Source organism: Neopsephotus bourkii, unplaced genomic scaffold, assembly GCF_033783945.1.
Source record: "Neopsephotus bourkii isolate Nb327-2 ecotype Australia unplaced genomic scaffold, CSIRO-AGI_Nbou_v1 NB_1328, whole genome shotgun sequence".
Lineage (NCBI taxonomy): Eukaryota > Metazoa > Chordata > Aves > Psittaciformes > Psittacidae > Neopsephotus > Neopsephotus bourkii.
The window spans coordinates 1567636-1711814 of NW_026901808.1; the positions used below are offsets into that span (position 1 = coordinate 1567636).

At 39.9% G+C, this 144179-nt stretch overlaps 2 protein-coding genes across 2 annotated transcripts; both read right to left on the reverse strand.

Annotated features, from left to right (window-relative positions):
• Positions 1-376: 376 nt before the first annotated feature.
• On the reverse strand, positions 377-83518 carry PRKAR2B (protein kinase cAMP-dependent type II regulatory subunit beta). Its single transcript, XM_061366269.1, has 11 exons — positions 82976-83518; positions 55124-55159; positions 20722-20774; positions 19547-19630; positions 9878-9984; positions 7612-7765; positions 6285-6386; positions 5611-5685; positions 4702-4767; positions 4402-4540; positions 377-1317 (listed from the first exon to the last, which is right to left on the reverse strand). The coding sequence occupies exons 1-11, from the start codon at positions 83316-83318 to the stop codon at positions 1184-1186; spliced, it is 1293 nt and encodes a 430-aa protein (XP_061222253.1). The 5' UTR covers positions 83319-83518; the 3' UTR covers positions 377-1183.
• Positions 83519-111548: 28030 nt separating this feature from the next.
• On the reverse strand, positions 111549-140366 carry PIK3CG (phosphatidylinositol-4,5-bisphosphate 3-kinase catalytic subunit gamma). Its single transcript, XM_061366260.1, has 11 exons — positions 139459-140366; positions 136226-138247; positions 131932-131997; positions 131602-131827; positions 127564-127667; positions 125096-125242; positions 123759-123849; positions 118897-119027; positions 118175-118286; positions 116779-116936; positions 111549-111927 (listed from the first exon to the last, which is right to left on the reverse strand). The coding sequence occupies exons 2-11, from the start codon at positions 138233-138235 to the stop codon at positions 111646-111648; spliced, it is 3327 nt and encodes a 1108-aa protein (XP_061222244.1). The 5' UTR covers positions 138236-138247; positions 139459-140366; the 3' UTR covers positions 111549-111645.
• Positions 140367-144179: the final 3813 nt, after the last annotated feature.

A 144179-nucleotide genomic window follows, 5' to 3' on the forward strand; every position in this document is an offset into this window, starting at 1 on the left:
CATGTTTCTGAAAGCAGGACGTGTTAGCTTTAACAATGACACACTTTACAGACTTGTGCAAAGCTTTTGAAGTATTAATCTTTCAAATAAAAAATATTTTTGCACTTCCTGATAAGGGTTTTTCAAGGATAAGCTTAGTTTAGCATGGCTTTTGATATCAGTCACTTCAGTAATTGAATCTGGTCTTTGATAGCTAAGATCAGACTGTAAGAAGAGAGAAATACAGAGATCATTTCATTTGAAACAGGTAAAAGATTTAACAGATAAAAAAAGTGAGATTAAAAAAATCTGGAGAACAAGCATAGATAGAGAAGACAAAATGCATAAATATAACACAAGGGAGAAGGAAAACAGCATAGGGTTATATATGATTGGGTAGAACATGACAACGACCTATGCCTTTAAAGCATGAAGGTTAATTTGTCAGCTGTCCTCACTCATGTACGGAATACATGTAACTAATAAAAAATGCAGTTTATTGCAAAAATATACAAGTCCTCTAAATTGCATAAGATATTACAATGTCGTGCTGAAACATGACATACTAAACAAAGAGGACTTTAAAACAAATTACAAAATGTTAAAAATCAGATTTGGGTCATGAGCATTACACAAAATGCATTGTCATGCTTTATCTTACGATTAGTCTTGTGATTCACTACATCTGTGATAAATGCAACATAAAATCATGACAACTGTAATAGTCAGAAAGTAATATCTACTGTATATCTTCTGTATTAATACATATAAACACTTTGTGTGCACTAATACTTTCAACATATCACATTCAAACTAACAGTCTGTCCAGAAAAGTTGTAACCTTTTTGAAGAACAGAAGATGGTTTAACAAGTTCATGGCATGTGGGGTTTTTTTTGAAATCTACTCTAAGGAAATGCTTTGTGAAAGGACTTGATTTTCAAAGGTGCTGTGTTAGTACAGGTCCTCTTGATACCAGGTGAAACTATCAATGCTCAGCACTTTTAAAAATCAAGTCCATTATTTACTATATTCCTGTTCTGTTTACTAGTATTTCCACTGTAAGAAGTCAAAAAAATACCCCCAAACCCATTCTTAAAATCACAGAAAATGCTTGGCATCTATAGGAAGAAAGACAATTTCTCAGTGGACTAACCACTACTGTGCTATATTCTCATAACAGATCTTGTTGCTCCAATGTTTAGTTCATGCACTCGTATCGGCAATGTCCATGTTTGTTCCAAACAGAGCAACTAGCTGCTCTTCATAGTTTGCAATGTTTCTTTTCAGAATTTCCATACAAGGTCCCAAAAGCCTTTCAAATGCCTGCACATCCATAACTAATATAGAAGGAGAGAGAAAGAGAAAAACAAATTACAATGTGCACGTCAGTTGCAGACACTAATCTTGGTGTTCATGACATTCCAATATAAGGTTTTAAATGAAAGGACAGACGCTAATGAGGTATATACCTTGTTTGCACAGAAGAGAACCTCTTACCGTAGCAAAACCAAGATCAACCAACACATTGCTGCTGCCTTGAAACTTCATGAATAAACATAGAATTTGCTGCATTTCTTATTTTGAAAATATTTTCTTATTAAGATTTATGTCACCCAAGAGCTGCTGAAGAAGTCTGGATTCCTCCCAAGAATACAGTTTTAAGACCCTTGAGATTTACAAAAAATACATCTTTTGCTGATGTTTCTGGCTGTATTTGGGGTGTATATCCTTGCTATTTTTACTTGCTTCCACCCACAGTGGAAATTGTAATAGATACTTATTTCCCAGCAAACATGCAAAAAGTTGGAGGCAGTAATTCACATGTAATGTCAGTGTGCAGCTGACCCGATTTTTTTTGCTCGATCACATACTGTTATCCATTATAGTTCTAGGGAACCAACAGGCCAGGGAGAAAACTTCATACATGAGCCAGCTTCCAACTGGTGGCCTGTAGTCTCTTGGCTCCCGAAAAAGAGTCAAGATCTCTGCTATTTGGGAAATGACAGAGATCTTTTGTGACTCACCCATACTGAATAATGACAGTCTTCCTCACCACTGTCTCTTAGTCTTTCCTGTCTATCCTCTTTGATCTTTATTGCCTGATCACCCCTGTGTGTTTGGAGATAAGGATTTGTCGTGGTTTAACCCCAGCCAGACAACTTGTTCAGCCACTCCTCCCCCTTCTTGCCCTCCCCCTACTCCTGGAGGGACGGAGAGGAGAATCAGGGCAGTCGAGGAGTGGGAGGAGGCGGCTGCCAAGCAGCGGGAGAAGGTGGCGGAAGAGCCGAGCCCTGCGGCCGAGCCCAGCCCCGCGACGGCCAAGAGCATTCCCCAGAAGCCGCCCGCCGAGCCCCAGGAGGATGCAGGAGACCCCGCAGCATTTCCCAGCAAGGCAGAGGAGGAAGAGCTGGACTCAGGAAAAGAGAAGCTAGTGGTGGGAGAGCTGGCAAGCACAGCAGCTACACCAGCCCCAGTGACAAGTACAGCAGCATCGCTTGAGAGTTCTGAAGGTTTTAAATGGCCTTTGGGTATCCTTGGGACCTGCCTGCTGATTGTGATGGGGATCAGCATGTTGGCACACATACAGACTGTGTTTTACCCACCACCATTTTGTCTGATCTCAAAAGTTATGCAGAGTCAGGTTTGGATCTTGTCTGGGGTTAGACGATGATATGGGAGGACTACGAGTTTTCCCCCAGGGCTGGACAATCATGAGTGGCAGGGCATGTGGGACAGTATGGGCAAGTATCTAGTCCACTGGGCCCCTCCAGTGCTTTGGAAGCATTGGAGATGGAAGGCAGCTGTATGGAGTCCCCAGCTACAAGCTGCAGAAACTGCTGAAGGGGACAGTGAATTATTTTGAGGCTGGTGGGCCCATGACCCTTAAGGCCATGAGAGCAGAGATGCAACATCGAGATGGACTCATGATCGAGGGTTGGACTTAGCAATGGATACTATTGCCCAGGTTATTCACAAGTGTGAACACTGCACATAGCCTCTCCTGCTCTGAAAGACTGTTACAAGAGATGGAGCCTGACATCATGGACCAGATGGACTCAGCAGCTTTATAGGGACTGGCCCATGCACTACGATGAGAGTGCACTTAGATAAGAGTGATGGTATATTGAAAATGTGGGATCTGAGCATGACGTGAATGGTATGGAATAAGGGGTGGATAATGTCCTGGGTTTAGCAGTGGCAGTCATTTTTCTCTTTCTTGGTAGCTGGTGCAGTGCTGTGTTTTGACTTTCGGGCTGGGAACAGAGCTGATAAAAATGATGTTTTGGTTTGGCCAAGGACTTTGTGAGCCTCATGCTCTGCCAGGGAGGAGGGAAGCTGGGAGGAAGCAGAGACAGGACACCTGACCCAAACTGACCAAAGAAGTATTCCATACCACAGCACGTCATGCCCAGGAGGTAACTGGGGAGTGACCCGGAAGGGGCTAGAGTGGACTGCAGGGTTGGGGGAGGTATCGGTCAGTGCTTGATCAGGCTGGGGGGGCAAGTTATCGGTCACCTGGTGATGGGGTGTTGTATTCTCTTCCCTTGTTATTTCCTTTATCATTACTATTACTGGTGGTAGCAGTAGTGATGTGTGTTATACCTTAGTTAAAAAACTGTTCTTATCTCAACCCGTGGGAGTTGCATTCTTTCTGATTCTCCTCTCCGTCCCTCCAGGAGTAGGGGGAGGGCAAGAAGAGGCGGGGAGTGAGTGCACAAGCTGTCTGTCTGGGGTTAAACCACAACAGGATTTAAAAAAAACCCAGTACCTTTATGAGTGAGAAACCTGGTTACTGGCTTGGTAAAGTCATTCAAAAATGCTACATCTGTCTTTGCAGTATACAGTTTTCCCATAATTAGATAAAAATATTTAGGAGGTAAGCACCAGACCATGAAAAGCAATGGAAGCGAAGGGTTATCTATGAGCACAACTCCTTTGGTCTTTGCATTCCCTACGCCTGAGACTACAGTGTGATTAAATTAACAGCTTGTGAAGACAAAGAATATGCTAAAGCTTAAGTCATGGTAATAAAATGGGACAGGATTTTTACCACAGTTATTTCTTGGATGAAAGTCTACTGAGAAAAGAAATAATTTACCTTTCTGCAGGGTATTAAACATTTATCTGATAACTGTAAATGGTTTGCAGCAATACTCTCTGTAATGTCCGGAAACAATTTTTACTTCCATGCAATCAGAGAAATGTTGGAGAATTTGTGTTTAATGCCAGTTATAGATTACAAATAATTTTTGCAGATTAATTATGTAAATAGTAATGCACAGTAGTAGATGATAAACAGTCTTATTTGGGTAAAGGTAATTCAATCTTATATTCTGGAGAAAGACAAGAGTTCACAATAAAAACAACCAGGTAGGTTATGTGTCATTTCACATTAGATATAAAATACTATTGAACAATACCTAAACATTTGACAGTGCCAAGAGCAAATGCAGAGGCGGCTCGTGGTTTGTTAGTTACGAGCGCAAGTTCTCCAAAATACTGTCCTCTTGAGCATCGAGCTATTTCAACTGCTCCATTCTCTTCTACATCCTGTTTATCCTAAAATATCAAGTAGAAGAAGAGAAAGGAAGATAGAGAATGATACACAGATTTGCTGGACTCAGGACTGCATAAGAAAAATAAGCATCAATGGTAACATTACTGCTTAGCACTTAGAATACATCAAGATTCAAAAAATTTTGTGGTTTAGGGATGTTTACCTTCCTTGCCATTATAATCCTTACTTCTCCAGATTCCACAATGAAGAAGGAATCAGCCAAGTCACCCTGTAGAAGAACAAAATAAATTAAGTAATGTGAAATTTCCTTTTTAGTTTCATGTTAACATTAAAATATTTGCTGCCAGTGCCTTGAAGCTCATCCTTTAGATATCTGTTGCAAAAGAAAGAACTTTTAATGTGAAAACCATACTCTAGGCACATAATAATCAAAACATGTATACAGAACTGACAGCAAGGTTTTTTCATGCAAAGATATAGCTGACTGTGCCTTACCGAAAAAAATGGAGAAAAACAATGTTATGGAAGATTTTTGGATCCTTACTCTTGTTTCTCCACCTTTGTATTCCTTCCAAATGATTTCCAGTATCATAATCCTCCAAAGGCTATCTGATACCCAGTAATTATTCTGGGGCAAGACAATCTCAGCTGCCTACCCTGAGGAGTTCACTTCTGCATTCCTCTTCAAAAGATTATGATCTTTTAAGAACACAAGATAAGTCTTCAGTGCTCCTACTGGGGAGATGGTTAGTGGTAGACTTGCCAGTGCTGGGTTAACAGTTGGACTCGATAATCTCAAAAGATCTTTTCCAGGCTAAGCAATTCTATGGTTCTATTGGAAGCAAACATTCTTCTGTACAGTTTGAATTTCTAAGTATACTAAAAATGTTGACTCCTTTACTGATACCAACAAAGGGATGTTTTTCAAGGTACCAGAAGTGAAAAATTAGCTTCTGAAGCCAAATAATCACCTCTCTTAGATCGAAGATATTTTTTGTTTTGTTTTGGCTGAAAAATAACAACTTAGCTTAAAAGTATGTATTGCCTATAGATAAAATGTTAAATTGTTACTTATTGTAATAGAAAAAGTAAAATTAGAAATAAACTGTACCTGAGCAATGATTTGTTCTCCATCTTTGTACACTTTGGTACCAATCACATCAACCACTTTTAAACGCTCAGATACCTTCATTTAAAAACAGAAAATGTAAGAAATATTTGGTTAACATTACAATATTATACTTAGAAAGCCCTTTCTTTTTATGAATCTTTGCACAGAAAAATGTATCTTTATATTCCTGGTTTGGTAATCAATAAAAAAAAGGAAAAACTGCTGAAGAGTGTTACAGAAGGTATATTATAACCTTAACAGCTAGATGTTTTGATAGAGCTTCCATTTTTGTAAGAAGTCTATGTATCCCAGGTCTTCCAAAATTATTTTCAGAAAAGCATGCAGGTAAAAATATAGCTGATAAATGAAAGTATTTTGTAATTCCCTAAATCATTGTTTAATTTTATTGGCTAATATCTTGTAAAATTAAGCTTAATAAGGTAAAGGTAAAAAAACCCCACAAAACCAAACATATATTTTTAAAGATACAATATTAACAATAGGTCTTTATCCTGAAAAATCAGAAATATAAAAAATATGGTATCTCTCCAAAACAAATATGTTCAAAATTTTACTGTGGAGAAAAACTGAATTCCAAATTCAAACTTTGCAAAAGCAGAATCTTCTCAGGTACCACTGATACAACCATTAAAATAACACAACAGAAATCTTACTTCTAAAGATTTAAGAAATGGCAACGACTGAATAAAATTTTCATACATTCTTCTCTTTTTGGCATTATTTTTTACAATGATTCTTCGGAACGTTACCCTGTCCTGTGAACATGAAGAGGAAAGGAGAGTTTATTAGCAGAAAATACATGCATGGTAGAAAATACTTTAGACATGGCCGAATATGTCCAAATTGCCCAATTTTAACGTAGCCATCAAACTAGCTGGCTAGTCTCCCCATACAGTCAGTTGAGAAAGATTCCTCTAGAGCTCCTAAAGTTAAGCTCCTGATCTGACTCACATTGAGAAATGCTCTGTCCTCTGGCAGAAAATGCATACAGCATTTACATATAGAAGGTACAGAGTTTACCTTAAAACAGGTCAAGTGGGTAATTTAAGACATTTAAGAAAGCCTCAATATTTAAATATTTAATTTACAAAGCTTATTCATTATCCTGAGGTCCCACACGTACTGATATGTACTCCAAGAGGTTTTTATGTTCTTATACAAACAAAACCAAAATACACTGTGTCTTAGGTCAGAGTCCACTTTCTGCTATTTCAGCAGAACAAGACTCACTGCTGCCCTAAACAGCCAACTGGACATTCCTTAGTGTTTGGCAATCCCAGTGAAGCAAACAGATGGCAAAACTACATGTATGCTGTTTTCTTCTCTTAATTTCGTACGACTGTGTCAGAGAGAGAGGTGAAATGGTTTGCAAACCTTCACTGCTACAGGTGGGACTTGCTGGCCAATAGAACCCAACACAGTTTAAAGCCATTCTTACAGTGTCCTAAACCCTGCCATGATCCCCAAATTCCTGTGGGTTAAAGTTTCTTTGTTTCAAGAGGAAAATATTATCTTGGGATCTGTCATTGCATTGATACGTTAATCTTGAAGAAGGTGGCTATCCCAGTTTCACTGTTTTGGTAAATTCTGTTACTATTGTCAAAGATCCAGATAATATAACACTGAAAAATAACCTTGTATTTGAATTGTACTCTGGAACCAAAGGCATTTCCTATCAAGATGTGGAAAAACATTTTAAATATTTATCTAAGCGCTTGTCAAGTGGTCAGCAATTTGGGAAATGATCATTAAAATAGAATAACACAAAATGATCTTTTTTTAAAAAAAACTGTTTTCTTAAGCCTCAGGTTTGCTTCTGCAGATTCTGGAAAAAAGACAGCATTGTGTTGGGAATTCTCAGAATCTTTAAAATTAAACTTTCAAAAATTATATTTCTGTTTAATGCTGATACAGCAGACCAATGCAATTTATATAGAACATTTTAAACAACTAGCATCTGACAACAAGTATTTCACTTACCAGGCCCCAGATGGCACCAGGAGAGGTAGCTATAATTGTAGCTGCTCTGGGTGTATTGTACATTAAGGCCAACTCACCAAAACTTCCTCGGTTATCATAGGTTCCAATACATCTCCCAACACCATCGCATTTTACATAAATATCATAGGTACCTCTGTCAATAAAATATGCAAATAAAGTGAGTAGAATCCAGTCTGGTCTTTGCTAAGCAGCCTCTCGCTGTGTTTTTTTTTTTACCATGAATTCCAAAGATAAAGTGTTTGAAATATATATTCACTTATTAAAGACCTTGCAGAGATATATCAATCACTTCTGTAACTAAGAAAAGTAGTTCCTTTTTAAAGGGAAGTATAGGATTATTAGTTTTTACATTAAATCAGATTAAAGACAGACTGAATGTACAGTGATCTATCGATCATTGGAACTTATTGAAAAATATCTAATTTAGTATCTCTTTCTTAATTTTAAACACACTAAATACAAATGTAACAAGTTTTTGCAGAAATCGCTATGGTATGGTCAATGAAATAATAATACAAGTTATTTGACATTTAAAATATTCTGAAGTAGTTATTCATAATGTAATAAATAGAGGACTTGCAGGAAACTGAAGGAATGGATATGAACGCTATTTAAGATTATGAAATAAAGGCATGTATTTATCCAATATATTTTGGATTCTTTCTTCCCATCATTAAATTAGGAACTTTTTTTTTTTTGCTTTGGGAATGCATTAAAATCTGGTACCTTGTAAAACATGACACAGCCATCCCCATTAATGCTGAGTCATCATTTTGTTCAGAGCTGAATATGTGTATGGTATGTGTCAATAAATCATGCGAATGCAGTACAAAAATCTGTGCAATGATGTTACTGGTAATGGACATAGAGGTGATTCACTGCACCTAAAAACGGCAAGGCTGAGAGAATACTGTGAAGTCCCTGCAGCTTTTTGGATAAGAGATGACAAACTGTAACCTCATGAAGCTGAAAAACACTGACTCTTAAGCAAAGAATCCTTCCACACTTCTATGATCTTCTGACTATTTCAGTGGGAAGGGATCTCAGGTGATCATCTACTCCAAAAGTCCAGCCTCTTCAGGGATGAACAAAAATTAAAGCATGTTACTAATGGCACTGTCCAAATGCCTCTCAAACACTGACAGGCTTAGGGCATTGACCACCTGTCTAGGAAACCTGTTCCAGAGTTTGGCTACACTTCTGGTATAGAAATTTTTCCGATGACCAGACTGAACCTCCCCTTGTGCAGCTCTGAACCAGTCCCATGCATCCGATCACTGGATACCAGGAAGAAGAGCTCAACACCTCCCTCTCCACCTCCCCTCATCAGGAAGCTGTAAAGGGCATTGAGGTCACCCATCGGCTTGCTTTTCTCTAAACCAAAGAAACACAAAGTCCTCAGCTGCTCCTCACAGGACATGCTTTCCAGCCCTTTCACCAGCTTTGTTGCTCTCCTTGGGCACATATAAGTAACTTAACATCCTTCTCAAACTGTAAGACTCAGAACTGCACAGACTACTCAAGGTAAAGCTGCACCAATGCTAAATACAGCAGAATACCTCTTTTGGCAGGCTGGCTACAATGACCAAAAACTTTTGCATTTCTTTAGAGCTTTAGCACAACACTCCTTTCAAACTCTCTCAGAAATCGCTGTTAGCCTAACAGTAAACTTAGAAATAAGAAAAAGTGTTCTGGGACAGCCTGGTTGAGCCTGTGCCAACAGACTAGCAAAGGATTCCAAGGTAAACACTCTTCCTAACCCACTGGATTCAGCAATGATAAACAGCTTTGTGATCAGTAAGATTTTACTTAGTTACCTGCTTTTTCCGATACAGATTTCCAAATGAAGCGTAATGACTTAGCTACTCAAGGCCTAATAACATTCATATAAGCAATAAAGTTTGCACATAGTATTGAATCGCAGTAAGATTTCAAATATTGAGCTGTAAAACTTTTACCATTGCGGTTTACATTAGATTTCTTTCCATGTAAATCAAACCAAAACCAGCCTTTGGGATCTAGCAACACATAAAGAGGTTAGGGACATATTTCCATATGAAAATTCCGTCTCCTTTCAAACACCACTCTCTGTAGCTCAGAGAGCTGCAATGGCTCACACATGTTCTTTTCTTTTTTCCCCCATGCAAACATATGTAAGAGTTAAATACAATTACATAGAGAAACAGATTTTTCTCAGTGGACTTTTGCATAATACTTTGTGCTATAATAAGACACAGTGATTCACCTATCGATGACGTAGAAGTTGTCACCATCATCCCCTTGATCAATGACATGTTCCCCTCCTTCAACCAGCTTTTCAAACATCGCATCTAACACCTGAGACATCTGTTCCTATTTAAAAGAACACAGGCAAAGACAAGAAATTATCATCTGCTGGTAAAATTTTACTCTTCAAATTGACTAACTGACCAGCCTCCCAATATGCAGGTAGAAAGTATTCATGCATAGAAAACATTCATGCTACAGAAATGCGTGGATCAATTGGAAAGAGTTTTATTTACTATTCAGTGTTAGCTTTTTTCTCTTCCAGGGCCCAGCTTCCCTTCTTGTCCCTGCCAATGATAACATAGGTCTTGCCTGCAATATTATTAGCTCATGAGCATCCAAAGACAGTTCCACCCTTCAAAATTCTGTTACATACACAGTTAAAAGAAAGAACTATATCCCCTATGGCGTGCAACACACTTACCTGTTCTTGTCTTTAGAATTATTGTACAGAATTTAGACTTTTAAAATGACTGCAAAATATTTTGAAAATCTAAATTATACAATGGCTGCACAATGGTGGGATAGATGTAACCTTAAAGGTCTGCAGTGCTTTGGCTGAGTAAGTAAATGCTGGACTCAGGAAGTAAGATTTTATAGACAGGCTTCTAAATTACTTTGTTAATTTGAATGGAATACAAATGCTTAGAGAGAAACGTTAATGGACCAACAAAGTGTCATCATCTGAGTTATGACTGTCTAATAACAAAAATCACATCATTTTCTTGTTTGGTGTAAATCTGCTAAAACTTAACTATTCACATTTAAAAGAACTCAAATACACCTCATTGCACATTATACAAACTATTATTAGAATTATATGAACCCTAGAAGTGTAACTTCATAACTTAAATTTTATATTCAGTTTATCCAGCAATATGCCTAAAATTCTGACAATAAACACAAAACTATCCTCTACTTTTTAGAGCTTTATAAGTATGTATCATATAGGAACAAGCAAGTTCCAGTGAAAGACATTGTAAAGAAAAGCCTATGATTTAGATACCCATCTTACAATGGACCAGTTCTAGCATTTCCAGCCACTGAAAGATGGATGACATTTGACTTTTCTAGAGTTCTTCTGCAGCCCTTGGACAGAGATAACCATACTAGATAGCTCAGAATCATTCTCTAGAGATCCCACTTTCTTTCCTCTGACGATAAATGTACTGTAACTCATAGTTAAGATGCTTAATTTTTAGACAGATAAACTTAGGCTCAATTAATTCCACCCTTATCCTGTTGAATTTCTTCAATTACTCAAAGCTTTTCAGAATATCAGCAGTACCATGTTATCCAAGCCTTTTTTAAAATGGAAGCTAAATACAATTTTACTTCACAGAGTTCACTGTGTGTGGGCACAAAGAACAACAGAATGTCAGCATCCATCCTCAGTATCGTGGTAAAATACAGTAAGGCGTCACACAGCCTACCCAGGCCAGCACGGAATCATTTAACTATGCCTCTATTTAGTACCTTTCTTAGTATAGAAAGCTTGTGTATTTGCAAAAAGAAGAATCATTTTACTACCAATGAATGGGTTATATTCTATTTCAGAGAAAACTCTGTGTGTGCGTCACTGGGAGAGATTGAAAAGTAGGTACAAGAATTGCCTTTTAAAATCTTTCACGCTTCAGCTAATAGGTAATATTACTTCACTATCCCTGTGTAAAGTAAATGGAACTCCTACAGAATCTGCAAAATGGACCAAATGACAGTTAGTTGTCTAAAGCATTTGAAGCAGCACATTTCCTTCTCCTTGCTTTACATCTGAACTGTCAAAGTGGCTCCTCAACCAACAGCCCTTGGCTGCCATTTGACAACAAGTAATAACATGCAGAGCACTCCATACTTCAGGGGAGGTTAGAAAGTAGATGTTATCTTCTAAATGTAAGCAAAGCAAAAAAGGAAAGTATTATATGGTCCCAAATCCTTGAAAATTAAAATACTCCCAAGACATCTTGGAAAAAAGATTAGCCTAACAAGACGGCTATTTGCTGTACTGAAGGAATAATACATACAGTTGTAATTGTTATTTAGTATGCTTTATCTCAAATTTCTGGTTAAAACATTTTCAATCACTTAATTACAAATCAAGCTCAACAAACCACAACTTCTCTGTAGGTAAATCTATGACTTTTTCAGACAACAGAGTAGAATTCACAAATGCAATTCTCTTTAAAAAAATCTTTTAAACACTTTAAGGTATTTAATACATTTGAGAGCTGTCTATTGTCTGCTGAAGTAACATGTATTTTAACTTTCTAAGTAAATTGCAGCTGATGTAAGGACAATCAGTCCCTTTTCCAAAGCTTTATACATGAAATTAAGATAGAGCAGACTGTAATAACCAAACCAGCCATGTGTTTTTTGCTTTTACCATGAGAATTACAAAATTGCTTGCCCAGCTTGCTCTACATGAATCCTCTTGATTCTCTGCCAGACTGAGACTCAATTTACTGACACCCTTCATAGTTACTTTGAAAGGATAAAGATGGGCAATTTTAGAATTAAAAAGAAGATCTGTTATCATACACAGAATTAATTCTGGTATTTTGTAAAATGGTGCAATCTGAAAGCTATTCTTCCTTAAAGCAGTTCTAGCTTGAAAAAATACATATAAAATAAAACAGGAAGGGTTTTTTATATCAAGTGTTTGTAAATCTGCCATGTGTAATGCCATGGTAATCTGATAATCAATATTCTAAAGGAAGATACTTTAAAATATGATAAACTTTTTCACAGAAATAAAATTTATAGATCTGAAGTATTAAACATGTATGTTGTGTAATCTTTATGGTTTCTGCTAAATATTCATAATCTTTAAACATTTTTTTCAAATACAATAAAGCATTTATTTTTCTTAAGGATAATACACTTTACAAATATCAAGAACCAAAACTAAAGTTGAAATTATTTGAAATTTTATTCTTTACATAATGTTTATTTACATACATTGATTAATATACTCAATGATTATTTTATTTATTTAATTCTAAACTGCAAAGCAAAGCATGTAAATACTTCAACAAAATAACATTTTTTAGAAAAAGAAACCTTCAGTTGTTGTCATGAAAGCATGCTTTGATCACCATCCTTTGTGATAGAGAAAACAGAGGAGCCTGAATGAGCAATCTTATTTCCTGAAAGACACATTCATAATACAAACAAACCAAATTCATCTATCAAGATTTTCTTTTTAATAAATAAATTTCCTTTATTTGAAGTGTAGTCACTGCATTTCTCTCAAAAGTCTTTCTACCAATTAGACTTTAATGATAGAGCGTGATTTCACAAAATAATTTGCTAGACAAACATGACATAGTTACAGCCATTATTACTGTCTCAATCAGCCTTGCTTTCAAGTGTGAATGTAACTGCTGGAAAGCCAGGATGCAAAGGAGGATTAGCTCCCTTATCAGTATGAGCCAGCATGATATACCCTTTTGTATCACCTAAAACAGGGATGATATGGTTTTCTTTCCTCTTACTTAGACTGATGTGATATCTACCCTAGCTTTATACCAGCTTAAATGAACTCTGCTAGTAAAGTTCTTTTGCCTATTCAGGTCAGTCAGAATCAGAGACTACAACTAGAAGCACAAACTGAACAGGACCAGGGGATGGTTTCAAGCACTGACATGATACAGTCTGGGCTGGTTTGCTCTTGGTGCAGTTATTAGCACAGGTGGTAGAGCTTTGGTTTGTGCCAACTGTCACTCCTCCTGACAAGCCCTGGTCATGGCTTGGAGGAATGCTTAAGCCAGAGCTTCTTCCCACAAAAGGTAAAACCACCCTGGTTAATTGCTTGATTTGGTGGGCTTAGGAGGAAATAAGAGTGCAAGACAGTTTAGTTTTATTTATGTATGTACGTCATACTGCAGTGCATGGCCTCAGGGACAGAGAATGACCTCTGATCTAGTTTGCTGTTAACCAATTACTGAACTGCATAAAGGTGACAAGAATGGAAAATGTCAAAATAATCTACTGCAGTCAGTCAAACTCTGCCTTTGGGCATCCTTATTAATTCACCGACAAACAAAATACGTATTTCTAGTCAATCAAATGACATTTTTCCTGTAATTAAAGTCTTCAAAATACTGAGGAATAAGGAAACATTTAATATGAAGGGCATGTGACTATGACTGATAACTAGTAAAAACAAACCAGTTAGCAGGTAGTTAGTCACAAAGATAGGTATTCTTTAGTCTATGAATCCACAGTTCTTCTATTGCCCTGAGTTCATAAACCACTTTATTAATTAATGCTCATTATGATATTAAGAAGGTAATGAAGCAGACAGAATACCAGAGTAGGAAGTAGGGAAAGAAAAAAAAAGGCTTGACAGAAATAGTTAGCAAAAGATAGGTAGGGAAGCTACAGGAAGAAAAGGAATTCCTAATCAACAAGTCAGGACCTTGGAGAGGAAGAGTCAATTACAGAACTCATGTCTACAGGCCTCTGCATTTGTTTTTCAGGAAAAAAAAACATGTACATACTCCAATATGAGTGTCAGCAGCACCATTGATCCAATTCAAAATGTTTAGCTCTATTGTGTAATATCCACTTGTAAACTAATCAAAAGGCATTTAATTCTTCACTATCGAATAATCTTATTTGTATTTCAATGTATAATCAATGTTTTCAAGTAATAATATTTTCCTTGAGAATATACCTTAACCTTCCTTCACACAGCTCAATGTTAAGTTAGTATTCTGCCTCTCCACCATCATGCACATGCCCATCAGTGAGGCTCAGTAGCACTTTTTGTATTTTGTAACTAGTCCTCTGAGCAAGTTGGCTGATTCTTTCTGGCTGTTGGCTAGAAAAATAGTAGAAATATTTCAGAGTTGCAAATAGTTTCCAAAATTCTTCAGCCATATCGTATCTGGCATATATTCAGCATATGGTGCCACAAAGGCACCATACACTGGGCAGTCCTTTTGCAGAACATCTTCAATAACTGATTAGAGAATCATTGAATCATTCGGGTAGGAAAAGACCCTTAAGATCACTGAGTTCAACCATTAACCTAACATTGCCAAGTCCACCACTAAACCACATCCCTAGGCGCCACACGTACATGTCTTTTAAATGCCTCCAGGATAGCAACTCAACCACTTCCCTGGGCATCCTCTTCCAATGCTTGACAACACTTTCTATGAAGAATTTTTAACTCATATCTAATCTGAACCTCCTGTGGTACAACTTGAGGCTGCTTCCTCTTGTCCTATTACTTGTTACTTAGGAGAAGAGATCAGCCACCTTCTCTCTCCATCCTCCTTTCTGGCAGTTCTAGATATGTCCCCCGAGCCTTCTCTTCTTCAGGCTAAACGACCCCAGTTCCCTCAGCCACTCCTCATAAGACTTTTGCTCTAGGCCCTTTGCCATTCTTGTTGCTCTTCCTTGGACCTGCTCCAGCATGTCAATATCTCTCTTGTAAGAGGGGCCCAAAACTGAACACAGTGTTCAAGGTCGGCCTTACGAGTGACGAGTACAGGAGGATGACCATTTCCTTAGTCCTGCTGGCCACACTCTGATGCAATAGACAAGGTGGAGAGAATCCCCATTTCATAAATCTAAGTATTCATTTTACAGAAATACAGATGATTAAGTGCAGATCTATTTCTTTGAGGAACCCATTAGTTTGCAAAGAGCTTTGTGCCCCTTGAAGAGAGCAGTGCATCAACTCTGGTCAGGCATTCTGGGCTCACTCATATATATAGATAGATCTATCTATCTATGTATTCCCATTAATTGCTCCAGCATCTGTAGTCCTAATTCTTTACCAATATTTTTAAGAACATAAGGGCATTATTAGAATCTTCTGTTGTAGCAAATTTCAAGGGATGCTTTGGCCTTGAGTATGAGTCCTCTATTCATAAAATACATTTGCATTATGCTTTCTTTCATCTTCCAGTTAATCAACTAGAATCGATTAATCAATATTTGTTCACTCTTCTAATAATTCTCCAGGTGCATGAGTGGCAATATGCCCAGAAATTGTTCTTGCATATTTGTGAAGAATATGTATAATTTATTACCTTTTAGAAGAGGTTCAAGACCTATCTGAAACATTCTGTAAAGCATTAGCGGGGCAAAGGTCTCCAAAATAATATTTCCCTGAAAGAGAACAGATTATCTAACACTGCCTCTGAATTTTTGCGAGAAATAAGCATGAAAACTTTAAGTGCAGGTGTGTGACACAGCTTTGATGCTACCAGTCCCTTGAGCCACCCTGTTATTCTGATAATAGGTTCATCAGTTTTTTTAACTGCTGGCCATAACAGCCGAACCAAATAGCCTGTTGTTAATCAGTCCCAGGGTAAGTTTCCTCTTAAAAGACAAAACCAAAAGCATAACTTCTCTAAACTGCATTGTAAAAAGGAAGAGTAGAAGTCTGTGTCGGCCACTAGGTGAGATGCTGCTGCTGCTACTCCTCTCAGTGATGAAACAGTTGTTAGGCTGAACAAAGGCAAATTCCAGTAACAGAGACTTGGGGCTTATCCTCAGTAACAGCCCACGGCATCTGGTTATCATCTTGTTTTATCCTTGCTGGCTTATACAAAGTGAAATTGGAGGGGAAAGAGGACATACAGCTTCTGATTCCATTGCCAGTAACCTCCATCATCTGGAGAATGAAACCATATCATGCTTTGTGCATGCATGTACGGCAAGCAGTTTGGCACACTCTATCAATCCTGCTTTTGGTTTAATGATAACCTTATCTTACCCTTCCATTCAAATTAAACCACAGTGTGTTAGGGTGGGATAAATTTTTAAGAAAATGTGGCCTCCATTTAACATCACATACTGAAGGCAAGTCTGATCATGCCTTAAGACATGTTGTTATACTGTATTTGAGAGTAGTGTCCTATCTAGGAATGGCGTTTGCTAAAAGGCCATTATGGAAAAGCTGTTAAGCACTTAACATTGTCTCTTCCCCTTCAACTCACTGACATCTGAAATAATGTTTTTCATACACAGAACTATAGCAGAAAGAAGCTGAAGATAAATGGAAAGGAAATAAAAGTGGAAGTGAGAGATGCTATCAATACACAGCTTGACTTTTGCTCCAGAGACTTTTAGCAGCTGAAGATACTATCTCTGTCCAAGATCATGGACTTTCTTTGCTAATACACCAGAGAGGAAACTGCAGCAGCTGATACCACGTGTGCTTGTGCTACAGGGGGGAGAGGCAGAGGTGAGAAAGAGAGCTGGGATAGGAACATTTAAATTACTGCAACTACACTGGTAGAGCTCACGTCGCTGCCTAGCAGTAGAACAAGAAGGAGGAATGGGAAAAGTCCCCTGGGGAATTAGGGATCTTGGTTCTACAGAGAAGCAAGCCAGACTGAAGAAGGCTACCTTTTAATATCCTTGCTATCTTCAGAGCTCAGGACCTTTCCAATGCCTTTTATGAGCAACAATATTATAACAAAAAACTAGTAGCAGATTTCAAGGCACTGGGTTGCAGAGCTACACAAAGGGAGGACTGAGCTAAGAAGTCTTCTGCTGAACACCTGTAACAGACCATGGGAAATGTTAACTATTACAAGTAACTGATTGAGAATCAAAATTAAAAAAAGAAGTTCCAAACATTAAGGGGATATGGTATCAAGACAGCAGCACAGTCCTGAGAAGACATCTGCTAACATGGGAAGTAAACGCTTAGTATTACTTGGAAGAGTTACAGAATCATAGAATAGTTAGGGTTGGAAAGGACCTTAAGATCATTTAGTTCAATCCCCCTGCCATGGGCAGGGATGCCTCACACTGAACCATGTCACCAAAGATTCCATCCAACCTGGCCTTGAACACCGCCAGGGATGGAGCATTCAAAACTTCCTTGGGCAACCCATTCCAGTGCTTCACCACCCTCACAGTAAAGAACTTCTTCCTTATATCTAACCTAACCTTCCATTGTTTAAGTTTGAACCACTCTGGAACAGTTTAATGCTCTATGCCTACACAAGATTACAAAGCAAACAGATCCCTTTCCTGCAGACCAAGGGGCTGATGAGTATGCAGACAGAGACTGAGTTCTCACTGGAAGCAAAAGCAGATCACATCCAGAGGATTGATACTGTAAGAAGATATTACCAGGAAACCATGTAAAGCAAAAATTGGGAAAGCAGTATCTCAAAATTAACATCATGGCACACTCTAGAAACACACAGCATTTAGATCCATTGGGTCACAGGGCTCATGGGAGAGAAATGCTCAGAGGCTCTCCAAGAGGGGTCTGCCAAAACGCCACTGGCAGGCTAATGTAACAACGGTATAGAGAAGAGGAAGACAGGACACAGCAACAAAAAAGGAAAATACACAAAAAAGCAATTTCATATCCAGAGCAGATGCCCGTAAACCATTTTGTATCCCTGAAATTATGTAGAAAAATAATTAGGGAATGGAAGAGCCACATTTTTGGGTGATTTTAGCTTTAACAAGCACAGTAAAGCAGCTAATTAGCTACCCATTAAACAGACAGCATGAGGGAGGAAATCATCTGTCAGGATCCCTAGTGTCCCAAGGTACACACATATTAGCACCTACATTAAGACTTTTGATGCTCTCCTATAGTTCTAATGGCAGGGTTCTGCAAAGCTGGGGGTCTGTGGGTCACTACTCCTCAGGGCCTCTCTGGGAACAGGTAAGCAGGGCTAGGACTCAGCCTTTGTGCAGACAAAAGCAGGAGCTGGAAACCCTGCAGTATGAATTAACATGCCTTCTCTGTAACAGCACCTGACTTCCAAGCAGAGCTCCAGGCTGGTCATTCCATTAGCTCTCTCTTGAATCACATTTAACCTTTTTGTTCTCATGCTTAACATTCTGCATAATTATTTCCCTTTCCCCCAATGCTCCCTCCCCTGACAGCACTGAATCAATTCTCTTGGGAAAGCATTTGCTGTGCTCTGAGTCATTCCAACCTCAGTATGCAGGTTTTGATTGACACACTCGCCTTTTTCCTTAAACAGCCCTGTGCTTCTTTAGTAGCATTATCACCTTTGTCTGATCCAGATCACTCATTCACTGCATTTCGGCTTTCTTAAAAGCCCATAATTGTTTTATGGGCAATAGAAGGAAATTATCTGTGCAGAAAAAAAAATATCTGTTGTGGTTTTACAGTATCTGTATCAAGTGAAATAACAATGTTAACACTTCACTACTGCCTTTCTCTTTCCCTCTATTTCTTAACTTGGTTGTTCAATTACATCTATCGATAAACTGTAGGCTTTGGGGATAATTTCAGGTTTTGATGGAGCACTCAGCACACTTTTGGAGAATGAAAAGTAACCAGTAGAAACATCTTAAACATTGCAGTTAACTGATGAGTTTATATTCAATGTACAGCAACAAGATTTAAAGTAAGAAAATACAGTACTTTACAATCAAATTAATGTATACATTCATATTAACGGGCTTCAAGACTGTCATTCATGGTGGTGAATGAAAGTCATATATATGACATCGGTTATAAAAGTAGCATTTTTGAAGTTTATGACATGGTCAAGAAAGCATACTTAAGGGCTTCAAAAAGTCAAATCTGTAAACTTCTATTCAAAAGTTGAACAGAATTAATTCTTAGCAGCACTGCCAAATGGGTTCATTACAAAGAATTTCTTACCGGATCTAGGTTCTTGAAAAGAAGAATGTCCTTGCATGCCTCCTGCAGTCTGTTTCGTTGATCATCTGTTTTAGGGTGAATAATCTGAGAGATATAATAGAAAAACCTTTAAAGTGGTTCATACAGCAACACCAGCTGAAGGACTGAGCTAATTCAGCTAACTAGGCATTTTACCCAATACTTTGGCCATGCTTCACAGCACTTTCATTTTAAAACCTTTAATATTTAAATAAAACACTCAACGATAATATTATATCACCACAGCATTAGCAAATGAGATCTTTACGTTTGTAGAATCCAGTTCATTTCCCTAAGACATTCTGGATACCTTAATGTTAAGTTTTGCTGCATAAACATTACTCTACTACTCTCTAATTATATTTGGAGCATGCATGTTTTATAAAAAGCACCACTGTTACAGTTAGCCATTTCCATGACTACCTCCCAAAGACTACTTTGTGAAATAGGATCCGTGTTAAATTTATCTCAGAAGTTTCACTGAGTAAACAACAGAATCAGCACTATCCAAATGAGACAGAGATCTATTAAATTAACAGTGTCTGGTTAATGTGAATATCAGTCAAGTTGAACTCATGCTTAAAAAGATACGCTAGGTTCCAAAGCTGTGATACTACAGGATAATCTTTTTGGCAGTTTTACATGCCAGAAACGAGGTAGAATATAAACGTTTAGACTTGTCTTGAAAGTCATACTTACGCTATTTCATATTAAAAGTTACGTAAATGCCTTTAAAAGGGTGACATAAGTAAAAGAAATAAATATAGGTACTTATTGTATTGTACATCTGAAAACCTTAGCAATTGTATAATTTACCTTTTTTTTCTGCCTTATGAAAATATTGCAAGATTATAGGGACATCAAATAAGTACTTTTAGGAGCAGGTGCTCTCTGGGCAAACAGTTGCACACAAATGTTTCATTAACAGACCACTTATCAAAGGTGTGCTGATTTAGAATAGTAGTTACATCACATCCTACATGGGTGACTATTACAGAGGATTTTTAAATGTTCCTTCAAAACCCCAAGAGATTATTAAAGTATATTATAAAAAATGGTTCTGGAAAGGAATGGTAAGGCTGGTTACATTTTTCTGCCTAAATTTAATGCCCAAGAACTGATAAAAAAATAAGTATTTGACTCAAAGCATTAAATACCCTTGATTCTGCATCGTCGTCTTCCTCATCAGGATTGTAAGCTTCCGCACACACTGAAATAATAATAATAATAATAAAATGTATAAAATTAATTCAAAGTACAATAATCTTGCACGTGATTTACAGAACAGAAAATGCATCGTGTGCCACAGTAGCAATATGCAGTAATATAACACAGTAAAGAATAACAGCAGATACTGCTGACAGGTTCCATAGCAGGTAATTTCTAAACTGCTGGTGAAACAAACTTTGTGTATTCGTACATCATTTTTAGCCATGTTTTCAGTGCTTTAAAAGACCTCTAACATACTTAAAAATTTGTCACCTAACCTGTTCCAAGTGATCTTACCATTCTATCAGATTTTTATTTTCTGATATCTAAACTAATAATTTCTTGTTAGAATTTAAGCTACCCATACTGGATGCAGGATCAGATCACTCCCTTCATCTGTGTTCAGCTCAAGGTGGTTTTACATTATGGGGTTTTGGCTTTTTCTGTTTGGCTGGCTGGTTTGGGGTTTTTTTGCAGACTCAAAAATTTTTCTTCCCTACCTTTTACTTTCTAGAATAACTAATTCTGGTTCTCCTTTTTTTTTTTTTTTTTCTTTACAAGTCATGTTTTGCAGCCCTCTAACTGCCCTCATTGCCGTTCCCTGAACTCCCTCCAATTATCCTTACCTTTATTGAAGTGGAATGCTCAAAACTTGACCCGGTACTTGGGCTGAGCAGAGTACCGAGTACAACAGATTAATTACTCCATACATTCTGGGGCTTTATGTCTTTTTCATCCACCCAGACCTTTTTCACAACAGCTTGATTATGTTTACCCATGTAATATTCATGACTTACATATTGTTCTCAAAACCCACTGCTTAACCAGCTGCCCTGTGTTCTGTATAGGGCTATTCTGCATGTAGAACCATGCACTTACCCCTATGAAATATTACCTTATTGCCCAAGCCATTACTCAAATATGTCAAGATAATTTTCAGATCTAATCCTGTCCTCTGGCATCCTTCCAATCCATTCTCAGCTTTGTGACAATGGCAGATTTAATAAGCATATTCTCTAATACATAATCCAATTACTACTGAAAAACCAGAACAGTGTCTAAAATAAATTTTTGTGAAACAAACACACACACGACAGTAAGACTGCAATAGCTGCTTCAGGGTTACCTTATCCAACCAGTTTTGCAGCTATATCCCAAACAACTTACATTAAGACACTGCTTAATGTTCCCTAGATTGTTAATAGGAGAGTCTTGCGAGACAGCATTTGGAAGTTTCTTAAAGTGAAAATGTAGGACAATTGCTCCTTTTCTTTCATCCCTAAGTTTTAATCTCTTGTTATAGGATATTAGATAGTTCCAACAGACCCGTGCTGATTGCTGTTTGCTGCTTTCCTCCAAGTACTTAAAAAATGTTTGAATATTTGTCTGTAATTTCTTTAAGAACAAAAATGATCTGTAAGTCAGTGATAGGCCCCTTCCCTCTGTTGCTTCCGCACCCTTTTAAGGATCAGGTTTTCTATTTTTCTGGGGTGTTTTTTTTCTACTCTCTCATTTTTCTTCTTCAAATTCTCAATGGTAATTGCTAATGGGGCTGAGACAGATTTAGCCAATTCTTCCAGTTTCCAAGTATAGTAAGTCTCAGGCACAGCTAACCTCAAAACACCAAACACATTAAGTACTCTCTGATTTGTCCTTTCTCTATTTTAGACCGAGTTTTCCGTATACACTTAATACCATTAGTAAAGACTGATGTGCTTCTGTTAAGCAGTAGAGCATCACTTTCCTGGAACGTGCTCTTACCAGAAATATAATTCCAGAACGATTTCTGTTACTCCTCCTGGTTTGAGGACTTTTTTGTACACAGTATTTTCTTGTTCACATATTTGGCCTTGCTGTCTTTGATTATTTCTTTTTTTCTCTACATCTTTTGCTATTCTTTTGCCCTTATTCTGAGTAATCCAAACAAATTTTCTACATTGTTCCTTCTTGTGCTTGATATAAAAGAGGGGCTTATATTTTATCCAGATTTGGTTTACTATGCTTTTTGTCCTTCTGTGCTGTCTCAATTTGCAATTTGCATTTTTTTATCTTTATATTTTTTGAGGAACAACCAATTCCTTTAAGTTCTTTTCTCCAGACTCTTTTCCAAAGGGATTATGCCCACAATCCTCTCATATCCTCTTTTGTTGTTCTGATTCTTTTACTCAACTTCTTCCGCTTCCTGAAATCTGTAGGCTTTGTCATGCCAGGGTAATTCTCACTCAACTGCCTTTCCTTTCCCTATTCTTGAACAGTTTCTTCCTTAGAGTTGGTATTAAATAGAATAGCTTCCCCTTCAATTGCTCTTGCCACTGCCTCAAAATTTGGTTAAGTACATAGCAGAACACATTGGGCAGTTGGTGTTCTCATTTTTTGATTTCCAAGAGATAACTGATTAATTAAAACCTCCCACCATCCCCATCCCCTGTATTCTGCCCATAAATATCCCCACTGGCCTGATCTGTTTGGTGTCAGTGCAATGCCTGCATAGCGATAGAGCTCATAAGCTTTTTCCCTTTTAGAATTACTCACAAAGCATCAGTATAATAAACTCCCTCTACAGCTGGATCACAGCAGAAGTGTCTGAACCCAATACACAATAGCAACAGACTCTTCCTCCTCCCTATCCTCCCCCTGTGTCTTTGCTATGCTAGTTCAACCACACCGTTGCTCATTGATTAAGATTTCAGGTCCTCTTGTTTATGCCCCATATTTCCTATATTATTGTACAAACAACTTCTAAAGTAGTGAACAGGTAGACCGATTAACCTCCTCATTACCTATCCAAGTAAGACAATTTCATGGCAAAGTGTACCATTGCACATATGATGCAGAGTCCCAGAGAAAGTCTTGGTCCTCACCGTATCAAGCACCCAGCACTCAGTAAAATGTCAACTTCATAAAACTTAACATTTTCAAAAACTTAAAGAAACTTGATACAAGTCCCTCTGGAGCTGACTGAAAGATTCCTATCAAGCTTACTAGGAACTGGATTTGGTCCCACATATGCCCACAAAAGGAAGTCTGCAATCTGTTGAACAACCATAACATTTTACATCTACATAAACAAAATGTTCCAAATTACTGTTTTATAGTACTATCGTTGCTTCACTCTTGTTTGAAATAAACCTATGGGGATTTTATTTAAATAGCAATAATAGTAACATGCCAAAAAAGCACCATAACCCATCTATCTACTCTGTTTCAGCTGGTATCAGCCTCTGTGCCATAGTCCGTGTATGTGTACATGGGAGGCAACAAATCTGGATAAAAATATAGACTGAGTGTACGAATAGTCTGTTTCAACCTGAGGTATAGTTACATCCTGTCCTTACCTGCAATAAAACCTCTACATAAGAAAAAAAATATATATACATATATATACAAAACAGGAATTTAATAGCACCAATACTCTTATCCCAGAACTGATAAGTCTCAGAGAACCTGGCTGAACATTTAATCTTCCAGACCACATAAAAGAAACTGAATTTAGCCTTATCCAGGCCCATCCTGAATCATCTTACCAGTCCCTTTCAAATGGTCTGAAGGATCAGTCCAAAGAGAGAACATTCCTGAGGTCTTTTGTGTCATCTAGTGTCTCTGCTCTAACTTCACTCCTTCTCTGCTAGAAGGCAATTTCAGTCAGTCTCATTCAGCAGATGCCTTCATTAAGCATTTCTTCACTGATTACAGACAATGTATTTAAGAATTGCAGCTTCTCTTGGCTAGTGCCCATCTGCCCAAATTTTAAAATTATTTATTCTTATGTTCATCTGTGATGAAAAACTCTTCTGGTTACAATTCAGTACTTATTATGCCTTGGCTTATCTTTCTGTCATAATCAAGGATGAATCTTTCATTTGGGTCACAACTTCAAGATTATACCAATGTTGTAGCTCTGCTGTTTTAAATATGGAATTTCCTTCATTGCTTATTTCAGTAGCCTGTCTCACAGTCTGGTAACATATTCATTCCTAAGTGCATACCCCTAGGTGTCCCTTGGAAAAAATTGCTAACATCTTACTTCTGTTCTTGAAATATGGTTTCTGACATTACTGCAGTCCACTGAATTTCATGACATAACATTGGGGTTTGGCACATGAGAATCCCGATGGCATAACACATCTAAAACTAAATGATATGCCTCTTATGTACACAACCACACCTGCGGAAGTCATCTGGATTCCAACTGCAGTCAATGGAGAGAAATTGGAACATTTACAAAGTGATTCATCTGACCTGTATGGCATGTCCAGATTAACATAAGATTAATTAAGAATGTGACTGCGATAAATCCTTCCCTCTTGAGATGAGTCCTGTTAGTTATAACAAGCTGCAGGATTGGTTCTCCCACTTCTCTGTTTAGTCCATGTTTCTTCAAAAATAAAGAAATTCATCATCAGATGATGACGACAGCTTTTTCGTGCAACAGCACGCTTTCTTCGTTCATTTTGTATATTTTAGGGAGACAGTCTGTGGTCCCCATCTCTTTTGTCTAAGGCAGACATTCACTATTTTGAACCATTCCACTGTTGGTGGCTGCAATACTCAGTGTTCAGTATTCTTTTTTTTCTACCTCTCCAGCTCATTCCACACTCACAATGACACATGGTGACTTTATCAAGTTCAAATGGCCTGCCACATTTTGCTATGTATCACTGCTGAATGCAATACTCACATCATTGTGCAAAAAGCAGTCCCAATACCATTCTTAGGGATCTGTTTCATCCCATGTGTAATTATGGCATAAAAAAATAGTGATGCAAACACTGTACATATTTTTCCATAGGTTGCTAAACTCAACGAGGTGAAACTATTTTTATTCAGTTTTTCCAACTGAAGGTTACGTTTCACAAATAATTATCCAAAAGATGGACAAAACCAAGCCCAAATACATCAATACAATGTATTTGTAGGAAAAATCTGAATTGTCAAAGGCAGTCCATTATTAAAATACACATGCAACGAAAACCGCATACAGCACTGGATGGACTGCTTTGACAGCAAAGCTTTTACAATTTCTAATTCATCACTCCAAGTAAAGTAATTTTTCTGGTTTTCAGCAAGTAAATATGTTTGATACTCAAAATCAGGAATACAGTCACTTCAGATGCAAATTAATTCTAATATGAAAATTAACATTTAGTAACTGTAAAATCACAAAAAATGTTAGTCATGCTCTATCTATTCCCTTAATGTATAAGGAAATAAGAAACTATCAATAATTAAATGAATGAAAATTCATATATCATCATGAAATATCCTCTTACATGTAAAACATGGCAGGAAAACCAACCAATATGTGTGTATCCTTTCCAAAACACAGAACCCCCAATTGATAATGCATATTACAGAGAATTTTACAAGAGAAAAAGAGCTGTGGAAATATCTCTGCATCCCATTCAGGACAAATCAAGATTACAGTCTTGGCAGCATAACAATCGGGCTGGAGTGTGAAAACAGACCATCCCTAGCCACTGCAGCTACATCAGCGTGCCATACACCCCTACAAATATCCCTAACTACGACCGTTACTCATGAACCCATCCCCTCATACAGCAAGAATGCAATTTCCCTGGTTTAGCATACAAAAATTGCTAAGGTAACTTAACAGCAGTGTGAGATTTCCTGCAGTTCCTACCACTGCAGGAGGAACCAGAAGAAAACCCTGCACCCCACGATCCCGATTTCATAGCTTTTATTTAAACAAAAGCTACCGTGAGTGATGGTAGCAATGACAAATTACTGCTCATAGTCTCTGATGCTTGCAGTTATCAAGTTCCATATTATTCCTAGATCTAGTTTTGACTGGACCACATGGAAAATGAGATTGAGGAGCTATAAGTAAACATAAGGACTGAAAAACAACCCAGAGAAAAGAGATCAACTTTCTCCTCTGAGCACAATGAGATGAAAGTTACCTGATTTTACATGCGATCTAATAAGGCAACAGTGACTTGCTCTGCACTGCTGAGATCCACCATTTGAGCAAAACCCCATGGAGTTAAGTTTACTTTATATGTAAGCTAGTTTGGAACAAAGCATGATCACTGGGATCATCATTTCCCATGATACTGTCAAAAAGAAGGCATCTGTGAAACCCCTACACCTGATAGGGTCACTAAACTGAAACTTTAAACTTCATGCATATTTAGGCAAATTAATATACAGAATGCCTGATAACTTGCAATTCCATGTTATTACTATTTTAGACATAGAGCATTTACATAACAAATGCTATCCAAACTGGAATAAAAGTATGTATGCTCAGAAAAAAAAAGATCTGGCAATCACAGAGACATGAATATTCTTGAGATGTACTCACATACAAACCAAAAATTGAAGAAATTCGCCTCCAACCTACCAGATTTATGGGGTTACAACTTTTGAGTGGTCCACTACCTAACACAAATCACTAAATGCCCAGGGCATCAGCCTAAAAATCCAAGGCTGGATAAAATTCAGGCAGCTTATTTCCTTTTAATTATCAGGAAGGTGGCCTTCAGTTCCTTAGGTGGGGACTGACTGAATCAGTCTTGGGACCACTGCCAAACAGTCTGTTTCAAGATCAGCTGCTCACGAAGAAGAGTCACCTACTCTCACTTTCTGTGTATACACTGAAATTCTCCAAAGACTGCCAGATAGTCATGATCACATACCAGATACTGGGTTTTTACTCAGCTGTGCAGCTCAATGGCAAAACCTTTTGCCAGAGTTGGAAGTCCTTACTCAGCATGTACCACATGCTCGTAAGGCTCACAGAGTCAACTTTTCTACAGTGTTTTCTCTTGTCCATCTGCTACCAATGCTATTTCTAACTAGCCAAACTTCAAGATACTTCCTCCAGCATTTCTAAATAACATGAAGTGCCTAATATAAGATGTAGCATTTTGAATGAGGTCCATGCCAGCAGTGAGTCAGAGCCTCCCAAGGATTCTCCGTTGACAAGTCTACATGGTGTTTGTGTTTCACCAATCCTCACATTGAAACAGGGACTTCATTAAGACTGAGCTTAACCCTATGAAAGCCCATTTGAAGAAACGCAACGGCCCACACGGGACTTTCTGGACAACTTTATCCCAATTGAGTTAGTTATGTGTGGGCACCTTGCAGAAGTTCCTTAATGTTACTTTGTACATCACAGTGAAAATTGTGATGTTAGGCCACAGTTACTTCCTGCACTCCAGAGTCCAAAACACTCTGCATCACAGCTAGTACGCTTATTGCTGGGTCAAAGACATGCTCTTCCCTGAAATCATAGGGGCTTGAATTGCTAAACAAGCTCCTCCACAGAAAGAGTATGTTCAAACTTCACCACAAGTAGCTGAAAGTTACTTTTAAGTATGGAACCAGAAAGGGGCTTTGACAGAATTTCCTTGAGGACTTATGTAGTACTGAGTCCTCTTTCTAGTCCTATTTCAGTTATTTTCATATTTGGATAACTTGTCAAGATGGAGCTAAAAAACCAGCCAGGCTTCTGGCTGATGGTAGGAGACAGTTTTGTCTGGCTTCTCAGGAAATGATTTGACTTCATCTGTCTGGCTAGTGAAAACCAGCACAAACACACATTACAGTGTATACAACACTGCAGGTATTTAGTAAATAGTAAAATCATTACAAAAGTAAGATGTACTTCCACTAGAACAGCTTGCCAGTATATACCATCTACTATACTACTTACTTTATAAGTTTCTCTAATACAGCATATGGAGTAGCATAGCATACAGCAATATACTCTGATGTTGACTTGTATAACCTTCTGTTCTCATAAGGATCCAAGCAGTTCACATGCTACAGTATGTTATTTGGGACATATCTGAAATATGCATAAATATTTGACTAAGTCTGAGCAGACACAGAGCTCTCTGCATACATTTCAACTTCATATTTGCTAATACTGCAGCATAAAACCAGAACTGCACCCAGCTCTTTCTCCCATATTTCATACTTCGTAGCCATCAATCAGGTATTTTTTTCTTATTATTGAAAAGTCAGCATCAGAAAGACCTTGGAGAGAGTACATTCTTTTCCCACTAGAAAAGTTATCCCTTACATAGAAAGTGAGCAAATATAAATGGCAGCTATTGAGAAAACATGTTCTGAACAATGCAACCTAATCTTTTTGCCTATTTTGTATCTGCTTTATACAATCAGATTTAATATTGCTTTACATCAAAGTATTTTTAAGGATTTTAAATAAGCTTAAAATACTAAACAGCTCTGCAACCTGATTTGATACAAACATTTTAAGAATTGAATCTACAACTGTTCATCTCAAGATCCTACCCCCCAAGATGTACATATATGCATTTTTAAGAGAGTAACACAGTAAAGAAATCAGGATTGAAGTTGAGCCCAGGAAGAAGGGGGGGAGGAGGGGAAAAGGTGTTTTAAGATTTAATTTCTCATTATTCTACTCTAATTTGATCTCAATGAAATGAAAAATGAACTCAAAGTTCATTTCCCCAAGTCAAGTCTGTTTTGCCCATGATCGTATTTGCTGAGTGATCTCCCTGTCCTTATCTCAAGCCATGAGCCTTTCATCATATTTTGTCTCCTCCTATCCAGTTGAAGATGGGGAGTGATAGACCAGCTTGGTGAGCAGCTGTCCTCCAGCCAGCGTCAACCCACAACAGTAAGGTAAGTAAGGACATACAGAAGAGGAAGACGTGAAAGACACTCTTCTCCAATGCACTCTAACTAATGTACTGGAGGAGAGGGAATACCTATGCCTTTTAATGGAGCACTTGGAAAAGCAGGACTAGATCTGAAAAAAAAGCATAAGAAACACAGAATTCAAGAGGGGAAAATAAACAGCAGAACTCAGGTCTGCCAGAAGGTCACCAGGTAAAACAGCCAACACCACCCTGATTTATCTGGGTGAGAAGGAGGGAAAGGAGAAGGACTAGTGTTACAGATCTGCAGAGTTACAAAGGCTAATGAAATTAGACAAAGAACATGGCTTTACGAAACCACATATTTATGGCTCTTTTATATGCTGGTGTTTTAAAGACTAACACAAGATCTTGATAGCTAAAGGAAGGAAGCAGTAAGGGAAAGAAAACAGGTTTGACATGAAAAGACAATAATCATTGATGACAAGCATGTAAAGATACAAAAGGATTCAAAAAAAACAGAAAAAAAAGTAAATTAAAGGCAGACAAGAGAAGGTGACTTCCAAGCCAAAGACTGTAGAGAGGTTAGGGACAAAGCCAAAATTATTGGTTCTGACAAGCTTGCCTCAGTGTCCTGACAGCTGAACTGAGCTGACCAAGACAAAGTGAAAACCTGCCAACAGCAGTATGATCAATCATCAAGCAAAATGAGGAAGGTATAGATAATACTAAATCTAGAATACTCCTAGTAACCTGTGGAATGATGTCTAATTAAGTCATGATTACAAGTGCTCCTCAGAGGCTTGTGTCAAAACCAGTGGGGTTTTCCCACATATGGGGTAGACTTGGTTTAGGCAGCTAGGGGAGTGCAAAATTCAGTCTCAACAGGGTTCACAGAAAACCCTGCATCCTTACGGGATTCAGAATACCAAGGTGAGGATTGGCACCTAAAAAAGACAGCGATGGGACCAAGGGAAAGAAGCTTAAACCCACCTTTGCCCATTTTCCAAAAGTGCCCTACATTCTACACTGCAAAATACTCTGTAATGAGATGCTCTTCATTCCTCCTGGGCACAGGCTGTTAAGGAAAATTAAATGAGGTAATAAGCTAAAGGAGCTTGTCTCCTGTAATTTTAGCATGCTGATTTTAGGTATGCTGGCTTTGGTCGAATGCGTAAGTCATGTTCACATAATCTACATCAGAAATATGAAAAACCAAATTTACTAGACAGGTTCCAGATAAAACAGGAAGACAGGGAGATGAAAAACATTATGGAAAATATTTCTGCCAAGTTTTGAAAAGGTTGATTTTGAACATCTGGTTTCTCAGTAATTCCAGAAAATCCATTTAAGAGTTTTTGCTGACAGGATCCTCTTTAGATAGCCAAAGGAAGTTTAGAAGACAAGTCATAACTATGAAATAATATATGCTGGTTTACTTTTCCATAGTCAGAATATAAACTATTGTTATGAAGTAATACTGGTACTACATACTAAGGTAAGAAAGCAATCACCCAACATAGCAATCACTACATACTCACCCGTATCTGTAATGGTGCAGCCAACTATGAGAAGCCAAAAAATAAACTACAAATATCTTTCCAAGAACTGGAATTGTAATGACCCTGAGAAAATGGATTACCACACTTGTATTCCCTAATAACAGAAGTAGTCTATAACTGTGACTACTTAACACTCAACAAGAAAAAAGGCATCAAGGTCATTAACAGAACCAGTTAATCTAAGAGAGGCAAAAAAATCCCAAAAGAAAACATCTAGAAACCTCCATTTAGTCAGCTAATGAGTTACTTCTACTTGGAACTAGTATTTCTCAGGAAGTCCTTAGTCAAAGGTAAATGCAGACAGTGTACTCAACTGAAAAAAAAAAAACACTCATCTTTATTCCCAGCTTTCTAACCACCCTCCACCCCTCCCACACATATATATTTGGTACCATTATGAACTGAATATTACTATACTCAAGAGATAAATTGGTGAGCACACAAACGGTTGTGAATCTACCTTTTCTTGCATGCTGTAAAACCAGTTTTATTTCTTTTTCTATTTATAGATATCACGGATGCCCACAGTGCTGTTTCGCTCCCCTATTATAAGATGATGCAGAATGGCTAGATGAGGTGCCAACAACTCATGCGGGACATTCCAAGTTGTATTACTCTTACGCTGGTTACCACCGCTTAACTCCATTTTCTCAGCACCTACTTAAAACCACACTGAACTGGAAGAGAAGCTGGCTAAAAATGAAAAACGACATAATGCTTGCAGGAGAAGATCATTAGTGAATCCCTGGCAACATGACCTCAAGTAGTCTCAGAATGTTAAGACAGTTGTTTTGGACTTCCCAGTCCATACCCAAATGGCTGTGGCGACAAAAGCATGCTTATCCACCTGCAGCTGACCAAGAAAGATAGTACTCTTTCCTCTTAAATGATGAAAGGATCCATGCATGAATGGCTTCCAGAGTTCTGCAAAAACTCTCTAATAATTGTCTTGGAAAAAGCTGACTGCATCTCCACAAATACTTTACTGCTGTATTCCAGTCCCTGTTCTGCAGAGCTCTTTGTTTTACACCATCCTCAAGTAGTCTCTTGTCTCAATATCCAGGATCTCCACTGAGATCAGTTCTCATGCTCCCACACACAATCACAAACTACGTTTCAGCAGAAAATTAAACTCTCAAACAGCAGCAGAAAGCTGGTGACTGCAAAGAAAGCTGGTGACTGCAAATACAGCAACTTTCTCAGCAACTGCACCCACACCAGAAAACTTCTGAATAAAAGTGGACTTGCCATTCTAAGAGCTAAACATAAAAGTCACATTTCTAACTTGGTTTCCTCTTCATCAGCTATACACACAAAACAGGTCCATACTTTCGGGGAAACATTATACTAATGAAATTTTTACTGAACGGAAGGGAGAAAAGATCTATTTTTACTCTTTGAGAGAAGTGGTAACAACACTCGCTCCCTCTGTAAACTACAACGAGGGGGAAATAAAATTCTAACCTGAGACAGACACACTTAATGAAACCAATATCCTAGGAAATCATGTATCCCAGGTGACCACTTCTCAGAATTGCTCCTAGGATTATAGCACAAGTTAAACAAAGAGCTAACATCTCACTTTGCAGGGTGCTAGAGTTCAGGCTTACAGTGCAGGCTTTTTCTCCAGGGAATGGAATTACCTACAGATGCTCTTCAGCAACAACTCTGTAAAATACCAAAGGAGAGGATATGAACCCTTAGGATAAAGCAGAGGCATCTAGCTTCTTCAGCCAAAACAGTCATTTGTAACAGAATGTTCTTTTAGAGATAAAACTTAGAATAATCAAGGCCACAGAGAAAGGTGAAGGAACCCCAAGGAAATTGTATTCTTTCATAAACACCCTGTGTTTAAGCAGCAGTGCTACAGAATTTCATGATTTAATTTGTACAGAGTTCCCTAGACAATAATATTAACATTATATGTAGTTCTATGTTGTTCTCCTGACGCCATTAGTTACCTGGCAAGGGATGTCTGAATGATTATCAAAAAGAGCAACTACAGAACTGCTTTAGAAAGTGCACAGGCAAGATCAAGGCTTTTCTGTTGCCACTGAGTAAAGGAAACATGTTATGTCCCTGTTCTTGAAGATCAGTGGAGAAACTGGAGATTTTGCACATTTTGGAATGGTCCTGTCACAAGGAAAGTGTTGCAGAACCTGAAGAATAATGGTCTGCTTGCTGTGCAGATTTATCACAGAAGACTACAATGAAGCTAGAACTGTAAGTAAAATCTAATGTGAAATATCACAAAAATTCAGCACACCACTTGTCAAAGAAGACATTGATGCTTAATGGTTGACCAGCAGGTAAACCATTGACTTACTATAAACTAGAATTCATTGTTCTGAAGTCAACAACTGATAAAGTGAACTTTATAGCCTGTGATGATACAAGATTTGACTTATAAATGCACAAAGAAATCAATAATATGGAGTAACTGAAAAGTCTGGGTAATAGTGGGATTACAGAGGAATAATTATTAAAATCCAGAAAAAAAATATTTCCAAATGCTTAACATTAGCAGCATGTACCTTCAGCATGCTGGTGAAGACTGAAGGAACTGCAGACAGACAAATGCATAAAAGAAAAAAAAATGCTATTGATTGTAGCCCTGAGCACATTATTGGTGTTATGTCCCAATGCCCCTCACAGATTTGAGCCCACATCCTGAAGCGAAATACAGATCTACCTCCTTCCCAATTAAGCAGTTGAACTGAGGCATCCAGTACTAGTGTTGGTTAAAATAAACAGAGAAAACTGTGTCCTCAGTATTTACATCAAGAATCCAACAATGCATCAGGTGCAATGAATGACCATTGCTCTTACAATACTCACAGCTCCTTTTCCCCCTTCTGTAATAAGACACATTTCCAACTGAACACTACTACCACCCCCCAGAGGAAGTGCCCAAGAGAACATTAACTTTCATATCCACATTCACATCCTAGGGACTGTACCACAGCACCAAGGTGCTATAATTATTTCTGGTGTTGAGGCATCAATGATGAGGCTTAAACAACATAGCACTTTAACAAGTTAAATTCATTTTCTTGAACAAAGTTCTGTGTGTTACTACTGAGAACAAAACGTCACTTCTACAGAGGTATCCCCAGCTGGTGCCAAGGGATCTGACAGAACTATAAATCACACAGTTGCTGGACTGGAGAAAACTGATACATGCTTTATGTCTTGGTGTGCATTCGGTAAGTCAGTCCTGTGGAGTCAGTGGCAACACACAAGCTTCATTCATGCCACAGGTCAGTGGTAACCCTACGGGCCCCGCTGGTCTTGTCTTTACCAGGACAAACCTGGAGAAAGAGACAGACACCTCCCTGAGGAGTCATCCTAGGAGCAGCATCCCAATCAGTTTGGTTCCAGGAGTGCACAGCGTGGTGGAGCTGATCCCGTGGTGGAGCTGATCCCTAGCAATGACCAAGAGGCTCACTGCAACCTCAGACACCTGAGCCAGATGAAGCCTTCACAGCTTTCTCAGCTCCACTCCTGCGCAACCCAGGCATCCAACCCCTTCACTCGCTAAATTTAAAAGAACAGCAAACAGAGCACTCAGGAATACATCACTTTCACTCAGGAATACATCACTTTCTAAGCAATAAAAATACTTCACATATGGATCAAAGATGGAATTCAAACCTTCCCAGTCTCACAGCAATAGATATAAATTATAAAGACATTACTGCTTTAAAAAAAAATGAACAGGATACAGAATAATCAATCGTGCAGAAGAAAATCTGCCTAAGCAGAAGTGGTTCATCTCTGTAGAGTGGCTGGAGGAGCAAACATGCCCCTGAGCATCCCACAGTTCATGCTGTAACACACTCCTCCCTCTGAGGATAACGGAGGGGTGGGCAAGGAGTCCTTACAGGTACTGTTAAGGGAAAACAATGATGTGATCTGCAGTGAGGAGGAGTATGTATACTGACACTGTCAATGGTCATTTAGAGTATCACCCATGGAAAGACACACTTATTTACTGATGATAACAAAACTATCCAAAATAGGCATGAATTCCTACTGTTACACTTACACCCAGCATGAAAAGGCCTGTCATAGTTTCTTTTATTCTTTTTCAAGAACAGTTCAGTGTAAAGTGTTTGCTATTACACTGTCACCACTGAAAATCTAATGACTTAGAAAAGGCACAGTACAAGAAGGAAGATAAAAAAGTTCAGTGAGCTACAAAGGAAAAGAAATTTTAAGGCTTTCCAGATCACATAAACCCATTTGCAACTCACCAGCATACTACACTGACCTTGAAAATTTCATAGTTCAAAAAAATCAGATAAAATTTGGTTTAAAAAAACAGTATAAGTATTACCATTGGTTTCAATAGGCACAACCAAAGACCCTCAGAACATTTTTAGGCCCTCATGAGGATAAATATTATTAATGTAATACACCTGTAAGGATTAAGTCAGGTAATAACTATAGGACTTTATAAGAATTAGAGACACCTCATAAAAGCACAGTACAGGCAGCATGGATAACCTGTAGGATACAGAGAATGGCAGAATACCATATAGAGGTATTCTACCAGGGAGGTTGTGGAATCTCCTTCTTTGGAGACGTTCAAGACCCGCCTGGACACGTTCCTGTGTAGCCTTACCTAGGTGTTCCTGCTCCAGCAGGGGGATTGGACTAGATGATCTTTTGAGGTCCCTTCCAATCTCTAACCTACTGTGATAACACCACTAAAAGCTTATGTGCAAACAAATATAGAGAGCAAACGCTCCCTTATGCTGGTGCATCTGTCCCCCAGAGTCTCCAGCCATTCCTTATACCTGCATGAATGTAATAGAAAAGGCATAACAGGGTGCTTTCAAGACCTGAGAGAAGAGAGCAGCTTGTGGTTCAGGGTTTCCACTCCTTCATCCAGGCACTACCCAGCAACTCTGCGCCTTCAGTTCTCTATCATGAACAACAAACTTCTAAAGTTTGATGGACATAAGGGCATAGTGTCAAATGCTTATGTTTAATATATTTTTAGAAGGTAGGGAACCACTGCTGAACACACGACAGTTACAGGCTCTTGTTCTAATCTGTGTCATGATGTTTGTAATTATATATTGTGAGAAGCACAAAAGAGATCATACAAATAAAATTTGGTTTCTCAAGGTTTCTCAAGGTTTTACTTCTTACTTGGAAGTAAAAAGAATGCTCAAAAGCCTAACAAGAAAGTTTTCCAGTCACCAGTTTTGTTGGCTGCAGAAAGAAATCAAAATTTTAACTTACATTCCCCAATATTCATGTCAGACATAAAGGGAAATAGCATACAGTTCATTTGTGGCTGTTATCAACTAAAGGATCAATGACTCAGATGGAAAACAGAACTGTAAGTCTTCATTGGACATGATCCTCCACAAAAAAGAGAGGACAATATGAAGGAGCAAACAGTCATGCCGTTCCCACTTAATTTTGCATGGAACACAAAATAGGCATTATTTTTTAACCTATAGTATGTAGGTTAAAAAACCCAAAGTTGTGATAATAAGCATTAAAGAAATGTACATGGATATCCCAGACAGCTGGGAACAAAGAGCTTCCATTAATCCAGCCAGCCCACAGTTACATTATTCCCTTCTGTTAAACCATTTACGCATGTTCTACCCACTTGCATCAATGGGCAATTTCATACTCTAATCATGGAAGTGTTATCTTCAGAAGAAAGGATAGTGGTAGTTTTAACTTTGCAAGCATGAAAACAATGCAAAGGGAAAAAATGGGCAAGTTTCATTAAAAAAAAGAGTATTTATTAAAAACAGTAACATGGGGATGTAAATGCAGAGTTCCTGCTGATACCACTCATACAATAAATGCGCTAAGAAACATGGAAGTCAGACATGACTGCAACTGGCCTATAAATAGTCACAATTCCAATTGCTCATAATTCTTTGAAAATGATCCATTAGTCACATGTTCTGATTAAGGAGTCCGGCATGATAAGTGTGAACTGAACAGAAATGCGCCTGAAATTTGCTTCCTCTCTTGAACAACACTACCACTTACCACCTCAGTATCCATCTATCTGAAGACCTTCACTCTTGCTGAAACCAGCCTGAGATTCTTTGTACTTTTTAAAAATAAGGTCTAGTACTGAATACCTCAGATTCATAAATTCATGACAGAAAACATAACTCCATCAGTTTTAACTTTTGGTAAACAAGTTTTTTCTACTTAATAATTCAACTGTAATTGGGAGCTTTTAATCATAAATTTTTAAGCTATTTTGTCACATATCTGGTCATTAAAATAAATTCACATAATACAGAAACTGATTTTGCTTCAGCTGTGAAAATGTCACAGATATTGAAAGAACTTTGCTCAAACTCCACACAAGAATTACATTATGGTCAGAGACAAGCCACAAAAAATTACATCCTAAAAATTATCTGCCAGAAATTCATGGGTATGTCAGAATTATGGGTATCACTGGCACTTTCTATAAGCATATTTATGTAAGCCCAGCTACCTAAAGAGTTGTTTAATAGAATAAACACATTCTGAAACTCGATAAACTAATTTTTATGAAAACTAAGACTGGTACATTCCCTCTAGAAAAATCTGTAATTCAAATCAGCATTTCAAATAAATGTCAGTGCACAATAACACAATTTCAAGTGGTTTTATCCTCAACTTGAGCACCAAAATAGTATAAAAATAATAATAAAAAAAAATATTGGTAAATCATTGTCACAGCAACTGTCAGAGAAACCCAGTTAGCATCCCTGTAACCTTGTCTGCTCTTTCAGAATGAAAGAAATTTAAAATGCAATGCAAACAATAGCAATTGAGTAAAAATAAAAGAAAAAAGTGAATGTCTACCTGCCACAGGAGATGAATGAGTATTATTTTGAAGACAACAAAATTAGGATTCCACAAGAAGTACTGAGAAAGAAAACACATAAGCAATTCTACTGAGGAAGTAAGAATACATAAATGAACAATAGTATGTGACAAAACGTATTACAGTTTTCAGGCAAATTTAACAAATACAATTACTGTCTTCTGTCTATTATTAAACATCTTTCCAAGTAATTTATTTTGTAACAAAATAGTGAACATACCCCATGTTCCACTTAAAGCAAGTCTCTACACTAACAGTTACACACTATGTAAATATTCCACTAGATTTACCTAATTTAAAAAGCTAGAAAACATAAAACATAAGGTTGTGTGCCATGCCTGTAATGTGTGCACACATGCCACAAAAACTGTACAATTCACTATTATACAGTTAGAAGAGAAGCATACATACGAGCAAGTACATCCGAATGTGCACACACACACTAGTCCTTTCTCTACTTCATACACTCTCCTCCATCCTCAGAGTATTTTGAGACTGCCATGGGCTGAGAACAGTAGAAAACAATTACACAGATTATTTCATTTCTAACCTTTTATTTATTCAAGACACCCTTTACATTGCTGCTCTGTAACATCACAAGAGCCTGAGCTGTAATTCCCAGTGATCTAAGGTGCAGTCCCACGTACATTTGTTTATGATCTCCTGTGTGTCATGACCAGCTAAATGTACTTGTGAATTCAATTAACTCCTTTTCATGTAAGTTTGTCAGCTTTCTGTTCTGTGTCAGGTGACAGCAATATTCCATCTTTATGGGGGCCAGAACATCTACAGGAATAAATTTATTCCGTTACTTTAAATATACACATATTCTTGACCATTCCACAGTCAAGTTGTGTTGGGGAAGTTTCAAGCAACTGGCATCCAGAGTTAGGTTTGAGGATACCATGGCTGCATGACTGCATCAGCAAGTATAGAGCATTAACATAGCGATACATATGGTTAACACCTGTCAGACTGCAGCAAACCACTTTCTAATAGCAGTCTCTGTCTCCTTTATGTAGCACAGCTTTTGTATCATTATGTATTTTAATCTTCCTTCCTTTTGAGACCAGGTTCTCTACAGAGATAGGAACAAGCAACAGTGCAGGAAACGAGGGTGTCTCACCCAACAAGCACTACTGCTGGGCACATCGTGGTAGGCGTACCACAAAGGATTTGAAACCCCACTTAACACTTCCTTTTTGACTGCCTCAAGTATAGGCTTCCTGCTCTCCCCTTCTAGACCCTTAATAATCCCGTGTATCAGCTACTGTCACGCTGTGTAATTAACTCCTCTCTATCTCTGCTTTGCTACTGTAACAGCTGCCTGACCAGTTCTCCAAAACCCCATTTAGTATCTTTCCACACAATCATTTACACATGGGTGCAAGAAGTAGGAAGCATTTGATGGTGGAAAAGCCTTGGACTTGTGCTTTGACAACAGACACTTTGTTTAAACAACTAAGAAGCACACCCTGCCGCTCATGACATCCTGCTCCCTATGAAACATACAGAACTGACATTGAGCAGTTAGGAAGCAAAACATCCGGCTGCTCTTCATTTTATGCAGTGTGCATAAATGGCACCCGGTGTTCTAAACACCACAATATTTAGCAGAGATATTTAAATATACAATTTCCCCCTTTCTTTGGCTCCACAGTATTTAAAAGTAGTACTACTTGACAAATACTCAACCAAACTTGCAGGTCAAAGGCCAAGCCATTTGTAGTATTGCGTTCTTCAAGAAAACTTGCCAAGCAAAACGTTCCACAAATACTGTTATTCCATTTTGAACAGCTCACTATGTAAAACATGCCTTGCCTTATTCATCTCATCCTCCAGAACAAATCTTCTATAGCACTAACATCAAACCACATGAAATCACAGATGGAAAAGAATTGTTTTGGAAAAACGGTGAGGAGATACTACAGCCTACAGATTCATACTCTACCACCTATTGTGGAGGCAGCATATCTCCCTAATCTAAATACAAATACTGAAGAAAAAAACAGCTCAGCAATGAAGACTGAGCATATCAGAGACACAGATACTAAAATATTTTAGAGAATAAAAATCAGAATTGTTAAATATCGACTATCAATACAGAACTGCTCCAAAATCAGATGTAAAATCCTTCCTACTTCTTTCAGTAATGTGCACCCTGATTCAAAATATAGCAATTATTTTAATTCCTTCAAAATCATGAGTTATGAGCAACCCCATAAAAGCACTGGAAGATTATTATCTTCTCTGATCATGTTTAGATTCTGGGGTGCTATTAGGATCTCTTGAGATTATCAATGGTGAATGTGAACTTGGAAGCAGAATAAAACAGAAAATACAGCACGACCTACAGGTTGTCAGACACAGGTAAAATTTGTTGTATGTCCAAATAATAATTGGAGACAAGAGAAGAACTATTAATCTGAAAAACCTGGCTATAAAATGAAAACAAATTAAAATACAATACAGGATAATCTGTATTTTATATAAACTGGTTCACAGCATTCACTGTCATCTGAGAGCTGATTACACTGAAATCTTAGTATATTTATTCAGTAATTATCAACATGCACAAACTACTGCTTTGCTGATAAATAAGAGCTGTATTTATTTGGTTTAATATGAACATTTGGCCTCATTTCTGTATTTATTTTGATAAAGTCCATTTTGTCTGAAAAACCTATTTTCTTTTGAATTTATTCACTACTACTTAGTTACATAGCAAGAAGATTACCTCCTCTATGTGTATAATACATTTGATAGGCCATGAAAGCAATGTTAGATAAAACATTAAAGCATTCAGAGTACTAGAGTGCCAAATATTGGTCTAAAATAACAGGGAAAAAATTTATCTCCTTATAGATGCCTATCTAGTCTCAAGCAGAAGAGCAGACTAGGCCATCCAGAGTACCCAGGAAAGCAGGGGGAGCCAGGTCCCAGCATGGTCCCTTTCCACAGTTCTAAACAGGACTGTTCCCAAATGGCAGTATGGATGAGGATACACTCCTGGATGTGGGAACAGCTTAACATATAGACACAAGCTCTACTGTGGCACTTAGATGTACTCATCTTATTTACTAGTTACCTACATAAAATGAGTTTCAAGGAATGTACAGCATATAGATAAAAAATCAGAGAGTTACAAATGTGTGTTGAGTTCCCAAACTACTGCATACACCTATTTATGGGATATAGTAATTTTTTGCTGCTGTTTTAAGTATTACCTTTCAAAAATATTCAGCACATAATTTTGTATCAATGAAATTAATCACAGTTTTGAATTGCCAGAGACCAGCTCTGAGCATCGCACCAGCAGATGATGAGGCCTCTGCTGGGAAGTCTCTGAACACATGCTCTGAACCAGACTGATCCACTCCGTCTTCCGAGTCACTTCCGGAGGAGAGGGAAGGGGATGCTGATCCCTATGGGATTCTTCATTTGCTGGCAGGAAAGCCAAGCAACTTACAGCCATTTGTCTCGGGTGGGGCGACTGGGTCAATTGCTGAGGTGAGTAGCTCGAGAGAGGATACCTTCAACACCGGAGCCGGGGGAAGCTCAGCGTCCAAGATCCTCAACTCAGACCGGCAACAGCCATGAGGGAGCCTCAAGTCCTCGACAGGACCTGCCCAGGAGCCGGCAGCTCCGCTGACGCGAGCAGGGACTCACAGGGGGCGGAGCCAGGAGGGGCGGCACCAGCCCTGACTGGGTAAAAACCTGCCCCAGGGAGCGCGGCAAACAGGGCGGGTCGAGGCAGTGCGGGGAGGGAGGATGGTGAGCACTCACCTCATGACCAGGGCCCGGTCTGGGAGCTCTGCTCTGGCTGCCCCGGCGGTGGCAGCGTAGGCACCCAGGCAGAGCCGGTAAGAGGGGAGGCTGCAGCGCAGAGCTCGGGGTGTAGAGAGTGCCTGCACTGGTCCGGTGAGGGAAAGGTGCACAATGGGCAGGGCTGCACTCGGTGAGCACTGGTGGAGGTCCTGCTGCAGCAGGGGCTGAGCTGCGGGACAGTCAATAGACTAAAGGATGTCAGGGAAGCTGAGAGGAAGCAGAAACGCTTGCTCTAGGCCCAGACTGTGCAGGGGAGTCCACTGTAGCTCATGCAGGGAAGGAGGCCGTTAACCCAGGAAGCTGGGAAACAGCAACAACAGAAAAAAAGAAACAAACAAACAAAAACACACACACACACAAAACAATACAAAAACAACAAAACAAAAACCCCACAAAACCCCACAAAAACGAAACAACAACAAGAAAAAGAGGACAATTAAAGGCAAGGGGCTTTCTCCAAAACCTGTTGTCCCCGCCCAGAACCGCTTTGCTGCTCTGCAGGGCGCTGATGAGGAAATGCACTCATACCAGAAACAGCCGGCTGGTGCACTGGTAAAGAAGATCTTTACTGGTGCTGCCAGGAAAAAGCGGTGGGTCGTAGTAGTAGGGGACTCTACTTTTAAAGGCACAGAGGCACGCATCTGTCGGCCTGACCCAATCTCAGGGGAGGTGTGTTGCCTACCAGGGGCACAGATCAGGGATGTTGCAGAGAGGCTGCCTGCTCTAGTAAGTCCCACTGACTATTAACCACTTCTAAGTGGGTACTAGTGATACAGACAACTTTAGCCTGGAGAACATAAAGAAGGACTACAGAGCCCTGGAAGAGGTGGTTAAGGGCTCTGGAGCTCAGACAGTCTTTTTGTCAATTCTCCAGGATAAAGGGGAGGACCTTAAAAAAGCTAGGAGGATTGGCCAGGTTAATAAATGGTTAGAACACTGGTGCCATAGTCAAGGGTTTGGGTGTCTGGAACAAGGGACCCAGTTTAGGAGGCCAGGTCTACTGGGGGCTGGTGGAACTTGGGTTTTGGTACGAGGCTTGCCAGACTGGTCAAGGATGCTTTAAACTAGATGTGTTGAGGGAGGGGGGCATCATTCCATCCCAACACCCAGTCAGTTGCCAGCACCTATAATGAATGCTCGGAGCAATGTAGAGATATTCCAGCCTCTCCAGCCAATGAGCCGGCTTCATCTGGCACTCGGCTCAGATGCCTCTATACAAACACCCGTAGCATGGGGTTCAGAGCAGCCCTGTGGAGAAAGACTTGGGGGTGTTGGTCGATGAGAAAATGAACATGAGCTGGCTTCAGTGTGTGCTTGCAGCCCAGAAAGCCACCCCGTATCCTAGGCTGCATCAAAAGGAGTGTGACCAGCAGGTCGAAGGAAGTGATCCTGCCCCTTTATTCTGCTCTCCTGAGACCTCGCTTGGAGTATTGTGTGCAGTTCTGGCATCCTCAACATAAAAAGGACATGGAAGTGTTGGAACAAGTGCAGAGGAGGGCCACATGGATAATCAGGGGACTGGAGCACCTCCCATGTGAAGATAGGCTGAGAAAGTTGGGGCTGTTCAGCCTGGAGAAGACTGCATGGAGACCGCATAGCAGCCTTCCAGTTATCTGGAGGGGGCCTATAGGGATGCTGGGGAGGGACTCTTCATTAGGAACTGTAGTGAGAGGACAAGGGGTAAAAGGTTAAAACTTAGGGGAATTTTAGATTGGATATAAGGAGGAAATTCTTTCCTGTTAGGGTGGTGAGGCACTGGAATAGGTTGCCCAGGGAGGTTGTGAATGCTCCATCCCTGGCAGTGTTCAAGGCCAGGCTGGACAAGGCCTTGGGTGATATGGTTTAGTGCAAGGTGTCCCTGCCCATGGCAGGGGGGTTGGAACTTGATGATCTTAAGGTCCTTTCCAACCCTAACTATTCTATGATTCTATGATTCACTGCTGTGGTATGAATTACGCCTTTATCCCTGCAGAAAATACATCTTACCTTTCCTTTACATTTCTGAGATAACACAGTATTTCTGAGCAGTTTGGTCTATTGCTTCACTAAGTGTTTAGTTAGAAAGTTTTCCCCAAAGTGTAGCCTAAATATTTGTGTGTGCGAAAATTAGGCCAATCACCTTTTGTTTAGTTCCTTCCTTCCCTGCCACCTCCTTGTGACAAATACTGATAGCCCTCCCTCTAGCAACCTATCGCACAGCACAGTACTTAAGTATTTATTCCTACCACTACCCCTCCCTTCCTCCACCACCTCAGTCTTTGCCTTATAGTATGCATCTACTAGATCTCTTCTTTTATTAAGCTTAGTGTTATGACAAAACAGATTAAGCATAACCACATCTAAAATCTGGCGTGACATCAATTTGCAAGAGTTAGCCTTTTTCTGTAATTCTGCTCCATAAATGGATCTGGAAAATTCATATTTAACCTCTGCTGATGATCTATACAAGGAAACACTTTGATACAACCTGCTAGAAACTGTGTTTCAGATTTTGAATGTTTCATAAAGGAATAAATGAACATTAAAAATGAACTGCTTAAAAGTTCCAGAAGCATACAGATAGCATAAATTTTGTTTACTTTTGAATTATTATACTACTGTCCAACTGCATTTTAGGCATGGAATAGTTACAGTATAGATGAAATGCGATCTAGAGAAGTTTCATAGGCAGAATCTTTCACTAGAACAGCTAAAACAACTGAATGAGGAAGGAGGAAGACAAGCTTCTGAGCACACAAGCTCTTCTTAAGATCTGCAACAAAAGCAACAAGTACTTCATGTTTAATGTCATGTTATTTTATTAGACATTCTGAACAAAAACAGTGGTTGGCGTTGGGAAGCAAATGTACATGCTCTTTAAGCTTCCCTAAACCCATGTTGCTACATCATTTTTCTAGAGAAACTTGTCTCAAATTCCCAGAAAACAGAAGTGGAGACTAGGCTGAGCAAATTAAAAGTCTTGTTTTCTGACTGTCGCATCTGCAGCAGAAACTGAAGTGCACAGCAAATAAGCTATACTAGAGAAATTAAAGAAAGGAAGCTGGATCACTTGGTTATAGATTGGGTATGAAACAGCTTCTATTGCTAAGTCTCCATAGACCCAAAAGCGTTGTGTGGCAAGTCAAGAAAATCAGTTCTTCATTCTCAAGAGTTAAACACGTGCTTTCAGCAGGAACAGACGGAAGCACAGCACTTTCCCTGATCCAGTGGCTATAAGGTGCCTACAGCTCAGTGCACTGTGCCTATATTGTTACACAGCAGCCCAAGATCGGCCCTGAGACAAGTCCCACCACCTCTTGTGGCACCTGATACCAGAGTCTACTCTTGGGAAAACTCTGTGGCTCATTTCTCCCTGTGATACTGGCCATGGGATATATAAGATGGAATATATAAGTTGCAAGTTTCATTGTAAGTTTCACTATGGCACACTGAAAAAAAAAAAAAACAAAACAGTACAGACATGCCACGGCAAAGAGAGACAAGCACCTTATCTTTAAATTGCTGTGTATGTAGAATTAAAGCTACACTCTGTCAGAGTTGCAATGCTAAGTGCTTCATAGAAAGAAAGCAGGGAATGCATGTAGGGCATTCCATTTCTGATGCAGGCAAAATTAGTGATACACATTCTGACTTGAATATCAATGCCCCAGTTCCTACAAGTTCAGGGTACTACTCATTCATTGATGGAAATGGGTGTTGCGTAATTTGTCAAGGTCCACAAAGGACTTAAGTATTACAATGATGGTAACTTCAAGAGACCACAATAAGAAAAGACAATATTCTCTGTGAGGACTGGAGACTACAGAATATGCAATGCATTTGTGCAAAATCACAAAGAAGAAAGTGTGTTCTCAGCAATTAGCAACTAAGGCAGTTGCTGTTACAGAATATGGTGGAAGAGGCACAGCTGTATAGGAAAGCTGCGTGAAATGGAAGCGGTGACTGCCTTGCAAGGGGAGCACGAAGTAAAAGAAGGCATGTTCACTCACACAACAATACACAATTTATGTCTGCACCCATGGGCAGCTGCAGCCCCAGAGAAGTTAAGCACAGTCCAACAATCCTTTCAGCAGTCTGAACATAGGGAAGATGTTCTGCTTCCAGGACCTCCAGTAAGCCACAGCTTGTGACACTGATGTGCTGCCATAAGCTTCGGTGCCTTCTTTACTGTGCTCTGTCATGCAATGTAGATACACCCTAAAGTTCTGACAGCACTTTTTCATCTGGTTTTCTTCACTGTTTAATGGCAGCCTTAGTGTTTAGCTGAGTTTTAGTGTTAGATACCTCTGTATTACTGTTAGATACCACCTGACTACACCCATTTATTGAAAAGACCTGAAGGACTGGGCATTTTAAATTATGGACTATATGCATGTAACAAAGACAAGTCCAACATCATTTAAATTCAATTTGGGGGTTATTCATCACTCAGAACAAGCAGTAACTCTGCTTGAAGAACTACACTGGAATTACTGGTTCAATGAAGTTCTTTATTCTCCTTCCTTCCGTCACTATGACTTCATTTGCTTCTATAACAACACTGCCTCCTACCTGAGCATTTCTAAGAGGACTTTACAGTTGCTTCATTCCTCACCATTAATTTTGGTACAACTCCAGCTTCTGCCTTATTTTATAAAAGGGAATAGCAGTTCAGTTAGCTGCCTTTCTCTGACAATTTTTGAGATGCCATAGGAAAGCGGATGCCAATCTCTTTAAGAAAATGTAATTCAAGTAGATTGAAATTACAAATGAAACACTGTTCCTAGGGGCATAGTCTATTCTTGGCTAACAGTATTGATTTGCTCTTCCTAAATACTAGTTTATATTTTAAAATGGAATTTAATATCACTTACGCTCTTCCATACTTATAATTTCAGAAAGCAATTAGCCATTCCTTCACCAACAGGGCTCCAGTGGTCTAAATGGTGTAAAATTCCTCAGTGTTTCTTAAGTAGGTTGTCACATTTTCTGTAGAAATAATTAAATTGAAAACTAGCAGTGATATATATATATGTATATATAAATGCTACTGCGGGCATGACTAATCCACAGTCCACACATCTGTTCAGAATGAAGCCCCAAACTTTTATTTTGTCACTTTGATCCTAATGGCAGCTTATACAAAGATGAAGAATTAGATGAAGAATAAATTGTTCTGGCAAACTTGCTTCCCGATCTCCTCTTTTATGAGGGCTGTGCAGAACCTCCCTCATCTTATCTGAGTGTGTGCCAAAACACAGGCACCTATCATATGCCAGGCAGAGGCGAGAGCCCTCTGCATTCAGACAGGGAGTTGAGAACACCCATCTTAGCTTGACAAGGTCAGAACCAACTTGGGCAGGAAGGCCTGCAGGTCAGTCACACCATAGGCACAGCCTGGTAGTGTGACCTGTGTGTGAGGAAGTGTGCATGTGGCTCAGTCCCTGCTCCTGCTGGCCACACTGTTTCTGATACAACAGGCAAGGTGGAGAGAATCCCTGTTTGATAGATCTGAGGTAAGTATTATTTTTGCCTTAGTTAAAAAACAGACGATTAAGTACAGTTCTGTTTTTCTGGGGAACCCGTTAGTTTGCAAAGAGCTTTGTGCCATTGAAAGGGCAAAATATACCACTCTTCCCCAGGCCTGCAACACTGAATGGGGTTGTGATAACCCAAGTGCAGGACCCAGCACTCAGCCTTGCTGAACCTTCTACAATTGGCCACAGCCCATCAGTCCAGCCTATCAAGATCCCTCTGCAAAGCCTCAAAGCAGATCAACACTCCTGCCCAACTTGCTGTCATCTGCAAACTTGCTGTCATCTGCAAACTTACTGAGCACACAATCGCCTCATCCAGATCATTGATAAAGATACTGAACAGAACTGGCCCCAGTACTGAGCCCTGGGAAACACCACTTGTGACCAGCCACCAGCTGGATTTAACTCCATTCAACACCACTCTTTGGGCCTAGCCAACCAGACAGATTTTACCCAGCAAAAAGTACACCCATCTAAGACACGAGCAGCCAGTTTCTCCAGGAGAATGCTGTGGAAAATGGTGCCAGAGGCTTTGCTAAAACTAGGTAGACAACATCCACAGTGTTTCCCTCATCCACTAAGTAGGTGTGGCTTAGAAATTAACACATGTGTTTCAATTAAAAGTTTTACTTATTTCTGAAAACTGTAAAATGGCTGAAAATGTGTTAGGTTTCCAATTCAGTGTTTGCTGCTAAGTTTAACGGAAAGTACTACTAATGTGCAGAAATTCTTGCTGGAAAACATTTAAATAACTGCAAGGCTTGAGCAGAAGCGAACTGAACCTCTTTACTGTTCAAATTAACTACCACCTATATTAGACCATTCCATTAGTATCACTTTTGAGCATCTCAATTCAGAATAAAGAGAATGCTACGTCTCCTTTTTTCTTCTTTAAACTGTTAATGTTCTGTAAGCCTAAAATCTGTTAAGAAAAAATCATTTTGGTTCTTAGAGACACTTCCATACTTCTGTAAAAAGGTGGGGGGGGGGGGGAGAGATTGGCCACTAAATACAGTCCTTTGTCAGGAATTACCACAGTACTTGAGTACAGAAAATACTTTGAAAAATACTTCAAATTCAAGTACTCCCTAAATGAGTTAAACACATGGTTTTTCACAGACCATAAAAAACATCTTTGTTCCTTCCTTTTCAGCCTTTCTTCTTCAGCTAATCAGCCATGCACCTACAAGTGACAGCAATGTGTGTAAAGGCAAAAAAGATTTTTGTTTTCAACAACTGCAAATTGTAAAAAGGTTCAGAGTAAAGAAACAAAAAAAAATTGTTGCACAGGGATCTACTCTGCTGTCATGTGAGATTCTCTCCCCCACTTCAGTAGATGGCTGATGCAGTAGGTGTTTAATGTAAGCATCTATTTACTTCCAATGTGTTTATCTCTTTTCTTCGGAGAGGTCCTCACCAATATCCATGAAGAAGAAGCCTGAAAGTTTTCACCTTCTCTGCTTCCTTCTGTTCTTTCCATAATAGTGTTATCACCTTGACTGCAAGCTTATTCCAGACATACCTAAGCCAATTTCTCCCTAGATCATAGAATCATAAAATAGTTAGGGTTGGAAAGAACCTTAAGATCATCTAGTTCAAACCCACCTGCCATGGGCAGGGACACATCACACTAAACCATATCACCCAAGGCTTTGTCCAACCTGGCCTTGAACACTGCCAGGGATGGAGCATTCACAACCTCCCTGGGCAACTCATTCCAGTGTCTCACCACCCTAACAGGAAAGAATTTCCTCCTTATATCCAATCTAAACTTCCCCTGTCTAAGTTTTAACCTGTTACCCCTTGTCCTATCACTACAGTCCCTAATGAAGAGTCCCTCCCCAGCATCCCTATAGGCCCCCTCCAGATACTGGAAGGCTGCTATGAGGTCTCCATGCAGCCTTCTCTTCTCCAGGCTGAACAGCCCCGACTTTCTCAGCCTGTCTTCATACAGGAGGTGCTCCAGTCCCCTGATCATTCTCGTGACCCTCCTCTGGGCTTGTTCCAACAGTTCCATGTCCTTTTTGTGTTGAGGACACCAGAACTGCACACAATACTCCAAGTGAGGTCTCAGGAGAGCAGAGTAGAGGGGCATGATCACCTCCTTGACCTGCTGGTCACGCTCCTTTTGATGCAGCCCAGGATATGGTTGGCTTTCTGGGCTGCAAGCGCACACTGAAGCTGGCTCATGTTCATTTTCTCATCCACCAGCACCCCCAAGTCTTTCTCCACAGGGATGCTCTGAATTTCTTCTCTGCCCAGCCTGTAGCTGTGTATGGGATTGCTCTGACCCAGGTGTAGGACCTTGCACTTGTCATGGTTAAACTTTATGAAGTTGGCATCAGCCCAGCTCACATGGTTACTCTGGATGGCATTCCTTCCCTCCAGTATATCAACCGAATGACACAGCTTGATGTTGTTTGGTGTTGATGTAATCTTCCTGTTGACAATGTTTAAATGATATTTGTTTAGATCTTTATGGAGAAACTGGCAAATAAAGCTACTTCTCTTTCCTGTTTAGTTGGGAGACTATTTGAAACTTCATTTCTTTCTTTTCCACAGGATGAAAATGGTATTTTGAAGTTAGATATTATTTGGGAGAAATGAATGAGGAAGTTCTCTCTGTTGTTAATAAGAGATGCTCTGAAGATGCCCTTAAGCCTATCTACCAGTTCTTCTTGGCTTTAGAAGGCTAGTTTGCCCAACCTCAGTTAGGTTCTATTCACTCTTTCAGAAGCTTAAGCAGATACATAACTAAAGTAACTTTATAGACTGTTATCTATTTCTTAATTAAGATGATATTATACATTTGTAGATAATCCTAGTAAATGGGTATAAACAGCCTCTATAAATTGTATTAACCAAGCATAAATTTAAGCTCATTCTGTAGCAAGCCCATGCTGGTTTTGTTGCATTATTCTAAACTCCTGCCAGTATTAAACGAGATAATTTACTCATTTATCTATCCATCAAGATGCTGAAAAGCAGGAATCCGATCCTTCTGCTGACATACAGAAACACCTTAGCTCTTCATCCCTACATGTCTCATACTTAGATGGATTAAAACTAATCTCATCCATAGCAAGAAAGTATCTGTCTATATTAAAAACCCATGTCTCTTGGCTACCTCATCTTGTTCAGGAATTCTCACTCATTTTTCACCTCATGAACATATTCACAGCTTTCTCTTGCATTTCATGCTGCTTCTACCCCCTTCCCTTACTTTCTTAGCCTTTGAGTCTCTTGGTAGCCTCAACAGTTTTTCTCCTTTCTCTTCATCTCAGTCCCACCAGATTTTAAAACAAAAACTAGGGATTAACTACTTGCAGCTGTCTCATTGTTCATTCTAACTCTATAAAGTATTTTTAACCTACTCTTCTTGCTAAACTCTTCTGTTTAAGACTGTGATACCTATTATTCTTTGTGCATTGCCTAGAACAATGGAACGCGTTATTAACTAGCTCATAAGTACCTATGTCATCAGCACTATGGTACACATGTATTTTACGTATAGAGCCCACATTGGATATATACACATATGGATAAACACACAGAAGAGATACTAAATTAGGTAATTCAATAAATTTTGAGAATTGAAATAAAAGAACAATTAGATGATCCTAGTTTACTTATGCCTTTATCCTTTACATACCAATGACAGTACATTAATACATTCACAGCATGTTAACAGGAACAGCTGTTAAATAATAAATGCCTTCCTATATTGTTGTCAGCAGGTGCTTCAGCAATTAAACTCTAACTTCTTATTTTCTATCTCTGTTAGGAAAAACAACTGTCTTACGCAACCAAGTAAAATACTAGGCATTATCCAAAGAATAAGAGAAACATCAAAATCAAGATATCCACTGCAGAGAATTATTGTTCTTTGTGAAGAAATACGTCATCTCATAGCTTCTCCCTGCTTATCATTGCAAGAGCTTAAAAAAGCAGCTTTTAGCAGAATAGTATAGGAGCCTTTGCTGCAGGTATCATTGAATGTTTTGCCTCAATTGATGTCAGTGGTTCAGCTCTTTCTCCATACTACCACTGGCTAAAGGCAGTCATTACTACCCCTCTTTCAGATGTTGTTATTTGGGAACCACATCAGAGGTCAGTTGAAGACCCAGTGAAATTCAACACACCAAAACCTTCTGTATTTCTGTTTTCTTTATATCAGTGAACCCTTAGAAAGCACAACTCCTAGATCTATGCAAGCGAAAAAGAGACAACATATGGGCAGAGGCATGACAAAGGCAGGGACCCTAAAAGTCACACTCAGGATCAGTCTGGAATATCACTAGATCAGATGCAATGTGAAGCCACGTACTACAGCTAGTTCTCTGAATATTCATCATTAACCTGCAGTAATGGTCATCAGAAGTAAATCTCCAGAAACACCCAAGAAAACAATTTTGCACATTTAAATTTTTAACATCGCTGTTAGATAAGTAGCCTAAAATTAAGAGAACTCCATATTTGAGAAAAAACCTACATTTCATTTAGTCAGCCTCTCATTTCCTAAGTATAAGGATCAACTTCAATTACAGAATGCTATTAAGGTACCAAGCATACAAAAATCAGCCACTATCTGGCTTTTCCACTTGCAAGGTATCTTGACTACCTTAATGCAACCAAACAATTGTTGCTCAATTAAAGCATCCAAAATACAGTTAGGACTGCAAGCACCCCTGTAAAATGTCTGTATTATCAGCATAATCTTCTTCATATTTTTAATTTTATATTTTATCAATCAAGTTTCTTAAAGGTACTGTACCTCTCCAGTTGACATCAAGAGGAGCAGGAAGAATTGTTGCCTTTCATCAGCTTTCCTGATTGAAAAATAATCATTTTGACTATTAAAGCTGCTAGAAACTTAATAAAATAGTATGCATAGTAGAACGCAGTATTACCTTGCTCCAGCTTGAACTGTACTCACACGATTTATAACTGGACCACACTATATAACTGGACCATACTATACAATAAGTCTATTTTATCTCTCCAAACAAGACCAAAACACATGAAATATTAATTGCTCATAGAAATCACTTCTCCAATAATTGTGCCAAAAAAAAAAAAATAAAAAATCAGGCTAACATATTTTTAGCTTTCTTTCAAAGGAATATTAGAAAGAGTTAATTTATTTTTTTTTCTGAGCAAGTACCAGCTTTTCAAACAATCAAACTCTCCTAGTGAAATGCAAAAGCTTATCACACATCTAAGGACTGCACTCATTAAAGTCAGCTATCAATCGCTGGCAGTAAATCTTATCCTTAAGACACGCAACATAATTTGCATAAAGCTCTGCTCACTTACTGTGTGCTAGTTAATGAATCATTCCTTCATGTCATGCTACAGTACCTTATGAAGTACTGCCATTACTTAAAACATGTGAATATTTGGAATTCATTACATTTTATTACTTTGTGCTATCTATGCCATGCACCAATTCTGCAAATGCAAACCTTCATTTTTCTGTACAGTTCCTTAGTAATCCTGAGGATCTCCACTGATATTTTTATACTAAAAAGGAACTGTCTGCCTGAGGTTGTGTGGTGGTTCAACCGCCCCCTTCCCCCCCCTCAGTTCTCTCAACCACTCTGTGAGTTCAGGAATTCCCATCAGGCCTTTATCTTTGTGCAATAAGTTGGGTGGTGAAGCATCCATTGAACATACCAGGAACTCTTGCACATGGCTAAGGAGTGAGGCAGTGATCATACTAGGGATCCCTGGCTAAGGTGGGAAGCAAGAGCAAGGATAATCAGTCATCCCTGGACAGCCACAGAATACTCCTTCCCTTGACCGTAGTCAAAGTGGAACAGCACCATTGTTAATGGAGTTTTGAAAAATTTCTAGTATTTACTGACTCAGGTTGTGGTCAGGATGGAAATTTACTAATGACTACAGCAAACTGTCTTGCAGCTCAGCAGTGGTCCTCTGAGGTCTCCAGGACTGCAGGAGGCTGCAACCAGCATCTCCCTCTGAGTGGGATACCTCTCAGAGTTTTTAAACTCTCAAGTTTGCCATAACTGGAGGACCATTACTGAGAGACAGCACCTGGACTGAAGTGCCCCCCACTCCTAGAGACTAAACTCTTGCCCAGTGAGAAATACCAAAACATTAGATGTGAATATTTCACTGACCTTGAGGGTAATTTTTAACAGACACCTTTGTATGTCTTTATGTATGCATGAGAGTGTATGTGTGTACAGGCTGCAGTAGCAAGTGTAGTAAATTCTATTGACTTATTTTGTAAGATCCACCTTAAAACTGTAAACTGCTGCTAGATTAAAGATGTGTAAAATTCCCCCTGTGATGAATTAGTACACTTGTAACCTGTTAGATGTATAATATTGACCAGGTCTGAAACTAAGACTAGATCCAGCCACATCTTGGCTCCTTTGGGAGTTTAGGAAGCAAGGGGATCTATTCTGAACCTCATGACCCAATGGGAGGATTTCCTTATCTCTTCCACTATATATATATATACACCATTGCATATGGAGTTCAGAAAGCAAGGGGTCCACTCTGAACCTTGTGACTTAATGAGAGGGTTTCCCATACCTTTTTGCATCTTCAGTTTCTATACAAATCAGCTTGATTCTACCTCTATTTTCCTTTTATACATTCCACTAGACTCAAACTATTGATCGCATCTGAGACTAAGACTAGGTCCAGCCACACCTAGCTCCATCAGTAGTTTGGAAAGTAAGGGGGTCTATTCTGAACCTCATGACTCAATGGGAGGGTTTCCCTTTGTGCCTTCAGTCTCTGTATCAATCATTTTTAGTTTGATTTTACCTCATTCTTCCTTTGGATGCTTCATCAATGTAACAAGTAACAGACTGAACCTTGTCACTGAATTTTGTTAAGTTGTACCTTTAAGTCATAATAAAATTGCTCTTGATAATACATTTGATGGTCATTCCTTGAGTGACCCTAAACCACTCATTTCACAACAGGCTGTAACTAGCAATATTATAAGTCTGGTAGCCTTACTGCATTATGGAATACAAACTCTTTTACATTTACCAAAAATGATCTGCAGTTGAAAACAGAAAGTGTTTTAGAGTTAGATTTCAACTCAGCATACTGAGATGACTAGGAACAGCTCACATCTCCTGCTCTGCAGACTCTTATGAGTCAGTCATGAGTCTCATTACGTTTAGTTTTACACCCCACTTTCACACTCACACTATTTCAAACAAAAAAAACTTAGGTTATGGACTTCATGCTTCAGGAGATGAAGCCCTCAAAAATGAAACCTAAAGGCTATCATACAGTAGAACAATAAGGAGGGGCCACGAATATTGATTTTTAATGATACATAATTTGGAGGGATCTTTTACATGTGATGGAGTACGGTAAATAGTCCTCTGAGCCAGCACAAACCAAGTTAACTTGAAGAATACATACACTGGCACCAAGCTAGGTAGGTGTGCTCCTAGCACCACACACCACCACCACCACAGCAATGCTGCTTCTAGGGCCTGATCTTTCAGCTATGCCCAACAGAACAACACACCACACACACAAAACAGCCCAGTTTCAAAAAACACAGGGAGATTTCTAGCACAGTTGTACATCTTCTCGTGTACAGTTGATTACCAAATTGCAGTTTCAGGATGTCTGTAAGTAAGCAAGGTAACCCTGCATCAGATACATTCAGTTTTTCCTTCCAAAGTTCAGTTCTGTTAGGACTAAAATTATTTTCTTTAAAGAAAAAAGAAAACCTTAGGTTTCTCAAATTCCACAGCAACAAGAAGGCTTCATGCACATTCTGTGACCTGGAACCTTGGCTGCATTTTTCAGTAAACCAGACAATAAATTTGAGATTAACCTGAGTTAGTCATCTTTAAAGAAATCTGGTTAATGGTGTATTATGTTTTATATGGCAGTCACTGTCAGCATTAGGTTTCAACTATCATGTAGACCAATGAAACATGCAACTTTATCCAACTGACCTGATGCCCGTCTGGTGAACCGGTTTACCGCTGGAGCTGAAAGAAAACACAACATTTCAATTAGGTTATTTTTGTAATAGTCTAACATACTTTAAACATAACAATGGGATACTTCATTCAAAGCGTGACACCTACAAGAATCTGTTAACCATTATTTTTGTATCTTTACTGAAACCCATGTTCAGACACACCTAAACTTAAAAGCAACTTTGTAAAACATGTGGCAGGTAGTAACCAGTAACTTTTCTAGACCATTTTCAGCTTCTTAAGAGTTACTGTTACTTACTGCTGTTCATAACTAGCTGTGAAGCATTTAGCTCTGCATTTCCATTATTTAGTGAGAGCACAGAAATTGGCATCTTACAATGATGCAAGCATGGATTAAAAAAGGATGCAAAGAGAATTAATTTTACTTTCACAAAATACACCTATTAGAACCTATTGGTACTATATACCTATAGCACCAAAGATACTCCTGTAGAGAAAATGACCATTTGCAATTCCCTCTGAAAAATAACTTTTGCTTTGACTAACCTTTAGAACTCCTTGGGTAAGTCAGTAACAATGCCAACCCCGCCCAAACCCCAGTTTTACAGTGCAGACGACTGTTTTATAGTGCCATCTTGGCACATTTCCAGCTGTGTGCTGCAAACATTTGGAATCAGACTCCTGTCTTGTTTCCAACTGGGAGAGACTGCAAAACATCTCAAAACACACAGTGTTGTCTCTATTTAATTTCCATGTTTACCAGCTACTCCCAGAGCCACTAGAGATAAAATAGAGAAAGAAATAAAGTTGTATGTTTTGCCTTCCAAAGAAAACCTTCAGCCTGCTTCTGATCAGTATAAAACACAAAGTATAAAACCTGAACTCTTCTTTCATGCTATGCATTAACTGCTGGAACAAACAGCAAGAAGAAAATCTGAATGACCTAATTTCAAATGTGGGCAGCAGCTACATTAAAAATGTATACCCTTACAGTGCTTATTAATATTCAATCTTAAAATTGCTCCTAATGTTTATATGGAATTGAAAAATTAACTTTTATATTTCTTATTTTTAGTCCACTTAAATTTTACATGGAAGTTATGCACCATTTCTTGAACATCTAAGCCAAGATAAAGGGGGGGGGGGAATGCTGAGAAAACAGAAGAGACAATTACAGCTTGAGACACAAACTGACTTTAGTCCTTTGGGGACCACGGAACCAGAGCAAAGCTACAATGTCTGGATCATAGTTGCAGACAGTTTGTGCAAACACAGTAGTGACAGGTCCAAGTGGCAAGAAATACATTGGGAAACACAACAACAGGGGTTCAGGGTGCTGGTCATAAGCAAGGAAACCTCTGGTGAACAAGCTCTCACAAATGCCAAACATACACATAGATAAGCAAGACACATAGATAAGCAAGTAGCATAACCAGCAAAGTTTTTTTGAAACATCAATTCTAATTCCCCCCAACAATATTTGAAGGGGTTTTTTTTTATTAAAAACCCAAGGAATTGAGACACTTCTTTTATTACAGCAGACACCATATTTTATGCAACTGCTGTTTTGTAATATAACGGGCCGTTTCCTCAAACTTCATTTAGTTGCTAGGGTTACACTAGTTTCAGGACACTAGTCATGACTGTCACCATCAGATGCCTGAGCTGTTACCTCCAGCGTGTAAATCAGCAGCTCTCAGCACATCTGCTCATATAACAATAAGATAAAATAAATAAAAGAAAATAAAATATTTGGAATCGGACACATTTCTAACAAGAAATTGTAGAACAGTATTCTGCTTCTGTTCAAAAGCTTTTCCCAAACTCAGGGAGTGTATTTGGCTTCGGCTGTGAGTTCCATACCTCAGCTGTAAATACGAAGATTTAACTGCTCTATACAGCTACCTCAGTGCATTTTACCAATAATATTAAAAAAGCACATCTAACACAAAACTAACATAATTCAGAGGCTACTTCTCTTTGAAACCAGTCACTGGGATTGTCAGAGACAAGTCCTTTTCCAGCTACATACTTCTAAAGTCATTCTTCTGTTTGGCTGAAGGAAGCTTGATTTATTTTACAATAAATTTTACAAATTATTTACCATTAGGAAAAAAATAAGAAAAACTAGCAGAAATATCAAAACCTTGACAAGCAACTATTTTTGAGCTCCTGTGAATAATCACTGCTTGAGCAGCAACCAGGCAAAACCTTCCTCCCAGACTGGGGATTTCATGAAGGTAGCCCATATGTGTTATTGGGAGATTTAGAAGCAGCATCCACAGTTCTTTGTTAGGGAGCAAGCTGAACTACTCTCTCTTGTAGCAGATCACAATATACTTTCATTGCCCAGAAAGATGGAAGCATTAGCTTGCAAGAAGTTCTCAAGAGAATCGTTAGCCCTCCAGAAATTTAGGGGGTATTTTCACTACAAAGTAGATGCATGGTCAAGCAGGTCACCGTGATGCCTGGTAGGGTAAGCATGGTAAGGTGGGCCAAAGAAAGTCCAAGAACAATTTTGCTGGTGCTACTAAAAACAAATAAATATATTTCAAAATGTGAGGAGGTGAAATTACCTGAAGGAAGGGATAGAATGTACCCTCAGCAAGTTCGCTGATGATACAAAGCTGGGGGCAGCGGCAGTGGCTTGACACGCCTGAAGGATGTGCTGCCATTCAGCAGGACCTTGACAGACTGGATAATTGGGTGGAGAAAACCTAATGAGGTTCAACAAGGGCAAGTGTAGGGTTCTGCACCTGGGGAGGAACAACCCCAAGTACCAGCACAGGTTGGGGGCTGACTTGCTGGACAGCAGTTCAGCTGAGAAGGACCTGGGACTATTGGTGGATGATGAGCTGACTGAGCTGACAGTGTTTCCTTGCAGCTGGGAGGGCCAATTGTATCCTGGGGTGCACTGGGAGGAATGTGGCCAGCAGGTCCAGGGAGGTGATCCTCCCCATCTACTGACCCCGATGAGGCCACATCTGGAGTACTGGGTCCAGTTCTGGGCTCCTCAGTACAAGACAGACAAGGAGCTACTGGAGATTGTCCAGTGGAGGGCCACAAGGATGATCAAGGGTCTGGAGCATCTCTCATGAGGAGAAATTGTGGGAGCTGGGCCTCTTTAGTCTCAAGAAGACTGAGAGAGAATCTCAGTGCAGATAAATACCTCAAAGGCGGGTGGCAGGAAGGTGGTTCCAAACTCTTTTCAGTGGTGCCCAGCAACAGGACAAGGAGCAGTGGCCATAAACTAAAACACAAGAAGTTTCACCTCAACATGAGGAAGAACTTCTTTACGTTGAGGGTGCAGAGCACTGGGAAGGGCTGCCCAGAGGGATTGTGGCGTCTCCCTCTCTGGAGACATTGAAAATTCACCTGGATGTGATCCTGTGTAACCTGCTCTAGCTGGCCCTGCCTTGGCAGGGGGGTTGGAATGGATGATCTCCAGAGGTCCCTTCCACCCCTAATGATTCTGTGAAAGTCTTGGCTCAGAAACAGACAAATCAATGGCAAAAATATTTAATGAGTGATATTAAATTCTCTTTCTGGAGCCACACAGCACCAGCAGCAGCAGAGAGCTTTCCAGGGAAGAAGCCCTACTTGTTCTGCCTGTGCTTATCATTTCCCTGGATATCTGTTTTTAGCCACTGTGCTTACAGAGTTCTGGGCTAGGCTGACTGTTAGGATTGGACTGAGATGACTGTCCTGATTCACAAGGCTGAAGTCAAGCTACATGCACACACATGCTCCCCAGGAGAAACCCAGGCAGCCTTGTCAGAGGGCTACCCCATCGCTGACAATATGCCACTTGCAACACTGCTGACACACATCAGTTCACAGCACCATAGTATTCCAGCAAAGATAAACTTGGAAGGGAATGGGCTTGAGGCAGTACTAATGCAGCTATTGAAGTTGTTGAGGCAAAAATATACTTTATATTAAAGGTGACATTGTGCTGAGGGTTGGTTGCTCAGAATGGTTCAATGAAACAACTTGCTGGAAAAAAAAACACTGCTTACAGTAACTTACAGCATGCACACACACCCCCAGACTTGTGCAAAATGTATAACGAACATATACCACCGATTGCAAAACCTCATCACTGCAAAATCCAGGGATATTTTCCCAATAAAGGGTAAACTGGCATGCGGATAAATTCAGAACGCCCCCTGATACTCGACCTTTTTGAGAGCAAGAGAAAGAGCACTGCACCACAACCGAGTAACGTACTGGTGTGCACAGAGGATCGTTTAAGTGCATGGTGTCACTCCAATATTAAACATGACTCTTCATGTTCTAGTTTATCTCAACCAAAATCTATTACAAACTTAAACAGGGGAAAAATAATAAAGGTGGGGTTGAAATTAGAGATGTTTGAATCTTGAAGTTTTAATTAAATTATCATTTGAGACTGTGCAAGTCATCAATCTTTTCATGAAATATTACGGTTGTTTTATTAGTGCTACGAAAGAGAGAATTCCACCATCTAAGATGTTACCTGCTGGCGACTGAAATTCATGGTTGCAAACCCTTGCTCAGATGACTGTACAAAAGTACAGTTTTTAACATATTTTGGCAATACAGATCAAGTAAATAAACGATTAATTGATAAATTATTAGAGGCTGAAGTGTTTGACACATCTCTTCCAGGCTTTAAAAATAGTATCAAACTACACACAACATGCACTAAAAAGTTTTCAATCACTCAACTGTCCAACCATTGCTCCTTGCCCCACTGTGCTTTACCTTTCATACTATTCTTTATGAGCATTGAACAGTTATCACAATACCCCTGTGAAACAGACCATAAAAGCAGCATAATTTTTAACTAGAAGAGGAAGTGAGAGCCTATAGGATTGTTTGCAAAGCACCAAGATTAAGAAGGCAACCATAAGAAAGGATCCCTAGCTGGGCATGGTTAACTTGTTCCGATAGCTCAAGCTGTCCCTTTTTGCAGGCTCCCAATTTAAGTGCTCAAAGTCAAGTTCGCTTCAGAAACTGACAGAGATTCTTGTGCCATTAATGTCACATGGAATAAGCTGAATATGTCACAGACATTAGCCATGCAGCCTCCCTAAGAAGTCAGGGTCTGTCAGCCTGGGATTTAACACAAGGTTTCGGGCTGCTAAGGATGTGCTCAAGCACTCTCTGACAACCAGACCTGTAAACTGGTGCCTTCTGCAGGTCTGCAAACCAGGAAAAGTACACAACTCTGGGCTGAGTCCTGCATAGTAGCCCAATTGTACCCAAGCCAGGGTACGCACACCCAGCTCCCCACAGCCACTCTGGTGGATGGAGACCATCAGGAGACTCACCCACTGCATGATTTTCTACCATTTAACTCTAGTGATTACTGAAGTTATTCCTGGTTTACACATTTTTTCGTCACTCATCTCAAAATCCCAGGCCAAGTTTCATCCAATGAGCATCATGGGCACTACAGGCTCCACTTTTTCAGTTCCAAGCTCACCTATTTCTCAGAGGCCCAGCAGCTTTCAGAAATACCTTGAATTATGCCTATTGCAATTACATGCCTATATTATGCAAATTAACATTTGCTTGTCTTCTTTCATAAACAGATTATTAATTAGAATGAACTGATCAGAACAAGAGAAAATCAAAACTAAATTAATGCCTTTCTAAAATACATGCTTTAGTCAGACTGGGGTTTATGTCCCAAACGGGTAAAATACAGCTAACTCTCCACCATCCAGGACAATGGATGATGGAGACACCATGGATGATAATAAATTGGAGCCCCTCTGTTTGAATGATTATTTCAGAGGTTGAGACAGACATAAGATAATCCAAACATGTTAATGTACCTTTACACTAAGAAGACCTCACAGATCTCAAGGAGGGTAGGATAAGCACCACCACTTTGTGTCCTCTCACGAGGGGAGTCACTCACCCACAGCCAGTCTCAGCAGGGGGGATGAGTGCCTCTTCCAGCACTGCTGCAGCCTCAGCACGGCTGGAGCTGACCCTAGGCTAACAAAACTGTCTTCCCAAATTAACTCCAGCCAGAGGCTTCTGTGCGAGTTCTGCAGGCACATCACAGGGGCACCTGAGGCGCTCTGGGGCAAGGGCAGCTAGGGGGCAGCGGCAGCACTGGAGCCGAGTGTAAAGGCAGCACAATCAGCACAGGCAGCAGTGGCACAGGCAATCCACAACAGATAATTTACCAGTGGAGAATTGACAGCTGATTCTATTTACAGTCAGTATACCCAGAGTGAAGGTATATTCTTGCTTAGAATCTCTATATATTGAATAGTACTAAAATACAGATTTAGGAAGATGATAAAATCAAGCTGTTAAATGAAGTGACATAAATTATGTAATAAAACTGCACAATATATATGTCTATATTCCTTAAGAAATTCTTTACAGTTGAAATAACTTTAGAAATAGTTCATTTTACTCCAAAGAGTTAGTCTTCCTTCCAGTTATCAGACTTGGATTAGCACGTTCACTGACAGTCTGAAGAAATTACTCTGACAAAGGAGAGAGTTGTCAGGCCTGTGGAGAATGGTTCTCATCTTTTCTCTGTGAAAGGCTGTGACAACTGTGAGGAATGAAGATAGGGGATGAGCCCAGGGAATACATGACTATCATTCAGAAGACAAACAAACAGCCCTTGCAATACAGTAGTTAAATAGCATAGCTCTCTAAATAAGTGTTTAATTTTCTGGAAATTTAACAGCAATGGTATATTTTAATGATGAAATAAGTAAGATTTATTTTATTAATTCCCCTCACCAAATAAGTCAGTCTCAAAAGATGAATTTTTATAAAAAACATTCAATAACAGCACATACACTGGGCCTTTACAAAAGGAGAAAGGTAAATTGCAGCCACATGGGTGCATGCTGAGTAACACTCAGCCAAAGAACTTGAAAGGTTAGACAGCAACCCTGCCACCAAAATTCCCAATAAACAAACCTTAACATCTCAGGGGACTCTGAATTCCACTCCAAAACACTGTTTTGTCTTGAGGAAGAAAACCCACAGATCTTCAAAGGGTAGGTTCTGCACCCACAGGGATCTGGTTCCATTCGAAGAAGGGTGTGCTGCTAGAAGGCATTGCAAGTATGTGCTCTTAGGAAGCACATGCTCCCTAAGGAGCCATGGCTGCTATGTACCCAAGGAGGCAGAACACATACATATACATGAATTCATGAACACAGATTCATATACATAGGCAGAATGCAGGCAGTGAGACATGAAGAACATGCAAGCTTTCAGGGAGTACCAGAGACAGAGACTGAGGATGAGGAAGAAACGGTGCTACACTGGTTGTATTTACATGCTACTGGGAGAAAAAGTGAGAGATAAAAATGTGGCTGTTATAAGTAAAGTAGATGCTGGTGAGAGAAAGTGGCTACACCAGATGGGATGCCCTATGAGTTTTATTTCTTTTAAATTAAAAATGACATCTACAGATTCTAAAACCACCTGCACCACAACAAATACAAACTACTCCTATCTCTGAAGACGTTGACACATCTGTAAAAGAGTAAAAGCACACAGAAACCAGAATATCCTATTATCCTCGTTTTTATGATGTGCAAAAATATGAACTAAATTTATAAGAGCTTGTAGTCCTGTCATTCAGTTAGTCAAAAACAAATTTTGAGATTTTTATTGGCTCTACAAATTACTTACTACTTTCCAGTCTGGAAAACGAGTCCCCCTTCACTGTAGAATAGTTTCTCAAGAAATCTGGGACAGATTCATAACCAAAATAATTTGAAAACTAGACCAGATAATTGCCTTGCGCTCCTTGTGATTTACCTCTGGAGCTCATATTTCCAGGATTATGTGCTGGAACACTAAGCTCACCTCTTTCCAAACTCAACACCACACACTTCCAAGGGCTGTATGACTACACAGTAACAAGCCACAAATTATTACTTGACAACTGAAGAAGTCTGACTTCATAATTTGCATTAAAAAGCTCTGTAAAATTTTTGGCAAATTATTTCACTGATTATTAAGATGTCACTGCAAGAACATGAATTAAATACGTAGATGAATACTTCGGGTTTTGCTTTGCTGAAGATGAAAACTTTGTGTATCCATTTAAACACATAGTATCAGGAAAACAGCAATGTTATAAAGTCACCGCAAACATTTAATAGAGAGTCTAACATATTATTTCAGGACTTTTACATTATTTCCAGGTTATAGTTAAGTGTTAATGTTAAATATATGTGCTTTTAAAATGCTACTATGGAGCAGCACACTTTCATGGTCATGCTCTGACATGTACATACAGCCAGTCATTATGCCACAAGTTGCCTGGATATTTAACCTGTTATTTAATACAAACCTCAAAACAGAAGCAACCGAATCTTTCTTACTTTATCAGTTAAGAGTTTTCAGCTTTTATGAATAATTGATGCTGTATGTAATTACTTACTCTGAAAAGAAAGAGATGAAATGCCTGTCTGATGTGTTAGACCAATGACCGAACACCGTGAAACAGGCTGTCACAGCCTATTAATGGGAACAAAATGCTGCTGTAGGAGATTGTATTTATTTTTACCACACAAGCAGCTCATTCAAGATTTGAGCTTTTTTACTTTTAAATGTATAATTTCTTTGAGATTAATATTAGAACACATTAGTGAAGGCATTGCTGTATTGAGTTTTTGCATCATATGCCACACATAGCATGTTTCCTTTTAGAAATTCAGCCTCATTATTGTTTGTGACCAGTGCACTTAGTCATTATCTCATTAAAAGTAATCATCTAGATAAAAGGAAAAAAAAAAAAAAAAATACTTCACAGCAATATTTCTAATCCTCAGCTATACTACAGACTGCAACAAATTCCTTCGTGCTAGAATTTGTCTAGGCACAGACTGCAGAAGCGTACCTGTGCAGAAGTCCTGGCTTGGAGTACTTGCTGCCCTCAACCCCAGGTTACTCAGCATGCATGGTGAAGACAGTGTGTATATGAGAAGATTTCTACCCACCAGAGACAATATGTTTTGAAAGCTAAAAGGGAATATTAAACTGAGCATAAAACTACCAATGGAATAAACGTATGTCAGAGCTCAGCCTTCCTGAGATGTAACCTGAGCTATGAAGACCCAAGCCTTCCCACAGAGCCAAAACCCAAGACCTGAAGCACTGCTTTAGCTTGGTTACCACCTATAGATGCTGTTTTACTTTCACCCTGTTTTACACAATTTACCAAACTGCCTATTTTTGCCTAACAGAGTGGGCTGGGCTTGTTTCATTTAGGGTTTTCAACATAATCACTATACCCCAACACCACTTGCAGTAACACCCCTCTTTGCTAAGCAACTGATTACCATCTCCAAGTAATATTCCTCTACATCTACAGCATAGCTTCCAAATGCTACTAAACCCCATCTGACACAAAATGTCAGTAATACTTTTATCTTCTTACCATCTGCAAATGGCTTCTTTCCACTTGAAATTTCATAAGCTATTTTAAGAACTTTATGGTTATTTGCTTTCTAACACTGCAGCGTAGGCATTCAGATCCAATTTCATGTTCTTTTCTGCTTTCTAATTCTGCTGCCTGAAGCATATTTACTAACGTATGCATGTTCACTGTCAGAATAGGAAAGAAACTCGTCATTCTGCCAAAGCTCTGCCAGCAGTGCCTATATCAGTTGGGTGGTGCTGCTCATCTGTAAACTACCAAACTGACATTTTTTGTGGCATTACGCTTCAGGATCACCATCTCTCAAAACAAAGAATAATCTGCACCAATCCTTGAATCAATATTTTGGTCAGAATGCTAACTAGACCACCCAAGACTTTACAAGAGTGACATGTTGTCTTGAATTCCCAACAGCCAAAAGCTTCCCTTAACCATTACACAACAGTCCTTTAGGCTCCCTTTTCTTGCAAAATTTTGGCCTACGTCTTTTGTCTCTTGACAGTACCTGAAGATGTATTTCTTACAAAGGAATAACATTGCAATCTCGCTGATGGTAGTGGGTTGGAGAAGACGTCATGGCTGTCAGTATTGTTCTCTGAGGGAGTACACCTTTGTGTAGAGTTTATAATTATCTCACCTATTTTATACGGTTTAACAACTGTGAACATAACTGCTTTCTCCCATATGCATTCATACTACCTGTGTTTAATCCAAAGCCTCAAACCTTTTAAGACTCAGGCTTTCCTACTATTATTTCTGGTTTTGTCACTTTGCTGTTAGTATTGCAACAAATCCTACATGGGAAAACACCAATAAACCTTTCTGAAGTTAAGATTTTACACAAAGTCTCTGCCTGCTTCCGAGGACTATCTCAGCAGAAACATATGGTACAAAGCACCTTGATGAAGAGGTATACAAATATGCACAACCTGCAATCTGCATTGCCTGCTTTTTACTTCCTGGTGAAATTTAGGATTTTGGACTTGATGTGTATTTTAAGAACATTATGCATTTAAAGGGAGTTTCTCTTGCAGTCATGATAATTTGTTCTCAGCTAGGCAGAACAAAAATTGACAACTTTGTTAGCTATCAGATCGTAAGACAAAGCACACTCTCCCACTTGGTTTTGAGGAAGGCTGACAGTTGTACCTCAGCAGAGAGGACAGTGACTCTAAAAGAAAAAAGAAAAAAGACCAAGCTCCAAGTCTTACTGCTTGAATATAATGAGGAGAATGCAATTGAGACTGTTTCCGAAAAGAAAAACAACAAACCAGAACAAACCTCAACACATAACCAAAAAAGCATACACAAGCATCTAAATAGAATCATGACCAAAAAGAGAAGCACTTGAGCACTATTCTGTCCTCATTCCTACCACACAAAAGAAGCTTGCTGATGATACTGACAGTAGGATGGTGCTTCCTGACTGATGAAACATCTAACAGTCCACAGGCAGAGCATATCAACCATTTCCTGGTCAGATGTCTCTCTGGTTTAACAGCCTACAAATAACATACTTCCCACCATTAGCCAAACTGTCCATTCTCTGGCAGCCAGCCAAGCCAGCTAGTGAAACAGAAACAAAATGAAAAAGCTCCAGTGTCCTCCCGCCAGCTAGGAGCATATGCACTGCAGTCACTTACTTTGGTAGCTGACACCTTCCTCAAGCTCAGGTCCCAGAGATCAGAGTGCAGTTTCTGAGAATGGGTTTGGGATATTCTGAGTGTTTGTTCTTCTGTTTCTAGTAAATCCCTGTAGTTTTAGGCTGCAGGCCTGCACAGCACCAGCAACATTTAAGCCTGGGCTATCAAAAACTAGAGTGTTAAGATTTGACAGGGTGAACTAAAGATAGAAGAGAAAGGAGGGAGAGAGAGAAGAGTGAGAAGGAGTGAGAAAAGAAACAGGATTTTGCTGTTCACTTCCCATATATGTGCCATGCTAAATTACTGCAAGCAGCTGTCAGGGATTATGGTGAAGCTGTCAGCCAGAGCATCCTTCATGATTTGGCTTTTCCAGTTCTGAGAGGCAAGCAAATGAAGCATGGCTGGTGCTTGGTGGCTGCACTTGCTTCAACACAGACCTTTGGTACTCTTGCGACATCTGCTCTCATTTACTCCTGCAAACATGCATAACAGCATGCAAACGCGACTCCAGGGAGAAGGTGGGATACAGGTTCACTTTTAATAATACAAGTCTCTACCTTTCTCTTTTAGACAGTCAAAATCCTTATCCACATCCACAGGACTACTGATGATGCACTAACTACAGAGATTCCAGGCATGATTCAGGTTGGCCTCATGAATGGCTTCCTGAGTCAAGTACAGATGTAAAGAAGGCCACCAAATAAACCTTGGTGTCAGCAGTACCTAAGTGACCCCACAAACCGTCACAGGCTGCACACTAGCCTGTCGACATGGCACCAGCAACGCAGGTGCTACTGAAGACATCACGCAATCGGCCAGACCAACTGAAGGACTGCAGACAATGACAAAAATATCAACAGGGATCTACCATGACTTCCAATAAACAAAATTACTGTTCTCCCTATTGCTGAAGAGCCACACAAAGGGCCACCACATAGATATCCCGTCACTGATGCCAAAAGAGCTGCAGAAACTTACGTAAGCAAAGTCCATTGTCTCGTATTTCTGTTACCCAGAAGGATGTCAACTCTGTATCTTACAAATGGCACCTCCCAAATTGTGCAAATACAAAGATCTACCTCGTGTTGTCTGTTTTCTTCTTACAATGCAGCAGCATTAAAAGCATTCTATGAGATGCTGTAAAACTAAATTCCATTGTGTCTTATGGCTCCATTACTTGTAGATCACATTCAGAAATGTCTAGCAATGGTGAATAGTGGATTTTTCAGTGCTACTCCATTTTGCTCAAAGTTTGGGCAGCGTTTGAAAAGTTGCATCTGTTGTAAGTAAACTTTGGCATCACAGTCACTTTCACTCCCATTTCATTCTGGCTATCAAAGCTTGAGAACATAGTTCTGATTTCCTTCAGTAACTATCTGTGAGATTCCTACTAGGGGCCAACTTTCCATGACTTTTGATAACAAAACTCTCCAATGAGCTGACTAGTCATCAGGCAGCAAAATAACTCTTGGCATGAAATAATGGTCTTCCACCAGAGGGCTTTAAAAAAAAATAATAAAATAACCTACTGTGCTCCCAGTTTGGATTTCCTAGCAAAATTACATTTGATAATGACACACCATTACCTGAAATACAGCTAAACCCAATCATAACTGATGTATGCGGGCATGACCCAAAAATCCCCTCTCTCTACACTCATCCAAGAAGTCTGACACACACTTCTTCATGCTGTCTTTTTACAGTTACCTATCTAGGCAGATAATCTGAGATCAGAGTACTGAATAGGGAAGTATATAAAGACAGAATAAAGGCAGACCAAAAGATGCACGGGGAGATGCGGATTCTTGCTTAGACTCTGCTTTGAAATCATGTCAAAACCTCTACTCTGTCTGATGAGGTGCAGCGTGATCTGTCTAGTATCCTCCCCTAACCTCCACTGCCTTTCAAGAAATTCTATTTCTTTTAGAGCAGGTAAGAGAAAAGGCCAAGACTGCATCAAAAAGGGAGAAACAAAAACTAAGGGATGAGTGCAATTGACTGGTTATATATCAGGCTAGGAACCCACACATCCAAAAAAAAAAAAAGCCCTATTCTTCAGGCCATGCCATATCCCAAAGGCAAACACTAAAAGCTCTTCTCCTGAAGCCAAAGCAATGGGCAAGCAAGCATGCTAAGAAGCAGGTAAGACTCCTGACTGACCTAGTGGTCTGGATATTCCAGTGTCCACAAAGATAAGCTAGAGCTTCTTTTCCAACATAGTGGAATGTGCATGCTTTAAATTATATCGTCAACAGAAAATAAATAAAATCTATTTCTGTCACTTGCAAATTTCTAACATTTTTTCCTTGCTTTCTAAGTGTGTGTATATATATGTGCGTGTGTGTATATGTATACATATAAATAATTAGACTTCTTCGGGAGGTTTCTGAAATGAAAGGATACGCCATAAAATGATGATAAACATTACTTTTAATTTATACTCCCAGTGACCACATTAGGTTACTAGAAGTGAAGATGACGAGTATTCCTGATTTTTCTTTTAACAATTATTTTGGACAAGAAAAAGTAATTCCACTTTTTGTCCTATTAGTAGATTTAAAAATAAAATAAAATAAAACCACAAACAAGGACAACTTTCTGTTTTTAAAAACACTGACACAAGGCAAAAATTTATTCACTGTTTATAGGCTGGGTCTACATGTGACCTTCATGTTAACTGTGGCCAGAAGAACACATGGTTTAATGTAGTGGTTATACACAGAGGCCCATATTAAGAACCACAAACTGTCTTTTGTATAAACAATTTGGTAAATGACAGCACGAGTTAGGAATATCATGCAATGCAATCTCTTCAGTATGCAGACAACACAGTTCTGCATTTGCTTTACATAAGGTTGTACTTGTGGTGGTCTGCTCTGGTTGGAAAGGGCTGGCTGTTGGGGGTAGAGCTACAAAAGGCCACCTCCAGCATGTTCCACTCTCTGCAACAGCCAATCCCTTTTGGGGCTGCCTCTGGCTTTGCTTTTTCTTGCTCCCTCCTACTCAGGCTCATACAGAGTTTCCATCCCCAGTCTGCCCTGAGGCTCTGCCCCCACACTGCCTTACCTGAGTTCATCTCCATTTGGGAATATGCTCTTCTTTTCGTTAGAGCATGGTATTACAGTTATCAACAACCTTACCAGCACTCTCCTATGATAAAATCTGGAAGATGGCAATCTGACCCAGACATAATCCATGTAGGACAATGGCGAAACTCACCAAAGCTTTCTCAGTTTTGGTACTCCATTTATAGGCTAACTTTGTAGCCTAAACAGGCCACATAGGTTTCCTCTGTTTACAAGAATCTTGCTGATTATTCAGGCATTTCTGCACATTCAGGTGAATTATGTTCTACATTCAGTCAGGAAAAAAATGATGCATCAGGCAAAAATGTCTTAAATTCTAGCATCGGTTGGGCCCTGGACTCTATATGCTAGAGGTTTTTTGAACTATTTCAGGCAAACAATGCTACATGAGTCCCTTGCAATCCTTCACACACATATTGCTACTGACAAGATGAGGATGGCAAGTATTCCATTTTGCCAAGTTAGAGTGGTGCTCAGGCATACTGAGCGAACTACTCAAAGGCACACAGCAAGTCTGTGACACACACGGAGATTTAACCCAATGTTTTAACTCTCAGAGCCCTATTGTTAATTGCTGGATCATTGTTTTTTAAGGGATGATTATCAAGGGATGAGATCAGAAAAGACCAAACCTTAGCCTTCAGTCCAAATTCCTTTCTCTTGTGGATTTCATTCACACCCACAGAGTATTTAATTAATTTTTTTAATGTCTTTTAAGTATCTCTTATAACTGGTAGGACATGGGAAAAGTCGCCCTCAGTTACTACACTGCACCACATACACTCATTCAAAAATGTGTTTATCACTACCTTGACAGACCATAAGTGCTTCATCAGGCCAGCCTATAAAAATAGACATGTATGTACTTCCTAAAGCATGGAGTTCCATTGGCCCTGTAGGTGCTCCTGTATCATGATCTTAAAATTTCAAGGATAAATAAAAAAAAGTGACAGTTTTAATACTCAGTGGCAAGTCTCATCACACAGACTAACTGGAATTTCCATGACTTTTCAGTTAAAGACTAAAAAACTTCAACCTTCTTTCCACTCCCTAAACTATGATCAATTATATGCATTCAGATCCTTACTCTATAAACACAAAACCCAGTGTCAAACACAAACTACACTAAGAGAAGCTATCTTCAGAAAGCATTGCAACTGTTGAATCTAATACACAGTTTGGGCAAGAAAAAGTACGAAGCTAGTTTTATAGAGAAAACCAAACATTACTACTTGAGACATACTCAGTAAAAAGCTCTTAACATTGCGATGAAAGCTAATTCATCACCTAAAAAAAAATTAGTTAAAAAAGAAGGGGTGTAGTTCTACAACTCTATTAACTGTTTTCTCCTGGAAGGCAGAACACAAGTTAAACAATGTCAGTTCCTAGCCAGAAGTAAATATGAAGTAGAGTTTCTGGAATGACTGCGTAAATCTCCTTGGCTCTGCCTTTACATTTTTAAAGCAGTCCATGTGTTTATATTCTGAACTGTGTGCATTTCCCAAATAAAAACATAAAAAGAGAATCAAAGAAATACTTTTCAGCAACAACCAGACTCCCATTACCTTCTGAGTGTTGGCTACAGTGACAGGTAACTGCCACAAGTGTCAAAGCAATTGCTTCTATACTTGGGAAGAAAGATCAGGCTTTCACAGAACCTCACCAGTGAATTTTAAGTTAGTTTCAGGACAAGCTATTTAAATACTGGAGTAATTTCATTTTACAAGCAATATACCAGTTTCTTTTAAAAAAGCAATAATAGGGACTATTTATTGCTGTCAGTAATACCTACCTCATTTCAAGAAAACAGCTTCCTGCTCAGTTCTTCTGCCTTGGTTCACGGAAAAGTTTATACCCCTACATTATCCATTTGCTTGCTCCTGCTAGCTCTGGAACAATTTCAATTAGATTTAACAATGGAGAAAACCTCAAAGGGAATAAGTTCCTACTCATCTGTGAAAATTAACAGCCAATACCAAACTAACACCTACAATGAAGCAAAGGTCACATAAATTCAGTATTGGACTGGCCCATTTGGCCTGCCTCCCAGCTAATCAGTACTAGGTGCTCAGGTCCTGCCCCTGTCTGAACACTGTAATGTACCTTTTGTAATGCACCTTTTGTAATGCACTTCCTGAGTAAAACTAAATATTGCAAGACTGACACGCACTCCATGCTATCCACCAACTGGCTCTTTCTGGCCATAAAACATGTTTCGTTTTGGTCTTACATCAACTGGACTGAACATATACCAACCAACCTGAGTGCTCGAATAACTTCAAACTATGACTTTTACACTATGATTTCAAGAAACAAGAGTCATGTGCCAGTCTATGTTCAGAGCTGTGTAGTCAGCTTTGTTAGTTCTTCGCTAGCAACTGCCTAACAGCTTCTGCAAGTAAAACATCAAAACAATAAATGTTGAAGGTGAGACACCGGATTGCCAAGTACTGTCTTCTACCACAGCCATGAATGGTAACTCCTTCCTCAGAAAAGTACAGAAAACACTAGGCACATGAGAAGAACAAAAATAAGGTTGTTCAGGGGTTGAATTTCCCCACTCCAGTGGTACGATGCCCTGCTGGGGCCCAGCCAGCTTCTGCCTAGTGCAGGGACCATGCACCAGCCCCCCAGAAAGGGCCCTGGGTTTGTCACCTCCGAGCCAGAAGAAGTACCAAACGACCTGTGTTATTAGGTAGAAGCACTAACAGGCTCCTTAACCTGTAGGATTTAAGGACATTTCTTCTTTGAAGCTCACTTGTATGCTTTGTTTTGATTCTGTCAATGATTCAGATGCTATAGTGACAGAATTCTTCCAGAGTTTGACACACAGAAAAAATTCTAACATAAAAACATATGTTCCACTAAGAATCCAATGAAGTACAGGCTGATTCAAAGATCACTACAATGATCTGTGTCCAAGAGAACTTCCCTCTTCTTCTGAAAAGCCTATAAGCGCATCTTCGTTCAGCTCACTTCAAGATTGTCTTCCATTATCTGGTGTTACAGCTACGAAGACAGCAAGTGTCATGATATAACTGTAAATGTCAACCTGCCTCCTTTCGATTGAGAAGTGTGATCACACACACTGCTGTGATTTACCTTCCATTACAGTCAAGCAGAACTGCAAATAAGCCTTTATCTCAAAACAACAGAAATGGATGTTAGCCACTGATTCAGCTTCTGTATACACAGCAGTGCAAGCACCCTTCTTAACTTCACATACTGCAAAAAGCAAAAAAAGGAAAACAAAACACTTGATACACTCTTAACAACAAAAGGTAAAAACCAGGAATGCTGTTACTGTCTTATCATCTCTTACTACCATTTGTTTCTTCTGTTTTGTTTGCCTTTTTTAATGTGGTGCATGAGAAAAGAAAAAACAAAAGAAAAAAGCAGAGATGGAAGAAGTAGGTTTACAACTCACTGCAATTACTCTTGCGATACACATAACCTCCCCAGGAAAACCCTCTCTTTGGTGGAAATGAATCAATAACATTCAATTTTGACAGTAGCATGGAAGTTGGGTCTTTCTAGCAGTGCTTACAGAAGTTCACATTAAGAAACTTTACTCTAGAGGCTGTGCCACACTCCCACAAGTCCCCAGAGACAAAGTGAGAGGACAATCACCTACACATTTACATGGGAGCATACTTCTCTCTCACAAGCTCAAACTGTTCTTCGATTCAGATTTCCCAAGATCCCAAGACTTCCCAATCTCTTTATACATCAAAAAACCTACATCTGTGCCAAAAGCAATGATTTGAAGAATGGACATAAAGAAAGCATGACACCGTTTGTATTCTTTTTTCCATTTTATAAGGCCATAACCTGAAATAGTTACAGATGGGCCATATTCATATGAAAATATATTCCAGTTAGATAGCAAACCAGGGTGCACTTAATACAAAGACTCCATTTTATTGGTGTTCCTAAGAAAGCAAAACCAGAAGAACAAAATACTTCTTGTTGCAAGGTGGAAAATGGAAATGAATCTACATCTACTCCCACCTTAACTGCCAGCAGCAGCTACATTGCAGCAGAAGGACTAAACTGACAGATTAGCAAGGGAGACATGCAGATAAATACTGCAGATACCTTTTACCAGGAATTGAAGTTAGTAGTATCTAAGAATAAATAACCATCTACCTCCTTTCATACCAGTTTTTATACATGCATTAGCCATTAAATATTTCCTGTAGGCTGAGGCAACAGGAAGGAAGGAAGGCTGTTAACTTTATATTTAAAGCACCTCACAAATGATTAAATAATGTAGTAGTGAAGGCTAGATTAGAGTTCCTCATGTTTTGAGTACCTATTAAAAACCAATAGAGACAGATAAATTATCAGCTAAAAGATGGCTTTTAGAGAAAGATACATGAACATTACTCAAAGGTATTGAACGAAATGGCTGGAAAGAGAAAACATTACGCATTAAAATCAAGAAAAAAGAATCAGAACTAAAAATAGTATGAGTGGGTCTAGTACTAAAGAGACTCATGAAGAAGCATACCTATAAAGGCTCTGGATCCTAGCTCCTCAATTTCAACAGAAACTGGGCACAACTCGGGAAAAAAAAAAAAATCTGTCCTTCTAATGTTTAATACTTTCTATTATTGAGAACCTACATTTTTAATATGTTATTCATGATGAAAAAATGTGGTTTGGTGTTTTTTTTTTAGAATGGTAGAAAACATCGTTTAAAGCCTTAAGAAAATTTTAACATATGTCTGTAGTATATATCTTAATTGTTTCTGTGTGATGAGCATCACATAAATTGTTTTGAAGAGAACAAGAAATATCAGGACAATCCCAGCTCTTCATTCGATAGCTTTTGTCATTAAAGCTCTTAGCCATTGTTAATCCAGGAAGAATGTTTAAACATACTTACTGGTTTGCAAACATTCATTTGCCAAACCCTACAAAGCAAAACTTCACCATTTCTTGATCAATACCCATTTCAAAGACTTGGGATATTAATCCATACTTTTTACTACAGACAATTACTGGCCTAATAGTGGAGTTCCATAAGCATCAATGCAGGGTTGCAGCTTCAAAATGCAGGATCTAAAAACGAACAAGTTTAGTGCTGAAAGTAATGGGAAAAAAAAACTCAGAAGGACCAGATCGATGCTGTTACAACATATACTCATTTGTGGGGCCCAAAAAAAAGGCCACAACAATGTTTCCACAGACAGCTTGAGTTCAAGTTAGCCCACACTAACAAGTATGTTACAACAAGTAATTTGCAACAACTCCAAATTACTTCTAACTTATGGCAATGGGTTTTTTTTTCACACTTGCATTTCAAATCTATCATTAAAATCAGAATGGGAAAACATACCAAACCTTTCAGTCTCTCGGCCTTGCAAGTCTGCATGTTTACACTTGATTCCAGCTTGTATTCATCCCAACACTAAGGATTCTATACATCTTTTATTTATAGTCTATACTGAGCCTTTGCAAGGAATGTTTTCTTTCCAGTACTGGGCAAGGATTTCTTATTTCCTGTCTGGTATGTTTTACAATAGACATGTCTGCTAAAAAGTTGTACTATGAAGAGTCTACCACTATTTGTAAAAACATACTTTACATCTTCATCACAGGGATTCAGAAGGGGTTGATGCTGTTAAAAAGATCTTTATACAAGCAAAACGGTATCTGGAACAACTCTGAGGAGGAAAGATCATGTTGCTTCTCTCAGAATCTATTTTATAAAGCAATTTTCTAGTCCCTCCATTAGGGAAGTCTTCATATTTACTAATTGGCCTTTTCAGCCCAGCTTTACAAAAATCACTTTAGTCAAATAACTGGAAGAGTATGTGTAAGAAAGCTATTCTCATTATCAGCTTTTACCTGCCCAAGCTCTCAGCTTCAAATTCTTTCTGTGATATTTTTTTTAAATATTAATATCATTAAGCAGAGCAATTTAAGAGGCAAACATACAAGTGAAGAACACTTTCTGTTGTTACAGCATGTTTTTTACCACTTTACCTTCCATTACCCAGAGTGTTATAGTACAATAAGGCAGTGCTGACTAAATTAAAATTTGTATCTTTTTGTATCATCTCATTCTTTAGCATTTCCTCATTTTCTCTGTGGTCTGTAAACTACTTTTCTGAGCAGCAATGCTAAAAGGATGCTTTTCATGGGAAGGATGGCAAACTGCCATATGGCTGTTGTTCAGTTCACTCCATGGATACCTTGTGCCTACAACGTGCATTTTACTCCCATTCACTTCAGTCACCCTTGCCTGTCTACATCCCCCTTCATTTCAGATCTCCCACTTTTTTGTGTGACATGGTATCATTTAAAATTCTGAATGAGGTACTGCACATTTGATTACCATAATCTTTTTATGTAGCCCCAAAGCTGCATGTCTGCTAGGTTACTTCCGTATCAATTCAAATCCGGATTCATGTATCACACTGCCTAGAGACTGCAAACAGAAATTCTGTGTGAGTTCTGCTATTTTTATCACCAAATGCACAGAAACTTGAAATAGAGCTCTTCAATTTTTAAATGAAAAATAGAATTGACAAACATGAAGCCTTTCTTCGAAGGAAAATGTGATAACACCAGTCAATCAGAAAAGTAAAAAATGAAGTGAAAACAAATAACACTCAGAGCCAAACTTCACCCTCTTCAACATCTTTAGTACTATGATTGAAAACTGGTCTTCAGAATAAAAACTTATTCTATAAAGAAAAAAAGTCATAAAAACAAAATTCGCAGTTACTCGTCATGATCAAAATTCACGCTAAGAACATCCTGTTCAGCTGCATGAAGTAAACACATTATCATTCCTACAGAATGAATGAATGGTTAGACTTAAAGAGTTTCCTGAGAGGGTAAGGGTCATCCTTTAATGTCCCGAAGAAAAGAAAAAAAAGAAATATGTATTTCCTTTAGAATTCTCATAAGGTTGCTTTCAGGCAATACCATAACTGATGGATGTTTATGGGGGTAATATCTACTTATATACGTGCATATTTCTTTTAACAGATTTACCTAGCACATAGTAAATCCTGCATACATGGACTTCATCTTCTATGCACCCATATCCAAATAACAACCTACATTTATCAGTCTTTTTCTATAGCATATCATCCCTAGTAAGATCACTTCTTTTTCTCCTAATTCATGTACATCAGGACCCATTCCAGCAGCAGAGAACACAGAGGCATTTTAAATGGTTCTTTTTTCTCAAAGCCTTCTCTCTCCTTCATTCACTTGTAAAAAAACAGTCACCTTTTTAAACCACAGGAACTTCTCTATATTTACTTGAAGCTCAAAAGAAGAGCTCAAACCTGGAGTGGGAACAGTTTTCCTATAACATGACTTTAAGGCATTAAAATAATAGTTACTGAAATAACCACTTTGGTTTTTATTAAGTACTAAAAAAGGGACATTTCACAAAGTGTTTGTTACTTACTATTCAATATTTCATTTTTCCCCCAGCACCAAAACCATGTCAAGTCTCTATGAAGACTGCAGCTGTACCCACATGCCTATTGACTTCCTTGACTATGACCGTTCCTGTTATTTTTTTGACACAGAAAATGGTTGACAAAAATCTGGATTCTCCATCAACAAAAAAGTTGAAACTTTCATTAGAATACACGCTCATTAGAATACAGGCATTATGAGTCTCCAGACATGGTAATGACAGATGACTATGTCGAAATACTTAAAGCTCCCTCAGCATCATCAGATGACCAAGTTCACATTTCATACAATGCTCTGACCACTAATTTCAGTGTAAGTTTGCATTTATGGCCTTCCAAAATACATTTATAAGCCAAAGAGAGTTTCATTAGAAAATTCAAGGCATAAATTTGAGATGTATACATGAGAAGAGCAGGGTTCTACCTGTGTAAAGAACATAAGAGCAGAGAACTTAAGGCTCTCTCTCACATGTGCTCTCTATTGTTTTATCTTCCTCTCCTCACTTCAGTTCTGTCCCTCCTCCTTCCCTCTGTTCCTCCTTTGCATTTGCCTTACCACACACTGACTCCTTTCCTACCTCTATGTCCTGCCTTCCACCTTGCCTTCTTGCTTCTTTCACCACTGTCCAACAAATGAAATTTCCCAATGTAGAGGTCATCTTTGATATTGGAAAGCCAGAAATGGGGCAGCAGCCCGTACCTTGATTCATCAGTACCTTGTGACCTAAATATGTGATTTCCAAACCACATGTTCCAGATTTACAGGAGCAGCTAAGGCCAATAAGTCTGCAGAGATTTGACTATTTAAGGTAGGCTTCCCTCAGACTGAAGGTCCTTGTCAGACAGAACTAGGTAATAGAATGTAATACCTTTGCCTAACAGACTGGGGATGAAATCTGTGATATACATGTTTTAAACCAAGCTTAACTTACAGATGCAAGAAAAACCTCTGTGAAAGTTAAAACACTAGGCTGTTAATGTTGGGTTTTATAACTTCACCAGGAGTACATTCTAAAAAGGTACTTTCTTAGTTTCCATGGATAGACTTAGTGTCCATGGATAGACTTAAAGAGCATTTCTGGGGAAACTGAACTAAAGTCAGCAAGTGACACAAAACTCCTAGAGCATTCCTGAGGAATGCCATTTTTTGTTTAAAACAGATGTGATACATGCAAGAAACAAAGTGGTGGTGTACAAATGTTAGTACTGACACTGTTTGTACCTTACCATTCATAGTGCAGTCATTACAAACTCATGCCAAGAAAATTTTTAGGTCTTCCTATACTCACCGAATTACTGGTGGTGTCATTTTCTGAGCTGAACAGTCAGCCAAAATCAATTTCAAGTTGTTTCTTTAGAGAAAAAGAAGCTGGAGATAATTTCAAATGTTTTTGGTATAGTTCTACTACTTTTGTGTCCTTACATCTTAGGAATTTTTTCCTGCCTCTCTTAAATACACAGACATAAACTTCAACAACATGATAGCCAGCACAGAGACCTTCAGCCATGCATGCTTTGGTTTTGAGCAGAAATACACATATACACTGGATTGGAGGCTGCTATCATTTCAACTAAGTTCTTAATACAAACTTTCTTTTTTTAAAAGAGGTTAAGCAAAAGTATGCTTTTCACCTACAATCACAATAGAGGCACATATGCCTTACTATAAAGGCTACTAAATGCTACCCATTACAAGTTCTCAGTACTAGTTTCTTATAATTTTGTTAAACTAAGATTTTGGACTGCAATTCTCCCAACCTGAATAAAGCACAAATTGCCAACTTGCTCAGGTTTGCTTTCTAAAGTAACTGCTAGCAGAAATATTTTATCTTGCTCCTGTCAAAAAAACTATGTCAAAACTATTGTTTCAAGAAGCTCTATTGTTCTGAGGACTTCCAGCAAGGATTGAAAGCACTGTGGTTTTGTGTACTGACTTTACAACTAGATAAAAGCATCCAGTAGCCATCCCCTGACCACCAAGGCCCACTGAACGAGCAACGTGCCCATCCACACAGCTAAAATTCTTTTCCGTCCCAGAAGGCGTCTTCCCAATCCGGAATGGTGTCTTACACACACTACACTCTGACCCACAGTGGCCAAGGAGATACAGTCCAAAGCTTTGCCAAGGAGTGGACCAACAATGCCATGTTCACTTGCTCTCAGGGGGACTCATCTGTAACTGGAAAATTCTTATTTCTAAACTGCATTCACTGTAAAGCTGCTCCAGCCTGAGTCTGAGTAGGTTTGTCCTTATAACCACACAAATAATGCTTGCTTTATTTTTCTATTTCAGATGAGTGACTGTAAAAAATAAATAAAACTTCATGCTTTAAGCTGGCTAAGCACGTATTCAATAGCAATGCTTTCAGCCACCACTCATCATAACCAAGTTTTAATTTGTATATCCATATTTTTTAGAAATTCACAGGTTTTCTCATGTGAATTCTTCTCATGTGGCTGGGTTTTTTTCATACTTTTTCCATGGTCTCTGATTTAACAGTATCCTACTACCCATACATATCTATACATAAGCCTATACATAAGTTGATATTAGCCCCTTCCTTTTACTGACCCCTTCAACTGCTTTAATCTATCCATTACCATCACATGACAGACCTGCAGGAAGAAGGTTCAGTGCTTTCTGATTTTGCTTAATTTCAGAAAAAAAACCTCTAACTAAGATTAACAGAACTGATTTATCATCACAAAGCTGGCATGGATGTGGTTGTGTACAGTGTTTTCTCCAGTGCTCTGGTTCCTACAGTTTGCCTACTATTTCAAAATTTGCATTAACCAGTATGCATGCAAAGCAATTCAGACTGAATAAGGGAACTGAAATAAAGGAGGGCTTTTAACATTGATGTTGTAAGCTAGAACACATATGTTTTAGCTAAGCAGTGATCTCATGTTATTTAACATAACCAGTGGGTAAAGCAGAGATATGTACTTGCATTTTCTAGCTCAAGTTTTCAGGGAAGTAACTCAAAGCAATCAACACACCAAAAGAAGCACACGGGGGAGGAGAGGGACAGCTGTAGTATTTTCCTGTTAAACTACATCGCTATCCAAGGAAAAAAAACACCAAAACAGATCAAAGTAAAGCAAAAGAAAATCAAAGTAAACAGAAGCTCAGAGACACCACATGGTACATACAGCATCATTGGCTTTTAGTTTCCAGAACAGCAATGTTACTTTTAAAAACACCTCTACTATTTCATATTAAAGCTAGATAAAATATGAATTTTTAGCTATGGCAAATATTTAAAAACATCTGTTACAGATGACATGGGTTATTATCCATCAAAATAAATTTTAAGTGGTAGAGAGCAAAGTATTGTCACTTGTCAAAGAACAGGCAACTTACTCAGCATTTCCAAATTTTGCAGATACAGTGTAACAAATTTTACAATGCACTTCAAGCCTGCAAAAAAACACAACTAGAAAGCCTAAAAATCATTCCCAAATTAAACAGTGCTTAAGAATGGTCTACATGCTCTGAGCCTAAAGAATTTCATTTCAGAGGTCACCTTAACTCTAGGTGACAATTTAGAACTATGACACCAAGACAAAAAGTTTTCCCTCCAGAGAAGGTAACTGCTTTACCCGTATTTGATTTCTGCAACTGATGTAATGGACAAAGCAGAGAACCTGGACACGGTTTAATTCCTGGTTCACATATGATTCAATCCTGAGCATAGCCTTTTAAACACAGTTTATGTGAGTTCCTCATTTCTGAACAGGGTAATGCTGATGTACCTTCCAAAATGCATTTCAAGGACAAAACTAACACTGACAAAGAGTTCAACTGCAATGCCTGTAGGTATTTAGAAACAAGTTGGGAGGGGTGTTGGAGACAACAGAATTTGCAAGGAGCTCTCAACAATGTCCTGCTTGAATTAACTGAAGAAGTCAGCTTGACATTTCAAGTGTACTGCTTTAACAAAGAAAAGATCAACGACCAGGTCTGAGCTCCTTCAAAGATATTTTTATTTTCACATTCGCTTATAAACTCCTCCAATTTGTTTTCCTCTCCTGAGGAAACTGCTCTCCTGAGCAGTTCAGGACATGTACAGGACAAATCGACTATACAGAAGCAGTTTGATTGTTCATAAAAGCAAAAGAAAAAAATGAAAAGAAAATTCTGCCCTCTCCTCTCCCTCCCCCCCCCCCCAACTTAAGTTCAAGAATTGCTGCTTACAGAAATGGAAAGCAAAGGCACAATAGAAATATACTTTTTAATTGGTATTTAAACCCATGGAACAATGATTTGAATACAAGCCTTTATGCCTCCAGTTATTAACAAAAGACTGAGTGGATGCATTGTTGCATTACCTTAAAAGAATACGTATTCAGGGCAGACATAAAATTTGAATTTAAAATACATACTCCTGCACAACGCACACACACACACAAGCACACTATTAGTAATCATATAAACTTACTATGCACTCTCGACATGGTTTCACAAGTATTTCAATTTTTGTTACTTCTAATGGTTAATTATTTCAAGCGACAGAAATTACAGGCCGTAACACAATTAAACTTTCAAAACATATTAGGCTTAAAAATGTGGTGTTTTAAATGGGTTTTGTCAAATTAATATATCAATCAGTTAAAATAAGTCCTTCTAGCACATCTTTTAACACAAATATTGACAGTAATGGCTTTTCTGCACAATCACAACAAAAAGAATATCAAGAGAATCTTGACTACAGGTATTCACTGGAAAAGTTTTTAAAGCTTCTTAATGCATCCTGTAAAGTTGTACGTATGTAACACTACACACTAATAAACCAGGCTATATTTCTGCCCTTTCCTCCATTCACCATTTCAGTTCTCCATTCACCAATGAGTCTGTTCAGTGATACAGTAATTCATGTTTGAAAACCACGTTTAGTGTTAGGGAATTAAGATAATAATTTATTCTTCCACATTATCACCATTTCAGCTTTCAAAGACAGCAAATTTCCAGATTTTTGCTAATTTCACATCATCAGACTTACATGGTAATTTTGAGCTCTAACACTGCAGAACCTGATTGACAGATTCAAATTCTCATTAAATGCATATGGTATAGCTGCAAAGAACAGATGAAAAGAATGGCGGCTGTCTTATGGTGAAACATAAAGCATTTAGAAAACTCACCCAGTTCTCAAACATCTACATTTTTCTTGATAAAATGCACACGAGACATTATTCCAAAAACTGCACTGATATTCATCTAGCAAACAGCTGGTTTCTGTGCTCTGCTAAGTAAAGCTACCTCCAGCATGACCTGGAGGGATGCATGCTTCAGTGATCTGATGAGATACACTTCAATTTCAAGCTGCTCTCAAAAAATAAAAAAGAAAAAAAAGCTAACAATAAAGGTGCTTGCATGCTTTCTCTTCTCCATCTAACCTTACTGACTGACACCTCCATCTCTAACCGCACTGACTGACCCTGCTCGCTGCACAAAGACAAGCACTACACACCCTTCAAAGACAGCTACTACTCGTCCCGTGAATCAGACCGGCTGATGCACTGACATCCTCTCTAAATAAAGCCAGTTAGCCTCAGAAAGATAGGTATCATTAGCTGCATGCAGATAGGTGTTACTCTCGAACACAAAGATATCGCATAGATTCTTTGCTGTCTTCACAGCTACTCTTGCTCCATAGGCCCTTCTACCGTGCAGGAAATTTCACCCTGGGTTTCAAGAAACAATTATGTTTTAAATTGTGCTCTACTTTTTGAAACGCATGTAAGTACCTCTATGTGAAATGCTTTATCAAGTGTGTAAATACAGTAACGCCCATTAGAGGTGTTTTCTAAGGTAGGCATGACATTGGACTAATTACAAAATGTAGATTTGCTCTCTGGTGCTCTTAGGAAAAGGAAACATACAGATCTCCTGTTAGGATTATCACAGACCTATACGCTATAAGAGATACGGCTGCGGACGCTGGCGATACCTGCGTGCCCAACATCCAGCGCTGCTGAACAAAAGGGCAAAGCCCAGGAGGTAAAAGTTTGCAGCGGGAGACGGGAAACCTCCCGTGGGCTCCCTTGTTCGGCGGCCGCCTCTCCCCATTCATGCCCCGATCACCGCGGCCACCGTGCTCCTCACGTCCCGCCGCCACCAGCCCCGCACTGACCCGCGGCCACCACGAGGCCGCTGAAGCGGGAGCCTCTTCCAAACCCTGCGCTCCCCACCTGAGCCCGGACGCCGGGGGAACCCACCCGCCCTGCCCGCTGCTTCCCGACCCCAGGCTGGGGGCCCTTACCCGGGAACTGCTGCGGCGGCGGCGGCGGCGGTGGCCGTTCCTCCTCCTCGCCGCTCTCGGAGTCGGTCTGCATGGGCTCCTCGACGAAGTTGACCCCGCGGGCGTCGAGGGGGGCCCGGCGCGGCTGGCTGCTCCTGTCATGGCCGGACGCAGGGGTGCCCGCCTTGCGGCCGCTCGCCTCCTTCTCCGCTGCTGCCGCCGCCTTGGCCGCCGCCGCCTCCTCTTTGAGGCGCCCGAAGTACTGGAGGGCGAACTCCAGCAGGTCCCCGGGCTGGCTCCGCAGCACCTCCACAGTGAAGCCCTGCAGCAGCTCCGTCAGCCCCGCCGGGATGGAGATGCTCATGCCGGGGCCGGCCGGGGGGGCGCAGCCTGGCTGGGAAGGGGGAGGGAGAAGGGAAGGGGAGAGGAGGAGGAAAAGGGGGGGAGAGCCCGCGGGCGGCGGCGGGGGCCGGGGGTCCGCAGCCCGGGGACGAGGCGCGCCCGGCGGATCGCCCGTGGGCAACGGGAAAGGGGCGGGCGGCGGCGGCGCAGGTGGGAGCGGGCGGGGGGCGGGCCCGCGGGGGGCAGCGGCTCGCTGGCAGCTTCGGCGGCAGCACCTCCTCCCCCCGCGCCGGGGGAACCTCGCACACATGTGACCCGGGAAACCATGACAACCTCCCGCCGGGGACTGCGGCCCGCAGCGCGCCCCGCCCGCGCCGCCGGAGGGAGGCACCGAGCGGAGGCCGGGCCGCCCTGCCCTGCCCTGCCCTGCCCTGCCCTGCCCTGCCCTGTCCTGCCCTGTCCTGCCGCGCCGGGGCGGAGAGCCCTTCGGGAGCGGGCAGGTGCCCCCGCACAGGGCCGCGGTGCTGTTACCTCCCCCTCTCCCCCGCCCCGAGGCCTCTTGCTGGGCTCTCCTCACGCCCCCTTCCCGCGCCTGGCCGCCACCACAGCAGCTCCCGGGGTCCCCTCAGCTTTGGGCGCCCTTCCCTTGCGGTGATCAGCGGGGATTCCGTGTCAGCGGACATGTCCCCGCTCAGTGAAGGACCACAGTGGATGTAGTATGTGCTTTTTCACGGCCGTGTACCGCCTTAAAGATATTCCCCACATCATTCATATCCATAGACGTGCTATTTATATTCATCTATGTTATTCAGGATGAGGTGGGGTGATGTGCTGCTAGAAAATGTCTCCTGCTTGTCAGCCGGTTGCCTAAGGTCCGTTAAAAATGTAGCTAGAGAAAGAAGCAATTGTTTGGGGGAGAAAAAGAAAGAAAGAAAACCCATTCAATTTAAACATTGCCAAGTGCCAATGCTCAACACAGAGCTGTTCCAAGTCATGCTGCAGGGACTACTTAGCACAGTGCTAAGTAGGTGCTGCTTGTCATCACCAGGAAGCTTAAATGTTTTAAGTAAATCGTAATTACGGGTGCCATGTTTTTCACAGGGCGTTTTACTAAACGCTTCTTGAAAGTGGGATCCTTGGAATGATGAGAACTGCACCACCCCCTGATTCATAATCACCTCTGAACATTTGACCAGCGTTTGGGGGCTCCAGAAATATCTGTTGGAGTCTTATTTTTATGCACCAAGTAAATTAATTGCTAAAACGTCTAAGGTTGGGACTACTTGGCTGTTAGATAATTGATTTTACTAAACACTCAGCATTACACAAATTGCCTTGAAATGTACTGTATAAGAGCTTAGTGTAAGATAAACAGTCAAAATTCAAGTTCACAGTAGCAAGTTACTGAAAGACCTGACTTCTGAAAGTAACGTGACAGCAGAATACAGAAATCCCTGTGATACCTTTCCAGCAGATGCGGATCTCAAAGCCATTTTTAATTGAATTCGTTTCCAATGCTCCCTTTGTATGCATTTTCAAAGGGAGCTTTGTTCCCAGGTTGGATCTTCACAGTGTTATAGACCAGGCAGATTAGTGATTTGTGCATGCGTGAGTGATATTGCTGACCTGTACCAGTAGGAGACACCTCTGCCAATGGAGTTGTGGAACACTTTTGAACTACACCTTGTGGCTTCAGTTCTCTCTGCAAGAAAAGCCTGCAGCTAGCCATTATGCAGTACTTATTTGAAGTGAAATTCACTGATGTTTGGTACTGTCCAGCCTGAGGAACATCTTCAAGGTCAGGTGGAGTCCTCTTGGCGCAGACCATGAGTGCTCACTGGGCTGCAGAAGATAGCAGCAGGCTCCACTGCAGTGTCCTGGCGGGCAAACAGTCTACCCACACACCACACTTCGTGCCATGCCCCAGCACCAGCAAACGCTGACCACAGCTGCCTGTGCTGGTGTAGCATGTAGCCACATACATTGCCATGGCTGGGAACCCAGTGCAGCAGGAGAGCTGACGTTACAGACTGGTGCAGACCTTAGTCATCTGTGAAGTTTAGCTACAAATGCCAGATTAGCTCATTTGCAAGTTTACGAGCTTAAAAGGCCTCTCACACTCCTGAGAGGGCTGATCTGTTTGTGACCAGGCTGAGGGATACCTAAACTCTGACAAACATCCAGGAAGGAGGTGTTGGTGCTTTCCAGGCGCTAGTGTTCTGTTAGCACACAATATTTCATTTACTGGTGTCTTCTAGGACTGAAAGGTTTGTTATCCCTGAGGTTTTCTCTTAGTCAGACAAGGCACTCTATTATTCTAGGAATTTACCAGCAGCACAATGTTTTTTGCAATCTAATCAAGGACTTCCCTAGCCTGCCAGAGCCTCCTGTCCTCCCACACATGAAAGGAGATTGTTTCTCTGAGGACATCCTCAAGAGCCAGCCTTTGATGTTTGCATACAAAACTGGGATAATTTGAATAAGATATTCCAAAGTGGTAGCACTCCATAGAATTTTATTGTTTTTCTTTTTTTTTTTTTTTATTTTCAAAACAGACCAAAATGTTTGTTTCTAGTGAGACATATCTTGAGTTTTGGTGTATCTCAGAGGATGGCAGTGAACTTTGTAGTTCATGTTGGTGTCACCTGGTTTCCTTTGATACTTTCTGTTCCAAGGAGTTTGCATTGACATATAAATTGCTTTTAAATCCTCATGAGGGGGACAGCTGTCCCAGAATGTGTTATGTCTAGCAGAGTGAAGTTAGGTAATGAGAGTATCAGTTCACATCTCTCCAATAAGTTTTATTCATTGCTACTAAATTTTGTGTGTCATTGTAGGTCAGCTGTGAATATCATCTTGAAATTAAAGAGAACACAAAACCTTCACAAATCCTGTTGTACTGAAAAGGGATTGGGCAGAACATTCCCCTTGCAATTACCAGGAAAATGATGCAAAGACTTGTGTTGTCTCCTTTCCTCCTAGCCAACAGATGCAGTCTTCATAACACAACACTTACCAGCTTTTCATGTCAGTCTGTCCCTTCACCTGGTTCAAAGCTGTGAAAAATTAGGAGACTACAGCTAGCAGCTAAGAAATAGCAAGGGCTGTCTCCCACACAGTTCCAGGCAGCATACTTCAGTGGTTGGGAATGCTTCTGCTAAAGACTGGAGAATTAGATCCTTTCTGATCACGTAGAGGATGAAGAGAGTGCAGAAGAAGGAGAGACAGACTTTCAAGCCTTGTCTTTAGCAGTGTAAATGCAAATTTAGTAAATTTAATAAACTTGAGCTTTAAATTGACTTTATTAAAAGTCCATTTAAATGAATTTTATTTAAAGTCCATCCAACAGCCAACTATAAACCTTTTTGCAGCCAGCTTTCGACTTTTTACCAGATAGGAACATCCTTCTCCAGCACTTCAAAAGACACTCTTAAACAGCCATCTGCTGTACAGAAGGGCAAAAATGTGCACATAATGTCGTGAGTCTCAGACTGGGTAAAGCCTTTTATCTTGAGTGGATAGTAACTTTAGCAAGCACAGTATAAACCCTTTCCTTAGTTACCTCCTTGGAGGCAAGAGGGACTATTACTATTGTCTGCTTGGACCAGCTGCAGAGCTAGCACAGAAAGAAGAGACCGTGATCTCTTCATCTGTAGTAATCTCCTAAACTGGCAACCTAGCAACTCCCAGTGGTGGGTCTCAATGGAATGAGAGCTCATAATTTACTGGAGAAAACACAGAACAAAACCTGGCCCTATACCTAGTCAGTGTAGTAGGAAAAGACTGATGTTTGGATGTGGGAGGTGTTACTCTCTATTTCCTGTGTTTTAAATATTTTGGTTTATGTTATCTTAAATCTTTTGTCCTGGCTTTTTAAATTTTAGATGCAGACGAACTTTGCATATCGCACGATTAAACACTGGTGCTGACAAGCAACCTGCAAATCCCTTCATTGGATTTTATATTTATTTCAAAATGTCTTTAGCTGCATGGAAATGTTTTTCTTGCTGACTCTTGATGAAGCAATAGCTGGTTTGTAAGTTTTGCACCACAGTTCATAGGAATAATGTACGAATTTCTGATCTTCCATAATACCTTTAAAATGTCACATATATTGACTCTTTTTTTCTTCTCAGCTCATGCTGGCTTACTAGGCAAATCTTGCTCACGCATTTTTCTTACAAACAGTTTTTAATGGCAGTCGTCCATCCATAGATTTTTTCATCAATAACAAAACTTGCAGCTGTGAAGATCCATAGTTTATTGCTTTTCTATTCTTCTCATTAGAATAATAGGTCGCTATTATTATTTTACCAAATCCATTATCAAACCGAAATCTATTTCTCAGAAAAGTATTCAGTTCTATCAACAATATAAGGAACTAGTGCCTGTAATTTGTGGATCAAATCTGAACACATTCTTCATGATTCCTCCTTTACTTGAATCTCCTGTTCTCCCTCTCATGCCCTTTGCTCTGCCCATTTTTATTGTTCTGTGGATTCAAAACACTTAACTCTTCCCCTGCCTAATGTAAATACAGAATGTCAAGATCCAAGTAGCCATTTACATACTCAATTAAAATTCTTATTTGTGCTGAATAGGATTTTCTCTGAACAAGCAGAAAGGCCAAGTTCAGAACTTGGGCTGGAAACAGAACAGTGGTGAAGCACTGTAAATTAAATAGCCCCTGCTATTTTCCTTACCGATTCACCACCAGTTTAACCTGATAGAAGATTTGAGAACTTTCCTCCCACCAGAATGGCACCCTGATAACCCCTGACAAGTGTTTATTTCCCCTCCCTTGTGTCACCTTTTTAGCATTTGTAGGGCAATGCAGTCAGTCAAATTTAACACCTGATACAGCGGACATGAATTGTCATGCTGACAGGGAGAAGAGGGTAGAAGTCACGGCTCAGGAGGAGTAAGTAACAGACTGTCTTTTCATTAGCAATTCAAATTTAGGTTGACATACACTGGTCATGAAACCAAGTCTGAACATCTTCATCTACGGAGATAATATGGTCAGAAGAATTGCAGAGTGTCACGTCTTTTAACCTAAACTTCCTACTCTTCCATTCACCCTAGTTCTTCTTAACCCCAGACTGGACTTTCCAGGAAGTATGAGCTTTGTGACTTATTGCAGACTCTGCATAAAACTGTTATTATTCAGTGAAGGAGCTGTTAATTTCCATTGAAATCCACTGTTTGTGGTCCTTGATATTTAGAAACTACTGGATACCTTCTATGAGAAAATCAGTTCTCCTTATGTACCTCAATTTGGGCACCTGTAATTTCAGAAAATTTTGACCAGAATAGTCAATATAGTGAGTGCTGAACTTGTCAGTAAAAATAAACCTCATTTTAAAAGTAATGTGATAAAATGACAATGTAGAGGTAGTAGACTTCGTCTATTTACAGGATCTTTTTTAATATATCTTACTTTGTTTATAAATATGGCATTGTACACTGTCAACACAACCTGTTAAATGGCTAACAGAGACATCTCTCCAAGCAGTTGACAAGAGAAAATCATCATCAGATGGAGAAGTTCCCCAGGAATTGACAGTAGTTGCTTCTGTTCAACACCTCCTGTATTCACTTGGGAGCAAGTTTAAATGTTGCTGATATAATCTCCCGATGACACAAAACCCAGTCAGAACAGTGATATCAGTGAGCTCAGGAGAGTATGGAGCAGTCTGGAAAACTTGTCTTTTAAATAAACTCTATATATAACTTTACACGGCTATACATAAAGGCATTGACTTAAGAAGAGAGTGCAAGATGTATCTACAAAATGGGAGGAATTTATCTTGGAAAGCAGTGCTTCTAAAAGGGTTTAGGGATCAAAATGAAGAAACAGCTCAACTTGAATTCCCAATATAATTCAGTAGAGAAAGGGGCTAATAAGATTCTTGGTTGTTTCAAGAGGGAGACCAGAAATAGGAACGGGTGATTTTCCCTTTGTAAATCACTCTTGAGACCAGTAAAAGTGTATAGCCTACAGTTTTTGTGTTCATATATTGAAAAGAATATGGAAAAATAGGAGATGTGCAGAAAAGAGACACAGGAATTATTCATAAGCTGAAGAAAATGCCTTGAGTTGAAAAGACTGGGAGGGTTCACAGCCTTGATCGAAGCAATTGCTACGCAAAGTATAAGAATCTTATACTGAATGATCTAAATGATAAAGAATATCAGTCTAGATAGTCTGGTGGTTCCTTCTAGGCCCTTTAAGGCAAAGAACAGTATTGGTCTTGTTTATGAAAAATGTCTCAGCATCTTCTCATGGAAAGTCAAACTCCTTTGTGTCTCTAGAGGAGAACACAAATATCCCAAAGGGTGCAATGGTTCTCAGATTTTACAAAATATGAAGTAATAGTAAGAAAATCATAGTCCAAATACGCTTTCAAAAACATACAGTCACCACTGTAGATGCTTGGGTATTATGTAAATGCAGAAGAGCTGCAGCAAATGGATAGTTTTGCTTTTCATTTTCCTTGAGGGAGCTGGGGAATCTGATGACTTTTTTTTTTAATGAACTTTCTTCCTGCAAGCCATCTTCTCACTAGAACTGAGTTTAGATCTGAGATCTTCGGGTTGTCTGCTGTGTGGAAAAAACAGGGAGCAAATTAGCAGAAATAATTGTTGAATGGAGAGCAGCCCTACAATTTCATGCCTTGCATTGCTTATTAACTGCCAATGTTCCTCCAAACAAATATGTTACGAGAATTATCTTAGGTTTCTTGGGAGCTAATTTCCAAAAGCAGGGACTCAGAGCTGTTGGGTCTGTGGTTCTAAGTGATGTCTTCTAGGGATGAAGCAAGTTTTTCAGTGGACAGTAGTTGTTGGGGTTTTGCTTGGGTTTTGATGGGGTTTTTGTTGGTTTGGGTTTTGTTGGTTTTTTTCCTGATATATTGAATTGTTGCTCATTATTTTCTTGAAGAAATTAGTATTTACTTGGCAGGAGGAACGAGGCACCTGCATAAGTATTAGTTAAAGAGGCTACACGAGCACCAGCTGAATATTACCACCTTAATGCAGTGGTAATGTTCATGCAGACTTTCAGCATGGTGAAAACTGAGAATAGTCTTAGGGAGCAAAACCAACATTCCAACCATAATAAAGGATGTGTCTCTTTCTCAGTTTGGGTGTCTCTGCACACAGTTTGGCTTGGGTAGTTAGGCATGCTAGGCTGCACAACAGACACTTTTGTGTGTTAAAGGTATCAAACAAGGGGTTCAGATACTTGCCCAGCATTGTGAGGGAAGATGTGTGCCTATGGTTGGAAGAGCTGTGTTGGAGAGAAGAGCCTTAATTCAAACCAGAAGTCCTTAAAGGCTAAATGTGGATGTTTCAGAGCTGTGCACTGGAGTGCCAAGCCTCCATTTTGTCTCAGGATAGTTTGTTTATAAGAACTTGTAAATGTGCATTTGATTAAAAAATAATCTAAATGTAATGACCTTTACAGATTCTGGAAGAGAAAGATTGTCTTTCTATCTCTCTCTCATATATGTATTTTCATGTATAAATAAATACGCATACATCTATGTCTGGATATGACATTACTGCTTGTATTTTGGCATAACTTTAAGACCCCATCATATTAATCACTCTACAAATGCAATGTAAGTATCTTAACTTAGCTGACTTGCAATGAGTTAAGACTGGCTATTTAATGTAGAATTATGGGTCACCAAAGAAAGCATGTGATTATTTTTTATACTTCTATAAGAAACAGAAATACTTACATTTTTTAAATAAAATTCATGGTTGCACCACCCTTTCAATATTCCAACTTTAACCCCAGGAGTGGAGTATAAACAGTGCCAGACATGCATTCCCATGAGTTTTTAATCTTTGTTTTGGGCACAGTCTATTTTTATTCAATTCTATGGGAAATACACACACTTTATGCAGTTGCCAGAATGTGATTTCCCAATGCCCCCTATTTATTTCCAAGTGTGCTTTTTTCAGATCTAAATGATTTTGCAACAGCACTTCTTCATGTTTTATCGGGTAAGTACTCCTTGCTCATACTGAACCCATTGGCTGAGGACAACTCTTATGTATGTGGAGATGAAAGGGCAGCTTTTTACATTAGTGAAAGTCTCCCTCACTGGCAGTAATATTTGTTCTTCTTTCTTTTTCAGGGTCTGCCATTATTCATGCTCACTCTACTCCACCTAAAGGCTGCGTGCACGTAGCTGCATCTGGAGCCAACGGGGCAGAATCTTTGCTCAGATTGTGCTGAGTGTAACAGAGTCCAGCGGTTGTTGGAGAGATGGTGATGTTCTGCTTAAATCCCTCTCTCTGGGCTTACATTGCAAGACAGTTTGGAGGCTGCCCAAATTCATTGAAGATTAATCTGTAGGAACCATCCATGAGGTGGGGCTGGCCAGAACACATCAAGCTTCACACTGATTTACAACTTAACAGTTGCATAAGGAGCTATGGAGACGTTCAAGCAGATAATGCATCTGTTGGTATGAAAGAGCAGATTTGTCCTTTTGCCTGAAAAGGACAGTTTACGTAAATAAGGACATGGTCTTTAGTCAACATATCCACTCAAATTTGCACAGTGCTTTCCAGGTCAGCATAATTTTCTGCCCTGAGATCTCCTTCATTTGGTGGACCTTTTTCTCTCATTTACTTTAAGGGTTTATCTGTGTGTTAAAATCAATCAATGTACTTAAATACAAACCATCCTGTTTTATCCTTATCAGAAAACCTAGTCAGGATCTCACGTATTCAGACACAGTTGCAGTTCCAGTACTGTCCTTTATAAAGTGCCTTAGGCATGCCCGGTCTGCATATAAGCAGGGTACCATCGTAGAAGACCTCTCCCAAACTCCTATGCAGTGTGTTGTGTAAAAGACATTTTAATATTTGCCCCAGCCCCAACTCATCTGCAGTACATGCATCACAGAACCTGCACCATGACATCCTGCATAAGTGCCCTATCCTTTTCTTACAGCATTATCCAGCAAAGCTTTCAAAGAAATAGGAAAAGGAAGAAATATGGCCTCAAGGCTGAATATTCAAGTCTGTAGTCCTTTCTACATCTTCTGTCTACCTTGATTTATACCTAATAGCTCAAATGTGAGCTCATTCCTAGAGGTTTGCCTGGATACTTACAGAGAGGACAAGTTCAATGCTTGCACTTTGTAACACATATAGCAAGGATCCAGGGCCAGGGATTTATCTATCATCCTTCTGCCATCTAGATGACAGCTTCCTTGTCCTATACTGCCTTGGACCAGAAGTAGACCAGTTTGGTAGCAGCTGGCAAGGTACATGGACTACTCAGATGTGGGAAGGCAAGAAAGTTCTCCTTGGAACTGAGTTAATGACTACATCTCAAAACTGTGGTCCATTTCTGGACCGAGACTTCAAAACATAGCCTGTCTGCCTCTTCTGTAAGAAAGGAAAGTGACTGGAATTGCCCCAGAACAGTCATTTTGAAAGGTAAGAATCACACATGGATCATCTCTCTGTCTTTGGTGATCTGTAATAACTAGATGCTTGTTTTGATGTTCTTTTTCTGAAGGTGCTGAAGAAGGAATGGGGCAGGAATGCAGGCACAGAAATATGGGGATCTTTGGGTGAGAAAATTCCCTTTGACCAAACACAGCTCTGGCAGGACCAGTCATTTTTCAAAGTAAGTCCCAGCTGCAACGTGTATTTGGGTTTCTTAGCGACTGAGATTTTCCGTGTTTGATGGCTAAAGTAAGAGCAGTGAACTTTGGGCAGTGGAGATGCTCTCACTGAAAGATGTCAAGAAGAGTTCATCATTGAAGGCATCTGCCTCCCCAACCCTCCCTTTGTAAGGGGAAGCTTTGCTACAGAATTGGGCACACTCCTTTCTCCATGGAAATAGCACAACACTCCTAAATGATGGAGGGCAGTGCAGAGCTGGTGTTGACTGTACCATAGTAAAACTGATTTGCATTTACAGAAAACAGTGGGCTTTGATTATGGCTACATTTTGCAAGCAGTAAAAATCTTTTGTATCCTGTCACTGTTTCAGTTCATCATGTGCAGAACCGATACAGAGCCCACTGAAGTTGCTTAAAAGCTGCTGCCCACTACAGAATATGTTGGGGTAAAGTCGTACAGGATTCATATTACTTTCTGCTGTGAAATGGTAACTTAATTAGAGGTGAACAAGAGGTAAGAACAATGTCTCGTAATCTTTAAAGTATAGAGAAAAATCACAGAATCACAGAGCAGCTGAGGCTGGCAGGTACCTCTGGAGGTGGTCTAGATTGTGTATTTCAGGTCCTGCCTGTTGTGTCCTGCCCTATCATTGGGCACTGCTGAACAGTCTGGAACCATCTTCAGGCTGAGCAGTGCAAGCTGTCTCAGCCTCTTCTTGTATGCCAGATGCTACAAGCCCTTAATCAATGGTAGTGGCCCTTGGCTGTACTTGCTGTGGTCTATGTCTCTCTTGTCCTGGGGAGCCTCAGTATTTGGAGAGCATTTGTCCTGTCAAGGTCCCAGTGAATGGCAGCACAATCAACTGCTTCTCCCAGTTTTGTATCTTGTGCAGACTTGCTGAGGGTGCAGTCTGTTCCACCGTCAAGGTCTTTAACATAGCTGCACCTTAGTACAGCATCACCTCTGCGCTATGTCATTAGTGGTTGGCATCCATATTTTCATTATAGGTAAGTACAGATTAACACCTACCCAAGTTGTTTTAAGGAGCAGGTAGAGATTTTTTCCCTGGAATGGTTTAATTTCTGCTTGTAAATATGTGGAAATATAAGAAGAGCTTTTCAAAATGCTCATGGAAGAACATATTTTATTGGAGAAAGACTAATATGTGCTGGAATTTATACTGAAATATCTACTACTAAAACATCTACCATTTTAAAATACCTACTACTTAGTAAAGCATAAAACATTATTTAATTTTAAACATGTGCAGCATTTAAGATTTTATCTTTCAAAACATGAAGATACTTTAAACTTACTCCCTTGTGTAAACAAAATAAAAAGCATGATGTCTTGAAAAAAATACATAATTTTATTGATGGTTTTATTTTCTTTTTGTGTCTCAAGCATTGGCATTCCTCAGTTTAGTTGTCAACAGTTCTGTGCCTGGAAGCTGGAGAATAAAAATAGTTACATTCTAAAAAAGAGGCAGTGCTGAGGGTGAAAGGTCCTGATCTTGCAAGTTCTTGCTTAAATTGAAACTCAATGGAACTGCTTGGGTGAGGAGGAATTACTCATCCAGCAGCAACAACAAAACTAGGCTGAGCTCCTCTACTAAAATGGTAGTAATTCAAACATGGAAAAGATTATTCACTCTCTGATTAAACTGGACAAGCAGGAGTATAAATCTGCAATTTTTAAAGAAGCAACCACAGCTGAAACCCACTGGAAGTCTGTTTTTCAAACAGATGAGAACCTGCTGCTAGGTGGCTGGACTGCAGTGATGTCTTAACAATTGAGGGTTTAGAGTTTTTATATTTAATATAAATGAGCTACAGTGATTGCAGGCTTGTTCGGAAGCCAAGTATGTATTAATATCAATATTAACAATGCCTTGGGCTAGACAGAAAGCTTAAAAACATTAATAAAAATCAGTGCATTTTTGGAATTACTTCATTCTGTGGCCTTAAAAAGAGTTTCCTTGGCACAGTAAGATGACCTTATCCTTGAACAAAACAGTATTATATGTCAGAAACATCTTTATTTCTTTACGCAGCAGGACAGAAAAGCCACTTTTATTCCAAGCAATCCAGTTTGTAAGTACAAAACCTAAAGAGAATGAACACATCATGACACCTCAGTACTGACGGCCTGACTCTTGAGATACGGGTGAGTGGCTAATAGCTGGTTTCCAGACAAAGCTCACTCAGCTAAGAACCAGGGTATGCGTCAAGGAGGTTTTGAAGGGGAGCATTACTCACAGCTCAACAGCTACTAAAGAACATTGAAACAGGTTGCAGAACACTCTCTTCTTTCACTACTTCAAATGAAGGGGGACAAAAAATCCCACAAACCCATAAAACTTCTCTGTCCCTTTCCTATCTGGAGTACCACCTTCGCTGGTTGTGCACACCTCTGATCTTCAATGAGTTTGCTACAAGAGGCAGCATCCCACTTCCAGGATTCAAGGACAGTCTCATTGATGTGACCAGACCCTGCATGAGGACTCTGCCACACTGGCCAGTTTCAAAGCCATTTGTAGCAAAAAGCGTTTACCACAGAGCAAGGTCCATAAATCAGAATCCTTCAAAGCATCACAGGTAATGTAATTGCAACTAGTAGTTCTCAGCCTGCAAAAGGGCATCTAAACTTTTGAATTGATGGTTCCATTGCCTTTTGTTCTTTTTGTGACATTTCTGATTTTCCCTCTGAAAGATGATGATAATTTACTCACTTTCTAACTTGTTTCTTATCTATTGTTTATGGCAAGTACCATAGCTGTAGGCTGGAGAATGAAAAAAAATCTCCAGCACAAAGCTTTTTGCTTCTTTGCTCAGCACACCTTAGAATCATAGAATAGTTAAGGTTGGAAAGGACCTTAAGATCATCCAGGTCCAACCCTCCTGCCATGAGCAGGGACACCTCACACTAAACCATGTCTCCCAAGGCTCTGTCCAACCTGACCTTGAACACCACCAGGGATGGAGCATTCACAACTTCCCTGGGCAACCCATTCCAGTGCCTCACCACTCTAACAGTAAAGAATTTCTTCCCTCATGGAGAAGTTAAGAGTCAACACAAAAATCCTTTCTACTTTTCCAGTGAACTTGATTCTCCTTCTCCTCCACCTTTTCAACTGGAAAAACACAGTTCTTTGGACATACCTAGTATCAGTTCTTACATGGGAATCTATGGACTCTTCCCTTTACTATATATAAACCTACTTTTCATCAGTGCTGATTTCCTTACTTACTTATGGTTATCTCTGAACCTATTTGTTGTACTTGGAAGAACAGAGCAAGATCTCAGTGGTTTCCTTTGTTGTTCTTTGTCATGATCTTGTGAGTAGGTGTGTGCCAATGGACCTTTGTGCCGGACTAGCTTTCACTGTTGGCTAGAAGTCTAATATTTTATTTCTCAGAAGTATTTTTGTAAACAATCCATTTCCAGTGTAAGACTGTAAGTGATTAGTTTGTGTGTGGGAAAGATCAAGGGTCCTGAAAAAATGGAAATGTCATAGTTTTGTGTTAGTTTAAAATCTGTTCTTGGAGCTTGTTGGTGACTAAGCCACTAAAAACTGGACCAATCTATCAGAGTTTAGGAGGATAATCCATCAGAAGAGATTCACAAAGAAGTTGTTTTATTTTCCCCATGATTAGCCATTTTCTGTGCAAAGTAGACCCATATATTACATTAAATAGGTCTTCCACAGTTTCTTGTTTATTTGTAGGCCTGATCTTTAAAGAATAAGCCAGTTCCCTGCCAAATGCAGCTCATTTCTCTTTGACCCATTTGACTCATTTCTCTTTGACCCATTTGACTCATTTCTCTTTAACAGCTGTGACAATGTTTGTCACAGAGCTTAGTATGTATTGATTTATGTATTAAAAGTAGCTGGAGGTGGAACAGTCCCACTTGTGGGTTTAGGACGTTAAAACATGGTGTGAAGATTCACCAGATTATTCCCTGTTTTTCAAACAATGACATTACTTTCTAATTTTGCACTTCAGTGAGTTCTCTTATGAGAGTGACTCTTACCTGGACAAAAATAGTGTCCTGAAATGTCCTAATTATCCTCCATGTTACAAGTATGATAACATGATAGCATGGAACACATCAGGCTGAGGCCAATAGCAGGCTGTTTGCCATTCTGAGGAGAATTGTTTCTGGCTCAGTACCATATGCCTGATGGTGGTTATGTGTCTTCTCAGGAAGGACAAATTGCTCTCCTTCATATTTGGCAGGCTCCTGCTGGCATGCCAGGGAGGCCTATATTTAGTACTGGTATTGTTTAGCCAACAGGATGGGAAAATTGTTATGATGTGACTAGAGATTTACCAAGGCTGTTTTCAAAGAGCTGAAGAAGATGTGCTTGAAGTGGGCCTTGGATTTCCAGCTCTGAATATTATTGTTCCTATTTTCTTTGGGTACAGTACATCCTGCTCCCAAGCCCAGGCCTGTGGTGTTGCAGCTTGAGCAAATCACAGCTCATTTACTGTGATTTGGCATTGAATTCCTACAGAGCTGGTTATTTTGATATTCAGCCTGGCACCCAAAACTTTGATCTCCTTGTTCTCTTGAACTCTGACTGCAGTTGCTTCCTTTTCTGCTACCTTGATGACGTGTGCTGTCCTGGCTACCCAAAGCACATATGCTCCCAAATGTGTTGAGAGCAGAGATCCAGAGAACAGAAGCAATTGCTCTCATCAAACCCCTCTTTGCCTGTTTTCTACAATGGGCACATGGCCTACATACAATTAAAAAAGCCCCTGAGATCGAAGGCAATATGAGCGCTGACACTGACTTTGGGAATTACACCTCCTGTGTTCTTTTCCCTTGTGAAACAGCAGCATCAGGAACCTCTCAAAGAAGTGGAATGATACCATGGAGTTGTCTTACTTCTTATTTATCTTATTTCCACTCTAAATTGGCCCCAGGAACATCCACCGTTCAACAAGAGCATCCAAGGTTTCTTCTTTCAGAAGGTCATGCCTGTGGGAAGGATGGTTTTGATTATGCACTGTTTGTATTTAAGTTACATTTTCAACTGGAAATTTACTCTGTACTGAAGCTTGCAGATATAGCAGTGTTAGCAAGAGTGTGAAAGAAATCACCTCTTGAGGAAAAAAAGCAAATATCCCAGTGTAAACATGATTTTGTTGCCTTTATTTAGGCATGTGTGAATAGATGAAGATCCATATGGGATGAACTAAACAGGCTTGTTATTAACAAAACCTTTCAAGCACACGCTCTGTTCACAACTCAGTTCAAGGCAAAAGATTAAGGAAGACTAATTTCCTCTTCCTTGCTTAAAAAACCCATACAACGATTTGCTTGTGTCTTGCCACACATTCTCTTAAGCAAATTAATTTTGTAGGTATTCTTAAAAACATTGTCAAAATCATGGAATCCTAGAATGGTTCGGATTGGAAGGCACCTTAAAGCTCATCCAGTTCCAACCCCCTGCCACTAGCAGGGACACCTTCCACTAGGCCAGTTTGTTCAGAAATATACCATAATCTTCTCTTAGGGCATTTAAATCTTTTGTTCCATCTGAAGCAAGTGTTACTTTAGGTTATTGTAGCTATAGCCAAAACATGAAAAATCAGCTGTGCTTGGGTTGGCTGTATTGGAGTTTTCAATATGCAAGGCAGGAGGTTCCCAGGGCTTGCTAATACTGCAGGCATTTTCTCTTTATTTGCTGTTTCCGTACTGCTGGCAGCATACTGCACAACTAAGCACAAGGACTTTCCTTTTTCCCTGTATGTCCCTTCTGTGTGCATAAAAATTAGGTTGTTCTGTTGATTTGATTTCTTAGGTTTCTTGTCACAATTCTGACGTTTCCCGTGGAAGTTCTAAGTGATTTGGCACTTTTTATCATAGTACAATTTATAGCTCATCTTCCAGTGAACAAATGTTGATTAATAACTCTTGGCATTAGAAAAAACTCACAGCTTTTGCTTGTTTTCAGTAGTTTGGTAAACTGAAGGAAGGTCTTGACAACCTTCATTTGCTTTGATTAGTAGCTGATTGACTATTTTTGTATGTTTCTCAGCTTTCTGTCCATTGGACCAAGAATAATATAGAAAGCAGGTTGTGCATGTCTGAAACATCCATCCTGTACAGATCTGTTAAATCCCTCAGATGTTTGTTGTTGACTATTTCTTGAACAAATTTGCTGCAAATCCCTTATCTGGCAAACACTGCTACATGGTGACTCACGGGTATGAAGATTCTCCAAGTCATAAACTATCTCTAATCTACTCATCTGCCAGGAAGGTATTTGCTTACACCTTCCAACAGAGCCCTTGTTGGCCCCTAAAGTAGCACTAAGAAAAGTGCAAACTACAAACCAGTTGTTGGAGGGTAAGCACTCAAGAGTAAGCTAATGCACTTTCCTACTTTTACAGGAACAGTTCTGATGTTTTCCTTACTGACTTGTTGGTCAGCATTAAGGAAAAGATGCTTTTCTTTGGGTAAAACAGTCAAGAAACTAAGTTACAGCAAAAGATTTTTAAACACAGCTCTCAGCTTTCAGGGCCTTGCTGTCATTCAGACTGAAAGCAGAATCTAGCAAAAACTTTTCCTATTGAATCTCTATTTCCAGCTGTCCCTTCTTTACAGGCCTTTTTGTTCAAGAAAACCACCGAGCACAGATGAATTCCTGGACTTCATCCTGCTGCAAAATTCTGATGCTAGTGGCAGATAACACCTTCCTTTTATTTCTTACACTTACTCATACTCAGTTCAACAAGTCACTATGTGTTGACGTTAGGTGTTGGTAAAAGTGCCAGAAAGTATTTTGCAAGTTGGTTTCTCAGTCAAGCAGCCAGGACTTGAATGGTGCCAACATAGCCCATGTGCAGGGGCTGGATACTTCCACTGGGGTTGGTGCTAACATTAGGCTTCCTATGCTCACCCATTCCATGCCAGACAGTCATTTTAGCTTGGTGTAAGTCATTGTAAATCATAGATTTTAGGAAAAACTACATGGCAAATTAACAATAAAGATCTTGCTCCCAGCAGTTTGTAGAGATTAGATGGGATACATCAACATCAACATGTATTGAAGATCTAAGTTTCTACCATTGTACACCTCTGCCCTCACAGCCCAGGAGCTTCATATGGCTCTGTCACAACCTCATTTGCTGTATTGTTGGCTCCCATGTTGTTTGATTGAGACTGAAAAATTGCCATAGTAATCAACTGTCAGCAGGTAATGGTTTCCTCTGAGTTAAGAAAGGTCAGCCACCAACTCCTGCTGTGCTCTGTTGAGTGCCTCACACATCACTGTCAAGCTCTTTGAGTTCTGCTTCTGGTGTTTTGAATGAAGGAAACAGTCTCTAAACATGTGGGTCATTCTTGCTGGGGAAGTGCACAGCATTTCCTTGTGTGTACATCTGAGAGGTCTCCTGAGTACCTTTTTCAGAGCCATTGAAGTATTTTACTTGTATTGACGAGATACCCTGTTTCTGTCATCAGTATTCTGGAGTTAACTTCGTTTCTTCCTTTCCAAAGTCTTCAGTAGCCAAGAACACTTTGTTGTTCTACAAGTTAACCAGGTTTCCTAAATTTCCCTAAAGGACTGATTGTCCTAAAAGATTCGTTATCTCATTGGTGCAATTTTGGTTTTATTTCTAGTAGGCACTGAGAAGTTTGGGGAAATATCTGTGTTTCTCCAAATGCTGGGGTTTTTTTCAGCCTTCTGTAATAGTATTTTCTCTCACATATGTGAGAGAAAATATGTTCTGTATGTTTTTTTTCACTCCATGAATCACTTAAATCATGCCCTTCATAGATTTGTGAAATTTTTGATATCCACAATTATTTCCTTTCCCTGCTTGAACAGAAATGTTGCTATAGGGATGTTTGTGCCCTCCTCTGCACTCACGTAGCTTCTCCCTGTAACAGGGCAGTTCTCCCTGCTGCCAGCAAGTTGTATACTTATAGTGATGTTTAAAGGGTTGTGGTATGCTTTAAGACTTTGGGAGGTCTTGCTGTGAGATCTGCTATATTTAAACAAATCCTGGCAGGTTGTTACTGTCTGTACTGTGCTTTGCACGTCTTTTTGACAAAATGGTGCTTTTAAGTGTTTTACTGAGATTGAGTTTCATGTTATATTCTCTTGATCTTGTAAATAACACTAACATCTTTCTGGTGCTTTATTTTTACTGTAGTTGTAAATTAGGATATCACAATTATGATAAAGGCTCTTCCCTGTATCTTTTTATTGGCTTCTCTCTTGTGAACATGATATACTAAAGGGCACTCTCTGAAGTACTGCCTTATGAAGAGTACTGGACAAAGCTAACTTGCTTTTCTGTAGGTCCAGGTTCTGAAGCCACTAGCTGGATTGATCCCAGTTTTGGATGGGGTGTATGCATGCTACCAGCTGGGATAACTAGACTGTGGTGGCCCCACATTATTCAGGTTTGTTGAGTCTTGGTCGTCCTGGGGAAGGGCTGTATTTCTGTTACTACTGCATTTACTACATTAAGATTTCTCCATTTTTCCAGTCAAATGTATATTTACTATAAAGTTCCTTTTCCACCTTGAGCCCACAGATAATAGTAGTCAGGAGGGTGAATACAAAGCATTAAAGTTGGGAAAGCTTGGTCTTCCAGTGCTTTGCACCTTGAAGCATATACACACAACTTTTCCTGATTTGTTTTTGCTGTTAGATTCATGTCCTAAAGGGATTCACAGTCAGGAGAATTTTTAGCAAGTTTCTCCCAGTGCAGGTGTTGACAGCATCTCTAGTTACTCTACTTTTGACACTTGGTTCCTTTGCTAGAATTCAGCTGAGCATTTCCTGGCTATAGGAAGGCTGGCACATGTTTAGGGTGATTGTGTTTGTCTTCCAAAGTAACCATTATGTGTGATGGAGCCCTGCTGTCCTGGAGATGGCTGAACACCTGCTTGCCCATGGGGAGTGGTGAACGAATTCACTGTTTTGCTTTGCTCGTGCAGCTTTTGCTTTACCTGTTCAACTGCCGTTATCTCAACAGACGAGTTTTCTCACTTTTACCCTTCAATTTCTCTACTCCATCCCACTAGGGAAGAGTGAGTGAGAGGCTGTGTGGGGCTGAGTTACAGGCTGGGGTTAAACCATGCCAGAAGTAGACAGTCTAGATTTTGAGGCCCAAGCAACAGCAACAAGAGAACAGAAGTGAAGAAGGTTAGGAAAGCTAAGGCCCAGTTAGAATTAAACTTGGCTAGGGATATTAAGGATAACAGGAAGGGATTCTACAGGTACATAGCAAATAAAAAACAGATTAGGGAGAACGTAGGCCCCCTCAGGAAGCTCTCAGCTGAACTGGCTACCCTGGATTTGGAGAAGGCTGAGGTTCTGAATGACTTCTTTGCCTCGGTCTTCTCTGGCAAAGGCTCTGACCGCACCACCCAAGTCTTGGAAGGCAGACGCAGGGACTGTGAGAATGAAGACCTTGGGCCACGGTAGGAGAGGAATTGGTTCGAGACCATCTTAAAAATCTGAACGTGCACAAGTCCATGGGACCTGATGAAATCCATCCGCGGGTCCTGAAGGAGCTGGCGAATGAAGTTGCTAAGCCACTGTCATGGCAGTCAGGTGAAGTTCCCTACGACTGGAAAAAGGGAAATATAACCCCCATTTTCAAGAAGGGGAAAATGGATGACACAAGGAATTACAGACCAATCAGTCTCACCTCTGTGCCTGGCAAAATCTTGGAGCAGATTCTCCTGGAAGGCATGCTAAGGCACATGAAAAACAACAAGGTGCTTGGTGACAGCCAGCATGGCTTCACTAAGGGGAAATCCTGCCTGACCAATTTGGTGGCCTTTTATGATGGGGCTACAGAACTGATGGACAGGGGTAGAGCAGTTGGTGTCATCTACCTGGACTTGTGTAAAGCGTTCGACACTGTCCCACATGACATCCTTGTCTTTAAATTGGACAGACATCAGTTTGATGAATGGAGCACTCAGTGGATGAAAAACTGGCTGGATGGCTGCACACAAAGAGTTGTGGTCAATGGCTCAATGTCCGGCTGGAGACCAGTAACGAGTGGTGTCCCTCAGGGATCGGTGTTGGGACCGGTCTTGTTTAACATCTTTGTTGCTGACATGGACAGTGGGATTGAGTGCGCCCTCAGCAAGTTTGCCGATGACACCAAGCTGTGTGGTTCGGTTGATACACTGGAGGGAAGGAATGCCATCCAGAGGGACCTTGACACGCTTGTGAGGTGGGCTGATGCCAACCTCATGAAGTTTAACCATGCCAAGTGCAAGGTCCTACACCTGGGTTGGAGCAATCCCAGGCACAGCTACAGGCTGGGCAGAGAAGAGATTCAGAGCAGCCCTGCAGAGAAGGACTTGGGGGTGCTGGTTGATGAGAAAATGAACATGAGCCAGCTTCAGTGTGTGCCCACAGCCCAGAAAGCCAACCGTATCCTGGGCTGCATCAAAAGGAGTGTGACCAGTAGGTTGAAGGAGGTGATCCTGTCCCTCTACTCTGTTCTTGTGAGACCTCACTTGGAGTATTGTGGGCAGTTCTGGTGTCCTCAACATAAAAAGGACATGGATCTGTTGGAACAAGCCCAGAGGAGGGCCACGAGGATGATCAGGGGCCTGGAGCACCTCCCATATGAAGATAGGCTGAAACAGTTGGGGCTGTTCAGCCTGGAGAAGAGAAGGCTGCATGGAGACCTCATAGCAGCCTTCCAGTATCTGAAGGGGGCCTATAGGGATGCTGGGGAGGGACTCTTCATTAGGGACTGTAGTGATAGAACAAGGAGTAATGAGTTAAAACTTAAACAGGGGAAGTTTAGATTGGATATAAGGAGGAAATTCTTTCCTGTTAGGGTGGTAAGGCACTGGAATAGGTTGCCCAAGGAGGTTGTGAATGCTCCATCCCTGGCAGTGTTCAAGGCCAGGTTGGACGAGGCCTTGGGTAATATGGTTTAGTGTGAGGTGTCCCTGCCCATGGCAGGGGGGTTGGAACTTGATGATCTTAAGGTCCTTTCCAACCCTAACTATTCTATGATTCTAAGAACTGGGGTGAAGATCCTGAGCAGCAGCAGCAGCAGGGAATGATCATTCACATTATGGCTTTACCCACTCACAAAAGAAAAAAACAAAACAAGTTTATGTTTTACAAATTGTATTTTTATAAACTGTGTTTATTGTCATTGAATAGTCCTGATAGTCCCAGTACTTGAGGACTGCGAGGGTAAGTTGTTTTGCTTTAACTGAAGACCTCTCTGCAGAGGTTGGGTTTTCCCCAGCCTGTGGGTGGCTGATGTTATAAAAATAACACAGAAATCTCTGAAGCTTATGTAAATCTTTATTGGGAAACATGAGGTAGAAGGAGAACACTTCGTTTTTCTTGGGTGTTCAGTGTTCTTTTTCCAAATGCACTTTGTGGACCTGGTATAGAAGAGGAATATGGGCTCCTGTGGGAAAGCAGTCCAACAGAGAGTTAGAGAGCAGGGAAGGAATGGTGGTTGTCTTCTTGGAGGAGTGATGGAGGATTAGAGGAGACAGCATTGGAGCAGCAATGGAGAAGTGTGCCTTATGTGCACATACACAGATGTGCAGAGTAAGACAATTGTGTGGGGACATGAGGACAGAGGCAGAGAGGAGAGTTAACACTCTAAAAGTATATTTGATGAGTTAGGGGTTCTATAGTCTCCAATTTGGGGTGAACGTCTTGTGTGTCAGAGCCACTGGAGACAGCTGGGTCCTTTCTTCTGGTGCTAACATCGTGAAAACAGTCCTCTTGCTCTTTTTAAACATCCTAATGCTATGCATTGTTGCCTGTGTTTAGATGCCTTGCAGGCATATGGAACTCCAGAGGACAGGGTAAACTAAACAAGCCTTTATATGAGGATAAATAAGGACTTTTAAGCTCACACTATTCACTGAAGAGTTCATGTTAGCATTTACAGAAGAAAGCAGGGGTGGAATGAGGAAAGGAGAACAGTGGAATAAAAAAAACAAAACTAAGAAAAAGCTCTCCAAGAGGTGCATTCCTCAGATCCTCAAGAGGGACACTCCACTAACACTGTGTTCATGAATTACAGTTGTGCACAGCAGTTGCATGCACACCATGAAAGGGTCCTTTCAGGAATGTGCCTTATCTGCTGAGGTCTAAACCCTGCTAGCGGTGCTGGCTGTGCACTCGGAGCCCTCAAGGGGAGTGGGTGGTGCCGTTTCCCCATCAGCTGGTCTGGGGTCTGCCTCTCAGTTTGCAGAAAAGCTGAGTGATGGTGCAGAATCTGCCATCAAATGGCTCCTAGTCTGGCCTTCAGTACAACACAATACTTACCCTCTCCTGAAGCCCTGGAGCACACAGCTCATCCTGGCACCTAAACCCTGACTTTCACATCCACTTTTGCCAGAGGTGCTGCCACTGGGTCCCCACTGCCCTGGGAAAGATGCAGCTGCACTCTATGGCCTCCTACTCCCCACAGGGCTGGTGTCCGTCTCCACAGCACCTTCAAGACTCCAGTCTGGTTAGAAGCTACTCTTTGCTCTCACTTTGATATGCTCTTGCAATCACAGATTCCCAAAGATGGCCCTCTGAAAAATTAACATTTAGCTAATTAGCATCTCCCTAGAACACAGGGTCTGCAGCAGCATGAAGAATCATTGCCTGCCTTTGCATGCAGCATCACCTTGAATCAAAAAGTCCCTGCCTGGAACGTTTTGGCTTCAGACTGCTCTACAGCTGCTGAGATCTCTGGGTATTCTTCCCTGCAGACAGGCAGAATTTCTCCTTTATAAAGTTTGGAAAATACATCGTATTCTGTTGGAAAGAGGCAGGTTTGTAAAACAGAGAGGCTGTCGTGAACTTCATCAAGATAAGGGATAACTTTGGCTGGAGGGAAAGCGTTTCACAAGGAGACCTGTTTATCTCACCGAGAGTCTTCGTGCAGAGACATTTGACAGATGAGCAGAAGAGCTGCCATCCTGCACCAGAGCTGGAGTCTGTCCAGGCCCATATCCTGTCCCTGGCAGAGGCCAGAAGGCTTCAGAAAAAATGTATTTCCATCATGATGGGGAATAACGTCCCCATGTGATGAGTTTAATGCCAGTCCCAGACACTTGCTGGTTGACTTGGGGAAGAAGCACAAGGCTGATTGTTCCTTTGCATTTTTTATTTAATCTCAGGTAATTTAATGGTAAATATTCTGAGCAAAATACAGCTCTGGCCATGTCTTGAATTGTTAATGAACTCTTCATCACGGAACTCCATTGTGGCAGCAGTTTTCTTAGGTTCTTAAGCAGTCATAGCCCTCATAGCCTTTTGCATTATAATTATTCTCGATAAAGGAAGATAAATTCAAAGGCAAAGGAGGATCTGGTACAAAGTCTCAGCTGTAATTTTAAAACTGTTTTGTACTATGGGCTATTAACATTTCTATTTTCTTTCTCCTTTCATGGATCTTGCCTGGTTATTCTTCATTACATTCGATTTGAGCTTCCTTTGCGTCTCTCCCAATGTTTACCTTCTCAAGAAATGCAGTTTATTATTTTCCATTTTGTTTCTTCATGCACTTAATAAATGGCTTGGTGGTAAACTCTGACCATACGTAGAACAGCATTGAGAGCACAACCAGCACCTGGAGACTGTGACTCCTAACACTGAACACCAGAGAGATTGCACTGAAGTGTGGGATGTGCTCGTACTCACTCAATATAGCTCTTCTGCCATACGCAGGTCTCTTTTGTTAGCTAAAATTAACTGGCACTGTGCTGCTGCTGTTTCCAAAGTGACAGCCTCTTCTTCTGAATCCCCAGGAGATTACCTGAGAAATGGTACTTTTCTAAATGCTGCCTCCCTGCCTTTCCCAGCCTGAGGAGGGCTCTTGCCATGTCAGGTGCTGCCATACACCCTCCAAAACGACAAACCCCCATTCCCAGGGGCAGGAAGGAAAGAGCTTTTCCTGTCAAGTGCCCACTTGCTCATTATCAACTGGCAGAACACCAGCCTCACTCTTGCTGGGTATAACACGCTGATGCTTGAAACGCTACATCCTTCTAACCATACAGGGTGTATCATACTATAGCGGGTCACCTTTTCTTATCTCTAATATGATGTACAAACCTCACATGGTTATAACCTTCATCTACAACCTTTATCTCTGATTTGTCCTTAGTGTTAATGGAGTAACTGCAGACAAACTGCTTTCTTTTCTCCAGCATGAATCCTATTTCTGCAAACATGCCACAAAGTTTAAAGGTACATTAGTACTTTTATGGCTAATTCTGCCTCCAAAATGCTGAGTGGGGTGATCACGGCAGGAACGTGCAAACTTCCGTCCAGGAGAACAGGCAATTTCTGGAGTGCTGTTTCCAACAGGCATTGCCTAAGTTGCAGTAAGAAGACTCATGACAGCACAGCAGTGTTTCTCAGATACTTCAGTCTCACCGTGGTACTCAAGGGGCCCACCAGCCCCTGCAGGTGGTTTGGTATCCCAGATTTTAATTTCAATAGTTTCTTATATTCAAGACTACTTAAACTATGCTAGAAAGTCACCAACACAGAGTTTGTCACCTACATAATCCCGAGAACTACTCATGCAGATTTGCAGAATGCTGCTAGTACCCTGTAAAAAAGGTTGATCATGAAAAATACTCTAAAGGTTATAATTTACACTGATATTTTTCTCATCAGTTGTTCATATCTGTATTTCTGTGTCATTGGTCCCATTTTAGAGGAAACTGTGCTAAATATGTGTTAAATAAGGCTAAATTTAGAGGTTAAAACTTAAACAGGGGAAGTTTAGACTGGATACAAGGAAGAAGTTCTTTACTGTCAGGGTGGTGAGGCACTGGAATGGGTCACCCAGGGAAGTTGTGAATGCTCCATCCCTGGCAGTGTTCAAGGCCAGGTTGGACAGAGCCTTGGGTGACATGCTTTAGTGTGAGGTGTCCCTGCCCATGGCAGGGGGGTTGGAACTTGATGATCTTAAGGTCCTTTCCAACCCTAACTATTCTATGATTCTAAATATTCTGCTAATGATAGATTAAATATCTCTAACAAGTGCAACCAGTGTATTCAATGAAGATCTAAATATAATCACACTTCAGCTCTGTTTCAACTTCTCTTCCCATCCTGGAATATAATGAGGCTGGAACCTTGGGGACACACTCATTGCTAACCAGCATCTCAATGATCTTGCTGGGGCCAAAGTATACGTCAAGTCGCAACTGAGTTTGAAACACTGACTCTAAGAATAGATTCAAATTTCCATGGTTAGGTGCAGCAGTGATGTGAATTCAGACTATCAAAAAAACAGAATACATCTTAAAGAAAAAGTAGCCATTAAAAGCAATTTTCAAAAAATAGTCATAAAACTGTAGAATCACAGAACGCTTGGGTTGGACCCTCAAGACCATTTAATTCCAACCCGCATTGCTACAGGCAGGGACACCTTCCACTAGACCAGGTTGCTTCAAGCCCCGTCCAACCTGGCCTTGAACACTGCCAGGGATGGGGCAGCCACAGCTTCTCTGGGCAGTGCGTGCTGGTGTCTTCACCACTCCCACAATAAGGACTTTTTTCCCTAATGTCTAATCTCAGTCTCCCCCCTGTCACTTTAAAGCCATTCCCCCTTGTCCTGTCCCTACATGCCCTTGTAGAGAGCCCCTTTCCAGATTTCTTGTAGGCCCCCTTTAGTACTGGAAGGCTGCTCTCTCCTGGGCCTCCTCTTCTCCAGGCTAACAGGAGACAAGGATGATAATGGAGACCTACTCAGAAAACGTAGTCATTTTCTGTCTCTGCATGCTGTGTTAGAGCCTGGGAAAAAACATGGTTAGTGATTGATTCACATCTTCTGTTTTCTAGTCCCTCTAAACCAGCTGTTCTGAAGGGTTGGTGTGCTTATGCACTGGAAGATGTTAGGCCCAAGCATGGGGAAATCATGCTTCAGCTTCATGTTCTGGCAGTGGTGGCTGTGCTAAGGCTCCAGCTTTCAAGGCCTTGGGTATGCAGCCATCACTGCAGAAAATGATGGCTGTATCCTACATGGGGACAGGCAGGGGTGTACTTGTGCCCATCTCCCCACCAGAAAAGCAATTCCACTCCACCTTGAAGCTGGGCTGCTCCAAAAAACACCTCTGCCCTTGTGTCAGGGCTTGCCAGAGAACAAAGTCAGTTGTGGATGGAGGTTTCCAGAGGCGCAGGAAAGCCAAAAGGTATACAGCCAACTCAGCCATACGAATGTGCTGGGAAGCTGCCTAATAGCTTGTTCTGTAGGTAAAAAGGAGATTTGGCAGCTACTTTTGTTCTCCCAGAAGCCAGGCTGGCAAAACACCCCATGCCCAATATAGAGAGGGTCTTCCATGGAAGACACAAGGCAGCTCAGCACCTCCCAGGCAGCTCAGCCGCAGGCTTCATGGAAAGTAATGGAAGTCTGCTAATTATCTCATCCCAGAGGTGTTTCAGATGTCTGTAACAAACACTGTATACAATACAACGTATCACAATGTAAACTGCTGATAAAAGCCATCAGACTGAGCTTAGTGCAGGATAAACTGCTTTTCCTCTGGGTGCAGATCTCCTGTAGACCTTTTGTCTGCAAAAGGAGGCCATTTCCCTCAAAGTCATGGTTAGCATCTACTTCCCCTTGCTGGAGTTAAATTTAGCAGTAGATCTACTTTTAAAAACCAGAAACTCACTAAAATCTTCGGATTTTTCCTTCTAGAACAAACCAGGAATGGATAAAGTGCTCTCAGAAAGTGGTAATATTCTATTCACATTTTACAATTATCATAATTGCCATTCTAATACTCTAGACTATTAAAATTGTGATATCTGACATCATACAGAGTTATTAATATGGAACTAAACCAATTTCTCTCAGTGGGACTCCAAATATGATTTCTTACTGAACTTACATAGTCTTCAAGTAACTGAATAAAAAATATTAGCATGTATTTTCGGCTGAGCTGCTTCCTCATGAATGCTAAGCAAACAAACAGAACATGTCAATTTATTTCAGATCTATAAAATACAAATCTAAAAATATAATTTTACAGACAATATTCACCATTTAGTTTACATTTTAGTATGGTCTTAAACCTATCTTGTGCAGAATAATAATGTAACAGAACAGAACAACAGAATACATTTTAGCTTTTCAGATTTCCTTAGCTAGCGTCTGCCACATACATCAAAGATAGCCGTGCACAGTAACCGACCAAACATCTACACTTCAAGAATAGGTTGGCTGCGTCTCGTAACTGAGACACCAATTACAGTACATTTATTAGGAATCCTTCAAGAACACAGTCAGTAGTAACAGTGGTAGCAGTAGTTAAAATCTGAACAGTTCTGTGACACAATCGAAGCAAATGGTAACAGAATTCAGTTAATCATTGATATGCAATGTACAACCCATGTAACACTACAATGAAAGAAGAAATTACATAGGCACAAGTGCAAAAAAGCAATACTGTTAAGCCATCTTCTCTCTTTGGTAAAAATCAATTAGCAGGAAGTATACCATAATAATTCAAGTCAAACACTAATTCATGCTGTTTTTTTCGTGTCCTACCACAGGCAGATTTGATGATTTGCAGGTATCCTACAGTAGATTCTAGTTAAGATTCTATTTAACACTGCCCATTTTTAACTCTTTTCAGTTTAAATATTGAAATTCAAGATAAGTTTTTTTTCTTTCATAAATAGCTTTTTCAGTAGTAGAATCTCTTAAGGGATTTAAAAATAAATAGCAAAATATACACAGTTTCAAAGATTACATTTAATTCTTTCTAGGTATATCCTGAAAATATATCTCCAAAGAATAAATAACTTTGGGTTTTTCAAATATTTGGTAAAATGGCAATTACTCTTACATAAGGAGTTTTCTCAGTAATAAGGAAGTACCAACGTGTTTTCTACACAGCTTTTACTAACCAGGTGGAATTTTAGTAACTTTACAGTAAGAACAGAATCTCTAATAGAATATGGACATTCCTCATTAGAAAATACAGTAAAAAACTTTCAAAATGAAACCTTCAAAATTCCAGGTTCAAACCTGAGAAATTTCCAGGTAACTCCAAAGTTCTCCTGGCAGGACAGTCAAGCTCAGTTGTCTATGTCAGGAGGCTACAATAACAGTAAGGTTATCTCCTCTAGTGGCAGAGCCAAAGCTGTTTCTACTGACATTTAAGATCCAAACAGGACAAAGTATTAAGGAAGGGAGAGAAGAGAAGGGTGTGGGTGAAGAACACTTGAGCATAAGCCATCCTGAGAAAGAAGTGAATTGCCTACAGGGATTTCAAGAGGACTACAGATACGAAATAAATCCTTCTGCTTTTGAAGGGCCTGACCCTCATGAACAATTAATGTCATAGGGGATTTCCATTTGAATTTGCAGGCGATCATCTTACTCGAGCTCCTCCTTCATATTTATCCAAATTTTTTTGCTAAAGAAAACAAGAAAAATGCAGGCCACACCAGCGAAGCACCTAGGGAAAGGAATCCAGCAACATGAAGTGTCACTGGACATTAAAAAACAAAGAAAATCTTGACTGCAGGAAGGTCTTCTGGAGGGGCAGAGCAAAAGTTCTTGCCTTTTCAGAAGATCCATTTAAGCTGCCAGCAAAGTAAAGGCAATTTTGACTGCTCATTTATTCTGAATTCATAAATAACACGTAGTTTCACTAACCTCCTATTCACACCCACACGTCATTTACATAAAACATTAAGCAGAATGCTTTTCTACTCCTTGTTTGATTCCCAGCACAAGATGTAAAAACCAGTTAAATTGCACAGTCCAGCCCTTATCTCTGCAAACCTCTATCTGATCAAGAAAATGCTTTTTGGCATCTTCTTCGCTTTTCCCTACTGTCAGTGCATCCCGGATATATTCAATATCCTCTTTACTGGTTAACTGGGGCATTCCAGTCATTAGCATCATGGAGAACAGGATGATCAGCAGGTTTGTGTGGTGTCGAAGAGCTAAATAAGCCTTCACACATACATCCTACAAGAGAGAAGAATTTGTTGTTAACTGATGAGGTGAACTGAGGGGTGGTGTAGGAATTTCACAGGACTATTCACCAACACTATTCAATCACTCAAGTACATCAGAGAGGAGACCCAACAGAGCTGTTTACCTGAGCAGAAACACAAAGTCAACTTTTGCGTCTGTTACTTGGTATTATTTTGCTCACCACCACACCCTGGGGCAACAAGAACTGTTTTAGGGTACAAACTACAGCTCTTTTCAATAATAGCATATTAATTATTGAAGCACAAAACCTTACCTTCACCAAAATTCCAAATTAATTTTCCTAATCTTTTTCTGTGGCCATTAAAAAAGACAAGAGATAATTCATTGTCTTCCTTTCCAATTGGTATGTTCCCGTTTAAAGACCATGGATGGCAAGTGATACCAGATAAAGCAGTACCTCCAGGGGACTGTTCTTCATTTTATACATGTATCTCTTAACTTTGCAGAGATGATGGCTTATTTAATGGGGAAGATTTTTCAGGCTTGGTGTTCTGAGCCATTTTTCCAGCTGACAGCTCTAGTTTTCAGGCACACTGTCTTGCTGTAGGACTTCCATGTTTCCGTACTGTCATACTGGATTCCAGAGATTTATTTTTCACTGCTTTTCCACTTTCATATATAAGTAATCTGTGCTTAACAGCATAACCTTTAGAAGAACAAAATTTCTGCAGTGTGGAAAAATGAGCTATGCTTTTTGAAAGAGATTTAATGCTAAGTGACTAATACATAAAATGAAATGATTATTTCTTATATTAAATTTATTACTCACTTAGTTTTAGAAATAACATCTTAAGGAAGACAATGCCATGAAGAAATCAGTCATATATTAGAAAGTTAAATAGGGCCTGCAATGCAGTAATGTAAAACAATGAAAAATATTTCCAAGAAGGTCAAAACCAAAGCTGAAGCATGGTATTTCTTACCCAATTAAATATTCAATTTAACCTTTCCACAAATGTATATGAATTTATTAAAGAATTCTTAAGAAAGCCAAATATTTTCATGTGAAGTTCCAGCAAATCTCATCAGCCCTCTAGAACACAGTTTAATTTTTGACAAGGCGTATGGGTTTTTTCTTCCTTAGAAACAGTAAGAAGTGCATAAATAACCTTAACATCTGTCACTGTTCCCATCAGAAACACCAGGACAACCAACCAGACAGATTAGGAAGATAATAAGGAAGATGCTATGTCAAAGATCTGTCTCTAGGGTTTCTTTTTTCCTGTTAAACCTTTCCCTGTTCCCAATAAATTCTGTCCTGAAATAAGATCATAATTACGAACGTTAATGTTAGTTTAGCTCTAGCAAAGCAGAAGATAAACCGCAATGGACAAAGCATAATTTACAACAGAAAGCACCATCATCTTATCACAGAGATTAGCTTCTCTCCATGACACCAGAGGAAAAGAAAAAAGAAAAGAAATTCTGCTTATGTATTATCAACTTCAAACAGGGAAATCTTGTCACAAGAGTTAGTGTGCATTTTGTTCCCCTTGAAAGGGATGAAAGCTCTTTATAGTTATACCAAAGAAGGTTTTACATTTCAGTATGGATGATGCATCTCACTACTGCAGGTGTCTGAGACAGAAAACAATTATGCAGTCAAGAACCTGGCATCGCTGCATCTCAAAGGCAGTTCCTTCCAGGAATTCAAAGGATGAAAAAATCATGTATCTGCCTGTTACAGTTATTTATTCAGACAGGAGCTGAATGGAGTTTTGAATTAACATCTTCCAAGGAAACTGATTTTTACACTTCCAAGAGAGGCAAAGAGAACCAAAAATAACACATACGTATGTGTCAAGATGTTTACCATGGGATTAAGAAGGAAGCTGCTAACTAATCTAAAGCCATAGGCAAAATGATAGGAACTGAGGATAAACCAAAATCCTGTTGTCCAACAGGCAATAATCATTTTGAGACCCTGAAACTGTCCTAAGTATTGTTATCCTAAAGGTCAGGCATTTTTATAATATAAAGTATCCAAGCTCTGTTACACAGGCCATCCCTTCCCTGTACAGCACACTACAAAGAAGTATTTTTCAATGACGAACTGGAAACCCCGTTGCTTTCTGTCACCTTTATTTGAGAATCAAATAGATCAGCTTTTGTAAGCAAAAGGTATAGACGAATTGTACTAGTACTGAAAATACAGCTCTCTGTATCAAGGTGGCGGAGTAATGAAAAAATAATGAATCAAATAAATCAAATATAATGAACAAAAAATGCATTCCAAATTTAATGCAAAAACTATCAAAGACAATTTTAGGCAAACTAATAATAACTAAGTGGCCAAAGCTCAAAAGACTATGAAGATCTTTCTACAAGTAAGAAGTGAAAAGCTGCATATGCATAGGATTTAAGACAGCTGCATTGGTTTCAACCAAAGTCTGGAAAGGAAATACCACCACGTATGACACCTACAGCAAGAGAAATCTGGACAGTACTAAGGCAGCTGGAAAATTCATAGATGGACCAGAAAAATAGTTGTCTTCTCAGATGAAGTCATGCTTAAATACATTTTTGCAATTAGGATGAAAGACCATCAAATACTGCTTTCTACTAAGCATTTCTGCAATGTCATTAATAACCCTGGGCCTTGAGTTTTCATTAAACCATCATAACGAACGCAAACAAAAAGAGAAACAACATTTGGATTAAGAGCTAATGGGAATGAGCTTTATTGCTAGTTCCAGCCAAATTGCCAAGCCACTGACAGCTTTAGAAGTCCACTAATAACAAACTATGCTCTGGTCAAGTTTATTTGTTTAACTAACTTGCTCTGATACCTGCAGTATGCGCTACGGCTCACACACCTGTATGAACTGTAACCAAAAGGTGACAGAGAAATAAGATTTTTAAGAGTAGATATTTTAAAATATTAAAAACACCAAAGCCTGCAAAAACCAAACCATTCCTCTAAAGTACAGCCTATTTTAGTGTAGTTGAAGTACAAATCAATGAGAGATGCTCTTAAAAATTAATGAAGGATAAATAACGAGACTTTCCCATTAATACATGAGAGAACCAGCAGACACACTGAATGAATCCCTCAGTATTAGGAAACATGATGAAATCAGCCAGTTGAAAAATGAAGCTATAATTTTGTTTACTTTTGTACTCTGACCATATAATTAAAGCACATATTTTTTTACAGCAAAATATGTGATGCAGATCTTGCTCTTTATTACTATTTTAGTTACCTTTCATCTGGTTAATGGCAGTAGCAGAAATGACATTGGCACTGTCGCAGCATTCCTAGACCATCTGCACTAGTGGGATGGTAGCAGTATTTAGAAATATGTACCAGAATAACAAAATATGTATTTGGTCAAAACCAGGAATGTATGGTGAAGGCATGGCTTACTGAAGAGAGATTAAGACCAAAATCCCCTCCTTTTGCTTTTGGTATTTGGGCTGCTGAAGTAAAGGTCAGATGTTCTCTAAAAAGCTGGAAGATCCATACATATGAACACAGCGTTACCTTAGTGCAGACGTTAACAGGTTGACAGTCTTCCAATTCTCCATTAGCACACTTCACATTTTAAACTATTTCCTGCTTCCAGAACAGAGGTCTTCTATGAAATGACACACCCCAGAATGGTGTTTCAGCCCCACACTTGCACGTGGCTTACAGCTGCAGCAACAGCATCTTTCCTGCTTATAGCACAGCTCACAGGCTTCTCTGAGAGCCTGCGCTCAGCAGTTCCACAGCAAAATGCACCCTGCTCTTAAATCTTTTTGAGCTACAAGCCCCTTCAAAACCTCCGCACTGTGATAAAGCCAGTCCTTGTGCAAAACAAAGACTCAGAAGTCACACCTTGATCTTTAGTTGTTTTCAGAAGTCTGGGCTCAAGGATGGCAATTGCTTCCTTATTTGCTGTACAGTCGTGTACAGGTTCAAAGGGGCATATTCACTATCCAGCAGTAAGAACCGTTATCAGGTACTCAGGTTAGAAAACCAGACTCCTCATGGGAAAGAGAGACTGGTTTATCAACAGGGAATCCAGAACACCTAAGTTTGGCTTTTCCTTTGACTCACACTCTGGAGGAGACTTTTTAATTTGATGTTATAGGGAACCTGCTTTTTAAATCAGGCACTTACTTAAAGTACTTAAAGATGAGCACAGGATTAATACCCCAGACATCCATTTTCTTCTGCTCAGCCACACTCTCAGCCATTTCATTAAACACACTAAACAGCATTTTGCTTTCCTCAGGTCCTACACAAGCTTGGAAAATCACAGCTTTTTTTGAAGGGCTTAATGGCAAATAGATGCTGCAGCAGAATGGATTTTTAACAACATTCTTTTCTTTCTGAGTGTTAAATCCATTCACTTCACAAAATCAGAATCTGGCATAGCTTAGGGTCACTGCAGATTTCTATTTGGATGCAGTAGTGTTTTGCTCCAGAACACAAGGACAGAACCAGGCAGGAATAACTCCAGCAAAGCCAGCTGAGGAACACCTCTCGCACTGCGTGGCAGCTTCTGCTCAGAGCTGAGTCTCTAATTGCACAAATACTCAAGCCCTCTACGAAGACAATCAAGACAAGAAACAAAGAAAGGATCGCCTATCTGGTCTACTGCTAACTGAAGCTTTCCAGTGTGGCTTTGTGGATTGTTGAATTCTAATACCCATAATGCTACAGATAATTTTGCTCTTGTTTGGGCCTAAAATATCCCAGAATATTATTATTATTTGGTAAATTTTATTAACATAATATCCAGGAAATACCTTTGAAAACTAAGACACTAATATTCATTTCAGAGGGTGAAAAATACTGCATACATGATTTGCAGCTAGATATTCACTATTTACCTGAAATTTATGGAAATGGAGACTTGTCTTCTTTCCGGAAGTCCCCATGACAAACAGAAAATCTGGAGTCAGCACAAAAGGAACTCTTTCCTTATTAATTCCAAGGAAGCTTTTATAATTCCCAAGAATATGGCCAAAATCAATATGGAAAAGGTTACCTTCGTAAAGAGAAGAAGTTACAGTTAGGCTCAAATACAATAAACTGCCAAGAACACTTCAGGCACTTTCAGAGTCCTCAAAACCTACCAGATCTACTCTCTGCAGGCCTCTCAGACTGACATCTTTATGGCTTCTGTCATTCGAGACAGGTCCTGTTAAAGACTAAGGCAAACCTGATCCTGACCACAACAGAATAACCTTTCTTTCTCTGTCTCCATATATACTGACCTGTCCCTCATTTTCTGTCCATAGGCTCTAACATTGTTATGTTATGATGTTATGTCGTGTTAAGTCATATAATGTCATAATATGTTATATTTATTATGTTACATATAAAGTCTATATGGAAGCATTTCTTTGTCTTCTTTTCCTCATAGACTTCTGATGAACTTTTTTATTGTAGTCTTCAATTAGCTCATTTCTGCCTTCAGGGTAGTACTTCTCTCTAACCTTCAACTCGTAAAACTTTAACTATAATATGTTTAATACTAAATATGCAGCCTCTAACTAAGCCCAAAAGTATTCTCTGTCTCTTAACATTATGTAAAGACTATGAAGCAAGTGGTTTACGAAACTGGAAGTTAACTTCTTAGACCAAATAAAACTCCTCCATATGTATGGCTTGTTCAGGGGTTCCATCTACAAAATTAAAGATGAATCAATGTGCAGCTACCGAAAGAATTATTGAAGTTTGTAATATGAAAAGGTTGTGGTTCTTTCAGGATTGCCACAGACTTCAGTAGCAAAACCAATACCCCCCACATACACTCATTTTCTAGGTTTTTTTAACAAAGGTGCATAAAGCAATTATGTTCCTCAAAGTGAAAACAGTCCAGTAACGTTTGAATTCTGACACAGATACAGTTCCACTGGACACTACCAGACCCACATCAACACTTCAGACAGCTGAACAGCTCCCGACTTTTTAGATATTTTTTGGATTTTAGATCTTAGATGCTAAAAAAAAATAATTAGTTTTACATTCCCTGGGACATAGTTTGTAACAAGTCATCCTTGGAAAAGAATGATAAATACCTTAGATCCTACATGAAAGCCAAAAGGGGTGATGATATATTTCAATGTCACAGGAGGACCTGAACATGTAAGCAATGCTGACAGAACCAGATTGTATCTCTTAATTCATTGTTAAATACACTATTTATTAAAATTAAAGACAAATCTAATTAAGTATAGACAGTCCCTTCTTCTTCTATGACAGTCTCAAATAATAACTCACCTGTTTCTGTAATCATGATGTTGTCATTGTGCCTGTCTCCTATTCCAAGTACAAAGGTTGCCACACAGTATCCAGCACAAGAATAAACAAATCTTTCCACAGCTGCCTGAAACTAAACATAAACCTTAGAGATGTTAAATGCTTCAATGCTAGAAACCAAATCCAGTCATTCTCAAAGTCATATGCCTTTCTTTCAACATGTATCTCTCAACTGTCTTATAAAATACACTGCTGCACAGCAAAGATTAAGATCACAGCCCTGCATGGCACTCGCCGTACTGTGTGAGCACGCTCTATCCCTTAGCACATATAAAATAAGCATACCCATAAGTTGCCCATGCTTTCTGAGAAAAGAAGCTGGCAGAAAGCTCTCTTGTAGGTCAGTGGACCTACCAGAGCAAAGGAGTTGTGAGTACCCAAACCTGTCTTTTAATTCTCTAAACCCACACTGCCTTCCAGTGCTCTTGGATGTCATTTCAATCTGCACCTCATGTATCACTTCTAAATATCACTGACAGAGAAGTCATTTCTAAAGCATCTTGTTTCGCAGGAGCTCAGCTGCCAGCTGGATCCTAAAGGCTCTTTCACAGACACAGGTACAGGGAAAATGACTGGGTTTTTCAAACTCATGTCAAGCAACACAGACACAATTGTGTGGGCTCTGTGCTCCCGAATTAGTATGGTGCGTTTGAGAATCCTACTTAAAAATTCAGAGAACTCACCTTCTCTTCAATCATGCATCTTTCCTTGAGCCACTGGTTTAGTATTTCATCCTTAAATGCACCAGTGTTGCCAACTGTACTCTGTTGGATTTTGGCAATTGTTGTAGCATCTTTCACAATTTCAATCATTCCTACAGAAAATAAGGATGAAGTTAGAAGAATTTATTAAATCTATACTAATGTGTATTAAATTACATTTTCTCCTTCATGAGAACACAAAACCTTTGATAATGGAAAGAATCACATGATGAGTAGCGACCCTCTACATAAGGCTTTTCCCCAGGAGAGGAACTATCTCTTCTCCTCATCCCCTGCACAAGCCCAGGTACCATTCACATTCCCATCTGCTTCTCTCCAACTTCACAAGTTTGAGGAGTGGGAGAGAAGCTGCAGCACTGCAGCAGCCAAGGGATGCGAATGTTGCCAGAGCTGTGGCAGAGGAACAAAGCCAACCTTCCTGCAGTAAATCCAATTTAAACTTAAAGTGCATATGCACAGAAAGGTTCAGAAATACCAGTACACGCTGAGGGACAGTAGTGGCATTGTGGGTGGAAAGCTCTGGCTGTTGGGCCCTGGGTGTTGGTCCCTAAACTGCACAGATCCTCAAAAAAGCAAATCAGTACATAACAGCAATACAGTGCAGAAACAAAGACTTGTACTGTTCATACTAATGTGGCAAGCAATGGAGGGGGAGCTAGACAGAAAAGCAGAAACAGAGGCTGCAAACACAACCCTGCTTGTAGGCAAGAACAGCAGATGTAGTCTGCCCTGCAGGGAGGAAGATCAGATTTTAGTTTCACTTTATTGGTAACTGGAAATACTATATTTTCTTCCTCTGGTTCAGATTCAGTAGTTTCCTCTAGGTAAGAGCCTAGCTTCAGCTCAAAGATAAGCAAGCAAAGCAAAACATCCCTTTCTTCCCAAAGTTATTCAAAGCAGTTTCTGATTCAGTTTCAGTCTCTCTCTGAAACAGACTAATTTCTATCTAGTCACAGTCCTACCCTTTTGCCATTACTGAATTATGTGCAAAGTTTTCAGTAGCAGAGTAACAAGGCAGTACTTTCTTCCTGCCTCTGCCTTCCATGCGTGGCTTGAGTCATGGCTGAATACCCTCTGAAGGTATGTCTTCCATCTTGACAGTGGCCCTGATTTGTCTGTAATAAAAGTATCGTGGAAATACGACCTCCAAAACCCACTGCCAACACCAACAAGTTTAAACGTTCTGCGTTTGGGTCTGTGCTTGTTAAGCTGCTGTTCTCCTCCTGGGAGTGAGCTCCAGATCCCATTCCAGCTGTTCAAAAGGCTTCCCCTGCCTGTGCTCAAATCTCCCTCTACCGGCCAAGAGCTCCTTGATTCCAAGGGAGTGGAGCTGTTGTAGGAGCCATCTTCCGCTTCCTCTTGCATTTAGAACTTCTCGCAGTACAGCTATGTTGATTAGCAGTTGAAAAGTCCCCAGAATTTAAAGCAGCTGCTAATGAAAACCCTTTACTGATCGTTCTCTGCTGCACTGCCATTAAGAGTGGTATAAAACCTACACAGAATGTTGTGCAGTTTACTCTGACAAAGTAAGTAGGTTAAAGGTATCATGGTAAAGAAAGAGTTAGCTGCTGGAATAGTACAGATCAACTGGCAAATCCTTCTAAACTACTGACATGCCTCTCAGTAGGTATGGCTAGTCCTAGGTTTCATTAACTGGGATCTCAGCTGGGTTGTATTCAGCTGGGAGGAAGTGCAGCAGTGAACGCCACTGTGCTACGTGTTTCTGGGGATCTGTGGTACTAAAGCAGGTGACTCTTATATTAACTGCCAGCTTGAACTGCTTATATTTGGCAGCGTTGCAGCATAGTAAGTAGTGATAATTGCCTCCCAGAGCCAGGAACATATGGTGATGTCAAAGGGAGAGAGAATAGGGTATGGCCTTTTCCCAGTGATACATAGAAGAAAAAGCTCCTCCTGCAGAGGTCTGTTTGGCAGCAGCAGTGGAGAGGATGGATGTTTCCAAAACTGCAAAGTGCGCTGAATGCAGACGCTTTCAGCAGACTGAGGAAGCCCTATAGAAGAGGGGATGCCAGCCCCAGGTGGGAAACACGTGGCTGGTTCGCTGTGCTCACTACAGAATGGGGGGCTGTTCCTGTGCCAGTACAAGGAAACTGCCCCAGGTTCCATGGATATACTAAGAGGGAGGGAAGAAGAAGCTTGGAAGAAAACCACATATGAATACTGTGAAAGAGTATTTTCAAGCCACTACTCTTTGGTTTGCTTCCAAACAAGCATAAGCTCTACCTCAGTGTCCCGCAATGGGTATTTCTAATTTAGGCTGCAGGTATTCTTAGCAAACCCAACAGGAGTCTTTATGTGATTAACCATGCCCCTACTGTGGTGCTGAAAGGATGCTAAAGTCTAACACCTCCCCTTGCATACAGGGAAATAAACAATTACTTCCTTGAGATAAAAGAATGGGGAGTCAATCACAAATTCATGCAAGAATAATGGAGTAACTTCAATATAAAGATGCTAGGATCACCGGCAGAATTCCTCCACCTTCCCCCATTTTTTCAATACATTACATTGTCCTTAGACATTTTTAAACAAAATTGAATTAAATCTGAAAAGTCTCTCTAAAAAAATAGATTTGTTATACTTAAGGAGAGGAAGAAACCCAACCCTCCTTATATTTACAGTTGGTATTTTGATATGTACTGTTCAATTTCCTTTATTGTTAGAATTCTATCAATACAATTTATTTAATTTTAAGACTTATATTAGGAGAAACTCTTTTGTGCCACACTGCCAAGTGTTTTATCAGTGAGTTCGGGTTTCCTTCAGGGCTGAGATATCCTGAAGTCAAATGAGAGGATAACAAAAATTTCATGTGGCAATGGATTTTAGAGAGGAAGTGCATTACAGACAGACTAAAAAGAGCTCTTAATTCTGCCAGCACTCAGCTCATTCTTGTTTGATCCATAAAGCAAAATGTATTTCTGAAAAAGAAAAGAGCTAGAAAGCTGGAGATCATGGGAGACACATTGCAATATTTATATTATCATTATTTTACCAATCCATGCAGTTACTACCATACTGCCAGCTACACCAATGACAGCAATTAACAAACTTGCTAATTTTTACACATGTTCACGCTTTAAGTAAATGGCAGAGCTGTACTTGCTAATCCATCTCACTGGCGCACTGTTTACACCAGCCAAAGCATTTTTTTTCCAGCACAATATCTTCATTTGGCCATGGCCAACTTTTCTACACAGAGAAGGCTTTCCTCCAGCTAATCAATCAAGAACTGCTCAGCAAAACTGACTCTACAGTCAATTATGTATCATCTGGATACTAGGAAACTGCAGTGTGGATGTGCTCAGATACTTAACATATACAATCCACCCATAAAGAGTCAGTTTGGAGCCATGAGGATCATCAGTAATGGCATTTCTAGATGGAAACAAACTCTTCCGGAGCTGATCAAGTGCTCGGCGGTGGTAGGCTGACCCTGGCTGGTGCCCACCAAAGCTGCTCTATCACTGCTCTCCTCAGCCGGACGGGGAGAGAGGAAATATAACAAAGGCTTGTGGGTTGAGATAAGGGCAGGGAGATTTCACTCACCAATTAGCATCATGAGAAAAACAGAGTCAACTTGGGGATATTAGTTTAATTTATTACAAATCAAACCAAAGTAGGATAGTGAGCAATACAACTAAATCTTAATAAACACCTTTCCCCTACCCTGCCTTTCTTTCTGGGCTCAGCTTCAATCCTGAATTATTATGTCCTCCCCTTCAGCAGCACAGGGGGGTGGGAAATGGGGGTTGTGGTCAGTTCATCACATTGTCTCTGCCTCTTCCTCTTCTTTAGGGGCAGGACTACTCACACTCTTCCTGTGCTCCAGTATGGGGTCCCTCCCACAGGACTCAGGCCTTCACGGACTTCTCCAACATGGGGCCTTCCCACAGGCGACACTTCTTCATGAGCTGCTCCAGTGCGGGTCCCTTTCACAGCACTTGGAGCACCTCCTTTCCCTCTGTCTTCACTAACCTTGCTGTCTGCAGAAAACAACTTGCTGCTCACTTGTATTCCCACTCCTCGGTATGGCTGCAATTGCTCCTGTGCAGTAACTTTCTCCCCTTCTTAAATACATTATACCAGAGGCACTACCACTGTCACTGATGGGCTCAGCCTTGGCAGGTGGCAGGTCTGTCTTGGGGCTGTCTGGCATTGGCTTTATGGGACATGGAGGAAGTTTCTAGCAGCTTCTCACAGAAGCCACCCTTGCAGCTCCTCCGCTGTCAAAAACTTGCCATGCAACCCAGTCCATCTACACACCACCACACTGGTGTGGGGTTCTCCAGAAACTTTGTAAGCAACTGAAATTCTGGGAAACAGTTCATCTGTGCTGCAGGAACTAATGCCCGCTGAGAAATATTTTCTGAGCACCCTGTTGAGTAACACCACTGCTTCTATGTTGTATAGGGTATGAAGCTTTAGGTCAGGGAATGAACATACAAGATTTTGCTATTTAACTCTTCTCTATTTTATTCTTCTCAAACATCTTGAATAAGTCACTCACTTTTGCTGCTTTTTTTATACCAAATATTGTTATTAAAGAGAAACTTACAGCAGGACCTGAACAGTTGAACTTGCACAAGAATCGGAGTCAGTTAAGCTAGTGCAGCAGTTGAAGAATACCCATCAGAAGGGCAGAAACCATGGTTAAGACACAACTGAGGATGCCTCACAGAAAGTGCATTAAATTGCTATGTATCTCAGGACCAGAGCACATACTAGAATAGCTCTCCCATGCACAACTTCTGTAGCCACGGTATTTTGAATTTCCAGACACAAGAAGAGTGATCACATACCTATTTTGTTCCCTGTAGAAATACAGCCATACGGTAACAAACAGAGGTCCAAGGATTCTGCTTCCCAAATGGATTCCATAATTCTAAGAATCTAGTAGAAACAAAAATATATGTCAAATTATGTGAAATTATTTGGACATGACTTGTTACTCACACAAATAACACTACCCAGACTGCTGAGATGGGTTTAAACTTACTTCTCTGCTTTACAGGTAAAGAGATAAATACAAAAGTGTGCAGCCATTCAAGATTATCAGTTACAGAATTAGGGCTTATATTTCCTCATCTGTCCTGTGTCCAGGCAATCTCTACTGTTTTATAAAGTATTAATAAATAAATTGCATGGTTTTTACATGAGCTGAGATTGAACACCTTAGCAAGTATCCACTTTTCCCATAGATAGCCCCAAAAGTGGTAACAAACCAGTTTGTCAGAACAATCACTGAAATATTACTAGAGCAATGCTACCTGCTGATTTCTTTTTCATTTGGAACTTCACGCATTGCGTAAATAAATGATAAATATGATTTATCAGAAAAACTGTCCCTCTTGCACTAAGTAAGACTACTTCTCTAAAACCTAAATGTGAAGTATGTACGGCACATGGCAGGAGAAAACAGGGTAACAGCATGTACTGGGTCTAGCTAGGAAGAGGTTAATTTCCTGCAGAGCAGCTCATATGGTGCTGTGGTTTAGGTTCCTGACCAAAGCAATGCTGGTAACACAGTGGTGTTCAAGCTATTGCTGAACAGCATTTTCAGCATGCCAAGGCTGCCTCTGTTTTTTCATTCTGTCCCATTGTGAAGAGATTGGGGGTGCACAGGAGTCTGGGGGGGGGGGCAGGGTGTCACAACCAGGCAGATGACCTGAGCTAACCAAAGAAACATTCCATGCTGAATGTCACGCTCAGCAATAACACAGAGAGGAAGGGGATTTAGGGAGGTTAACCTTTTGAACAGGAACTGTCTGGGTATTGGTCTACCCATGGGTGACTGTCTTTGCATCATCTGTTTTGTTTTCTTTCTACCTTCTTCCACTTCCCCTTTGCTTATTAAACAATTTTTATTTCAACCCACAATTTTTCTTGCTTTTACTCTTCCTTTTCTCTTTCCCCATTCTGGGGTTAACCCACAGCACAGTTAACATAAAAAACTGTAGAACAAGAAAGAAGGCCCAGTTTTGACATCACCCTTGCCATACAGTTTAAGAAACAAGAGACAGCCTTGTATTTCATATGGACAATAAAAGTGAGGCATACACACTGCTGAAAAGTAAACCAACTTTAAAGTATTTTAAAACGCTCATGTTATTAATTTTATACATTTTGGCCACCATACCTGTAAAATCAGCATATCCTGACGGAGGTCATCTCCATGTTTAAAGATTATGCCTATGGTTTCATTTGATAAAGCTGTTGGATCTGCACATTTAAATTCAAGCCAGAGGGGCTTCTTCTTAGATGCCATTACTTTACATTTTTCTATCTGTGAAAGAGACATTCATTGCTTGTTAGCCACTGTACTCTAACATCAACACAACCAACCTTTTTACACACCTGCCACAGAGTACTTGACGAACTTCCAGTCAGTTACACCACAAGAAACATGCTGAAAGCACACGTAAGGAATAGTATCCAATTGCCACATAAAGCCTCACTGAATTTGCACAGATTTTAATACTGTCCGTAAGAAAGGAGAAAGTATGCCTTGACTCTCAGAACTGGATTTAGTTGTAAACCTGCTGCAGACAGATAAAAACCCCAGAAACAAAAAGAAAACACCCCCTTCACCCTCCACCCTTCAAATCTGAAACCAGGAATAAGAGATTCTGACAAAACTGGCAAATACAGACTCTCACAACAGCACTCTGACAGAGGCTTTGCAAAACTCGAACATGATCATTGTCTAATGCAATTTACCACATCACCCACCCTTGTGACTTCCAGCAACATCAGTTATTCCAGATTGCCTGATTCAACTCCCTTAGTAAATCATTCAAATGCATGGGGAAAATGGCATTTGTGAAGCACATTTAACATAATCATTCACAAAATAAGAAAATAAATTCCCTGCTTTATTACATTTTTAATCTTGAGAAATTCAGTACTGAAACTACTGAAATTGCAGTATTTCAAATGTTTTCTCAGATAATTACGTCTAATACAACTGCAGTATATAATACTTTCTATTCTGGAACTCCTGGTTCATTGTTGAACGTTACCATGTACAATAAAGCCATCTAAGATAATAAAAGCAAGTGCACATTAGTGTTTGAGGGCTGACATCAGCTCTCAAAATGAATTGATGACATCAGAGAAGAGTATTTTGGAATGTTTGTGTTTTGCAGATTGAACTTGTAGTTTAAAACAAAACAGTTTTTGCCATCCGTATCTTTAAAAAAGGGAGAAGATGTTAAATCTTTGAATTTATTAGAAACTGATTTTGCTTCCAATATTTGGTTTAGACTAGTCAAATTTTAGGGTTTGAAGGTTACAATTAGCACTTACCAGAATGAAGATGAAACAAAAGCTTACCAATATAGTTTATGTCAAATATTTTTGTCCAGTCATCAGGGGAAGAAGAGAAGGCCCTAACCTATGTATTTATGGACATAGCTACCTTCCCTTGTAAACCTATGGCTTCCTTCACCTAGAAATGTCTTGGGAAGGCTGAATACTTCCTAAGTGAAGGAAAACTAGAAAGTCCTGAAAGATCTTTTATTCTATTTTGAAATCTACTTTTTGTCAAGCAGTTGGTGATTTTTGTACACGAAACACGAAAAAGAGAAATACAATCAAGAAAATAATATTTAAGAAGCCACAAATTTGGTATTTCTGACTAAACAATGTTTGAATTAACTGACAGAAGTACTGTCAGTCATGCCCAGCTGGTTGGTGTTTAACTCTCAGCCTATCTATCAAGGCACAAGCTTATTTAACTGAAACATGGCTAGATCTAGACAACTAATATTAGTTACCCAAAAGAGTACCTGACTATTTGGCAATTCCTGGATGGTTTGCCATTAGTTCAGAGAAAAATCAAGGGATTCTTTTCTTGCAGGTTTCTTGTTCCACAAGTGAATCCAAGGATTTTCACTGTGCCTCTTCACCCAAACCTGCACACCAGATGCATGAGCCAATTCCCTTTCACTACACATCTACTGATTTATTCATCTTGTTTTTAACTCTGACTCAGTATTAACCATTGAAATCTCACCACAACACCCGAGGCAGCAACACAGAAAACCCCAAGTGCTTCTTAATGTATTTCTACCAAATCTTAATGTATTCCAATAAAACCAACAAAACAACCCCCCAACATCAGAAATAGCTAAAGAAGACATTTTTGTTTGTAAGATGAAGGTCTGAACCGAAACCCGAGTAACAGATATGAATCAGAATAAGAATAAGACAGAGCAAATAACCGGAGGAATAAAAACTGAATATCCCAAGGCCCCTAAAGTCAGATAAAACAGTTTTATACGGGTATTTAATGTAAAAAAAAAAAAAAAAAAGGCAGTTAGCTGCTTAAATTCTGGACTAATGGAAAAATCACAATTGACATTTAATGATTAGGATTTTATGAGTTCTTGCATATTTTTAGTGCATGGTGGCATGCCATTACACTCAGAAAAACGCTAATAGCTTTGGGAACAAAAACCTACTGAGTCCATCAACTGCTATTGTATTCACAGTGAAATTAGACCTTTAGACATATTTGCAAAATTTTTTAACAAATGACACATTCTTGCAAACAGGACATTGGGGGTTGTTAAAGGGGTTTGCACAAACTCAGCATATACTTACCACCAACGCTCCTGCTCTTAGACCAGGATCATATGGAACCCTAAAACTTTCTGGAAGTTTGCTGCTCTGTAGCTTTTCAAGTTTTTGTCTCAGCTGTACAATAACTGCAATTACAAGAAAACTCACTGAATCAAAAGTTGGAAAGCGAAAAAAGTTATGGGTAATCAAACTTGTTAAGCTAAACCAATGATTTAAGCTGGAAACCTTCTCTGTTTAGTTACTTTTTAAATGGCTTTCCTCAAGCATCTCCTGATCTGAGCAATGGAGGAAAACCCTTTAACTTGTACTATTAACGGACAGAGCTGGTTTTAGACCCTTAAGGGTAAAGTCTTTAAGCACCTCACAAGTCATGTAACCATTACACAGGGTGCATGATGTTCTTCTGAAGACTCAGGAGGTTACATTAAAATGTCAACTTTAATTTAAAAAACAAATCACAGTACAACACACAAAAAAATAGTTTGCACTTATAATTACCAAGGAAATGCTAAACTATCTGCCCTAAAGGCTCAGAAGGAGGAGGCATTTAAAATTACCTGGCATTTTCCAGTATCCTTTTAACCTACCTCATTGCTCTTGAACACAGATTCAGGGCTTTTGAATTCTTGGAGTCAGTTATACTGTAATCATAAGGACTCTAACTATAGAGATACTGAATTTCATATTCTCCTAAAACTGGCTCCATAGTGCATTTTTGTTAATCTCACATTCCAGTAAGAAGAAAATTTGCTGTATATTTATACGAACAAGAATTTCAATGTTCATATATACTGAATCTTTGAATTTGTAAAACCTCAAGCTTCTGAATCTTCGGCTTAGAACAGTATGCATTATCCTGCATGTGATGCATTTTGTTCATCTCAGCTAGCAGGTGTTAGCAGCATAAGCTGCTTAATATAATAATAATATAATATAATATAATACAAATAACATGTCTTACCCTGCATTAGGACAAAGACTTGAGCACTGTTCTAAAAGAAACTACACAGGAGAGGCTGCGTATAAATGTTCAGGTAATTTTTGGAATAAAAATTAAAGAGAACAAAAACGTAATGAGAAAGCTAGATGTGGATCTGGACATCTAATATACAAAATCAAAAAATCATACAATCCTAGAAAAGTCTGGGTTGGAAGGGACCATTAAAGGTCACCTAGTCCAAGCCCCCTGCAATGAGAGGGGGCACCTTCTACCTTGAATGTTCCAGGGACGGGATCTACCACCTCTCTGGGCAACCTGCTCCAGTTCTTCACCACCCTCCTTGTAAAAAATGTCTTCCTTATATCTAGTCTGAACTACTCTTCTTCAGTTCAAAACTGCCACCCCTTGTCCTGTTGCAAAAGGCCCTGCTAAAGTCTGTCTACATCTTTCTTACAATCCCCTTTTAAGTACTGAAAGGCTGAAATAAGGTGTCCAACAACAAGCTCAACTCTCTCAGCATTTCCTCATAGGAGAGGTGCTCCAGCCCTCTAATCATTTTTGTGACTTCCTCTGGACCTGCTGTAGCAGGTCCATGTCTTTCCTGTATGAGGACTCCAGAGCTGGACGCAGTACGCCAGATGGAGTCTCACCAGAGGAGAGGGGGAGAATCACCCTCCTTGACCTGCTGGCCATGCTGCTTTTGAAGCAGCTTTCTGGGCTGCAAGTGCACATTGCCAGCTTATGTCCAGAAATGATGACATTTCAAAAGCTGCTATCAAATTAAGATAATCAAGCCAAAATAATTACCTGAGAACTCACAGAACATAAATGTTACACCTATCCTAAAGGGTTTTAGAAAAGAGCTACCTAGCAGTACCAGGTGACCAATGTAGCATCTCTTCTGGTAAAAAAATAAATAAAGATGACAGCAATGTACAGCTGCCAATAAGTGGACTTTATTAGACAACTTTCCAAAAAAAAAACCCCAACCCAACAAACCCCAAAACAAGCCATTATAAAAAACCCCTCAGGTTATAGTAACCTGGGCCATGAAATAGCTTTTAAAAACGTAACTATTGATTTCCTAGACAAATATAGCTTGATTTCAGTAAGTCTCCTCATTGTAATGAGGATTCAGTGTAATTCAATGTAATTGTATTCAGTTCAATGTAATTCATACAATTTGAAAATTGAAGCTGGTAAAAGATTATTAACTAGCTGATTTTAAAACACAAGTGAAGGCACTTACTAAAACAATTTTCAAGTTGATCTGGCTTAAGAACAAAGTGTTACGCATTTTAAGAGAAGAAACTGCTGCACAGACACATTCTTGGGAGACAAGACACAGAGTGGTGATGAAAGCAGATAATCCTATGCAAGCTGTAATATTATGATCTTAAGAATTTGTTTATTATTACTTGCTATGTTCAAATATAAGCAAAGAGATTAGATGAAAAGTGAAAGAAAACAGTTTGACAGCATGATTGCTACTGGACTAGTATGAATCTAACAGGAAAGAATTTATTCTCTAAAAAACTCCAGAATTACTGGAGGAAAAAGATACATACAGAATTAGATGAGGCTGCATGATGGAATGAAATGAAACAGTGAAATATTCAGACTGAAAATATAAACAACTGTGAGCATTAGAAATGATGGGGCAAAGGAGAAGCAGTAAGCTAAAGCAGAAATTTCAGAATATGCATTTCTTAAAAGATAAGAAGTAGATGGTGGCTGTAGGAAAAATCATATCCTCAATAATCTGAGAATAAATTAAATTAGATACAGCATTAGTAGGACATGCCACAGTTTCAGGAAGCCTTATTCAGTGAAAATGTCAATTATATAAGTCATATTTCAATGTTCTGCTTAAACCACGACAACGTTACATACAAAGATTCTTTAACTTCAAAACCCGGTGGGTGTTAATGTGATTGCTTTCTCTTTAACCTTTTCTTCTTTGCCCACATATCCTTCAGAGATAATGTGATGGAAACCACCGCTGTTACAGACACGTATATCTGCAGGGCTAAAATTCTTTCCAAAACATGGGATTCTGACCAGATACATTTAGATTATAGAGCATTTTAAGATAAAGTTTTTTAGAAAGAATATTTTATACAGGGGGTTCTGTAAATCCCCTAACTCACACTATGTGGTAATGTAACTGATACTACATTATCTATTGAAGACTAAATGCATATTTCCTTCAAATTGATTTTCAAACACCACTGCAGCCACTTCTGCATAACCAGAGTGGAAAGGCTGTCTTGAACCAAGACAGCCTTTGGAACATACTAGTAAGTTCCTGGAACATACTAGGCTGAACATGCAGGAAGAGCTGTAGAATTTGAGTATTGTCATATGTCTTCTCACACTTACTCCCAACACCAAGCAACCAACAGGAATGATGACAAGCACACTTTTACAGAAGTTGGAAAAAAAAATAAAGACACGCAAAACACACAAGTAAATAAGCACTGTATAACCCTACTGTGGCTTCCAAAGCAGTGCTTCCAAGAGCTAGAAATAACAATACCACATCTGTGTCTCACAAGACTCCTATTCAGCACATCAAAAAGCCCTAAAGATGTGCTCTGCACATCCACTGCTGATCCACCAGCTAGTCTGTGGCATAACAGAGGCTGTACTGGACTCCTCCCTGGTTTCCTTGCCAAGCATTTTTCAGTACTGCTTAGGGTAGGGCTGTGTTTCTTGGCAAGTGTCACTTTATCTCTTTATTTCCAGTTAATATTTGTGTCCTGGGTTGTTTCTTTCTTCAGTGCTGGCATTCAACTAAGGATTGTGTACAAGAACTTAGCTGTTTCCAAGGTGCATGGTGTGAGGTTCAAGAAGATAAGCCAAAACATGGGAACGTACTGGGTGTCTGTAACACCGATATTCTTCCCCTTCTGAGGTGGAATGAGCAAACAAATGTATTACTGGTTCAATCACTATTAACTTACACTGGCAGTTTAAAAGAAGCAATAATGATACCATTTGACAGTAATATATCCACGAATGTTCCAAATAAACAGGACAATTTGCTGCCTAGATTTTCATACCCAAAGAGAAAAAACAATGTTGTTACAAACAATGAAATGCCTGTTAGCAAATACCTTGAGAAGTGACATCATATTTTTCGGCAGAAACTGATTTTATCTCCATTGTGACTTTATGGAGCAATTCGATTACTTGAACCTGCTTCATGAAATCATGTAGCATTGCTTTTCCACAGCCCCTAAGATAGGCTTCTAGGATGACCGCAAACCTCTGCTGGTAATGCATGGACTGAGCAATCTCGCTTCTTAAGAACCAAAACAAGAAGTGACCAATTCTTTTGTTCTAGAGGTAAAGAAAAATACTACAATCAGCATGCATTTCTTGACAAAAGGTTTTAATAATGCCAGTAGCTTTAGCAAAAGTTGGCTGTACTGTGAAGTACTTACTCTCAAACCACGTTTTAGCAGAAATCTGGCTAATGCGCTGTCATGATATGGCTCAAATTTCACTGCCTGAGTAATACAAACATAAAAGACATGTTATTAATGTGTTTAACAAGTCATTCCTCTTACAATTTACCGATGACATCTAGAGAACACACTGCTGCAGGAGTAGAAGATGTGTAACAAAGCAGGTCTTTTGAGGTTATAGAGTTGAAAGAACCAAAAAGCAAGGCTTCTCTGTGTCTGATTCAAGCGGCACTTTTTCTTTGCAACAGTTTCTTTTTAGTTATATTATTAAAGCAACAAATAAAGCCATGCAGGAAGCATCTATCTGGGGATACTGATTTGAGCACATGGAAGCATGAGAACAAAGCAACTATGTTCTCAGGCTGTAGCAAAAACCAGTGAGATCGGAACAGTCTGCAGCCTGACACTGACATGGCCCAAAAGATTATTGCCAAATCAAATGACATATCTGTAATCTTTCTCTAACCAAAACTGTCAATAATAAAACACTGTTTTTTGACAACATCCACCACTTTGGGACCAGTGCACCAGGGTTCACTGCTGGGCTCCCCAGCAAACATGCGATACAGCAGCAGCTTTTTGGAGCACCTTTGGCCCCTAAATGAATGACAAAATAGAATAAATCCCCTGATACACATCCTATATTAATGAGTACAATTAAGAAGACTTCACCAGAGCTTGTGAGCACAGATGTTATTTTTCTCTTCCAACAGCCGCTCCCCTCCACCCAAGCCCACAGTATTTCCAAGCTACTGCCAAAAAAGGGTGGAAACAAAAAGTCACAACTTTTTTGAAGTGTCAGGACTGGAATTTTGTTGCTGTCATCCTCTGCCCCATCCCAATAACCAAGTGAAGTAGTCTACCAGAAAAACACCACACTTCCATGTACTGGGCTGTGCCAGTGAACTTGTCCACTTCAGTGGTTTTCCCAGCAGCTTCTTTCCTGTTGCTTGAGGGACTCCAAGTTTGTAGGAGGTTTGTATGAAGATTAATGGTGGAAAAAAGGTATGCATTTATATCTCATGGCAAGAAAAGTGAAATAAGAAGCATACAATCTGTGGGACAGGGCCACAGAATTACTGTCATGGACTGAGGTGGTCGGTAAATGACTTCAGGTTCTGGAAATAGAGCACCAGGAAGCAACATGTAGGGAGATTAAGGGAGAATAAAGTGATATGCAGAGAGCTGGGTGCATGTAGCATACTCAGCTTTCAGAAGTAACAAAGTAGGCAAGCATCTACAGAATATAATGCCTCTTCCAAGTTCACTGTGGTCTGCAGCTTGCAAAGAAACAATCAAGCCATCACCAAAGGTCTACTGAATTCATCAAACAAATGGAAGGGGTTTATAAACTCTTAAAAGTACTGCAGCACAGTTGTATCTTTATTATTAAAATATCAACACTATTTCTGAAACACAGATCATCCTGTGGGTTTGTTCAACAGGAAGAAAAGGAAAAATAAACAGAGCTTTTCAGTCAACCTTCTAGAATGAACCACATTATAAAATCCTACATAGACTTGTTCTTTCCAGCTGCTGGCTAAGAGACAGACAAGAAAGCCAAGCACCAGACTTGCCCTTCTACAGTACCATAATTCTGCAAGACCTGTCTTGACCATTTCTGCAATATTGTTTTACTTCCCCAGGCAACACCTTCTTATTTAGGAAAGATGACGAGAACTCACAAACATAAACTGATTTTAAAATATATCATTCCTTTTACTTTGTGTATGAGATCATAAGGTATGAAGGGTTTTTTAATAAAAATTCATTTTCACTGCAATAAGGCACCTAAAAGCAATACTTATTACATAAATTCAGATGGATTTGCTTACAGTTCCAAGAAAGCCTATTAAAAACCCCATTCTGGTATATACTTGGCTGAATGTTCTCAGTGCATATCCCTGAAAAACAATTTAAGAATGAAATACAGCCAAACAACCAGCCACTGCTTCAAAACAAAACCTCCCTCTATTACAGTTGCAAAGACATTGTAATATAAAAGAAAATTGCATTCTGAACACCTTACTACGCTGATGTTTTAGAAATAATTATTTTTAAAAGCCAATTCCATTTTTCTTTTTTCTTCACAAAGTCAAATATCAACATTTGAATAGCAACAACAAATGTGAACCATTGAAAAATGTCTGCTGGCACTTCATCAGGTCCCTGCATCTACCTTTGTCTGTAATTCAGGAGAAGAGCTTTACTCACTGCCATTCACAAGCAGAACAGTTGTTGGTGTTTGCTTTACAATGGATTTTGTTGTATTTTAACTATCCTGTCTGTATTTTATCAACTGCACAGAGAACAACAGACCTTTATAGAAAGCTCAATAGATTTATTTATGGCATGGCTGCTTCTATTTGGGATAAACCTGGGGGTAAATAAAATGTTTGTTTCATTTCTAACTCTACGAGGAGGTAAAATGGGAATATCCTGTGCAGAGTGAAGTAAGTCATAAAGCTTTCATGAAGGCATGCATGTGAAAAGTGATGACGGTTTGCAGAAGAGACATCTCAGATGTGTCCATTAGAGCAAAGGAATGGCTGACATCCATTCTCTGAAAAATGCGGATTTTCGAGTACACTGTGGTATGAACATTTAGGTGCAGGATACTGATGGACTATGCTTGTTGTTAGCCAAGGAACAACAGACAAGGAAGCAGCAAAGAGGCAAAAGCTGGGATATAACATTTTTTTCCTTTGGGGGGATGACAGTCTCTTAATTTCTTACCGAATCTCGTAGTAAAAATGACACAGTGAAGTTAAGCTCCTATGATTTTATGTTACAGTAATTTAATTTACCGTTGGATTGATTCTTTTTAAAACTCTCCAGATTCGTACTTCCTGAAAGCAAGTAATTTCAAAAACAAATGGAAAAACCCCAGTATTTCCCCCATTCTCTCAGGCACTTTGAAACCAGCCAATCACCATCCCAAACTCCTAATTTGGATACAAAAGCGAATACAATTGCTGAGCCACATGTATACAGCAAAAGCACACAAGCCAAGCATATATATAGCAGCAGCTACGTGGGAGGCCCAATGAGGTAACCGCGGTGACTCCTTTGGTTAATGCAGAAGTGCATAAATTCTGCCTGGGGAGCCTCACCAAGCAAAGACAAGGCAAAAAAAGGCTTTGTTTAAAGCACTACTGATGCGCAGCAAAACCTGAAATACCAACTTCATTTTCCTGGGGATCCGGGCTCTCTCTGAACCCACAAAAATTAAAAGCCCTATCCCACAGCTTCGCTGGCTGCAGCAGTTCTTTTTTCCCCTTTTAGATATTGAATGCCTTTTTTTGTCTTCTGATTCTTTGAAATGAGTATTTCCTGCTCTGTGGGGCGACAGCCCCTCCACAGGAGCCAGAGCCTTGTCGGTGTGGGAAGCCTGCAGAGTCACCCTGCTTTGGGGGACGTGGGTACCAGGAAAAGTGGCAGGATTACAGCTTTCGCTGGCTACCAGACATGACTCTGCTGCTGCTGACAGGCTGCCCAGCTCTGGTACCACGTTGTGGAAAAGCAAACAAACCAATTCTCTTGTATAACTGATATAAACCACCTTCCTGATGTTTCATCTGGCAAATCTGCACACAGAGTGCTTCAAATCGATACAGCAGTGATTCACTGCCATTAAAAACATCATTTTTCACCCAACTTCCCAGAATGAACTAATTTTATTATGCAGTCCTAGCAACCCTTTATTTACTTCTTAAAAACTTCTGGAAAATTCTAGATGAATTTGGTTCCCTTAACAGTACCAAGACTGAAGTTACTGCAACATACTATGCAACAACGCTGTTATTCTTGACCTAAAACTCAATGCCAGACTTTTCTTCATGTTTTGCCCACGTCAACATCTGCCTCCGCTTTCTTTCTGTCTATGCTCTTTCTAAACTATTGGCAAAGCCAGTGAACAATTCTTCAGTGCTATATGATTCAGACCTGATACAAACAGGATTAGAGACAACACAGTTAGGACTTTCTCCCATTATAGCTGTGCTAGTGTTGACAGTTTCCAGAAAAACATAATACTGTAAACACAAGAGCAAATCATAAGACACAAGGCAACAGGAACACAAAAAATAACAACATAGGCAAGAGGCAAAATGTAGAAAACATGGTTTGGGTTAATTTGGTTACTGCTTTGAATAAACACTAAAGACTTCAAACCCAGGGATTACTAAGTAGACCTACTAAGATGGGAATGATGACGGGATAATGCAAATATACATGGAAGGCAGAGCTCAAGAATGCAAATACACCTTACCTGCACAAGCTGCAGAAGATAATGAAGAACATCATCATCTTCCAAACTTTCCAGTTTTTGAACTGCCATTGCTCGGACATTTTCATCTGAAAAGTTACAGTCCAGAAGTTGCATTGTGAGTCCAACATCTAAAGTGCTTTGATCCCAAACCTCCTTTTTAGCTAGCAACTGGTATGTTTTGGCCACTATTTCTTGTTGTCCCCATTTCACAGAGCTAAGCAGCTTAGGATATGCCTTAGGGTGCTTTATGCTTTCATATCTGAAGTGCCACAACAGTTCTTTGTCCTCAGGAGAAAGTGGATTAAGTGGGTCAGTTGCTATGATCTCTTCAAGTTGCTTGCGAAGCTGGTTGGGCATTTCAGCTCGTGTCCTGTCCCCTTGGGGGTCTGATGTTATCCTGTGCTTGGGCAAGGCAATTGGGTGACAATATTTATCCAGCACAATAGAGATAGCCATTGAGTTTTCTTTATCTGGGTTAGTTGCTGATGTGAGTTTGTCTGCATTGATACTTCCTTGTTCTTCCCCCTTGCCTGGAATTTTCCACATGTGGAGCACATATTCCCCACTTCGTAGCAAGAAACGGTGATCTATTAGCAAAAGATTTACATAATAAAGAAGCTGAGTTTTGCACTTCGGATCAGAGTTGGGGGATTCATGTGACTGAAGGTTTGTCTTCGTGGACAGTCCCTGTGCTTTACCGCAGTATATCTGAAGATTCAGGAGTGCCCCTTTAGGCAAATCCTTGATTTTGATATCAAACTCCAACCAAATATTCCACAGAACCTCCTCAGTAAAAGGCTTTGATGAAGTCCTCCTCTGTGAAAGGAGCTGCTGCCCGTGTTGAATGTTAGCTTCCACAAACACAGTGAGATCAGTATTTCTGGGTAAAACTGGGATATCAATGCCAATTATTTTCACCCTAAATTTCCTGTTACAGTCCCACAAAGAGATAGTAAAGACTCGCTCATGATCTTTTCCATCTATTGTTAATTGTTCATGATACCCTGTAACACCTGTACAGTCATCCACCAAAGGCCACTCTTCCTTTTGGACCTCATCCTCACTCGGGTCAGGGGGATTGTCTAAGACAAGGTGGATTTCTTCCCCATTCTTAAGGCATTGCCTTATCCAGTGAAAATCTTTGATTGGTGTCTCTCCAGTAATGTACTCATCTCTGCCACAAATCCTGAGAACAAAATCCAGTTCACTATGATCTTCAGGAATGTCCATCAAAGACTTTTTCTTTGCCATTTTTGTGAAAAAGCTGTGGAGAATCATATCTGGAGTGTCATCTATGGACACTTTAACTTTTTGGCTAGTTGTTCCTCTATGTATGATTATGAAAATGTTATTATTAGTGATCTTTTTTAATAAATATTCTGGGAGTGGCTTAGATGTAGTCCATGGGTGCATTGCATACAATTTAGGGTCTCTACAGGCTACCTCTATCATTCTTGGAGTGACTAATCTACGACGGGTAAATTCTAGTTCATCGTCATGCACGTTGCTTACATCAGTGACATCATAACCGATTAAATCATTAAGTTGCCGCTGAAATTCCTGAACTTCTTCTGATGGGCTTTGTTTCTGGACAACATAGATCTTGCCCACCTTTTTCTGTAACACTTTCCAGTACAGTATGCAGTCCAGTGTCTGTAATACTTGATGTTTATCATAAATTTCATACCATTGCCCTTTCTTCTGATACTGCAAAATAAACTGATCCGGGGTGAATGTGTGGTAGAAGTCTGTGGTTTGACTCATCTCTAGTGCACGCATCCAAATCTGTGCTTTCATTTGCTCAACCGTACAGTTGGCAGCTATTTCGAGTAACATCATTTCCGGTACTTTAGTATGTTTATTGCTTGTAGGTAGAATGAACTCAATGGATATCAGCTCCATTGATGATAAATTACTCGATGTACAGTGAGGTTTCATCCTTCTTCTCCTTCGTTTGTTTTCCTCTCTCATAACAACAGGCTGTTCATGGAGTTCATCCTCCAACTCCATGCCAGAAGAAATCTAGCAAAACATACAAATGCTTCATTACTTTCTCATTTACATTTTTAATAACTCTTTATTTTTTAACTCTTCTTAATTGAAATCATAGGCCAGTCAGAATCCTACTATGTATATGCTGTCTTAATCTCTGGTCATAAATAAGTGATTTACATAAACCACCTCAGACATAATCTATTCAATTCACCTCCAAATACAACACCCGCCCCCAAGAAACAACAAAGCAACCCTCTAATGATTAAATAATTAAAATAGAGCTTTTAAATGGCCTTTCTAGATTTCATTGAGGATAAGCAGTCTGACTACGTATTTCCTCCACAATGATTTGTTCTTGCTTCTATTTGATCGAGCACTGATTCTTTTGCTGCCTTATATATTTTGATGCTGCTTATATTAATGTAAGTGGCTTTTCACAGAAATCAAAGACAGACAACTGTGCATGATCAGAATGCCATCCCACTGAGCTCCAGGAATGACCAAAGGTAACAAAACAAGCAATCTGACTCAACAGAGGTGAGCCTATTCCCATTTCCCTCTGCCTTTCTTTTTAGTGATGAGGAATAAGGACTGAAAAGCAAGAAAAGCACTTGGGATTCAAAAGTCAGGGACTACTTCTGAAGACAGATTAATATGCATCTAAATTCAAGCCTAGTACCCCTAGATGTGCTTCTTTATAATAAATCATTTCATCTGACCAATAATATCCATCCACTTTAAAAGTAAACATTTCCAGTATAAACTATTAGCTTTTTACAGAACAAAAAACTGCTAAGCTGATGCCTATACATCAAATCACACCCAAAACACCTGTAAAGCAACATCAAACACAGGTAGCCTACCTTATCAGCTTTCAGTAAACAAAACAGATTGTTGCTCACAGTTAATCTCCATTGAACAATATTAAAGTGGAAATGATTCACCAAGAGCTTGGAAGAAGAAGGCAGCGCTGACTGAGCATTCTCACACAAGCTAAGTTACAGCAACACACTGAACTTCTTTTCCAGACAATGTATTTTACACATAAAATCTTTCTCTAACAGCTGGAAAAAACTAAAACCAATGCAACGATGTCTTAGTAGATAACAAAACAAGAAGATAAAGATGCAAATATTTAACTGAAACAACAGAGTTTGCTAACTAAAATTCTTTTTTCAAGTTCCGGAAAGCAAAGACTGTGGACACACCCCATGTATAACTGACAAAGGAAATATTACCTGTTCGTAAAATAAAGGCTGAATTGCTGAAGACGATTCATTTGTTTGATATCTGAAGTTCCTATTTTTTTAAAGGAAGACCATTTATGCAAAAAGTTCTTTGTTTAAGCTGTTCTGCTTTTCTTGCTCGCCCTCATATCCAGATGCAAAGGAAGTGCTGCACTTACCAGGAAGGAAGTTTTAACCAAGTTGATTATACATATGATTGCTCATTTTAAAAAAAGTCAAAATGGTTTTCCTGTTACAACAGTAAAAATACACTGACAGCACATCAATTTGATTCTAATACACATGTGTAGAAGATATGCTTAAAGCCTTCTAAATGCAACTAAGAATAACCCCAGCAATAAATTTAATGAATCAAAATAAAACATTTTAAAACCAATGTATTTTGGAGAGCCTAAATACTTTATAATGAGTAAATAGGAATACTAGGAAAAAAGACAACTAAATCTGCAATGTTTCCTTATTTTTATTTCCATGGTGATAGTCCTTTGAGGACTCCCAGCTTAAATTCATTAGTTTTTTAAGCCAGTCTCCATACTGAAGTCACACGGAGACAGTATCTGCCAAGGATCTTGCATGGTCACCTCAGCAATAGAACTGCAGGGCAATCTTCCTCCTAGTATTTTTAACTCCTCCATTTATAATTACAAACACATGGTCAAATCCACTTGAAATTATGATATAAAATTCAGGAAGTATTTAAACCATGGACTCCCAACCCTAATTCTTGTGGTTAACTACAATCTGAAGAGATGTTCCTTTACTAAATAAAAAAAAAAAACCCACAGGAAAACAATTGGGGAAAACCCATACAAATCAGAAAGATAAGACAGAAAAACCTCTAATTGTATCCTTATTCATTATGACACTTGCAGTGAAATACTGACCATCTGAACAGCAATATCCAGCATACATCCTATGGCAGAAATATGCTGACTCTTGAGAAAGACAAGTCTCTTACCTGCCTCCAACATGCCATGCACAACCTCTGAAATAAACACTTTGCAGAGGTTAAAAAAGAAAATACCCTCCACCACAGACATAGTCCTTCTTTCTCAGAGCACCTTCTCACCTGCAGCTAGGATTGATTTCTCTTCACAGGTTCTTTTTCTCAGGGAGTGATTTTGGGGGAAACACACTCTGCCCTATTTCCCTCTACCTTTTAGAGCCAGTGTTTGAAATGTCAAAAGAAGTGGAAAAGTTGCCTTGAACATTTTATTGATGTCATGAAATCTACACGTTGGCCAAGACATCTCCAACACTCATTCTCCACGCATTCATCAGCCACAGTCTCCATGGCACCTCAGCACTACACACTGCTTTCCTCTCCAGTCTGAAAAAAGCCCTCAGTGGCTGGAAAACTTGAGCATCAGTAACCTCAACAGCAATCTCCAGGATGACGGAGGAGAAGGAAGCAGCTGGTTTCATGTAAAAAAGGAAAAGGAGCTGGATGTGTAGGAAAAGAAAAGGAGCAATGCTAAAGGGGAAAATGTGTTTTGCAAAACCTGTGTTTTGAAAGCCCTGACTGTGGAGAGTTTGGCTTAGCAATGCTTTTGTGGAGTCTATCTTATGAAGTATAATTTCTAAAACATGTAATGTAGTCTTGTATTTTTCTTCATTTAATCATAAGCAACTAGCAGTAAGGGTTTTTTTCATGCCAACTGGCTTATATAGGTTTTTTGCAAATATTTCTCATTCTAAAAGTCGTGATGATCCTGTTAAGTAAACCTGGACTTATATCAGTTTCATTGTGCTTTGTCAAAGCTAAGACAGCATGCTGGTTTAAAATGTCCTCATCTTGTTGTCATGTGCTATGCACTTACAGATTAACTTTTCAAACACATACACATACAAGTATTCCATCTCTGCTAAGCTATTCTACAACTATTCCATTGATCAAGACAATCCAAAGCAGCATCTTTACCTCAGGCAGCAGAGAAGTACCCTGCACATTGCTTGATGAATGCAGCTATTTGACACTGTGATCCACTTAAAAAGACAGGTAGAGCAGTACTGTGAAAGGTTCTGACATCCCCCCCCTTCCCTAACTGCATCAGATACAATGCAAAGTGCTTGTCTAACTGCCCACACAAGACTGTCTTCTCCCACATTCATTTGGGCTCTGACCTGTCATGCCTAGTCCAGTCCAGTTCAATCTACATTTCCACTTCAGCTCTGACCCCTTTACATCAGCTTCAGAAGACAGTTCTTGAAGCAATGATTGTCTCTAATCTGTCTCTGCAATGACAGCCACAAAAGTGTCCCATTCTCAGGATGACACCAAATTGTCTCTATTTTCTTATAATCCATGTGTAGGCATGGCAAAACCGTATTTCCTTATGCATATGCATCAGGAAACTTTGATTTTATAATAGAAAATCTTTTAAAATCACTTCTTTAGGCACCCTTTGTCGTGCCTTAGCATTACTTTATTGACATTTCTATACGCCTACTGCAACAACACCAAAAAAAAAAAAATCTCTTTTTTTATGTCTAATTCTAATCAGCCGCATAAACCCTGAATTTCCCTGTATTAGACCTCCCAGAGGGCCACAAATCCTGATGGTGGCAATGGAGCAGAAGGAGGTGTGTCTGTAAAAGGTAGCTAAGACAAGCAAACAGGCTTGCCTTTGTCTCCAGTCATGTTCCTATCTCATCACTCAGGTCAGCAAACAAAAAAATTTGGTTAATTTTCAGCTGGATCAGTTCCTTGATCTGAGTCATCACTAGCAGAAGTGGTAGGACAGGGATGGGAACTGAAGGGAAGGGAATGGAGCCCGCACAGTTCACCCTGAAACGTAATTCACAGTAGAGTTAGGAGATAAATTCATGAGAAAACTTATTAAATGATTTGAAAACACTGGCTGAAATGTGCCTTAAAAAGACAATGTGGTACTATCATGAATTACTTAGTATATTCTGCTACATAACATCACAATATTTGTCAAACTTCATTGCTTTATTAGGACTGTGCGAAGAGTTTTACCAATTATTCATTCTTCACCAGCTATTCTCATGCTAATTCTATATTATTTCCTGCTTTTGGTTTAATCCACCACGGGAAAACCTTGTTTTAAAACGATTCTTTGCACTTTGGTGTCAACTTCCCAGACAACATAACCTGCGAGAAAGCAGGCACTTTCTACGTGAGTTAAGAATTACCTCATGCAAATATAATAATGCTGCATTTACATTCACAGTTTCAGATAAAGTTAACTTGCAAAATGAATAAAACCAACAAACAAAACCAACAAACAAAACTACCATGACAGCACACTGCATCTACTTGCTAACATTGTTCTATAGTCAGAGATGGCTTTGCATTTGCTGGATAGGAGTACAATACATCTTCCCTGCATCTACAGTGATCCAGTACTGAACTATGCAGGCAAGATACAGCACCACTGAGTTAAGCATGAACACAACAACAAACAACATTCTGCCCAGTTCTTTTGTGAAATCCTCCAGCAACTACCAGCTCTCATGGGAATTAAGTCAGTGCAGGTTCCCATTAGAAACTAAACTTCACATGCAATGTAGCTGCATTCTTCATCTAAAAGTATACTAATCAGCAGATAAAGCTGAACATCTCAGTCAAGAGATGCTGACTGCTATTATGGCTGTAATATTTCAGGATGCACTTGCCTTCACTACAGACCTTTGCATATTTTGATTTGTACACCAGGTATCTACCTTGGGGTGCTTCTGGAGCAAGCAGTAACTTCTAGCTGGTTCTGACAATTTTGGTAAGAATTCTAGTGAAGTTGTGGTTAACCAAAGTTACACAAGTGATGGGTGATCTACCTTCAAACCAACACTTCATGGAGTTTGAAAACACAGAGATTGCAGCTGCAGCTTCTGCAGGGACACAGTCACTATTCAGGTACTCCCTGCCGTTTTCTAATAGTAACTTCTGCCGTTTTCTAATAGTGACTGTAATGGTGCGGCCGAACCTACAATACCAACCAACTCCAGAATGCCCTCAGCTGTTACTTCAGACGATTTGTGGTGGGGGAAGCTTTTACGGTCTACATGTACCTGACAGTCACAAGAAGTTTGCTGGATAAGGAAATACAGTTATTTATGTTTAAAAGCTGTGTTGGCGCAGAGCTGAGTCACAGATACTAAGACCAGAGGGAACTGCCACCACTGTCTCGTGTGATCCTTCAACTTACATTGTTTCATTCAACAGTCTTAAGTTTCCTGTGCAGGTTTTGCATCAAACGTATAACTCGTGCTGGGTCTGGGACGTGAGCTGGGACCGAGGCCGCGAGGAGCGACTGACAGGCAGCAGCCGTGGGGCTCAGCACTGCTGACCCCGGTCACCCCACGCCCGGCTGGAAGGGGGCCCTGGCCTCTGGCTTCGCCTGCCCCAAACCCTGCAGACGCGCCGCGGGCCGGGGTTGCTTCCCGCACCCAAACTACGGCGGGGCCCCGGTGCCGCGCCCGCCGCCCCGAGATGGCGGCCGGGGCCGCGCCGCCCCGTAGCGCCCAAGGGAGCAGCAGCGGAGCAGTCGCCGCGCGAGGGCGAACCTCGCCGCGCTCAGCGCCGCGGGGCAGCCGGGCCCGGCCTGGCGGGTCTGCCCACCGCCACCGCGGGGAGCAGGGACCCGCCACCGCGGGGTCGGGGCCTCCGTCGCCACCTGCGAGCCCGGGCCTCGGGCAGGGTCTGCCGGCGATCCCCGCCGGGCCTCGGGACGGAGCTACTTACCCCA

Coding starts and splice junctions, on each gene's coding strand:
- PRKAR2B (XM_061366269.1), bottom strand. CDS start 83,318: ATGAGCATCTCCATCCCGGCGGGGCTGACGGAGCTGCTGCAGGGCTTC. Junction 19,631..20,721: donor ACGACGATGCAGAATCAAGG/GTATTTAATGCT, acceptor TATATCTCTCAG/ATTATTCACCCTAAAACAGA. Junction 1,318..4,401: donor TGGCACTGTCAAATGTTTAG/GTATTGTTCAAT, acceptor CTTCTATATTAG/TTATGGATGTGCAGGCATTT.
- PIK3CG (XM_061366260.1), bottom strand. CDS start 138,235: ATGGAGTTGGAGGATGAACTCCATGAACAGCCTGTTGTTATGAGAGAG. Junction 116,937..118,174: donor CATCATGATTACAGAAACAG/GTGAGTTATTAT, acceptor CTCTTTACGAAG/GTAACCTTTTCCATATTGAT. Junction 111,928..116,778: donor TCCATTTCCATAAATTTCAG/GTAAATAGTGAA, acceptor TCTCTCTTGTAG/GATGTATGTGTGAAGGCTTA.